This window comes from Styela clava, chromosome 12 (genome assembly GCF_964204865.1).
Source record: "Styela clava chromosome 12, kaStyClav1.hap1.2, whole genome shotgun sequence".
Taxonomy (NCBI): domain Eukaryota; kingdom Metazoa; phylum Chordata; class Ascidiacea; order Stolidobranchia; family Styelidae; genus Styela; species Styela clava.
In genome coordinates this window covers 15253952-15380909 of record NC_135261.1, presented here as the reverse complement: position 1 = coordinate 15380909, position 126958 = coordinate 15253952, and the positions used below count along the sequence as shown (strand labels likewise).

General features: G+C 34.0%; 7 protein-coding genes and 1 long non-coding RNA gene across 13 annotated transcripts; 4 read left to right on the top strand and 4 right to left on the bottom strand.

The window, feature by feature from the left end:
- The first annotated feature begins 16414 nt into the window (after nt 1-16414).
- Nucleotides 16415-29825, top strand: LOC120329533 (sodium/glucose cotransporter 4-like). Its single transcript, XM_039396180.2, has 14 exons — nt 16415-16562; nt 17036-17107; nt 17400-17504; nt 18305-18431; nt 20663-20806; nt 21644-21724; nt 21982-22181; nt 22478-22613; nt 23595-23701; nt 25513-25664; nt 25758-25926; nt 26526-26741; nt 27131-27263; nt 28048-29825. The coding sequence occupies exons 1-14, from the start codon at nt 16449-16451 to the stop codon at nt 28272-28274; spliced, it is 1983 nt and encodes a 660-aa protein (XP_039252114.2). The 5' UTR covers nt 16415-16448; the 3' UTR covers nt 28275-29825.
- A 7188-nt stretch (nt 29826-37013) lies between these two features.
- On the top strand, nt 37014-42873 carry LOC120330432 (growth hormone secretagogue receptor type 1-like). Its single transcript, XM_078118735.1, has 9 exons — nt 37014-37206; nt 37993-38118; nt 38278-38407; nt 38671-38799; nt 39619-39746; nt 40052-40185; nt 41108-41200; nt 41355-41481; nt 41931-42873. The coding sequence occupies exons 1-9, from the start codon at nt 37091-37093 to the stop codon at nt 42088-42090; spliced, it is 1143 nt and encodes a 380-aa protein (XP_077974861.1). The 5' UTR covers nt 37014-37090; the 3' UTR covers nt 42091-42873.
- Nucleotides 42874-52482: 9609 nt separating this feature from the next.
- LOC120329536 (sodium-dependent organic anion transporter-like) lies at nt 52483-58737 on the bottom strand. The gene is made up of 8 exons (XM_039396183.2): nt 58419-58737; nt 57958-58105; nt 57747-57862; nt 57087-57175; nt 56780-56921; nt 56028-56215; nt 54648-54747; nt 52483-53784 (listed from the first exon to the last, which is right to left on the bottom strand). The coding sequence occupies exons 1-8, from the start codon at nt 58678-58680 to the stop codon at nt 53714-53716; spliced, it is 1116 nt and encodes a 371-aa protein (XP_039252117.2). The 5' UTR covers nt 58681-58737; the 3' UTR covers nt 52483-53713.
- Nucleotides 58738-64008: 5271 nt separating this feature from the next.
- On the top strand, nt 64009-71014 carry LOC120330354 (ileal sodium/bile acid cotransporter-like). Of its 2 annotated transcripts, XM_039397269.2 has the most exons (9): nt 64009-64342; nt 64853-65153; nt 67383-67530; nt 68088-68203; nt 68670-68758; nt 69142-69283; nt 69959-70146; nt 70353-70452; nt 70522-71014. In XM_039397269.2, the coding sequence occupies exons 2-9, from the start codon at nt 64877-64879 to the stop codon at nt 70587-70589; spliced, it is 1128 nt and encodes a 375-aa protein (XP_039253203.2). In that variant the 5' UTR covers nt 64009-64342; nt 64853-64876; the 3' UTR covers nt 70590-71014. The 2 variants fall into 2 exon arrangements, with proteins under 2 accessions (XP_039253203.2, XP_039253202.2); XM_039397268.2 differs by lacking the exon at nt 64009-64342 and having other exon boundaries at nt 64775-65153.
- Nucleotides 71015-71626: 612 nt separating this feature from the next.
- LOC120329729 (uncharacterized) lies at nt 71627-75878 on the bottom strand. The gene is made up of 4 exons (XR_013479733.1): nt 75681-75878; nt 75076-75212; nt 73425-73743; nt 71627-72705 (listed from the first exon to the last, which is right to left on the bottom strand). It is a non-coding gene; the product is annotated as an uncharacterized LOC120329729 (long non-coding RNA).
- A 2715-nt stretch (nt 75879-78593) lies between these two features.
- Nucleotides 78594-87200, bottom strand: LOC120329432 (putative adhesion G protein-coupled receptor E4P). 2 transcript variants are annotated; one of them, XM_039396054.2, is made up of 8 exons: nt 86967-87200; nt 86608-86688; nt 85473-85535; nt 85128-85190; nt 83039-83678; nt 82097-82305; nt 81331-81944; nt 78594-80410 (listed from the first exon to the last, which is right to left on the bottom strand). In XM_039396054.2, the coding sequence occupies exons 1-8, from the start codon at nt 87061-87063 to the stop codon at nt 80366-80368; spliced, it is 1812 nt and encodes a 603-aa protein (XP_039251988.2). In that variant the 5' UTR covers nt 87064-87200; the 3' UTR covers nt 78594-80365. The 2 variants fall into 2 exon arrangements, with proteins under 2 accessions (XP_039251988.2, XP_039251989.2); XM_039396055.2 differs by having other exon boundaries at nt 81370-81944; nt 86967-87199.
- Nucleotides 87201-89329: 2129 nt separating this feature from the next.
- On the bottom strand, nt 89330-113200 carry LOC120329431 (tectonin beta-propeller repeat-containing protein 2-like). Of its 2 annotated transcripts, XM_039396052.2 has the most exons (29): nt 112911-113200; nt 111836-112240; nt 111500-111623; nt 110475-110603; nt 109503-109634; nt 109077-109243; nt 108444-108534; nt 107574-107733; nt 106510-106671; nt 106021-106082; nt 105609-105731; nt 104898-105066; nt 102873-103129; nt 102158-102269; nt 101180-101232; nt 100295-101095; nt 99765-99909; nt 99122-99256; nt 98010-98260; nt 96582-96693; nt 95915-96048; nt 95462-95557; nt 94656-94770; nt 94185-94289; nt 93385-93630; nt 92776-92945; nt 92010-92127; nt 91581-91730; nt 89330-91001 (listed from the first exon to the last, which is right to left on the bottom strand). In XM_039396052.2, the coding sequence occupies exons 2-29, from the start codon at nt 112159-112161 to the stop codon at nt 90811-90813; spliced, it is 4836 nt and encodes a 1611-aa protein (XP_039251986.2). In that variant the 5' UTR covers nt 112162-112240; nt 112911-113200; the 3' UTR covers nt 89330-90810. The 2 variants fall into 2 exon arrangements, with proteins under 2 accessions (XP_039251986.2, XP_039251985.2); XM_039396051.2 differs by having other exon boundaries at nt 100295-101232; nt 112911-113199.
- A 4081-nt stretch (nt 113201-117281) lies between these two features.
- On the top strand, nt 117282-125915 carry LOC120329979 (uncharacterized). Of its 3 annotated transcripts, XR_013479629.1 has the most exons (8): nt 117282-118220; nt 119500-119627; nt 120178-120287; nt 123432-123678; nt 124171-124252; nt 124544-124591; nt 124956-125170; nt 125536-125915. XR_013479629.1 is itself a non-coding variant. In XM_078118638.1 (7 exons), exons 4-6 carry the CDS (start codon nt 123615-123617, stop codon nt 125159-125161), a joined length of 318 nt encoding a protein of 105 aa, XP_077974764.1. In that variant the 5' UTR covers nt 117310-118220; nt 119500-119627; nt 120178-120287; nt 123533-123614; the 3' UTR covers nt 125162-125170; nt 125536-125915. The 3 variants fall into 3 exon arrangements, 2 of the variants coding, with proteins under 2 accessions (XP_077974764.1, XP_077974763.1); XM_078118638.1 differs by lacking the exon at nt 124171-124252 and having other exon boundaries at nt 117310-118220; nt 123533-123678; XM_078118637.1 differs by lacking the exon at nt 124171-124252 and having other exon boundaries at nt 117310-118220.
- The last annotated feature ends 1043 nt before the right edge of the window (nt 125916-126958 follow it).

Here is a 126958-nt window from a genome sequence, read left to right as displayed (position 1 = left end):
ATGTACATGCAATAATACCGTTATGCATTGTCTCTGGTGTCAGCGACACCATAACTTATGGTCCATAAGTGCCGAGTTCAGCAGCAGATGACGTCAAATAATTTAGCTGGATTCAAATAAGTAAAGAGGAAATTTGAGAAACGTAAATCGAATCGAGAGAGTAAGTCGATAGAAAAATGATTAAATGGGAAAGAAATATCCATCGTGTCAAAATTTCTGAAAAAATATATAGAATCAATCGCTAAACCCCATGCCACTATGCCATATTCAATATGGGATTGGAACAAAAGGTAGTATTACATACGTAAAGTGGTTAGAGATGTAAAATGTCGAAGAATATATAGTATCCCACTTCATTTTGTTATCTATATATACCAGTTTTCAAGGATCATACCATCAATTCTAATGGACAGTTGCTTTTATATGGAGATAGTAGCATTGTTTTTGATTCGTCAGTGTTTATTGTTAATTTGTTGGCCCTCATCCAATTTGCTACTTTTGAAATTTCAATGTTCACCCTTAATTGGAGACCGGAATGAGATTTGTCTGTCAAGGAGATTGGTGTCATCGGCAAATATTTTGAAAAATAGCGAAGAACAATGGGTTATGTCATTAATTAAAACTAAAAATAGCAACAGGCCCAAACAGCTGCCCTGAGGAACTCCGTGTGTTATTGGTAAGGGAAGTGAACAATATGTTCCTACTTGGACATGCTGGGATCTGCCACCTAAATAGCTAGAAATGAGTTAATTTGCTATATTCCTTTATAGCGTAATGTCTCAACTTGAAAACAGAATGTTATGATTTACGGTATCGATGGCCTTCTTTAGGTCTAGAAAAGTTGCACTAATGAACTCTTTTTTTTCTAGGGGGCAGAAATGTTTGAATGTGAGTTTCGGGTATACGATGATGCATAATTTCGAAGTGTTCAGATGTTAAATACATCAGCGCAGCATGTTTTTTAGGTTGCTTCTGTAGTAAACACTCAAATATGTCAAGAATAGATTTGCGAAACAGGAGTCAAAGTTTTTCTTGTTCGGAGTCGGACTCCGAATTCAAATTTTGGATCAGGGCCACAGGGATATATAAATATAGAGTGCGCTTCTCTCTCATTTCCGTGGGACCATTTGAAGGCTCTCTCGTTTTGTCGATAGACTTCCAACTTTTACAGGCGCGTAATGCATTTCTTGTGGGATTTGGCACAAATCAACCATTTGCGTCAATTTTTCTTGCATATTCTCCAGATCTTGATTAGTTTAGAGGGTCTGGCTAACACAAACAGTAGGCTACCCGAACTCGTAATAGAACTAAAATAAGGAAAATCGGAATAAAATTATGGCCTAACCCCAACCTGGTACGCACACTACAATAATACCGACTAAAGTGCGCTTCGCCCTCAACCGAAGACTTAGGTGAAATGTTTTCCGTGGAGGTTATTGCGTTTTTATGATATCAGGCAAAAACAATTTAGGCCGCGAGTCGAGGCCATTTATCTTTCAGTTTCGTAGCGCACATAAGGTAACTACCTGAAAATGATTTTAAAATGTTCCTTAGAAATTTAGTAACCAATATTGCCTTGTTCCCCCTTCCAAAAGTTGCACGTTTTACAGAAAAGACGCTTTTCGCTATATATTGAAATGATTCTTCCCGTCATGATGGCACATCGTCATATTCTATGACAAATGGTATAATACTGGGATTTGTTAGCAAATTGATAATATTCACGGGGGATATATTCGGTTCTTTGCAATGCTTAATAAAAATGATCTTGAGACATCATAGCAGAAACAAAATATATACCATGATATGTTTGACGGTTTCGTTTTCCGAGCAAATGTCGCAAATACCTTGTCGTGGCAGCCAATTTAGTGCAGATGATAGCCTGTTTGTAGCCTGAACAAGATTATTTCATCATATCTTTGAGATAATTTGAAGCTAATGTGATCTTTAATAGATGGAAAGGATAATTGGAAATGTTGAGCTCTTTCTAGTGTGATATAGTAAATATCCATGTCGCAATTTGCTTCGTTTTTCGAAAGTTTGATCCACGCAAAATCTACGAAACTATTTTGCCTCCTGGGAGAAGATAGAATAGTTTTAATTGTAAAAATTAGTATATGGCCAAGAGAAAAAATCTTTTCATCGCTGTCAAAGCCCAGACAATTGCAACGGTACGACTTAACCGGAATACCGGTAGGTGCTCGCCACTAATACAGTCTAGTAATACTGTAATAATTAGTTCAGAAGATCCAATGCGCTGCAAAGACACACAAATAGGTTCGAAGTTCACGATGCAAACGAAGAGACTTTATTAAAATAGTGTAAAATTCACGCTTAAAGCAGATAAAATAAAAGCGACAAAATACAGTCCTCACCCAGCGACAGCATAAGCAAGAAGAACGAACGCTGCGAACTGCAGCCAGTTCACATATGCAGTGGTGGTTGGAGTCGAGTAACTGAAACCAACTGTCGGGCGAATTGGGGCTCAGACTCCACACACCAATGCATATGCAATAACCAGACAAGAAATATAAATAAAATGATAAACAATAAAAAATAGTACAACTCCAGTCCCGCCACAGCCTCAAGTAAAATTAAAACATGTCACGGTCGAAGCAAAACTATCCAAAGCAATGTCCTACACGCAGCAAATGTTTATTTGTGAAACATCGTGCTTCTAAATACAAAATGAAGAACCACATCTCGTATCCGTCGTTGATCCATTCGTATAAATTAATAAGTACTGCTTGTTATTCTCGGAAATATATTCACCACATGCTTGTTTACCTATAGGTAAGAGATTTGTTTTTGATATCATTTTAGCAAGCGATAAAATCAATTGGAAATTTCATTTCCCACGGTGGTGACTGAAGAGCTGGTACACAATTAAAACATCCGGTGTTGTTAGCATGTTACAGGTTTTAAAAATGGGTGATTTTGGATAAAGCTCGCGCCATGTTTGTTCTATTATGTTGGTGTGCGGATATGGCGTATTCAATAATATTTTTTTCTTATACTTCATGCAAGCCTGTTGGTGACGAAATTTCAGCGGAATCTCTTTACAGGTATCATTTAGGCAGCAGGTTTTTCTAATTACATGCTTCGGTGAAAAATAATATGCCTCTGTTCCGTATTCAATTATTCAACGTACTAGAACTCTGTATAAATTAAAGCAAGATTTTTCTAGAAGCTCCCCATGTAGTGCCCGTAAAAAGTCTCAACAAATTTAATCTTTTATCAGATTTGTGTGTTACATGTTCCACATGAGCTTTGTATGTCAACTTATTGTCGAATATAACGCCAAGATATTTGTATTCAATTTAACTGGTATTCCTGTCCATCAATGCAGAGATGTATTGGTGGAGACTTACGTGATCTCGAAAATAATACAGCACACGTCATCGAGATGGTAAATCTCCACTTAGGACACCACTAACTGATTTGATTTGGTGTCGTTTGCAAGTCCGATATAAGTTCGTTGATTTTTGAACTAATGTCACAATCATCAGCGAATGTTCTGGGTATCGAAAAATTATTATTTCGAAGATCGTTTATCATAATTGTAAATAGCAATGAACTTATCACGTTTCTTTGAACAATACCATTTTCCATTTAGGAATTGTTAGAATACGTAGATCCAACACGTACCTGGAATAACCAGTTTGATAAAAAGGGCTTTATCCAAGATAAGACTCGACCCTTTATACCAGGCCTGGGCAAGTTGCGACCCGCGGGCCACATCCAGCCCGCTGCAACTTTTTATTCGGCCCTCGAGCATGCTGAATTTAGACACTTTCTTTTTTATTTACATATAAAAATTTACTTCAACTGCGAACAAACGGAATTTTTACGAAAGTCGGTAATAACGTTTGACTATTTTTTTTTTAAATTGCTGATTGTTTTTGTCAGTTCGAGGTGACTCCTCAAATCACAAATTTTCAAGGATCATACCATCAATTCTAATGGACAGTTGCTTTTATATGGAGATAGTAGCATTGTTTTTGATTCGTCAGTGTTTATTGTTAATTTGTTGGCCCTCATCCAATTTGCTACTTTTGAAATTTCAATTGTCACCCTTAATTGGAGACCGGAATGAGATTTGTCTGTCAAGGAGATTGGTGTCATCGGCAAATATTTTGGAAAATAGCGAAGAACAATGGGTTATGTCATTAATTAAAACTAAAAATAGCAACAGGCCCAAACAGCTGCCCTGAGGAACTCCGTGTGTTATTGGTAAGGGAAGTGAACAATATGTTCCTACTTGGACATGCTGGGATCTGCCACCTAAATAGCTAGAAATGAGTTAATTTGCTATATTCCTTTATAGCGTAATGTCTCAACTTGAAAACAGAATGTTATGATTTACGGTATCGATGGCCTACTTTAGGTCTAGAAAAGTTGCACTAATGAACTCTTTTTTTTCTAGGGGGCAGAAATGTTTGAATGTGAGTTTCGGGTACACGATGATGCATAATTTCGAAGTGTTCAGATGTTAAATACATCAGCGCAGCATGTTTTTTAGGTTGCTTCTGTAGTAAACACTCAAATATGTCAAGAATAGATTTGCGAAACAGGAGTCAAAGTTTTTCTTGTTCGGAGTCGGACTCCGAATTCAAATTTTGGATCAGGGCCACAGGGATATATAAATATAGAGTGCGCTTCTCTCTCATTTCCGTGGGACCATTTGAAGGCTCTCTCGTTTTGTCGATAGACTTCCAACTTTTACAGGCGCGTAATGCATTTCTTGTGGGATTTGGCACAAATCAACCATTTGCGTCAATTTTTCTTGCATATTCTCCAGATCTTGATTAGTTTAGAGGGTCTGGCTAACACAAACAGTAGGCTACCCGAACTCGTAATAGAACTAAAATAAGGAAAATCGGAATAAAATTATGGCCTAACCCCAACCTGGTACGCACACTACAATAATACCGACTAAAGTGCGCTTCGCCCTCAACCGAAGACTTAGGTGAAATGTTTTCCGTGGAGGTTATTGCGTTTTTATGATATCAGGCTAAAACAATTTAGGCCGCGAGTCGAGGCCATTTATCTTTCAGTTTCGTAGCGCACATAAGGTAACTACCTGAAAATGATTTTAAAATGTTCCTTAGAAATTTAGTAACCAATATTGCCTTGTTCCCCCTTCCAAAAGTTGCACGTTTTACAGAAAAGACGCTTTTCGCTATATATTGAAATGATTCTTCCCGTCATGATGGCACATCGTCATATTCTATGACAAATGGTATAATACTGGGATTTGTTAGCAAATTGATAATATTCACGGGGGATATATTCGGTTCTTTGCAATGCTTAATAAAAATGATCTTGAGACATCATAGCAGAAACAAAATATATACCATGATATGTTTGACGGTTTCGTTTTCCGAGCAAATGTCGCAAATACCCTGTCGTGGCAGCCAATTTAGTGCAGATGATAGCCTGTTTGTAGCCTGAACAAGATTATTTCATCATATCTTTGAGATAATTTGAAGCTAATGTGATCTTTAATAGATGGAAAGGATAATTGGAAATGTTGAGCTCTTTCTAGTGGGATATAGTAAATATCCATGTCGCAATTTGCTTCGTTTTTCGAAAGTTTGATCCACGCAAAATCTACGAAACTATTTTGCCTCCTGGGAGAAGATAGAATAGTTTTAATTGTAAAAATTAGTATATGGCCAAGAGAAAAAATCTTTTCATCGCTGTCAAAGCCCAGACAATTGCAACGGTACGACTTAACCGGAATACCGGTAGGTGCTCGCCACTAATACAGTCTAGTAATACTGTAATAATTAGTTCAGAAGATCCAATGCGCTGCAAAGACACACAAATAGGTTCGAAGTTCACGATGCAAACGAAGAGACTTTATTAAAATAGTGTAAAATTCACGCTTAAAGCAGATAAAATAAAAGCGACAAAATACAGTCCTCACCCAGCGACAGCATAAGCAAGAAGAACGAACGCTGCGAACTGCAGCCAGTTCACATATGCAGTGGTGGTTGGAGTCGAGTAACTGAAACCAACTGTCGGGCGAATTGGGGCTCAGACTCCACACACCAATGCATATGCAATAACCAGACAAGAAATATAAATAAAATGATAAACAATAAAAAATAGTACAACTCCAGTCCCGCCACACACTCAAGTAAAATTAAAACATGTCACGGTCGAAGCAAAACTATCCAAAGCAATGTCCTACACGCAGCAAATGTTTATTTGTGAAACATCGTGCTTCTAAATACAAAATGAAGAACCACATCTCGTATCCGTCGTTGATCCATTCGTATAAATTAATAAGTACTGCTTGTTATTCTCGGAAATATATTCACCACATGCTTGTTTACCTATAGGTAAGAGATTTGTTTTTGATATCATTTTAGCAAGCGATAAAATCAATTGGAAATTTCATTTCCCACGGTGGTGACTGAAGAGCTGGTACACAATTAAAACATCCGGTGTTGTTAGCATGTTACAGGTTTTAAAAATGGGTGATTTTGGATAAAGCTCGCGCCATGTTTGTTCTATTATGTTGGTGTGCGGATATGGCGTATTCAATAATATTTTTTTCTTATACTTCATGCAAGCCTGTTGGTGACGAAATTTCAGCGGAATCTCTTTACAGGTATCATTTAGGCAGCAGGTTTTTCTAATTACATGCTTCGGTGAAAAATAATATGCCTCTGTTCCGTATTCAATTATTCAACGTACTAGAACTCTGTATAAATTAAAGCAAGATTTTTCTAGAAGCTCCCCATGTAGTGCCCGTAAAAAGTCTCAACAAATTTAATCTTTTATCAGATTTGTGTGTTACATGTTCCACATGAGCTTTGTATGTCAACTTATTGTCGAATATAACGCCAAGATATTTGTATTCAATTTAACTGGTATTCCTGTCCATCAATGCAGAGATGTATTGGTGGAGACTTACGTGATCTCGAAAATAATACAGCACACGTCATCGAGATGGTAAATCTCCACTTAGGACACCACTAACTGATTTGATTTGGTGTCGTTTGCAAGTCCGATATAAGTTCGTTGATTTTTGAACTAATGTCACAATCATCAGCGAATGTTCTGGGTATCGAAAAATTATTATTTCGAAGATCGTTTATCATAATTGTAAATAGCAATGGACTTATCACGTTTCTTTGAACAATACCATTTTCCATTTAGGAATTGTTAGAATACGTAGATCCAACACGTACCAGTTTGATAAATCTGGAATAACCAGTTTGATAAAAAGGGCTTTATCCAAGATAAGACTCGACCCTTTATACCAGGCCTGGGCAAGTTGCGACCCGCGGGCCACATCCAGCCCGCTGCAACTTTTTATTCGGCCCTCGAGCATGCTGAATTTAGACACTTTCTTTTTCATTTACATATAAAAATTTACTTCAACTGCGAACAAACGGAATTTTTACGAAAGTCGGTAATAACGTTTGACTATTTTTTTTTTAAATTGCTGATTGTTTTTGTCAGTTCGAGGTGACTCCTCAAATCACAAATTTTCCTCAACATATATATGACTTGTATACGGAACTGTGGAACCATTGAGAAAAACGAGTTATTATATAATCATCGGCGACGAGATGCTAAAGATAAATAAAGGAGTGAATCGGCAACTTAAATCTAGATTTTAGAGCGCCAATATAAAATACTAAAAATTGAACAGAAACAAGTTTTGATTTAGAAGGCCCCTGAGAAGTTAGAAACGCTGTTGTAGAAATCGAAAACTGAAAAATTTCTGATGCCCACGACACACATTTGATTTGAGCTGCTTTCCTGCGCGCGATGTACCTTTTGAACAATTCCAAAACTACCGACGGCGCCTGATTGATATATAAGATATGTATATAATATAAAGTAAATTGAATCGAATCATGGTACTAAAATGAATTTTACTCTCTGTGGTTTTATTGCAGACGTGGGGATTTTTGAAATGATAAAATCTTTAAAATAGAGCTAAGTCATTGTTGCAAGAACAGATCAGATTTCGCGAAATCGAATAAAAATAATCTGGCACTTCACCTCACATCTTTATATCCGCGGAATGCGGTGGTATTTCAGAAAGGGCTATATTTTCCTATATTTTGTCAAGTCGACCGCTGGTTAAGTTAAGAACAATAAAGACATTTTAAATGTACCCTTAACAATACATTTTAAATATATATACCCGTATAGAAAATAGGTATCAAAAGTATATTCCGGCAGTTTATCTGGCATTTTTATATCCGCAGATAGTCGTGGTATTTTAGAGCAGTGCATCCCGAACTTTTAAGCTCGCAACGCCTTCCAATGCATTAAAATTTTCCGCGACCCCTGTTCACGTTAAAAATGCTATGATGACAGCAAAGTTATCTGGATCACGATGTTTTACCACCGAAAACATGGTCCTAATTCCGCATTATCACTCACTCTTCAGCATCAATGAGAAAACTCGGCATTGTTGTGCAAGCGTGCCGTTTCTCTGATCCTACGTATTGTCTCGAAAGGTTTTAAACTAATTTTATTGATTTACTTTTATTTAAGTGTGTAAAAAAATATTATAAAAAAGCGCGATTGACTTTACTTAGTCCGTCTCGCCACTGCATTTTGAATATTCAATGTGGCCCGATACCAAAAATAATTGCCCAGCCCTGCTTCATACCAATCTAAGACTTCTGTAAATTAGTCCTCCGTGTCATATGTTTTTTCAATATCGATAAACACTACAATGACGTGTCGCTTACTTGAAAGAGCCTTGTATACATCATCGCGCAGACCAATAATATTATCCAATGTTGTTCTATTTTCGCTGAAACCAGATTGTTGATCCATCTTCCCTGATTTGAATATCGGTACCACAATCCAATTATGCTATGCTTTGGGAACTCGCCCCTCGGCCCACGATCGAATGAAAAGCTGTAACGAGCTTGAAAGCATATCCTGTAGTAAATTATGTATCATAGGATAACCTATTTGACCTTGGCCAGGCGATATGCTTTTACGTAGATCGGACATGTTTACGTAATTCGTACATATTAAACGACGCATGCAGACAGTTGTTATCTATCTAGTTAATAGATTATTCTTATTTTGAGGACTGCTTACTGTTTGAAATATAGACACCTATAGATTGGCCCCGTCACAATCATTTGTGACAGAAGCGCCATCCGTAAGCATACGACTATTGGTATTTGTGTGAGTATTTGTAAATGTGTGTAACAATTTCCATACTTTCGAAAATCGGGTTTGTGAGTTAAACGAGTCGCAGAATTCTTGACAACAACTTCGTTTTGCTGCTAATATTATTTTATTACGTTCACTGATGTTGTAACAATGCAATGATAATTTTCTTGATTGTCCTTTGTTACATTTGTATGACATTGTGGTGCTATGTCTGGAGAAGCCACAGATATATGTCATTATATTAAATACTTGACATATGATCATACAGGATGTGATGTAATATTAGCATACGTAGACACGAAAGCAATAGCCCAATGATATTCTCCCGAACGTTAGTGATCACGACGAGCCTTGCCTGCATATATATGAGAATAAAAATTGATCCACATTCTTTCAAAACTTTATTTTAGCCCAAGTTTATTTTAGATACAATGGCTTCTGTCTAGTCAAGAGCAATAACTCGAGTTATGGAGGCGAGTTGGTCAGTGTCATTTTTTCGAATAGTTTTTCATGAGGTTCCCATCAGAGGATTCGGAATGATTAGATGTTTAAATTCCTTTGTGAATGGACTAGATATATATATATTTCATATCACACGTCACAATCCATCATCCAGCCTACATACTAGGAAACTTGAATCATTTCCCCAGTGTCTAATCCAACTACGCTCGGAACTAATCAAACCACACTCATGATAAACACTTCAATAGTTTGTTTTGTATATTAGGGCAGTGCTCTTCAACCGGGTACACGGTATACCCAAGTGTATACCGGACCATAAGTTGGGTATACAACTGATAAAAGGTATAGGAATGGTGTACAGCCTAAGTCAGGGATTCTAATCTCTAATATAATAAATTATAAAATACTCAAGCGGAAACAACAATGCAAACGCTGCGCACATGAAATATACAATTTCATTTACGCAAAAACCGACGTGAGCAAATTGTTACATAACAAATTTTATGGATAATGCGGTCACGTGTCTGGGTTGGTGATTTCGGCTGCCATGCACTTCGTTTGATTTACGTTGAACATTATTCCCGACACTAAGGCCGTCAGTCGAATCTACAACTTGCGGACCTATTACATTGCATGATGATATTGCAGTACAATATGTGCTGAAAATTTAAAGTTCATTTAAGCCTTAAAACACACATTGGTATATTTGTAAGGTATAGAGAGTTCTTGAAAAATTGTAAAAGGAACACCACGATAAAAAAGGTCGAAGAACACTGCTTTAGGGTACATGGTTATTTCTCTGTGACACCTTGCGATTCGAGATTGAGCTTCTTCTTGCCATGCACAGCAAAGTAAAAATTTGAATGTTAATTATATTGTTCAATCAAAACGGCAACGGTAATTTAACGAGCAACAGTCGACAACATCCGGAACCAGGAGTCGCTATAGTACAAATCTTTAAAGCGTATAATGAATTATGTTCGAATTGCAGACATGAGTGACTCTTTTATATAGCAAAATGCAGTAATATTCAAACGGTAATTTTGGATCAAAAGCATTACAGGCAAAAAGTGCGTCACTAATATTTTCCCGCGACATAATAGGTTACAGAACCGACGCGTTGAGAGTATGTGAAAAATTGGTTGCTTTGAACATTATTCTCGTTGACGCTAAGGTCGTCAGTCAAATTTACAACTTGCGGATACATTGCATGATGATATTGCAGTACAATATGTGCTTAAAATTTAATGTTTATTTGAGCCTTAAACACACATTGGTATATTTGTGAGGTATAGAAAGTTCTTGAAAGTTGTAAAAGGTATACCACGATAAAAAAGATTGAAGAACACTGCTTTAGGATACATGGTTATTTCTCTGTGACATCTTGCGATTCGAGATTGAGCTTCTTCTTTTCATGCACACCAAAGTAAAAATTTGGATGTTAATTATATTGTTCAATCAAAACGGCAACGGTAAATTAACGAGCAACAGTCGACAACATCCGGAATCAGGAGTCGTTATAGTACAAATCCTTAAAGCGTTGTATTATATGTTCAAATTGCAGACATGAGTGACACAAGCTCATTTATATTACTCTTTTAAATAGCGAAATGCGGTATTAATCAAACGGTAATTTTGGATCAAAAGCATTACAGGCAAAAAGTGCGCCATTAATATTATCCCGCGACATAATAGGTTACAGAACCGACGCGGTGAGAGTATGTGAGAAATTGGTTGCTTATGACAAAAAAAGAAAATTGCTGGCATTATTAACCTACCGTATTTCTACATCAAAGTGACTGATTGTATAAAGAATTTTAAGATGCCAAACACCTCATAAAAATGTGAAAATTTTAAGCAGAAGTAGTAAGTTATAACCATGTGCAGTTATAGTTAATTTGGAATTATTCAGAATGTGGCACCAGAGGTTAAAAGTAGTTTTGAGTACTGATTTATTGTTATACTCATTTTTTATTTCCTTATTTTTTGATAATGTTTCAAAAAATTGAGTTGAAAATAGAAGTAATGGTTACAGACACTAATATGGAAGCATCAACTTTGCCTGTTACTTATCGATCTCGATCGGTAAGTATGTGGATAGGTATTTGTCTGTTAGACACTTTTGTATGTTACGCGATATCTGAAGAAAGCGAGGTGAATTATGTCGTATAATTAGCGAGATCGATAAGTCGGCGGTCTCTCATCACTATCTAGTTCAACTGCACTAACGAGTAATTCTAATGGCAGATAAGTATAGGATTGAGTGTATCGATCGGTGTCATTACTTTTACGCAAAACCTATATTGCATGTTTAAATAACTAGATAGCGATCGGAGACCGCCGATTTATCGATCGTTCGCAGCGACGAAAGTTAGGGGATCCCCGCTTTCGTGAGATATCGCGTAACATACGAAAGTGTCTAACAGACAAACAAACAGACAAATACCTACGGTATCGCCATCATACACTGAAATATAAAATATATACTTCTGAGAAGGGGCAAAAAAATATATCAAACAACCACCCCGCTAACGCTCTCGAACTAGATATCGATCGGAGACCGCCGACTTATCGATCGTTCGCAGCGACGAAAGTTAGGGGATCCCCCCAAAACAGAAACGGCTGTTTCGATTCCTTCGCTCTGACTCAATAGCGACACACATGTCACATCCCTAATTAATTAATACCTCGCTAATAATACGAAATAATTCATCCAAAAGCAATAGGCTTCTGGTCCGAAATATGATGCACATGCGAAATTTGGAGCTTTCGCGAGATAGTAACATACAAAAGTGTCTAACAGACAAACAAACAGACAAATACCTATCAACATACTTACCGATCCAGATCGATAAGTAACAAAATACGGTATATAAAACAGGTGAATATTCTAATATGGGAATGCTCATTGACGGGAACAAGAAAGAAATGGAGCAGTAAACTGAAGCCAGTCTCTAATACCGCTGCTTCCATTTGTGTTCAAAGTATATATGTTTTTTGAACTCAATTTTGATTCTATATGCTTGGGCATTGTCAGGATTTTAAAGCCAAGACCTTATGAAATTTTTCTGGGTGGGTATAGTTAGTTTATAAGATTTCATCTAAACATAGATAGTTTCTAAGTTTCTCCCAACTGAGCTGAATAAAAGTCGAGTTGAATTTCCTACTTGATGGATATATGCTTAAAAAAATGTTGCGACAAGCACTGAACCCTGGGGCATCCCTACAAAAAACAAATTGTGATTCTCTGTTGAGTTGATACCATCCCGATAACTTGTAAAACATTTTCTGGCTGTGCCACGAATTTTTAGTTCGCTAATAAATATTTTATGATCAAAAGGGAGTATCAAATGCTTTCTTTAGATTCAAGAATATGCTACAAACCACTGATTCCTTAACTATGATGATATTCTTATTTTTATTACACTATCTATAATTGCATGTTTTGTTGGATGATGATTCTGAAATCGAAATGGATCCAATTTATCTAAGAACTTCCGGAGCTGCAAGCATTAACCTTCTTAAAAATAACTGAAAAGAACAACAATTGGAATCCTCTTTCTCATTTCCAGCCTTTGTCAGCCATAACCATTTTTAGATGGTTAGGAAAAACATTTAGGAACACAGATTAGTTGAATAGTTCTGTGTGCTGAACTGATGGTACTATCAAGAGGCCTTAGAATCTTAGATGATAAGCTGGTGTGCGACCGTACCCTGTTGTTTGTTTATTTTTAGAGAACTTATAATATTTTCTATTTCGATCACTGATGCATCTTCCATGAACATGGGCGATATATTTGGAACATCAAAGTCTGCGTCAAAGTTAATCATATCGCGTTTTACAATTCATAGTGATTATGTGACAATGCATGATTGAGTTGGACCTGATAAAGATATTGAAATTAAATATTGATCAGCCATACAATTCTGCCAAATAATCGTCTAAATGGCCTTTTGAGGTGTATGAGAATAAATAGTCTATGATTCAATGAGTTTCTAGAATTGCATCTGATTCTAGTTTTCTGTCCAAAAATATGCACACCCATTTACAATGATATTTGATCAAATTGAGCAAACTGCTGAGCAGCCATTTTGCTAGTATAATATTAAACATCGTCTTCATACACAAAAAGTAAATCTACGATAGTTTTTGTATATCAGACAATTTCGTTGTAGAAATTCTAGGGCTACCCTTTCACATGTAGATACTACTATGTGTGGTTAAAAGCTTCTCATACATTCTGGATTTCTTACATACTCTAGCATTATACAGCAGGTTTTACCGATAATTAGTGAGATTTTTATTGATATACGATGATATCATCCTTTATGTTCGAAGTTATGTAATATCATTTATTTGTTTCTATTCGTGAATCTCATAATTATAAGTCTAATAGAGAAGTTTGAAATGTCTACGGGAGAGAGCGTAATGGTAGAATATCCCACGAGAGTCAGGCTCGCCCTACAAATCTAACCATAGTTCGCACAAATAATAACATTACTGAAATTATGGGCATTTTGGGTCGAACCCCCCCGTAAATTTCCTCCCATACTTAACCATCGCAAAGTTTTCGGTGTTTCGGTGTTTTCAAATATTGCTTCAAACCATTATTCTGATTCATAGCATTCAACAATCTGTTTTGTAACAGTACCGGTGAAGAATTTTAGCCTAGTCTATTGCAGCCATTTCTACACTAATTTTTTATTACTGCAGTTAAACTGAAACTTCTGAGAAGACAAAGTGATCATTGAATTATTTGATTTACATTTAAATATCCGAAACTAAATCCAGAACTAAAAATTAACGAATAGATTTCAAAAATCGTCACTCTTTGCGTCTTGCTGATTGGCCAATGTCCCGAAGTAAACAAGGAAGTCGATGCTCGGGGAAACATCCATTCAGTTTCAATTTCTAGAAACATTCTGTATCACACATAGCAATTTTTAGAACATCAGTTCTCTTAGAAACTCGCGTTTTGCGGCCTCCGGCCAAACCACCTGTTGCTGTCAAACTTGGCAATTACAAATTTCGGCGCTCCGAAAGTATTCGTACCAAGATGACGCACAACCTGAACCCTAACCTGGCACGCATACTATTTTCAGGTTGTGCGACATTTCGTACACACCTGAATTTCAGTACCCCTCCTTTGAAAATTCCTGGCTACGCCCCTGATGCTTGGTCTTGTTTCGTTTATTCGATAATTGTGGTTTTAGTTTGCAGAAATAGAATACTATCAGTTTTCCTGCGATATACATCACTGGTTCACCACTATTCTGTTTTGATAGAGTTCCAATGACGCAAGGTTTTTTATGAAGAAATTTGTAACCTTTTGGGCTTTAGGCCATGCAATTTGTTAGTGTATCGTAATTAGCGGTTTCTTGTTGTCTTGCTGCATCACCCAAACACCAAAATGCCGTGTTTTTTCCACAAAGCCCACACTTTTCGATTAAACCCAAACTATAATTATCGGAATTTATTTGTTTATTTATTTAGATTGAGCCATCTACACAAAATTTTAGTTAGGCCGATTGTACATACATCACCAATTATTATTCCGTAGTGTCCCGAGGATATAAGTTAACGTTTCACAAGGCACACAGATTGAATCTTATCAAAATTGGTATTCAAGCCCATAAAACCGTTTATCATATCCGGACAATGACCCATCCCATGCACGTCATTCGTCCGTCATTGTAATTTGATTTGATCTGCAAAACTAGTAAATATAAGTGCTGAATGCATTATGTTTGGTTAATCATTCGTAGCGGTAGACTTACACAATAGTGATACGCAGAATAGTGGAACGATAATGCAGTGCAAATGTTAGTTAGTGGACGAACTGAAATCTAGTTTTGATAGATATAGACTATGGTGTGTATGATAAAATAGGAAACTCATAGCATCCTAAATTTCTGTTAAATAACTAGTAGGCCACCAAACACTACAAAATGTTAGTTTTATGCCATTATAATTTTAAGTAAATATAACATTATCATGACGCATCTTTTGTATCAATTACATTCACTAATACCTTTTAGTCTTATGATTGAAAATTTCAGTTAAAATGTAAAATTATCGACCGCCAGCGAAAACGAGTAGTAGGCTACACACTTTAGAAATTGAAGCAATTGTATTATCGTCATCGCTATATAATGATTGCTGAATTGCGAATTAATTTTCAAATCTCCCAGGAGATCTGGAGTTGGCTTCGCATAAGAAATCTTTGACCTGTTGGAAGCTGGATGAATAAAATTCTTAATTCTCAAAACAATTTTAACATGCGTACACATTCATTTGCCAATGGATACAAGTTGAACTACGTAGAAGTCAATGTTTTAATTAGAACAGCGAATCATGATTAAGCTATCCTTGGATGGGATCGAGAAGTGTATAAAAGTGGTTATAGCATTAGAAGCCCAAATTCATACTTTCTATTCATGTATTGGCGACCTATTTTTAATCCAATGCGATGCAATCATTGTCTTTACAAATTAATTAGTCATAACACAATTATTTGTTACATGAAAGTTAGATGCAGTCGATAAACACTTGTCTGATCTGATATTGACAATGACAATATGATACGTTATAACAGCATAACAGTAAGAAGTTCGTCCGAGCTAACTTGTTCAGAACAAATGAAACATGCAGTCAGACTTTCAGAGCCTTAATTAGTTTTGCTCACAAGCGGAGTAGCCTCTCTACAGCCTCTGTACTTTAATGAAACGTCGAGGCAAACGTTTAATACCCATGATGCAACTTTCATTATTTAGTGTTTCGTGTATGAATGGATAATTACTGAATTACTTTTATCAATATGGATTCTACGACGACTGCATCCACGAATACAGACTTAATTCTGAGACTGAATGGCGTTGATATCGCAGTGATTGTAATCTATTTTGCTTTGGTAATGGGAGTTGGAATATGGGTAAGTATGAAATTCTAAAGTGTGTTTAACTCTGTTATTCTCCTGCTCCGTCTTTGACTCCGTTCTTATCGTTATGTACGACGGATATTAGAAAAACAATGTTTTTACTATCAGAAAATGTAGCAAATTTTTGGGACTTCAATTATTGTCATTCTGACAACTAACTCAAAATAATTAACTTGATTTATATTAATATAAAATAGATAAGCCATTTATTAGAAAGATGTTCGTGCCTTGATGTCATTTTAAAACGAGATAAAGTTCCACATAACAAATAACTCAAGAAATTAACAACAATATCAAAAACGCTTGTTGGTCAATACTATTACCAGAACTAGACGTCATTGTTAAACTTATATGGATCTGCATATACTTCTGTGTATTTGCTAAATGGGCCATCAGACAGACTTACCTTTTTATTGATGATCTATTCCAGCTATAAACTAACACGTAATATTTTTTGATTTTGTCAGGCAATGATTCGCGCTAACAAGGGAAATGTACAAGGATACTTTCTTGCTGGGCGAAATATTGCTTGGTGGGCCGTAAGTTAAATTACAAGTTTTTGTGCGTGTGATTACTTTTATCTTTTGTAAATCTTGTTTGATTGATTTTTACTGGTTGAAAAAAAAACCTAATTTTAATCACTGTATATATATATATATATGTAATCTCTGCAGTGCACCCGCGGTACGTTATTTTTTGACGGTATTCGCCATTCAAGCTCACCGTAGGTTAGTGTATTAGTTGCTAGTCCGGTTAAAAAGTAAATTGAATTTTAAGGCTAGTCTTTCGTTGCATTTGTTAACAATTAACCTTTCATTCTGTTACTTGTAGGTAGGTGCTTCATTATTTTCGAGCAACATCAGCAGTATTAGCATCATCGGAATGGCTGGATCCGGAGCGTCGACTGGAATTGCCGTAGCAGCATATGAACTCAATGTATGGAATTATATTCTGAACTATCTTTTTTTCTTATATATACATGCTCTATCTTTGTCCAGAGGGTTAATGTACCGCTGAAACCTACTTGATGCATTTATGATAACGGAAAATTGTAATCGGTTGTTTTGATTACTTCCATACTCGTTCATTACTTGTCGCGACGGAAATTCAACACTTTCCCACCCACATTATAGCGTCATATGTCCAAACGACTTTGTTTTGAACCATGATCTTGGTGAATAAATGCCTCAGAGTAATACCAATATTGCTTTGTTATGTTCCATTACATTTGTTTTGAACCCACTTACATTTGAACCCGTAATTTGAACCCACGACAAATGCACCCATGAATTTTTTTTTACTGATATTTGAACCCATGCTAACCCTAACCCATGGATTTTAGTACCCTCATACAGATTGAACCCGCGGATATACAGGTGCAAATGTATGGGTTCAAATGTACGGTCACCCTTTGTTATAATTATAAAATGGTGTTCTGTTATATTGTTACTAACATGCGGCCATATCGGGACAATGGCTATACTACTATTTAACATGGATTCACTTTCTCGACTGAATTCTGCAAATCAAGAATGTAGGCGACATTATGGTGTTCATGATACAAAATTTGTTGTATAAGCAATACCAATGTTTCATAAAAGACTATAGTAAAAATTCAATTCATTTTACAGAATCATAAAAAAATAACTCAAATTTATTCATTTCTTTTCATTCACTCTCTCATCAATTCACTGCCACTAACGTTGATGCATTTATTTATTTCTTCATTATTTTAGGGCCTCTTTGTTCTGATTCTACTAGGCTGGATCTTTGTTCCGGTTTATTTGGCTTCGGGGATTTTCACGATGCCAGAATATTTGAAACGAAGATTTGGAGGGGAGAGGATACGACTTTATTTAGCATGTAAGAAGATTATCTTTTGGACTTATTCAGATTTTCGTCACTGTAAATTGCTTCAAATTTTTATTTTCCAAGAAGCGAATCACTGTACTATTTGGCTCACAAAAATACCCATGAGATTTGAAATCAAGATGTGTATTCGGCTATGCCAACACAGCTGAGTCTAACACTTCAAGGGACAAAGTTTCACCGCTGGTCCATCGCGCCGCAAATCTATAAATAAGAAAATGATTTCCACCACATCAAACAATATTTTCTCATACTACAATTATTAGGGAATTGATCTGATGCGCATAGGTACCAGTACGGCTAGGGCTCAAAGCAAAACATCGAGTTTTATGAAAAATCGGCGCACAAAAGATTGGCCCGCTAGTTGCGGAGTAAAGCGATGTTTACAAATAACAAGAAACCCAACAACAACAACTAAGCAAAATGATCCATATACCCACTTCGCGTTCAACAAGTTTTGTTCAAAATTATAACCAGCAAATGCAAAGCCGAACTTTTTTTGATGAAAGTTTTGTTCATCTGAATCAATCATTCGCATGGCTACGGTACTAACACTCATTCACATGTAATTTCATGACTTAGCTTGTGTTGCCCTACTTACCAACTTGATGTTTAGCAGATGTGGAATTTTAAAATCTATTAATGGCATCAAAAAATAGGAGATTGTTAGTTATAAAATGTCAAATAATTTCATTCATAATTTTCAGATAATTCCAAAAATTATGAAATAAATGAAGCCAATAAGTTATAAATGGCCTAGCCTAGAAGATTTACCACAAACGTCAAAGAACTGTGAAACTGAGTTGTAATAGTAGGTAACGTACCGCAGCCGCTGTTGAAAGAGTGGCAGCAATTAGTTGTCACAAATTACTGCCATCAAATAAGTGAACTATTGAAAGATTTAAAATTTAAAATAACGAATATATATGCCACATATTCTATTGAAAGTTAAAAATGCTCTTTAATCACACGCATTCGGGGTGATAGGTCAAGTATTACAAGATTTAAACTGACGAATAAATCACATGTACTGTTGACAAGTAAAAATAGACTCTTTTAACACGTATTCGGCCTGTGATAATTATTGGCTAGGGCCCAGTGGTTCCCAAACTTTTTGAAAAAAATTCCATGACGGACCCCTCGCAATTTTTTCAATGATATCCGGTCTTGTGCACCAAAACATCAAAAGATCACAAAAAATCAATGCGTCGTATAGTGGAACGAACAAAAGAGTATAAAGCGCAACTCTAATGACATGTGTGAGTGTGACATCCAGTCTGTTACGATATTTGGAAAAAGGACAGCGTCAGCTACGGCACTGCAGTTAGTATATCTGTGGTGGCATGAATTGAACTCTCACTGTGATATAACAGGCCCACAGCTCTGTGACATTACAATGGGGCAGCGTGATCGAAACATATAGTAAAGAATTAGTGTCTCTAGTGGTGATTGCAAAACAGCAAAAGGCGACAAATGTGTATTTGTTTAGGCACTCAATTTTTGTATTATCAAGCTGATAGCCATATTACAGATTTGTTTCGCGGACCCTCCAAAAGTGTTTCACGGACCCCAAAAGGTCCGGCTGTTCGTGCAATAGTTCAATTGTCTTGTTAAAGAAACATTATTTATTTAATAAAATAATTGTATGACTATAAATGCATATAAAAGCAAACCTGATACTGGAAAAAAATATGACAGAGTAGCAAGATTATTAATAGTGACAAACCTAATTGGTATTTGATAATATTTAAACAAATTATATATTCATTAAATTTTCGTAACTCCTGTACTGATCTAATTCTAGCGGAACCCACGTAACCCCGATTGAACTCATTGGTCTACACAGAGGCTTGTTTGAAATAGCGTTAAAGTACATGATAAAATAAACCAGAGGGTCAAATGTGAGAAAACAAGCGTCATGATCGCGATAACTAAACAATATGTTAGTACATTTCATAGTGAACGTTAGTTAAATTTCCTCTACATATTCTATTGGATAGTTACTGTAGGGTGCGATGTTGATCCCCTGAAACTCCGACGCGTGCCGAGACTGGGCTACTTAAAATTCCGCTATGATTTCTCTGATAACAACGAGTAAAATCCTTTTTCTATTTGTATTATTTAATCTTTATTTGAGAACGACATAACGACAATTAAATCAATCAGAATAACAGTGAAATAACCTAACGTTTTTTCAAAGAAACTGTTATACCTTTATTTTCCAGGTCTATGTATGATATTGTACATGTTTGCAAAGATATCAACAGACTTATACTCAGGGGCAATTTTTATTCAACAATCAATAGGATGGAGTCTATATCCATCTATAATTGGGCTTCTCGTAATTACTGTGATTTTCACTATAACGGGTAAGCAATTTCTCTTATCATAAAAAAATGTGTTACATTCTAAGATATACGTAGACTCATTGTTTAGTCACAAGCAGTTTTACTAAAATGTAGAGCTCGCAATAAAGAACGACGAAGGAATACAAACAAGGTTTTTATATGTATTTCATTCCTTATAAAATAAATATGTTGCTTCATCAAGAAAACAGCCGCCAAGCGAATTAGTTACTTATTCCAAATACCAATCTACTCACTGTGTCGTTGTTTGTGTCATTTGCTGGGTCTCTAATGAAAATACAATTCAGTAACCACTTCATATTTTCAAAATGTCGATATGTATTTTAGCAATGTATATGATATTAAAAAAATGACGATTTTCTTGACCTCAAAGTCTTCATAATTTTTGACCTCCAGAAATGATTCATATGAACCTCAAAGCTATTTTTTTTTAATATAAACCCAGTTTTGACGGATCATTACGGACTACAGTTAGTCCGTGATATTGAGTGTAATATTAGTGTGTAAATTTCGTATTTTAGGTGATTTGAGAACGATTAATTGAACACAGGTCTATCATACAAGCGTAAAGGTGTATGAGAGTGTTTGAGATTGATTTACACATAATATATTATGTATTATGTGTGTACAGATGAAGAATGGTTTAAAAAGAAATTAACGAAACACGTAATCGGAAGTTCGATTTCATTTAAACAAATAGGCATTTGAATATTTAGCTTCCATCACGATATTTGTTAAATTTGAAGCTCTCCAACAGTTTATAGTATAAAACATGATAATAATCATTTAATAACATTTTGTCTAATTATCGTTTTTCAACAAGAAATCTTAAAATTCTAGGAGGTCTAACTGCAGTAATATTCACGGACACTCTGGAAACAGTGATTATGCTTGGAGGATCAATTGTTCTTATGATAATGGGTATTTTTAATTTCTCTTAGCTATATTTGTGTTCCAGTTATAAAATACACATAATCTTTGGGGGATTAAAATAAAGATGACAAAAAAGAGAATGTTTTGTTCAGATGTAATTTATTATATTACTGTAGTGTAGAGATTATGACGATTCGCAATATGTCCAAGGCGATAATAAGTGGGCGATAGATTAATTCGATTCATGTTATAAAAAAGTGTTGCAAATACAACAGTAGTTTTATTATAGAATTTTACTTTTCCAGCATTCATCGAAGTTGGAGGATATTCTGGTCTTCAAGAAAAATGGGATGATGCTATTCCAGCCGATGCTAACGGGTCATGTGGTATTCCACCCGATAATGCGTTTCACTTATTCCGAAAAGCATCTGATCCAGACTATCCTTGGCCAGGAGTTGTTTTTGGAATCAGTATTTTATCCACGTGGTATTTTTGCACAGATCAGGTAAATTTATGTAATAAACTATAATTTTGTACATAAATTGGAGAAAGTACGAACAGGGTGTGTAGAAAGCTAATTAAATAAGTTCGGATGGTATTTCTACAAAATATTTATAAAAATGCATTTTTCAAGTGCTGATATAAGTGAAAATGGGTAAATGATTTTTTTGTTTTTATGTGTTTATTTATTATGTTTTTCTTACTTTTTTATGATTTTAATAATATTTTGTTTCCATTTTTCCCCTTGAAACAGAGCATTACATTATATATATATAATATTTATACCAACACTTATTTCAGGTTCTTGTACAACGTTCTTTAGCTTCTAAGAATTTATTACACGCAAAAGGCGGATCTGTATTAGCAGCATTATTAAAGATAACTCCTCTCTTTTTAATGGTTATGCCGGGAATGATAAGCCGAGTACTATTTGCAGGTATTTAGTTCAATTGCTGTTGTTGTTTTTTTCGTTCCTGTCAAGGAATTATCGTATCAGATGAACTGAATAAAATTATTGCTTTGATTTATTGATATTATTATGCAGTGATACTTCGGTAGTCAAACATAATTCGTTCGTAGTTGGTGTATGACTACCGATTTGTTCAAGTAACGAAACTTTGTTTTCCATAAGAAACAATGATAATTATTTTATATCGTATTTACGCATTCCAAAATAACCAAAATCAAGAAATAGTGTACCTAAACAACAGTAATTATTTAAATGCGTACATAAAGGTGAAAATATAAAATATTTTGTATCAGTTACTGTATGTTCAAGCAAATTTCTGTCAGCTCTATGGGGTTCCTATTTTTTTTTGTCCGATGACGTCATCAAGAATTGCGCGCTTTGTGGTTGTTGCGTTTTCGCGTTGATCTTGAAGATTGCCGTATCGATAGTCTACTGTGACAAGTTGTATACCCGTACGATTTCGTTTTGGTTTTCATGTCCATATATTTGAGCATCTCTCTCTTGGTGAATGGTGAACAGGCAGCGGAGATGCGCGGTTCGGGTGACGTCATCTCACTCGGCAGCGCGCTCGGTTGTTCGAGCACCAAATTTCCGTTTGAGTACCGGAGCATTTTTGACTAGAATTGTTTGTTCGACTTCCGAATTGTTCGACTATCGATTCGTTCAACCACCGAAGTATTACTGAATAGCAATGTTAAAAAGTAATATATGTAACCTAAGCTAAACGTAGCTGTATAAAAAGTCGAATAAGAATGGGACTAATTCAATTTTCTAAAATGATTCATTTTACACAATGTCTTATAAACAATTCTAATATTTTACATATTCGGCAAATATCTATTTCGTTTTTTCATGGCGACTGCTGATATGATAGCGTATCTTTATTGTCCAAATATATTGTAGTAGTCAGTGATATAATAATTTACAAAGAAAAAAACTTTATTACAGATCGAGTTGCTTGCGTTACACCTGAAGCGTGTATTGAAGCATGTGATAATGCAGCTGGATGTACCAACATAGCTTACCCAATACTAGTTCTTGAAATCATGCCGCAGGTTGGTTGAGCAACAATGCTAGATTAAACAAGCTGTATTAAACGGTTGTTTAAATATTTTGCTATTTATAGTACCAGGGTTGCCCAATTCAAATGAGAACGTGTGACAAAGTTTATAAAATAATCATCTAGCGTGCTACGTGACGTTTGAATAAATGTGGGTATTGTAAAGGAAAGTCTGTGAAGCACGTAACAACAAAGTTTAATAAAACATATAATAATGAATAAAAAATTAACTGGAACAATTTAATGCCAAATGTCATAAACATATTGATTTGAAGACGTTTTTATTGGACAAAATTCGAAATGTTGGGCTTCAAAAAAGAAATAGCGATGCGCAACCCCGAATCTAAATGTTCATCTGTTAACCGAGTCCGTAACTGAGATTTGATTATATTAATGATTGAGCCTGCTTTTGTTTGTTTTTCCAAACTGTTGTCAAATCAGACATTAACTCTACTTGTTAGTTTCTGTTTCTGCTAGAAGCAAAATCTAGGAATGTGCGAACCAACTTGACGATTCAAATTATTACGGCATAAACGAGATTTATTACGGTTTACACTAAATAGTAACCTGACCGTTTGCTACTGTTGGTTTGCCTAATTACTTATTTTTACCTACTACATTTTAATAGCAGGTCCACGGACTAGCAATGTGTGGATAAAGACAGTTATTTAATATTTTTTTGATATAAACGTGATTTGTTAAGATTTATTATAAATACAAAAATTACTTTTTATGAAATCGTTCGCGTACCACGTTCGGGCATACCAGATTAACTACGCGAACCCTGTGTTGTGCGCCCCTGGTCTTATGCAATGGCATTAAAATGGGATAAATTTGATATCGTTATATATATTTATATCTCGTATAAGATGATTTGAATTTTAATCAAGAATATTAAGCCTGTATTCTTTACTTTATTCTAAGCAATCTTAGCTTATACGAATGCATTGGTCTTTTTCATATATGCCAATTAATGATATGTTCTAATAAAAAAAACGTCATGATTTATTACACTTATAAAAACTAACCCAGGCACAAATAATTAGTTCGAATAACATGCCATTTATCCAACATTTGATATTGAATTAGGTGATATTGGTAATATACAGCATTATGCTTCCAATACAGTGTAAAGTGTTTGTTTAATTCTTACATCAGCATTTGAACTTTGAATAGCTTTGAATATCCCAATCTCATGGAAGAATTTCACATGTATTTAATATTTGCGTATATCTTTCAGTCTGTTTGCCCTAGCGATAAAAAGTATGTTTCTCACCATGCCGGATATTTACCCAATGCATATGAGCCAACATTGAAAGTTGATTTGCGAAATCTATTTTCTAGACATATGTACATGACTTTGGTTATAGTCATAGATATCCTATATATATATATATATGGCTTGATATTATTATTATTAACAATAATAATTAGTTCATCTGTATGACTCTTAATAAAAAAGCAATACAAAATTGAACCGCCCAAAAATACAAGGATAAAGTGGGCCTACATTGTTGATATATTTCAATTACATTTTGTGCGACCTTCAACGCTAAAGAATAAAAAAAAATACCTGTACCATCAAGTATATTGTTATATAGGTAGAAAATTGGGATAAAATAAATACCCTGATATCTCAAACATTCACATTCCGACTGAGCAGACAAGTGTATCGGAAATAAATACGCAAACTCTCGCAAAAATATTCTCAGTCTTAATATACATTATATTTAATTTTAGGCACGCAATAACAATACTAACTAACACTATTCGCATAAAATCTCAATTTTTTACGAAATTTTTTAGGGTTTGCGTGGTCTTATGATAGCAGCCATGTTGGCTGCCTTGATGTCATCGCTTACTTCAGTGTTCAACAGTGCAGCAACCATTGTATCAATGGATTTGTGGAAAACAATGAGAAAACAAGCGACTGATATTGAACTCATGGTTGTCGGGAGGTGAGTAATAAAGTTAAACACAAGAAAAAAAGCTATTATTAGAATATATGTTGGGAAAAATTTGACTAAATTTCATCCCCTTATTTTTTGTAGAATATTTGTGGTCATACTCGCGGCCGTGAGTATTCTTTGGATTCCTGTTTTATCTGGACTGCAAAGTGGTAAAATGATGGAATACGTCCAATCAATCAGTAGTTTTCTTGCTCCTCCAATTTGCTCAACTTATCTTCTTGCAATATTATGGACAAGAACAAATGAACCTGTAAGCAAATTTAAGGAAATATCATTACTTCGTCGTTAGAACCACTTTTTCATTAATTTATGCAATATCCATATATATAGTTTTCCTAAGATATTACAGCGATAAAATCTTGGGTACTCCCGTAGTGTGTGTACCAGGTTAGGGATAGGGCATTATTTTATTCCGATTTTCCTCATTTAAATTCTATTACAAGTTCGGTGACTGTCTGTGTTAGCCAAGTGAATATACCCCCTGCCCATAGGTTTGAGTCCTTTTACATAACTTGAGGTAAAATAGGCAAACAAAATTAGTTACCTTCATATTGGTGTACACACATTTCTGGAGCGCCTGTATTTTTCATATATACCCAAATAAGGGACTTTAATATTTTTCATTTTAAATTCAATGTTTGTTATGTCAGAAAAGTAACGTAAAATATCATATTTTGAATAAAATCAACCAAATGTTTGTGCATACAGATCTGAGACTAACTCGACATTTTTAATCTGGTATATATTACAAAATGTATCCTTGATGAATGGTGATTAGTAAAAAGCTTTTGTAAACATTATAGTAGCAACTTTACTTCACTAATTATATGTTATGACTATATTTGACAGGGTGCATTTTGGGGCCTTGCAGTTGGTCTTGTATTTGGTCTCACACGGATGTTGATAGAGTTTACGTTGCCAGCACCCACGTGCGGTCATATTGATGGAAGACCTGAAATTTTAACAAAAGTTCCATTTTTGTATTTTGCAATGATATTATTTATGATATCTATGTTTGTTTCCATATTTGTCAGCCTTGTAACTCCTCCGCCATCAAAGGAACAGGTTTGAGATATTGATATTTCATCAAATTAATTTTAGTTTCCATTGTCATTTACCGTGTTTCCCCTGAAAATAATACACTGTCTTATTTCAATTTTCTTCCGCAAAATAACATTAGGACTTATTTTCTTGTATATTCATTTATTATGAACAAATTTACAAAGTAGAAGTTCACGAGATTTTCAAATATAACAAATATGAAAACCGTTATCCATTTACTTATAATCAACACGTTTTAATTTGAAATGACTGCTAAGCATAGTTTATTAATCATTTAAAACGTGTAGTAGAGATTTTGACAATGTATTTTCTTTTTTGTATTCATTTGGTCTTTCCTTTTTTATCTCATTTTATGTATTGACTCCCTAAATTATTATTCATTTTACTCATAGATTCCCGGTCTTACATGGTGGACAAGATATCAAACACCAATTTACGAAACAGATCAAATTGATGATAGCAAGTCGGAAAAGGAAGTTTTAACGTTGAAAAACACGAAAAAAGATAAGATGGCAGGCAGTAGTGGTGAGTATTCAGAGACGCGTTTAAACGTATTTCAACTAGATATTCAAAAAGGAGGATTCAAGGAACAAAAATCGTTTGCATATGTGTAAATTGATTAACAATTTTCTAAAGATGTTTTTCAATATTTTTGCTAAAACTTGAACTGGTCAAATTAATTATGCGCACTAAACAATGAATGTCGGGATCAAATATCAGCGATCTGAATGATTATTTGATAAGGGGATTGTTATACATAGTAAAGTAAAATATAATTATTTTGTCGTATATTTGATCTACTGCACAGAAAAATATAGCGGTACTCCCGTAGTATGTGAATCCAAATGGCCGACACCGGAACGTAGTATGTGTACCAGGTTAAGGTTTGGCCATATTTTCAGTTACAAATACTACGGGAGTCACTTGGCTAGTCCTCGAACTCGTAATAAAACTAAAATAAGGAAAATTGGAGAAATATTATGGCCTAAACCCGACCTGGTACACATACTATGTTCAGGTGCCCGCCATTTTGGTTCATACTACGGGAGCGCTGATATAACATGTCCCATGCGAGTCATTTAGATTTACACCCTCCTGAAACAGTGATTTAAGAAGAGCGACAAAATCAACTCCCTTAGTATTTGTTCCTGGGAGAGTTTCTTTGTTACTTCAAGTCTCTCATAGAATGTCCATTATAAGTTGTCCGGTATAAGTTATCACGAATAAAGCCTTGATATAATTTATTAGTCCGTTCGTTTTGAACATCACAAAAATGTTATCTCATATAATTTATTTTAATTTACTTCAGGCGATGAAATTGTAGTAACAACGCAACCTTGGTGGAAAACTGCTGGAATGTGGATATGCGGTTTTGAGCAAAATAAAACTGAGAACCAACAACAGCATTCTCAAGCTCGTACTCACGTGTCTGGAAAAATCACTTTGTACGAAAATCAAAAATGGGGCGTTTTCGTAAACGTTTGTTGTCTTGCCGTCATGGCCATTGGAACATTCATGTGGGGATATTTTGCTTAATAATAAATGTAAAGAGAAATTGAAAACATGTAGCAGTGTTAAATCGAGATAGAAATGTTTACTAAAATAAAACCATGAATCTATTATAATCATTTCGCTTTAAATTGTAAAATAATGGTTGGCAAGATATCAACTTTAACGTTTAAGGAACGAATAAGACATCAATGCTAAAAAATATGGACAAGAAAGCCAAAGACTATGTCAAAAACTACGAAATTAACGCTGTTGTCTCAGATGCAGTTGTTCAACAGACACATATTGCTTGTTTGTTTCATAATTATGCCTAAACATCAAAAAAATCTTGCGACTGAAGAAATGTACATGCCATATTTGCAGGCTTGTCCATGGGAATGGGAGTCCCATAAGAATCACATGGGAAACGTCCCATGGGATGGGATAGGGACATCACACATTTTTATTTCCAATGGGACACGTGGGACACGAAAACTGTATGATTTTCGGGGAAATGATGGTAAAACATTTCTTTATGGACTTCTTATTCATCTATTTGAGCATATCTCTCTTCTTAGCTATAAAGAGCAATTTTCATTCAACATTAACAATATACTTTGTGAAGGGGCTGATGTACACATTTATAATATTTATGAATATAATGTTAACGAAGTCCGTAAATTTTGTTATTTTGTATGTCTCTTCGTACATGTAGTCCTATTTAGTAGACGCTAAACATAAATTTAACAATTTTTATTGAATTGTATTCCAATGGGAATCCCATGGGATGGGATGAGACAGACATAATTCCTATGGGATGGGATGATAATGGGACAGAAAAGTACGTCCCATGGACAAGCCTGCTATATTTGCTTTGCCATGATAACAATGTGAGGCTGTCTGATCTCGCACTTCAATTTCCATGGTTGCCGGTGCGTAGACTGTGGTGCATGAAGTCGACTTTCTTTTGTTGAAACAGCGATTGTTTGGTATATACCAGTCTGCCTTTACGTACATATTGTGTTATCCTTTAATTTATTTATTAAATATTTAGTTCGATTTTATCTTATTTATCACGTTACTGTTAGACTTCCCCAGGGGCGCCGCTCCTCGTTAACCAGTTTTGGTTTTTCGGCGTCTCCTCTCACCCTGGAATGCGATTTTTTTGTATTTTCTTCAATTTGTGTATGTATAGTTCGTATTTTCAGCATGGTGAAGAAATAAATAACTGATTACTGGCTGACTAAGTCCGCAAAAATAACCAATTTGGAGTTTCAGGGAAAATTTGACATCGATTAGTCCACATAGTTGCAAAGTTTTTCCACACACAACAACAACAACATAGGATACAATAACAACAATTTTTCAAAACGATCTATAGCTTCACTTCTTGTCGAATATTATTATCCCCGTGAAAATTTAGCAAAAATTGGATTGTATGAATACAACATACATCACTTTTTCAACATCAGAGTAGTCTGAGAAAAAAAATTTGATTTATGTTAGCAATGAAATGTCGAACCAGTTTTAAGGGTTCGGACCTTGTCGCAAAGGAATTTGAACATATGATCATTTGTTTTTTGTCTACGGGCACTCAATTGTAACGGGGACTGAAATGTAAATTCTGAGTTGAGCGTTATTTGTAAGTAGTGATGGAGCTGTAAATAATTCTGAAGCGATTGATTGAAGTGATGATTCATCATTCATTCATTGTTGGCGATGCATGGTTCTCTTTTCATGTATGGTGTATTCTATTATTGCATTCAATATAATATCTTCTGGCATAGGGAGGCCGACCACGCAAAATCTATTTAATCAATTTTATTATGTCCTTGATTAGAATGACAACATCAGATTTTTGCAAATCCGATCACTGGATCCATCATTAGTTTTTGTTGCATTTAGATTTTTTTGAAACAATTCCCATACTTACAAACATAGAAAGAGAAGTTTAAGATGAAACTGAAGAATTTTATGTCGACCGGGCCAATATTGAGATCTGTGTCGTCTGACCAACTCGAATCGTTTCATTGAACACTGCGCCACCGTTGAAAATTTGTCTATGGAAATGTCTGTGGCTGTCCCTTTTCCTTGGTGCTTATTTTGCTTAATGATTCGGTCAATACGGCATCTGGTATTTGATGCTGGATATTATTGACATTATCTCCCTCATTCTAAAAACTTCATACTCTCTATGCTTCGTTTCAAAATCAGTATAAAAATCGATGCCTACTAATGTGATCAAAAGAGCTTCTACAAAATCGCCCATCTTCCAAACGAACGCGACGACACATTTGATAGCTCCAGTGATTGTGGCAGGTAATCTATTTGAAACGATGAACAACGACTTCTTTTTTCGACCGTTTTATTTTACTATTTTTATCTACTATGTGACTGGCCTTATTTTACCTCCTCAACTCATTGATTTTTTGACAGCTCTGTCACAGCCGTTTTTTTTTTTTCATTTTTATTTCCATATCAGATTTTCTCGTCTCGCTGTTAGTTTTGCTTTACAGCTTTCTTATTTTTATCTTTACTTCTCTTACTTACTTATCTTTACTTTTTCTCGACCGCTCAATTTATTTCTATTTCATTTTCTCCTTGACTGCTTACGCTGCTTTTCTTAAATTCCTCATTGAATGCTTTGAGTAGTCGATGCTTTCTTTCTTGATCGCTGGTTTCCGTGTTTATTTTACTTTACTCCTTACTTTCTTTTCTTTGAGTATTTAGTATTTTTACACACTCTTCTGCCTTGCAGAATTTTCTTGACGGCTGCGACCGACTAGACTGATTGCCTACCGTTGACCCAGCTCGTTTCTACTCACTCCATCTCATCCACTTTACTTGCTTATTGCCGCTTTTCTATCCGCCGTCCCCTTTCTTAGATGTCGACCATACAAGTCGGTCTCTACTCTCTACCCACTATTTTTCGTCTATTTTCTTTCAACTCCTTTATCCGGCACACCCACAAATCGGTATACTTTTATTTGACCTCTTTTGTCCGGCGCTCGGTTTATTTCCATTTTGCTGATTTCTAGTATCTTCTCCCGTCATATTTCCTTTAACTCCTTTTGTCCGACTCCACCGACGTTCATTTCCACATTTCTAGTACAGACGGTCCATTTCTACTTGCACATTAACTTCTTATGTCCGGCGCTCCGTTTATTTTTCTTAACACTCTGCAGATTTCTATATCTACTCCCACTATTTCCTTTAACTTATTTTACCGCTCCGTTCATTTCCTCTTTCCTTACCCACACTGCTGACACATTTTTCTTCTCAGCTTCCTACTTCGATATTTTGCTTCCACTTCAGTATTCCCACTCCATCTTTATTCTCCTTGCTTATGCCTCTTCCTTATCCGCCGTTTCTCTTTCTTACCCCAACTACCTGTCTTATCGGCTGGGAATTCTCTACAACTCTATTCTATGGGGTTAGAACCAGTGGTGGGATTCAAATTTTGTCAGCCGGTTTCTTCACAAAAGTCATATTTTTCAGCGGGTTCTGTTACAAACAGAACATTGATAGTAACTAGTAATGCCAACCGGTTCGCTGATCTCATAAAATTCTGTGAGACGGTTCTATAGAACCGGTGCGAACCGGCTGAATCCCATCACTGGTTAGAACCCACCCTCATACCTGACCTGATGTTGGACCATGTCTATACGCTTCCCCTGCGCCACGCTGCTGACGAACATAGGGTGGGTTAGAATCTTACTTAATTGACAACGTCACGCTTGGTAACCCACGACGATGCTAATTGACCAAATATAGATTAAACATATTGCGTTGACTCGAAGCAGGTGTATTTATGCCTTAATCTTGATGAAAGGCGTTAATTTGAGACTATCGTGTACACTGATTTAACTATAGACTGTGTGGATATTTGCACAAATACTATGATATCCTGTTTTAATCATGGTGCATTTTAGTTTACTTTTATCAGGAAATAGGCGTTATTTAATATAGGAGTGAGTCCACAAAACAAATTTCTGACTATCAGTGGAGGAATATACTGATACTGGAAAACGGTTCATCAATTTGATCTTTCCTATCTCTTGTGCTAACTGACAGTCTTATCCCTGGTTATAATGTTGAATTTATATAAAAAAAATGTTGAAATTGCTTTTACAGATTAAAACGATATCATACATATATACTGAAAATAAAACGAAAAACATCATAAGTTTTGTCTCGCAGGAGCCATGCGACAGGTGAAACATGCTACTGCAGGCACTAAAGATGAAACGCAGTAAATTCCGCTCAAGATATACATTTCTATTCATTCTGAAATTACGTCGAGTCCTTCTTTCCCCGGATTATGATGAAATATGAGCTAATCAATGTAAAATATGGTCAATCAGTTTTCTATTTTACTAAAATAAATGCATATCCTTGGGATTCTATTGCATATCTTGAGATTTTCTTAAACAATGATCTTCAAAATTACTGACCGACTGCACTAGATCGGAATCAATGTTCCAACAACTGATCTAATTTTACGATTTAACAAGATCGGAAAAATTCTGTTTTAATTAAACTAGATATAATTGGACAGTTTATTACACATGTCTATGTCTGCAGAATCGCGTAGCTTGTGTGTTGGTAGTGCCAAATCCAGATCCTGTCTTTTGGAGGCCCTAGGCACTTGGGATGATGGTTTCCTACAAAAAAAAATTAAATAAGAAATTGATGTTATATGTTATCTGTAATCATTACTAATTGAAAGCCAACTTACTGTTAATTACTTATCGATCATAAGATCGATCTTAATCTTTGGTGCTCATAATCCTTTTCGTATCTTGATTTAGAACGTAAATATTATGAAGAATTATTGCCACTGTTGGGGCTGACCAAACTTTAAAACTAGCTCACCCACGATTATTTTTGCTGAACTAATCAACAGCAGTCATAATGAAATGCGGATTGTTCAACGACCGTAGTTATTAGATAGGAATGGACCCAAGGTCTTGTCAATTTGTGGGCTATTCTTCTACTTTATAACTACGGGGTCAATTGTTTAGAAATTTTCAGATTGCATTTGTCGCTAGAAGGCTAATACTTCTATTTATTTCAAAAAAAAATTTGGGCACAATGGGATTCGTCATTTTGTTGTGTGATAGCGTCATAGAATTTAAAAATACCGCACTGTTCTGTGTTCGTAATCGTTGCTTTCTGATGATCAATCGAAGTCGGGAAATGTACCTGTGGAAGATTCCATACCCGTACTACTTTGCCTTGGCTTTCGGGTTCATATATTTGAGCATTGCTCTCTTGTTTATTGGCGGATTATTCTGATCCAAACTTTGGACATATTGAATAATGTTGATAAATTGTAATTTTGAAGTTGATTTCACAAGTGTCCTACGTGAATTAAAATTTAGAATCGATGATGAAAACCTCGCAAAATGCGTGGTTTTTGTTTATTGCGCTCAGTGACGTAACAATGGTAATATGTAAAATAGGCTGATGAGCTGTAAGCAAGGCTGCCATAACGTCCTTATTTATAAGACTTGTCTTTTTTTTGAAGGTCTCAGTCTTAGAATATATTTTTGTCCTTACTTTTCAAGAAACGTCCTTATTCTTCTGTCCTTATTTTTGTCTTATTTAAGGGCTAAAGGTTTTTATACCGAGCACTTAGTTTTGTCAATTCGAAAAATTGATTTGCTAGAATTGAATAAAATTTCATTGATTGCTACGCGCATTCACGACGTAATACTGTATTATTAACTTAAACTAATTGCTACAATGACAAAACAATAGCCTACCGGCAAAGATCAGTTCGTGTAACTTCAAAAGACAGTAGTGAATGAGAGCGTTGCAGACGCTAGCCCACGCCCGTGTGACTCCAACCCACACTCGTTTTTGTTGAGCCCTATTAGGGGTAACTGGGCTGTGCTTGGTATTTCATTTGCGTGGGATATATAATCTATGATCATGTATATATTATCAGAGCAATCACGTTTTTATGGAATAACGTTTATAACGAGAGTAAAAATAGATGGTTAACCCGTTGACCGCAGGGTGAGTGTGGGCTGAGGTTTTCTCTGTTATCTTACTATTATGTTTTGAAATGTCCTTATTTTTGGGTTCATATTGATTGCAGCCCTGCATGGCCTATAAGCCATATTTTTAATTTTGTTGACGTCACGCAAAATGTATGTAAGTTTTCGGTATAGACAGATGAATATTGAAATTGCATATTTGAAAAATCTATCATCTGGAACATCCGTAAGAGCATTGCTAAAATGCGCTTGTTTACTGGAAAGTGGTTTGATGTCAATTCGAGTTTCGTCTGTGTGGCCTAATTTGCTTATGATGATGCTTATGCTTATAAAAAAAATTGAAGACGACATCGAAAAAATAATAAGGAAAAATACGTAATTTAGTTTCACGCTATACAAAGGGGATATCATGTAACACGGTTTGGAGATTGTGTAATCACAATAAAATAAATTTTCGAATTGCAGAAAGCGTTACACAACCTTTATGCGACTGATTTATAGTTGACTACATACACAATGTCATATCGTCACACGCGCAGCAAAGTTGCGTTAGTCACTTTTTAGTGATTTTGAGTCTTTCCACTAATAGTTATTTTCGCAATGCCTGTCACGATTCAGGACTATTGTGCATGATCTTATGTCGTATTGCTACGTGAAAAACTCGGATTTAGAGAATCCACTCTCCTAATAAAGAAATAAAAACGCACAAATAATAGTGATGCATTGTATGGCATTAGAGACTGGGGTATGTGTTTTATGCAATAACCTGCTGGGCATAAAATCGAGACATAGAAGCAAACAGAATGGATACTTATCCTGTCTCTACATGATATATATTTATGTGCCTAACAATACGTAGATGTGTAACAAATGGTGCAATAGTAACAATTTCCCTGTTCAGTTCGAGAGAAATTAAAATTCTTAAAAGTTGTCAAATCCTAGCATAGAAATTGATAGCAAAATTTTTAAAAATATTCGTGCAATTTTTGTAGAAACAAAACAATTTAGTAATTTTTGAATAAATTAGTAAGTTTAAAATTGTTGCCTCGTCATTCGGATATATAACTCATTTTTCACTATCAGATTGTTTTCTGGCAAATTCTCGGTATTTATAAAACAGTAAATTGTAGAGTAAATCCCAAAATTGGCCTGTGTAACAACTAGAAGGTAACAAGTTCAAAAATAAATTTTACTTCCTGCAAGATAAGATTAGTGCAGAGATCGAAAATAAATGGAAGATAGTCTGTTGGTAGTCAAGCATTTGATATTAAATAAATAATATTTTCTAATAAAGTATTATAACAATATATGTAATATTAATACCGGGTGCTCTAAAATGCTTATGTTCAGTAGTTTTCAGAGTGATTGTAAGTGAAGTTTTAAGATGATTCAAGTAAGTAACTTCATGATATATTTGCAGATTTGGTTACTCTATTTATATGGACAAGTGAATTCGACTCAAATATAGCATATTTTACAATAACTAACATATAATGATAACACGTCATGATAAATAAATTTATGATATATAATATATAAAGTACATTCATTATTTTTGTTTCTTATATTGTTATTTTTTTCAGATGCTAATGATTTGTCTACTTTTGTTTTATTTTTGTTAGGGCAATTTTTTGGTTTATAATGTACCAATAAAAATAACGTACATAGACTAAAACAAAAATTTTTGTTTAAAATGACAAAAATGTAAATTTTGGTGATTTGGCGGCGGGTGAAAAGGATCAAGATCTGAGTGAAAAAATAAAAACAGAACATAGGTACAATGTTCTTCTCTACACTAGCAGCGAATTATATTTCGATGACCATAACCGTCTTCGTTTGAGCCAAAATATGACAAATTGAAACTTAGTAGTACTTGCTCACTTTAAAGATGCTCCAGGCGGTGTTTTGCACTGATAATCAGTGATACAATGTGATTAAATATCGATACTCGAAGCGAGCTGTTCGAAAGACATTTGGACATTTTTTTTAAATAATTTAACACTCTTTCAGTGTAAAAATTGTCAAATTAGAATAAAAAATTAAATTAGGTCGCATAATTCACTTCATAATCGTGCCATATGAAGCAATTATCCGGATTAAAAAAGAACATATAACGTTATGCAAACTTAACTTAGGAAAAAATTTACATTCTACGTAATTTGGAACGTTTCGATCATTGCAATGTGTTAATCAGTTACGTAAAGGACGTTCCAAAGAACAGATAGATATTTTGATAGAAAAACACTTTCCATCAAAATGATGAAAAAGCAACCGCAGTATACTGTTGAGAGCATAGCACGAAGAAGATAGATTTTCAGATAAATAGAGACAATTTCACAATTATATCAACTTGCTAGCAAAGAGGTTGAAGCTTCAGATGTATCATGCATAAAATTTGAAAATGACTATGTGGAAATTGTTGGTAGATGCTTTTAGTTCTGAAATATAAAACATTTTACCAAAAGCGCTTGATAACATTGGTTGGAATTAAACTACATAACATTTAGTGATTGATGAAATGCTTTATTTCTTTCATCACATGCAATCACTTCAATGTATTACTTCGATTCTTTTTGCTTCATTATTTTTAAATAAGATGTATATTTCGTTACTTTCTACCTCCAGTCCTGCAAACATTCGTCTCTCAATTTTTTTTCTTATATGAGATTTTGGGGGTTTCTTTTTGTAGTAATAACAAGCTAACTGCCAACAACTCTTTAACTCTTAACTTTACTACTAAATTTGATTGCTCTATTTTTATTTCACTGATTCTGATTTCAGGGTATATTGTGTATATTATTGCTCCATTAAGTGCTAATTCAATCTTATCGCACTTAAGTTCAATTAAAAAAGATTGAAATGGCAAATGACAGCAACTTTAGTGAATTCGATCAATTTAACGTAACACAAATTGACCAAAATTTTGGCAACGATGGAAATAATGTTACATCTTCGCCGACTGGTCCACTTCCCCAGTAAGTATTTATGTTTAAATTGATTTGCATCGAACAATACTAAAATAGGATAGTTTGAGTTTTTATCGGTGTCTTGTCCGGTTACCAGCCCATGTCTGGTATGGGAATAATTAACTATATATTTTATGCCAACGCATTGACTTGACGGTGTAGGAAGCCGTAACCGATTGGCGGTTATGTGATCCATCCTATGCCGGCGCAGAGTCCATCAATTCTCTCCCCCAATATTCCACCAACGAGATTCGAAATTGCGAACCATTGGGATAAATTTCACGTTTTTATCGCGGAGTTTTGAATAGCGCTATAAAAAGAACATGAACGCCAAAATTATATCCACATGTATGTTCTTCTTAGTTTAAATACTAATAAATACAAATTGACTGATTAATAGAATAATACCAAACCGTGACGTTCATTTTAAAATTATAATCGGATCCAGCAGAATAAACTAAATGAAATATTTTGTGAAAATTAATGTGTTTGTTCAATCAATCAGGTAGGATAGAATTTAGGATGTGTTTTCCAGATTCATGTCATAACTGTAAATGGTGGAATAGAATTATTTCATTTGATCAAATATCAGAAATTGGCTCAGTATATACATTACATCTTGTCCATTTATATACAACTTTGCTAGGTATGGTAAGAATATCATTTCAAAACGCTTATTGCATAACCAAAAGTAAAATACCTATAACAAGTTTTTGAAATCTTCACAAAATACACTATTGTAATAAAATTAATTTAATTTTGACATAAATCCTAAAATATTTGTTACATTTTTAGGGAGCCGTTTTTTACCCAACTAGAAGTTGCTGGTTTGGGAAGCATCATTTGTCTAATGTCAATCATTGGAATAATATTGAACAGCATCACGTTCTTTGCAATCTTATTGGATACAAAACTGAAAAAGTGAGTGGGGAAAATTAATTTCTATTTTTTTTCTTTGCATTTTTTGCCTTAATTCTTCCATTCCCTCTCTCTCTCTTTTCCTTATATCTTTCTATGATATTCATTAACTGTTTTTCATTATAATCTTTCTCATTGCGTATTCTCAATAATATTTTACAGTTCAGTTTTCAACGTTTTTATATCGAGTTTGTGCGTTTCTGACTTTTTTTCATCAATCAGCAATCCGTTGACATTTTTGGCATTGATGGGAACTCATAAAGATTATTTATTTCCAGACATTGTGTGTAAGGTGAATCTCATTTACTTTGTTATATACATTTCAGTGAAAACGCTAAATTGAAGTTAAGTGTATTCAAAAAACCTTGCTCGCTAGAGGTCTGCATTGTTGAAATTTCAACAAAGAATAAAAAATGGAAAATTTATCATATGGAAAAAATACCGAACTTTACCATACCAGAGTTACTAGATTTTGTCCCAGCAATATTTAGTTCATTACAAATAACAGGTTTTTTATTTACCGGGTTAATAAAAAAATTAAATAATATTTCACAGTTGCATACCGCTGTTGATATATGGACAACAATTTGTACTATTCAGCATATTCTTGTATTTTCACTCCTTCGTCTTATTGCCGTTTCGTATCCTCATCATATTAAACGTATTAGTGTTTTGATGGCCAAAGTAAGTTAATTAATTCTAATGTTACTCGCTAGAGTTTAGTGTTTTTGTATACATTTTAATATATTACTGATACATTTACAGTTTGATGATGGTTTGAATCGACCTATATCAAACATTAATTTCTCCAGTGTAAATTTATTAGATGCTTGAAATGTATGATTAATCATGAAATTAATTAATTCTAAATTAATACGTGATGATAACCTATTACATATGTTATGGCACAATACTAACATGTTACATAGTACGTATATGGAAAGATAATGCTCTTTTAGAACAGCGATCGGCAACCTGCGGCTCCTGAGCCGCATTGAGCTCTCGTTTCTTGGAGCTCTTTCTCCCGTGAATCAAAGTGGCTACAGAAGTTTTTGTTAGAAACAGTGGAGATTCAATAAAAGCCGGGAGCATAAACTCGATTACCTCTAACTAATTACACATGATGACTGGTATAAGTCGAGAGTGATAAAAATAGGCCGCATTTTGGTGATTCAAATCTGTCAAAACAAACTTTTACTTTTCATTATCCAAGTTATTTTCATTTCGTCGTAAACTGAATTATTAATTTATTTAGCTTCTTCTTAAGAAATAGAGTATTGCATCATAAGTGGTTTTCCGAGAGTTTTAACAGCCGCTGATATTAGAGTAGATGTTGCGGCTCCGAGTAGGTTTGAGTTTGGCGGAAAGGATGCCAATGGCTCTTTCAAGGCTAAAGGTTGCCGACCCGTGTGTTTGAAGAACAAGTATTTATGATATTAATTAGCTTTTGTAGACGATAATCAACACGTCGCACGTCTTTTATCGAAATGTATATTTTTGCAGATCGGAGTTGCTTTCATATGGTTGGAAACTTTTGGAGTGTCTTTTGTACCTTACTTTTACTTTATGGGGGTATTCAAAGGTTCTCACCTGGATCCTAACGTTATGTTGTGCAGGGGTGGCGGACAGACGTGAGTGTTGCACATCCAATCCATTTTTCGAATTTTCATCTGTTACAAGATTCAATTTAAAAGTTGAAAACTTATATGTTCACTAACTCTTTTGATATGCTCACTTAGATCTGATAGATTTTTCAAATTCTGAATCAATTTTGGTATTAGTTCATTCAGTTACTATGTCCATTGTTGGCATTTATCTTTGTCAAGATAATTCAATTTAATTGAATTCTATGTAATTCTGACTGAATTCTATGTAATCTAGTCACAACTCGTCAAATTATAACAGACATCTAATTAATTTATACTTTTAATTTCAGAATAATAGCCTTCTCACAATACGTAAAATATTCATATCCAATCATATTTTATGCACCTATGATGTTGGTGGTTATATGCTCCATTGCTTTAATATATCTCATGATACGAAGGAAATTATCCAAAGAAGCATTGGGTAAGGATTAGATATAACGTCAATTGTTTCTTTATTAATAGTCAGTTTTTGGGGAGGATTTTTGATTTGTATATTTTGTAATATTAGTTATGTTCTTTATTATTACCATTATAATACTTATTTATGCACACATTATAACCTACCTGAAACCGTGAAAAAGAATGTGAATTTCACACGCTAAGGATCCACTGCAGCTTGAACAAATGGAGTAGTTTTAATGCATAGTAGGGAAGGAATGAAAAGTTTCGAAATGAGCGAAGGGAAAATTTAACGAAAAAGTCTGGGAACCACTAGTTGATGATATTTTTTATGTATTTGAACTTTTTAAAAATACTTGAACTAGTTTGTGAAACCACTGACAAAACAACAACAACTCTGAATGCTCGGTTATGCTGTTGTAGACATATAATTGTTAATACGTATTGAGTTTGGTTGGGTTGTTGTTCAGGGCATTCTAAACATGCATTACTCAAAAAATTTTGAGAAGGGGCCTCGGAAAATATGAGTAAAAAAGAATGTTTTTCATAGAATGCTGTCACTCAAGTAAAAAAAAGCGGGAAGGTTGACACTTGATTTCCTCCTAGCTAAAATAACTTTCCAATTCACATCATGATAATTGATTCTTGAAATTAATTTGACGTTTCGCTCGAGCTCTTGTAAAATTACTTTAAATATAGCCATGTTTAGAATAGTGCTAAATGCTTTTGAGGTCAATGGTTATAACGGGTGTTCAATGGTTGTCGCGTCAGTACTGAGAGACGATAGTCTGAAATGCTAGTGTTGAATATGTTCGGTGCATGAGCAAAACGAATAAAGCAGCTAATATCTATCCAAATTGAAATAATTTTAAACAAAAACTTCAAAATAATTTAATAAAATCGATTTATTAACTAAATGCTGTAATTAATATTTTTATTTTAAGGGAATGGCAGGGAGACAAAAGATGAAAATTTTGCCATCCTCCAGCTTTCTTTGATTTTGCTTTCTTTTCTGATTGGATATATTCCGGATGTTGGTGAGTTTTTGTGTGACCTTTTTAATAGGTCATTCAGTTGTCTTTTTTGACTATATTATATTTTGTCTTCATTAACCTGCATTTGATTCTTCTCTGTAACATATTCTCATCTTACTTTCCTTTTGACTTTATTGTTTTTTGTTTCAATATCTAGCTCGTCGACTATTCAACACGAATAACTCACTAAGAACCAAGTCAGATTTGTTGATTTATATTATACCGATATTCATTTTGCGATTTTCGGAATGTCTGAACCCAGTGTTCTACAATATATCTTCGAGGCAAGTTTTATTTTATTTCAATTTCAAAAACTTTTTAATTCTATTGCCTTTCTACATAAATGATCAGGTTTAATTATAATTTAACTACCATCTCAAAAAAGCATAATTTTTATGTTATTTATAAGCCAAACTAATGCGGTAACATCAGACTGCCTTATTTATATTACATTTGCATGTTGAAAAATCGGTACTCCTGTAGTATGTGTATCAGGTTAGGATTAGCCCATAATTTTATTTCGATTTCTCTTATTTCAGTTCTATTACAAGTGTATGGTCTGTCTGTGCTAGCTATGAGAATATACCATCTGTCTTCTAGTAATCAGTCGCTTTAAACAACTTGAGGTAAAGTCAGCGAACAAAATTAGTTACCTCCATATTAATACTTCTGGGGCGACGATTAATCAAGTAATAATAAAATTTATGTTTCATTTTTTTCATACTTTTTGCAGCTCAATTAGAAATGCATCTGTAGACTTACTCAAAAAATTGTTTTGTTGCTGGAAACGAGATTCAAGACCTTTGCAGGAATCAGAACGAGATCGAAGAAGGTTGCCTGGTAGTCAAGAAACGAAATTTAGTGAGCAGAACACAAGAAAAACCAATGCATAACATTTGTTATACAATATGATTAATATTGAAACAAACACCAAGAAACACATGAATAACATTGGCTCTGATAAAATATTTGAAATTACATTCTGTAAAATATTTGTTATAATTGTTTATTATGACAATTTTTTTTTACAAATTTTTTACTATTTTCGATGGCATAATTTAACTTGAACCTGGTTCAATGCATATAAAGATGAAGTCAATTCATTCTACGTGAATTACCATTTATATGCATTTTATTTTCTCCAACTTTCTTCAACAGAAAACATTATTGTTTTCTAGTTTACGCTGTTTCTTCATGCAATTTGATTGCGAATCATGTTTTGCTGTAAATATTGTGTCTGTATAGCAATGTGCTTGTTTAATGTTATAAATATTTATATTCATAGTGAAAAAAGATTTGCTTCATCGGTCGCTATATAAAGTTTTTGTGGTTTAATGAAAATTTTAGTTTTGTTTCGTGCACTGGGAATGCACTGTTACTCATGTAAAAGCTTTATAAGGTTTTATAAAGTGTATTCCTTTTCAATTTAAAATTCTGTTCTTCAAGTTTTGTGAAAGTTTGCCGTTCAGATGTTATTTTAATTGGATTTAGTTTTACTGAAATGAGAAATATAGTCACTGTATTACATCTACCCAGACTAACACTATACCTTTAATGCTTCAGAATGGTAGCAAATCAAATGAATTTGAAGACAAAACGTTATTTTTGGGGGGTAAAAGATACATGAAATAAATTGAACTATTGTTTATTATACTATTCAGTGTGATTGCCTATAATTTAAAAAAAATTTGACGCGTCGAAGAAAAATTCTGTTGTGTAAAAATGGTTTGAGATTAGGGGAGATAAAAGCAAGGTTGCATCAAAAACGTGGTCGGTCAAATCAAATTAAAATGGATCCATAGTTCTCAAGTCGAGTAAACTGTATAAGCGCTTTTAACATGGACGCAGCCATTACGGATCACCTTGAAGCATCATATCCTTGTTTGGTTACTGCAGAAAAGTTTGCAGTCAGGTTGAATTTCTCGAAAGCACTGAAAAAGCTGCCATCATGAAATTTTGCATAATATACATCGTTCCTTCTACTTAACCAAGTTTTCTGTTCAATCGCTAAATCGATGACGTCCTTAGCGACCAATGCTGTAAATATATTATATATATTTACTGAAATACTCAAGTATTAAGAATAGTACAGAAACGTACCAACATCGTATACTTTTCAGTATCCAAGTTTCAGATAACCTCATTAGCACTTCCGACCAGCCGTTCTATAGCTATGTAACTTTGTATTCATCGTCGCAGTAAACTCGGATAAATTGAAACGTTTGGATATTGAAAACAAATTTATATACACTTGAGATACACGTGATTCTTGTGCTATATTTGCCAAGTATTTCTGGCGTAGCACGTAAAATTGTTATTGCTTGAAAGGTTTTTATTCAATTTGCAAGAGTCAATTATTTGAAAATGATTCGATTACTCATACACACGTTTGCTTCAACATCCTTCTCAACATTACCTGGTTGTTTCTTTTAAATATTTACTTTAATGCATTTGCAGTTGCACATGCAAATACTGAGAAGAATGTGGGCGTTCATACGCACATGTAATAGAACTATATGTCGTGCACAGATAAATACAGAAAGATTACACATGTCCACCAACAATTTTTGTTTCGCCCACGCGGTCTATAGGAACCAGTACGGTAGACACTATACGAGCCTTTACTGAAATATCAAGCAGTCAATAAACACATTTGATCGTTCCGAGTCACTTCTCAACTACACAAATTAATGAACAGTATCGTGGTGGTGCTATGGCAAAGTTTCCTACAATAGGAGTAAAAATTACCGAACATTTCATAGTACATTTCGCATGTTTACATTTCACAGAATTAGATTTTATAGAAGTATTTGCACACAACTCCAATTTTCCATGCATTCCCTTACACCATCTTCTTTACCAGATTCTTTATATCAAATACTAAAATATTTGATTGTTTGCACATGTTTTCACCTAACTGTTCAAAGTGTACGACTTAAAGATGCTGTTAAATTGACCCACTCGTTTGCTATGAAACAAGTAACTAGTTCTGGTAAAGATCTTAGTTTGGGAAGTATATGTGTAGAAACATATAGGTCATTCGTAACATTTGCTTGTACACATCGTATGTTATTTTCACAATGACAATGGTGTTCGTTTACACATCAACTTTAAACTAAGTTTCATACAAGCAACTACATTATCGGAGAATTTTGGTAACGTAATCACGATAACGACTAATACGGTTGAAATGAAAAAAGCTTTGATGAAGGCAATCATTTATAGTGAATAGTTAACCGGTTAGTAGTTCATAATGATGGAACTTGGAATCAATTCAATATGGTAGTGAAATAGATTATCAATTTGGTGTTCCTGATACATGGTTTGGGGGAAATAGTTTATTAGTCACTGAACCGTTAGCATGCTCTGATTTGAAACATGAAAACGTAAAAAATTCAATGTAATTATATCTTCTAGTCGCAACGTTTCATCAGATTTCACGATACAAACTATACATGCGTTATAATGATTAAGAATTTTAAACAAATATATACATTAATATATAATGTCTAACTTACAGGACACAAGACCACCTATTCTCAAGTAGTTCCATAGTGACGTCATTAACAGAAACCCCAAATTTACCCCAATTCGAGTTAAAATCATGAAAAACAAAATCAAATCAATTTATTCAATTAGAAATACCTACGGTCCATGCTGTGCGACTCATTTTTATACTTCAAAATTACAACATTGTTGATGACATGAGCCAAGACGTCACGTTTATTTTTTATATTCATGAGAATTGCGAAAATGTATATATTGATCAATATTTTTAAGGTTAGTTAGAATCGTATATATATATATATATTGTTTTAACCCCTATTCATTAACGTTTGGGGTAACCCACTGTTAGTGGTCGTCGGGGCAGATTCGGTTCACAAGCTCAGGACAAAACCCTTGTCAGTTAATTCTATCACTGGACTTCCAGTTCGTAAATCTTGCGTCCCTTCCGTGAATATACCTAGCTACATGGCGACATTGGCAAATATTTATCAAAAGTCAGATGGACCATATGGTGTAAATTGTGATCTTAGGGTTTAGTTGTAACATTATTTACATTATCATACGTTCCGTTCTCGTCTTGGTCAAACAACGGGGCCGGTATCTATAGTATACCGTGTTAAATGTTGATATTAAAACAGTACTAATAACACGAACATATTATAGGTCTGTTAGCAAAGCGACAGACATTATTCTATCAAATCGGCTCTTGGGATAGGTTTATCAAACGACCTTGAAATGCAAAGAAACCAACGGACTACAAAAGGTAACTGAGCTTCTCTTAAGCTTGAGAGACACTGGGAATATACTTATACATCCAACGGAGACATTCAGAAGTTACCTATACAGTCAACGTATTATCGTTAACACAGTGCATGATACCATCGAGCAGAACTCACAGCTATAACCACGAGTCGACTGGACGAGAATTCAATAATATTAGCAATGGCTGGGAAGAACCAATGGACTATTCTACAAATCTTTCAAATGCAACTACAACAGAGAAATCTATTGAAATGAAATGATTATTGACTCTCATAGAATATTTGTGCAGTGGGTCGCCTGTGAAACTATGTCGATACTATTTCTATTGATAACTGTTTATGTTAGCATAGCGTTGTCCGTTTACTATATTAAAAAGAGCAAAGTCGTCTATAGGAGAAGAAATAATATTCGACTCGGAATAAAATGGAGAGTAGTAGCAATGAACACATTCTGCATGACTGCAGTATTTTCTATTTGTTTACGTTCTTTTTTCCAAGTTGATGCGATTTGGGGAAGGTATAGCTATCTAAGTTGCACGGTTTTGAAAAAGACTAAGATTATATTAGGGTTATTAGGAGCGATATCAATATGCTTGACATTTTGGTTCCGACAAAGAATATTTTACAAAAGCCCAAATTTAGTGCATTTAACCAACAAATTTACACGATTAACTAGCACCGCGATTTTGCCTATTTTAGTGTGGGTATATTTTTCCGTCATTTTATACTACATATCAAAGGATTTAAAATACAGACACCTACCACCTTATGGCTGTTCAACGTCACACAATATGTTGCCGTTGACTATAATAGCATGTACGACATTTATTATGCAAATTGTACTATTATTTTTATTTGTTTTCCCACTTTTAAAGCACAGAACTCTTTCAAGAAATATCATTGACCACTCTATGAATGACAACACAATATCATTGATTCTGAGAGCTGCCGCGTCAACTTTTGCTACAATAATTTTTGATGTAGTAGGAATTATAATAACATACATAATGAATGATTATGTTGATGATTTGGGATTTTTAATAACTGATATAAATCTAGTTTTACTTGTGTTTTGCATTATAATTTCTTTTGTTGATTGGAAAGTCAGATTGTTTCCATTCCGAACTATGTAACTCACTGAAAAATATGAGTTTGCTTAAAATAATAACAAAATACTGCCAATAAAAGATTTATTTTATACATTTATTTTGTTATTTTTTGTTATTTTATAATTGAATTTTCGATGTGTTTTCTCAAGAAAAGGTTAAAACCCATAATTTCATTAAGTTAGTTTCGTCTACAAAAACAAGAGAGTAATGCTCAAATATATGGGCACGAAGGACTGAACGAAATATTTTATTCACAATTTACCAAAAAATCATATCCTGTTGAGCTGAATTGGATGTTCGCTTGACATTCGACGTTCTTACTTATTGCGACATTACATAGTCAACAGTGACGTAACAATTAAAAGTTAAGCTTCCCGTCAACGATGTGGGAGATATAATGATTGGAATGTCATTCCGCTGAAAAAGACCATGTGAAATGATTAGTTGCATGCATTACATTATTATATGTTCTTTTCAATTCTGTTGCATAAAATATGAATTTGCATGAATTATATATATATGATACAGCACTGTTTTTGAAAAAATACAGGGGCATTTAGTTGACGTCACCACGATGAATGCGGTTTCAAATATACACATGTATGTATGTATTACTGACTTAAATTATATATACATATATATATATTGATGTTTCTGAATGTATGGTCTTGATTTATTATTCGATAGATATTTCTAATATTTACAATACAAATATTATTATTGTTATTGAATCGATTTCCGCACGATAAATATTTTCAATGCCTATACCCAGTGTATATGACAACATGTAATTAAACCTTCAGTCATTTCGAGTCAACTCTATTCAGTTCGATAAATTAAAATAGAAAACATGCTCGATGAAATAAATAATAACATTACATAGAAAAATGGAATCCTCTAAAAACTGAGATGACCTTTCACACTTTTCCCTACCCATGACGTTCATGGGTATACGAATTGTACCTATGGATTGTTTCGTTTTTTTGTTCTCAATCGAGTCGTTGTTGTTGCTGCGATATTTTACCTAAAAGCAATTCTGTATTGCTATTTGTTTCTATGATGAATGAGAACATTTCTTTATTACTTTTCACCTTCGTTTCCATATGCCTGGGCATTGCTAAATTTTTTTTTTTAATTCAAGATCGATCGACATAAAAACCATATTTTTGAGTGTATGTCAAACATTACTGTATGGCTCAAACCAATTGTTAAAGTTACCAATCGTTTGTCAAATCTTGTGACATTGCAAAAAACATTTTTGACCTCTCATACGAATTAGATGCATATTAAGTTACTCATTTGAACAAGCAAAAACCAGCTTATACGCTCATTAATTTGCAAATGAAGGGATTTTCCACATGACAAATTATCAGTATTGGTATCTTATTTTACCAGGTACTGATAATAACCATGATTCATTAGGTCATAGACTCATAGGTTTTGAAATGTCCTGCGTGGGATGTTGTAAAAATATAAAATGTGCTAACGAACACAATGTGACGGGAATTTGTAACACTGATTCATATTGCGAAGGCTATACGCTCAAAACATGGCGAAGATTTTAGCACAGTTTTGTCAATTTTTTGCAATGTTGTGTGTGGAAGAAAACCATAATTAGAGTAAAAACAGATTTTGCAAATATATTTTGTGAATTCGTCTTTTATCGCGATAGTTTTGTATTCTATTTAACGTATTGATATCCAGACCAGATAGATTTTTGTAAATTACTTAACTATTAGGATGTTGTTGTGGCATATGTCGGTTTATCTGATAATTATATTTTGCAGTTTTAGCCAATCTTGCGCACTAAACTGGCATTCTGAACTGACTTTTAATTCGCATGTATTCTCATTATATTGCCTGAACCAGATATTTATAATTGTGTTTCAGCGAGAATTTAGAGTAGGACTTATCAATCATGGAATTAAGCAGAAACAACACAGAAGAAACCAATGCCAACAAATTTTCTGAGTGGATAACAAAGACAACGGAATATTCTAAAGATCTTCAAAGATCTACTGACCTGCTTAATTTGACAAATACAAACGGAGCGGAATATTCAACTCATATTACTGTTGATCCTAATGCCATATTTATCGAATGGGTTGCTTGTGAGATCATGTCGATTATACTTTTACTTGTAACTTTTTATACATGGATAGCGTTGTCCGTTTATTACACGAAGAAAAGCAAATGTCACCGAATGAAATTGAATGAAATCCGCCAGCAAGTAGATACCTCAGTTTTGACAATGAACACATTTTGTATGGCTACAGTATTTTTTACTTTTTTGCGTTGCTTTTTTCAAGTTGATTCGATATGGGGACGATACAGTTATTTAAGTTGCTCTACTTTGAAAAAACCAAAAATCATTGTCGCCTTAATGGCGGTTGTTTCTGTATGCTTTACACTTTGGTTTCGACAAAGAATATTTTACAAGAATCCAAATTTTCTTCATTTAACTAATAAAGCGACACGATTCGCAAGCACCGCCATTTTGCCTATTTTACTGGGGCTATATCTTTCTGTGACAGTATACTATATAACAAAAGATTTAAATTACAGACCATTACCACCGTATGGCTGTTCAACATCTTCGAATATGCTGCCTTTGACTATAATAGCATGCACAACTTTTGTTATGCAAGCCGTTCTGTTATTTTTATTTGTTTCCCCACTGTTAAAGCATAAAACACTTTTGAAGAATGTTTTAAACGTTTCTGTAGGTAATCATACAATACCATTAGTACGACGAGCGGCAGTTTCCACTCTTGTACAAATTCTATTTAATATTGTGGGTATTACAGTTACCTATTTGATGAATGAATATGTTGATGATTTGTCTATGTTTATCTCTGATATAAATCTAGTTTGCCTGATGCTCTGCGTTATAATATCTTTTGTTGACTGGCCAATTAGATTGTTTCCTTTTCGAAATAGAAATGCACCAAATCTCCAAATCATGTCATAAGATTTTTTTTTAATAAACAAAAAATTCCTTTTGAAGAGTAACAAAGAGTATATATATATAATGATATACTTTCGATTAAATCAAGAGACTGTTTTACAGAAATTGAAATTGCGGAACTTTGTTAAATGATTGATTCAAAAATTATATTTTTTATTATGGACAGATAGACTGTGGATCACAGATATTTATTCAATGTTTGTATCGATTAGAATCGTCGGTTGCATCTTTTTTGCCAGTCTCATAATCTTTGGAGATATTGTGTAGCTTTAAGCTTCACACATGAAGCACTTATATTATGACTGTAGCGATTTTGGTATTTGATTCCACGAAATTCATGTAATAAAACATGGTTTCGACTGCATATCAATGACCGAAAAACGTACAAAAAGACGATGTAAAGTTTTTCGGTAGAGTTTGAAAAAAAATTCACCTACGACAGAATCATATTTTTTGATCGGCATTCAACTGCATTGAAGTCACAACCACCCAGCTTCAATTTTATCTTCGATTTTTGTAGTCGTTAGTTTTGGTTTTTATTTGTTTTGCAAACGGCATTATATGCGGGGAAGGAATAAGATGAAAATGAGCATTTAGCTCTCGTATATACCCTCAAATATATTCTGCTGATCCTTCAATTCATGCACCTTCGAAAGGAGACTGCTGTAACACGACAAGGTGTAAACAATGAATAGATCAATTGTATTGATATCTCATAAAAGTCAAAACAGCAATGTCGCCAATAGCTACATACCGCTATACCTTGACTGCAATAATAGTTCACTTATTAATATATATGTTGAACTTATATTCTTGATGAATTCGTGACTTGTTGGGTCACCAAAAACAATGATGGGTCAGTTTGTGACAAGCGGGTCAGTTGCTCTCCATCCCTTATATCGTAGATATTTTTCCTGGCTATATTTGTATGAATATGTCGATGATCAAACACTCCTTATTTTGGTCAAATGTGCCCCAGTTTTAGTATGATGATAATTACAGCATTGAAATCAACGTAAAAAATGGCATATGGTAATTGATCTAGGCAGTAAGTGTCATGACAGTGAAAAACACGAAAAAAAAACTCCCCGTTAAATAATACTAGTGCTGTTGCTGTTGTCAACGTCATGTCTTTCATTCCACTGTATGGTTTTAATGATGTTACATTGATTTATTTTTAATTGATTGAGTAACATCTCAGTAAATATATCACATACAATTTTGTCAAATTTAGGTTAATATCATTTTCAATAAGTCGATTTTCGTCATAAAATAATATTCATATCTTTATTTCTTCTGTTATTTCTGATTCACGAGACCACTTTTGTTTTTAATACCTTTATTTGAGTGTTACGTTTGTCTTATATATATATATATATACTATAGTTTAAATATAAAGAAAACAAAACAAGATTTTAGACTCATATTTTGGCGACTGTCCTTTCTACCTTATTATAAAATCACTGAACTCATATGTATGAGTAAAAAAATATAATAACTCATTTTCATGTGAATGCGCACAGCATAATCTCGCGAGGCTCCACCTCAAAGAGAAGTGAGGTACAGATAAAACTGGTTATACACGTTGATATACATCGATATCAAAAAATGTGCATAGTAAATATAGTAAATACTGGATAAAGCGGGGCCACCTCAAAGTCATGCATTGGTAAATTGAGTAATTAAATGTTGTTATTAGGAGGACAATTGTACGTATTGTTATCTAATGCTTCATCCAACCTGTTCAATACGAAGTGGTGTTTTGCATACAAGCTCGTTGTTGTTGTGTGATGAAATCGCATTTCACTGGCATACTACTGACACAAAGTCGTTATTTTTTAAACACTGGGCCTGGATTTATGTTTTTCGGTCGATACAGTGGCATATCATGGTACACCCAATAATCATAGTATTTTTATTTATTACAAAATGACATTTGTGCATAGAATCTGTAAAACAAATGTTGCTTTTGTTCAATATTTTAAAAGCCGATGTAAAATATTATTCTGTACTACGTCGGTTGCAAGTTAGTCATTGTCATAATATGCCCACATACATCAATGTAATGAATTATTACCGATTCCAGTTTTGTCTGTTCAAAAACTGTAACGTTGTTGCTCTCTTAGTTTCTTCCATTTTATATATTTAATTACTACATGTACTTGTATAAACACCATTTAGGATACAAACACGTTACACACTCAATCGAAAAGAAATCCTTATCCGTTGGTCTTATCATTATTCTATTGATAATTCGAGTACTTTGTGACAAGAGCGTAGCCAACCAAAAATGGGGGGGAGGGCAATTTTTTTATTTTTGTATTATGACGTGATACGATTATATTTTTGTATTGGGACGTGATACGACGATATCGAACAGTATCGTAAAGAATTGCTCTTCAGATGTACTTCTATTTTCATTTATCTTGTTTGGTTCATTTGGTACAAGGATTATGGATAGCAAGCCGGAAAACGTCCTGCTTTCAGTGAATTGTTCAAGAATACAGCAAAATGGTGTTGGAAAAAGCGGATGAATTTATGTCTCACTGCAAATGCCACAAATCGAAAAAAAAGAGAATATATATTTTACATGCCTTTCCCTAGCTACGCGTATGCGTATTGTGTAAAGACTTTAGTATTTTGCAATTAGATAGGCGATAGTTAAACTTGTAATTATTCCTTCGTTTAATAATATTTACTATCTAAATCATAAGTACAAAAATATGGTTTTACATGTAACTGTGACTAGCATCTACTCCAGATTTTGCATGTGCATTCATCATATGTCGGACCAGAAGCCTATTGATTTTGGATGAATTATGTCGTATAATTAGCGAGTTATTAATTAGTTAGTGATGTAGTGATGAGACACAAGGTGTCACTATGTAGTAGGAGCGCTGTTTTGGGGGATCCCCTAACTTTCGATCGATAAGTCTTCGGTCTCTGACCGATATTCTCGTTTTATCATTGAAGATATTTCAACAAACTATACCAATTCAAAACAAAACTATTTAAAACAACATTAAACAAAAATTGAATATTTTACTGTCAAAATACGAGGGGGGGGGGTACCAGGGCAGGGCTACTCAACTGGCGGACCGCGGTCCGAATCCGGACCTTTCGAGTATTGGATTTGGACCGCACCTAATTATTTATTTTGGATCATTAGCCCCACTTTTTGAATTTCCTATTATAAAATGACTTTCATAGTTTTGAATATATACGAAAAGAATTATGACACCATAATAAACAATTTTAATTTGCTACTAATCATTAGTCGGTCGAGGAAGTGCTCGTTTAAGGATGCCGAAATATCATTTCTGGAAAGACCGGACCCAAATAATTTTAAAGTTTTGTTTTCGGACCTTCGATAAAAATAGTTGAGTAGCCCTGTACTAGGGTATTGTGTACTGGACTGCAAGTCCTTTCTCCTTCTTTTTCTTTCTATTGCGGATCCGTATGTGGCTGTTGCCACAAGGATGCTTGAACAAGATAGTATTATAAAGATAAATAGGAATAACATAATATCTTTCCACGAAATAGTAAGTTCATTTATGAGCTTTGGTTAGATCTTAGTCTAACTTCTTCAGATAAAACAAGATATGGCTGCAAATGATAAAAATCAATAGTCAGTTAGAAATAATATACTAAGAAATACGAGAATATTAGAGATGGATGGGTTGAGTCTGCCTCTATTGTGCTGTCTAGAAGACTGATATTGAGTCGTTCCTGGTTTGACCATTTGTTCCCGCGTTTGTTATTGAACTTTTTTGCTTATGTTGTTGTTGTTTGTGTTGGTTTTAGAATCTTTCTAGATACACATATCTTGTTTTATCTGAAGAAGTTAGACTATGATCTAACGAAAGCTCATAAATAAACTCACTATTTCGTGGAAGGAGATTAGAAAATAAATGTACTTTACAAAATTTCACAATTCTTCACAATTTTTAACTTCATTTGAATGAATGCAACGCAACATGCATATTGCAATGCAAAATGTTACTTGCAACTTTTTTATGAACACATCAAATGGTTCTTTTATTAATTTTTTTATCATATCAACTCAACAACACACACAGTAAGCAATTTTATCAAAAAAAGGCACACGGAGAAAATTTCAAAATATAATGCACACTTTCAAACAGTACTTAAAAACAAACACTTTATCTTTCTATTCCTTATTCTCGAATGTAGGGTTATCTGATGTGATTGTTGAAATGCGTCTTTTCGGACTTGGTTTTTCTAAATAGCAAAACAAAATTAATAATCACGAGTACTAAACTTTTATATGTTGTATAATTTGTCTTACGATAAAAACAAAAAAAATCATAATACACGTAAACTCAAAATAGCAACTACATTATTTTATTGTTGGACACGAAATGTATCAATAGGCAATTTTGCTAAGTTGAGTTGTTGTTGTTAGTTTTGTTAGTGTTCGTACTGCTGTTGTTATAAAAACGCTTTTGTCCGCAAATACTGGACTTATTGACTTTAAACTTTCAGTACTTTAAGATGAAATAAGTCGCTAAAAGGCTATTACTTTTACTGTTTGTGTTTTATTGTGAAACCTACGTGACTCGATATTTTTCCAGTAATTTTGCTGTTTCATTTTAAGGGAACTTTGTTTTTAATTTAATGTTCGTGGATTTGTGACGTATATTCAAGCATAGCTCTCTTGTTCGTATTATAATAAAAAAACACAGAAACATTTGGTTTGTATACTAGATTCAAAATTTAATTTTCGGCAAATGTAATATAAGAGCCGACGGTAACACTATGCTAGTATTTCATAAGATTGCCGATAGACTACGTCCACTAGCGCCTAGTTCCATATTAAATAAAAATAACTATCACAGACGTATTAAAATTTGAATTCAAATTTGGTAATTACATTTAAAAACAGGAGTGCTCGAAATTTGATTCTAAAGGAAATAAAATAAAATCAGCAATACAAAAACAAATGCAGAAAGTTGTACAGATAATACATCGCAATGAAATAGTCGAAGTGCTTCGACTAACCGGTACTAAAGTTATAACATTTGTTAATGCATAAAATTGCAATTTTTTTTTCAAATGGACTCATTTCATTCAAAACTATCTACCTTCTATTTGTTCTTGTTCCCTGTGAAGCTTCTTGAACTTCCCTTTGCGTAAATAATATATCATGTGATATGACAAGGCAAACAAAGCACATGCGATAGTCTGCAAAGTAAATATCAGAGTCATACTATCAAATACATATAAATGAAGAAAGTAAATAAATACAAAATTGAGTGTTAACAGTAATATACAATATTTTTAAGTCTCACTCTAGTAAAGGATATCAAATTTTACAGAAAACTAATGCTCAACTATCTGGATAAGAAGGTCGATCATCGGTACCAGTAAACAAATTTTAGCTAAGGATCGAATTCCCGGGAAAAATTGCAGGACAAGCGTGACGAAAGCAAATGAATTAGAATAAAATAGAAAATTTCAGATTAAATACAGGGTCCAATAAGACTCAAATAATATTTGAGAAAAGTAAAAGTAATAGAATTTTAGCATCTTTAAGGGTACTCCCGTAGTATGCGAACCAATATGGCAGACACCGGAACGTAGTATGTATACCAGGTTAGGGTTAGGTCATAATTTTATTCCAATTTTCTTTGTATGTGTATGTGTACCTAAAATTATGGTCTAACCCTAACCTGGTACACATACTACGTTCCGGTGTCCGCCATCTTAGTTCACATACCACGGGAGTACCCATTCAGACAATCTAAATCGATTGACCACGATTGACTAATTGATAGTCTTAATAGAGAAGAAACAATCCCTAAGTTTACTTCGTGATTCTAGTGATCTTAGCCAGTCCGACTGCTGCAAAATCTCAAATAAATACGCTATTCGGTCACACTAGGGCAGGGGTTCTCAACCTGGGGTTCGCGAACCCCCAGGGGTTCACGAGAAGATTTCCAGGGGTACTTGGATGGAAGTCGAGATTTTGTGTGTGTTTTTTTTTCAATATTCTATAACAAAGTAACTACAAGATGAAAATGAATGCCAATTAAAACTCAGTCTAGATTTCCCCCCTGATCTAGCTCTGTTGTGATTGTGACGCAACAATGTGAATTGCACAGCTTTTCAGCCAAACTGTGAAATCTCAAAAGATAGTGTGATGCGAGCTTTGCAGAAGGTGATTTGCATCGAAACTTGAGAGAGATCCCAAGAATTCATTAGTTAGGTGGAGGACAATAACATCAACACGAATATTCAATTTAGTTACAGCAGGTGGTCAATAAATTGTCGTTGCAACAAATTGTCAGTCAATATATCACAACTTTGTTTGGTGTCTGATTACTGGGGGTTTGCGTTGATTGTTTCGTGACTCGGGGGGTACTTAACAGAAAAAAGGTTGTGAACCCCTGCACTAGGGGAATCATCTTCTGGGGCGTAAGAGGAGCATGTGCAAATATCCCGTCCAGAGAAGAAAATGTTACCTGTGATAATCCATACATTGCTGGGAAGAGAAGAACTCTAGACATCACATCAAGCGGCCATCCAGCAAGATTGACTATTGAGATTGCTATTTGAACATTTTGTATCCCTATTTCAACGCAGATCGTCCTTCGTTTTCGATGTGATAACCATAAAGATTTGGACATAGAAGATATCATAGTTGACAACACTGTACAAAAATATTTAATAATACATAAAATTACATCGCCAAAAAATTTCTATACTGTGAAAGTAAAAAAAAATTGTATCACCTCACAAAAATGAAATTAATCATTAAAGTTGACTAATTGTTGTTTGAATTTTCACAAACTACTATTGGAGGTTTAGTAAGAAAATATTCTTCATTTCATATTAATTAATATTGATCTTTGATGAATAGAAGACGAACAACACCGGCAATCACTTACTTTATGCTTTGTACTGTGCTAACGCCATTGAATGTCATAGATGGGCATTAAACAAGTTATATAAATTTAGATATATAATATAAATTCATAATTTTATAAATGTATGCAAAGGATTAAATATTCAAATAATTATGTACAGGATGGTTATGATTTGATCAACTAAAATTTAGATTTTTGCTATATGATATAGTGTTTTTGTTTTCTATTGCAGTGTTTTGTGCAATGTAATAATACTAACTTGAATATTTTTCTACCAGATTCCTATGCTTCAAACTTTTATAGATTTAGTAGGCCATACTAGCTTATTGATCGTTATACAAACATACCATATCCCAGAATCATTCCACATAATGGAAAACACATTGCAGTGACAAATGGTCCAACTCGGAACACCCACATATCCAGAAACATATATAAAGAAATAGACGAAACAAGCATCAGAGCCAGTAATCCCACTATTGCCAAAACCTAAGTACAAAAAATGTAAATAAATACACACAAAGAGGGCAGAAATATTTAACTCGCTTCTTTTGCTTTTTCAGAGTTGCTTTAACATTTTGCAGTTTGAAAAAACTTTGGTATGGTTGTTTCACATAAACTCATATCAATTTTATAATATACACAAGAATGTACCTTTGCCAGCTTTATCGCCTTATCCTTCCTCTTGTATCTAATAAATGTACCAATCGCTAGTGGAATTAAAACGAGAGCGATAGAGATTCCTGGAGAGAAAAACAAGTAATGATTCTTTTGAACAACAAGAGAGCTTTGCTCAAATATATGGACACGTAGAGTCACATAATTTTGATGACGTCATAGCGAAAAAAAAAGTAATAGCCTTCTGGAGAATTTTTATCTTTAACCACTGAAAATTTCAAAGCAATTGGTCCAGTATTCGAAGAGAAAAGCGACTTTTTAAAAACGTGTCAAAGAACAAGAACAACAACAACAACATAATATTGAAACGATCGTTATGTCCACTACGTGTCCAATAACAAACAACACATACGCCTCAATTGCTACTTTAAAATAAAAACTGTTGATACAGATTCAATGCTTTTATTAATTTTCTATCTTCATGCCTTATATTTGTTTTGTTATTGTTTCAGCCACATATAAACAGTGCATTTTCAAGCAAAAATATAACAGCAAATCAGCTCTTTTTTGTTTCATTGCGTTCTTCTAAAGAAGAAGATAACAGGTCAAGGAAGTACATTATAACGTGTGTTAACATATATATTATATGTATACCTATTCATAAAACAAAAATATAGATGAAATGTGTTTTCTCACCTAGACCATCAAATGGTACTCGTGTTGAACTATTTGATAAAACGCACGAATAAATATAAAGCAGTAATGGTAACATTCCTAACGACACAATAATCGAAACGGTTGTCATGGCTGCACTAAAAATAAACATAACAATTGTTATTATTGTTATTTACGCAGGATGGTATGATCTGTGTTTGACACGTTGTATAATTTAATCAAAAAATATCACCTGAGTTCCATGTCTCCATCGATCCAAAAAGCAACGATATTAGAAAAAGTTCCTCCGGGGCACGAACCAACTATTAGTACTGATAACGTTTCTGGGTCCTCCATGCTAAATATTGATGCCCACATGTATCCAAGAAATGGCATGATAACTAAAAAATGATGCGGATAAAATGCATAAGTACTTGTGATTTTTAGCTTTCTATGGTTACTAGGTTAATCATGGCCCTATACGGCTTTCAGATTATTTTTGTGTCATACCTTAGTGTCATAAATTTCGCTTTTTTTTTCAATTGAAACTTCGTTGGCTTAAATACAGACTTAGAAAACCTTACTTTTTTCTACATTCTAAAGAATTTAGTGCACAATGTACCTATTGTATAATTACACAAGTATTAAATATGAAAATAAAACACTGAATGGTGTTTACTAAATAAATTAGGAACAATTAGAAATTGTACTTACTAAATTGGCATACAAGGCCTGTTATTATTCCAGTCGGATTCTTAAAATGTTTTACGAGGCGTTGAATTTCAATAGTGCATCCTATGCCGATCATAATAGTTGCTAATAAAAGTGCTGTAGCAATTGACACTATAAACTTTAGCTTGTTGTCTTCCTCATCGTCCGTGCAAGGCTTCCAGGTTGAATTTTGGGGCAGTGTATCATTAGAATCGACGGTAACACATGCTATCGTTGTAGATTCCGTAGAGTTCATTTTATGCATTCAATATCGTTTAAATATGTTTTCTATACACTTTGCAGCTAAGGATAAAATAATAAATATTGGACAAAAAGTAAGTTAGTTTTGTCGTTCTTTTTATATTTCGTCAAAATATGTCAGCCATGTTTGAAAATAACATAAAAAGCAGTAATTTTTAGTAAGTTTTTACTCTAGGACACAGATGAATTTCGCATGATTTCAAAGATTTTCAACTGAATTAATCTACCTATAATCTACTTGCTAACCCTTTTTCCCACTCGTGTAACTAATTTAAGACTCGATATTTTCGTCGTTAAAAAAGTACTTATACTATTTATACAGATTTCCCAAGACCTATTCAAGGGAGTTTTGCCGAGTTACCCTCAGGCTAAATCTATCATACATCCAAGAAGTATTGTTTTTAAAAAAAACACAAGAAAAACGAGCCGTCGTGAGTGTGAATTTTCTCTTTTTTAACTTATTGCATATATACTAATCAAATGATTTTTATTAATTTCATTCAACAGCGTTATTTATGATATACATTTGTAGTAAAGTATAAAATTTCTTCAGTAATGCAAAAACGAATATGACAATTTGCATTGGCATGTGGATCTAATTCGTAATTTCAACTGAAAAACAGCCACCTTTTATTATTCAAAATTGTCCTATTTCGTTACAGAAAAGTGTTTTCGAAATCGCCTTTTTCGAACCGTAATATAATCTTTGTGATATGACTATACACACACTATAAATGTGATAAATTAATATAAAAATATTTTTGTATTTTATATATTATTTTCGTATCTCAGCAATTTGTAGACGTTGATGGAGCCTGATTCAAGTACAACAAAAACAACTCTTGGATTATAATAGACTATTCTAAGAATAAAATTAATAAAAAAACAGCGGATTGTCAATAAAAAACAACTTCCGAATATAACATAGAAACCGTCATTATGTTTTGAACATATAGGTATATCTCAAATTTCGCCCATTAAGATTTTCGTTTCCGAGCCTGTTCACTGGCTAATTTAATAAACACATTGACAACATAAACACCCCCCGGCTCTATGGTTCAAGTACATATAACACTTAATGATATGCAAGCCTGGCAATTAATGTAAAAGCTTATATTTGTATTGGATTTCGAAATTGTCAATTTATTACCAATCATTCGACAATTAGGTGAGAGGGCAAATCCTTCTCAAATCTTCAATATAACAACATGAATTTATGATTAGTGAATATCTGATCATATTCATTACCGTTCGGGCTTTATTTAGATTGGAGGAGTAATCATTTAAAATATGGGTTGGAGAATAGCGTTACCTCAAATCATCCAATCGATTACTTCAATTTATTATTAGATTTTACGGAAAAATATTGATTAACATTCTCTGTTTAGGTGGACTTAGATTTATTTAATTCGGTCTGCTTTACATTCGCATGAATATTCCACTAAATATTGAGAAAACCATCACAATTATAAAACGTTCTATTGTCTGTGATACCATCTTGAACTATCAAATTTTTATTGAAATATAATAAAAGAATTAAATTAGGATATCGTTTTCATTCAACTGAATCATTAAATGGAAATGAATACAGTACTATAAATATTGGGAGCTTATGCTAATTGGTACCTAACAAGGACGTATTGACGCAATTGAAACAACACAAATATTTTTAGTTATCCACTGTTATTCAAAAGCAATATTCCCATTTAAATTTAACGAAACAAGGGTTTTAAGCGATCCAAAAATTCAAAACCATAAATTTGAAGAGAGGCGAGGCCTAGGTACGAAAAGTCATTTGTAAGTTTCGAGACATTTCACAAAGTCCTCCTCTGACCTCGGTCGTTCTGTACAATTGAACGCTGTCTAGTACAATTTAGAGAACGTAATTGTGAAACAGATTTATTTTAGCCATGACAATCTCATTTCTAATATTAACCAAATTATCGCTTCAAAGAGAACCAAAAATAACTGGCAAAAACGAACAGCCTCTTTCTGTAATCGAGTTTAGATGTCCGTTAATTAAGACACACCTACGTTTTTTGCTCTACAAAAAAAAAAACTTGCATAATACATGAAACTACGAAATTTTGAATGCTATGTAATGAGAATTTTTCTCAAATTACACGAATAAAAAACTGTTTACTATATATATATTTGAAAACAAACTTTGAAATTTAAGATTAGTTTTACAATATGAGCGCCATAGTTCAAAACTCGTTCATGGACTTTTTATAGATATCACAGCTAATAATAGAACCTAAATAATACTGTATACGTAGCTATTCTCTTCGCAAGCTATTCATTTCTCATACTAAACGTCATAATCCGCATTAAGGAGTAATTGATGCAATAAAGTTTAAAGAACATCTTAAAGCTGTAATCACATTCCGTATCATATCATTTACACGGCACCGATGATCACGAATCATATCAGTGGCATTTAATCGATCAATCGTGCGAATGCAAAAAGTGGTGAAGAAATGGAATTGACAAAATTTTTAGCATTTCTGCGAAAATACCGGAAATAATTTCCTCATGCTAAATTTACAAAATATCAATCAATGGGTGTAATAAATTTTATACCTAAAAATGATTAGGCTAATTAAAAAAGTACACTATCAATATCAATGAATGATTTCAAAAGTGCAGTTTAGTATAAAGATGTATTGTTATCGTATCGCGTTTCGTTAAAATCTCGTAACGATCTGCGCTTCACTATTTCGCTCATTTACGAAGAAACCTATAAATATAATTTATTACCGTAGTTAGCGTCTTCTATTATTTTTGTTAATATTTTAGGCCAAGCTAACATACTTTTGATATGCAGATAACTGTTTATGACAACACACAAGTTTGCCCAAGGGCTTATAAACCGTATATGTCTGATTTTGCTTCGTGAATAGTTATTGACACTTCGATGATTTGAAATTAGCACATAAAATAATCTTGGGAAAGGGCATTCATGTTTCGCCATGAGTTTTTCCAACTTTTCTACAATAAGTATCGACTAAAATTATTAACCCAAATAGAACTTTCATATAAGTTTTAAAATCTACAGGCTAGATATTTATATCCAATATACTTCACTGCGCGCATCATCAAACGCAGAATGTTCCAACCGGCATTTTAGTGTGAATATACTTTTCATACTATAACTGCTTGTTGGTTTTTGAAACAATTGCTGGTAAATATGAACAAAATTACTTTATTTTCAGAAGCTCACGCTGACATTTCTCAAAATAAACGACTTCGCGACAATTTGAGAATCAGAAGTTTTAATACTTTTTTTGTTTTTTCAATGTTGGATGAAATACCACCTTAACCTAAATTGCCGTTTAAATGCATTAGGGACCCTGTACACGGGTTAGAGTAAGTGACGGCCCTTCCATTTAGAAATTACTCTTTAACAGAGTTTCAAACGAAGTCCATAGAAATCCCGCGATTGCGAATTACATAGCGTTGCTATATACATATATTTAGCTTGTAATAGCAAATATAGGATCTTTCTTAAAAAGGTCTTATTATACAACATTTGCTACATTAATCACATTCAAATATCGTGGCTATCGCGATTATCGTTCGCACAATTGTAAAATAATCAAATTAAATATATTTTTAATACACACAACTACCAGAAATCCTATATTAACCAGAGCAACAGATTCATGTACCCGTCGGTTAAAATTCATTTTCGTGTATAAAGCCAAAGTTGGGTGTTCTTAATGGCTCGGGTTCCAAATAGCGACCATCAGAACAGCGACTGTCATAATGGCGACTCCATAATAGCGACGTAATCAAGTGAGCGACTGTCTTCTACACGCACACGCACTATCCCCTCCCCCCCCCCCCCACCCCCACCCCCAAAAAAAGGTAAAGTTAAGTCGCTATCATAACAGTCTCTGTTTTAATGCGGTCGCCGTTATGACAGTCGCTGTTTTGACATTCGCACACTTGATTGCGTCGCTATTATGAAGTCGCCATTATGGAAGACGCTGTTTTGACAGTCGCTATCCGGCCTGGATACCGTTCTTAACCAAGGTAAAATACACCTCGTGATGCCGTATTACTTCCCTACTCACTTTAGCGAAGATCAGGTCATACAAGACTATATTATCGAAACGGTCTAGCCTGAAAGCTGTTTTAAACAAATACTTTGAAGCGACTTCAACAAAAAACAACACGCTGCCTGACATATATATTTGCATTATCATGTTTTAATCATCCTAGAAAACTCAACCAGTTTGATTCCGTCGTTTTCAGCAAACTAGATCTACGACAGAGATTACTCGGCAAACTGAAATAACACGTACATACTTCAACAATAGCTATCCTAATTTATTTTATCACGAGCATGTTAATAATGTCAAGTGGTCAAATCTGTTTACGTCCGAATCTTTTGTATGCTGATTCGATTTGTAATGCCAATTCAGATTAATCGATAAGTTATAAAGATAAGAAGGAATTGAAATTAAGCGAAACATTGGTGTAAATAAAAAGTTGTTTATGGCTGATTTTAAAATTTGGCTATTTAACAAAATTTAGTCGCACAAGAACTCCAGGGACCTTCATTACGCTTTGATTGAATATTTTAAAATTGTAATTTTCCCTGTACCCAGTGGCGCAGCCACAAGAGGGGTGTTCTGGGTTAAAATCGTCAATTGTTTTTGCCAGAGTGACGTGTTGTTAAGGTCGGTATCTATATTCCTATTTTTTTCTTGACATTTTTAGTCAATCGCAGAAATTCCCGGTGCCTGCTACACGTTATGTTACGAAATATGTGTACCAGGTTAGGGTTAGGCCGTAATTTTTTTCCAATTTTTCCTATTTTAGTTCTATTACGATTTCGGGGACTAGCCAAGTGACTTCCGTAGTATTTGTATCTGAAATTATGGCCTAACCCTAACCTGGTACACATACTACGTTCCGGTGTCCGCCATCTTGGCTCACATACTTCGGGAGTACCGACAATTTTAATGTGATTACATTTAAATAGTGTTTGTGTGCTGTATATTATTATATTTATAATTTATATAAGCAAAGCAATGACTAATTTTATTAAAACGCTTACTAAAAATAACGGTATGGGGGACCTTTTAATAATACTCAAATTGCCAAGACAAAGAATGACCCAATCCAAAATGTTAGAATTTCTATCTCGGTCTTAATGGAAATTAAATGTCAGGAATCATGGCGTTGAAAATATTATTCCAATCAAAGAAGCCATTTGAAGCGACACGTAAAACCGTGTTATGCTAGTATTTCAACAACAGAGGATCGCTATCTGGTATTGTTTATGTGAAATCGTTAAATTTCTTTCACAGGAAAATATTAAAACTCAAACAATAATAAAAAAATAAAACGACATATTTCTGTCATTTTAAAATATTTGACAATTCACGCATTAGAGTATTTGTAATAGAAAAAAAGCAAGTATATAACTGAATTATGCATCAACACCTCAGCGGTATCAGAGTTCTGTCGAGTACGGAAAAAAGTCTCGTTTCAGCAAAAAATAATAATAAACGAAATTTTTCATTGTTTATAAATAATTACTACGTCTTTTACGATAATCGCCGATCCGAAAACCTTCTGGCTAACCAAGCGATAAGATTTGATGAATGACCGGTTTCTGGCAGAGTTCGTGAGTGCTAGTCAGTGATTAAGAGGTAAAAGTTAAAATTGTCATGTGAAAATTGCAAGAATGTTGGCCTAATAGAATAATAGTAAAGCTGTTAGACATAGTGAAAAAGTGTAAATATTTGTGAATGACTTTTTATCAGGATGTTTATAATTAATCTGATTTCAATAGTAAATTAGTATATCAGGTCAGCATAACTTTGAATTATACGTTTGCTATATGCTGTATATACAAAAACTGAATTTATTAAAATTTGTTCTATTTTTTCTTCATTAAATTAAATACTTAAAATACTAATTCTCAAAATATTATAGCAAACTTTAGATTTGGTTAGAATCGTAATGAATAAGAAATAGCTTGAGCTTGTTGGATTAATATTTCGATATATTCGCTGAGAACTGTCAAAAACTTTTAATTACGTTTATGTTCATATTTTATAAAACTTTATTGAAAACTAAATCAGGATAAATCAAATTAGAAACTTTAACTGAATTCCTGTGCACTGTCAGTCGAAAATATTCTGATATCATATTTTTAGTTTCATAAGCACAAAACAATAATTATGAGTACAACGGCTGAAAATATGTATATTGCAACAACTAGGACACCTTGCCTTACGATTAATGAGACATCGTTTGAAAACTCAACCGTGAAACCATGTATACCAGGACCAACTGTCGACGAGGCGAAGCTGATTGTTCAAACTATTCTAATGTATATGGTCCCCGTTTTGTTGGCGCTTATCATGATCGGTATAGGATGTTCAGTGGAGATCAGTAAACTGAAACAGCATTTCAAAAATCCTACTGGAATTCTAACGGGCCTCGTTTGTCAATTTAGTGAGTGGAATTTAATTTTGTAATATATACTTTTACCCGACTAGGCTACGAGACTACTTCATTTTAATTTACGCAATACCAGTGGTCCCCAACCACCGTGTACCGTGAATGATTAATGGTGTGCCGCGAAAAGATTTTATGTTGAATTTAAATGAAGAGATTCCAATAGACAAATGAAATTTAGCATATCGACTTACATACTCGCATTTTAATTCAAAATTTAGAACTAAGTGTGTGTACGCGCGCAAGACAATCGACACCGAACCAACTCATGCAATGATACTTTCCTGAATTTATTTGCCGGGGGACTTGTATTGCCAACCGCTAAAATACCGCGCCGTGTAATGTTACGAAACAATAACCTGTTGATGTCATTATTTTAGCTATTAGCATGTCATTTTACTACTCATCTATCGAGTACCTAGGCCGCTTTGATTGGGCACGGAACTTGCGCGTCACTAAGCCGATCCCTCGATTTCCGCGATAATTGCCCCACGGCTCTTACTAACAAACAAAAACGACTAATTTGAGAAGTCGCATTTTGGTATTGTTTCTATTCTTAGTTTTTCATAAAGCGCACCAACACCGTATCGTAAAATTGAAAAGGTAACAAAATATTGTGCGAAATTTTCCCAAATATTACCATAGAATTATTATTTGAATTGCCATTAAACTCCAAATAACATTCAGGATTCACGTAATGACTTTGTGGGGTTTTTATTTATATTAAATACGAAAATAAAATAGGCACAATAGAAAAGTAATATAATAAGAAGGTTAACTAAGGTTTTCATAAATATCCGCATTCCGGTGTCAGAATGATAATACTGTCAGCTCAAAATTGGAAAAGTTAGTTTACAAACGGTATGGATAAAGATCAAAGCCGGCGAAAAAGATAAACTCCCCTTGACGGTTTTTCACTATTTCTGCGCGTTTTGCACGTTTTGGCAAGGTTTTGAATAGCTGTCGCTAACGTATACGTCGTCGATATAAAGCATTAGTTCTCCCAGGAATATAAAGCTAAACTTCGCCGTTCGCTGTTGTGTAATAAACCAATCAACCCAAAAAAAAATGAGTACGGGCAAAAATAGTTCACCGGGAACATCAAAATGTCCAGCGTTCTGAATGTCTGTTTAATATATATACTGAAAATACCCGATATTCGACAATTCGTTAAAAATATCCCGATTATTCGATTCGATAAAAATATTCTATTTTGCCTACCCTTGCGACCTGTAATCATGCCAGTAATCTGGCGTAACTTGTGGTAACTTGCTATGATCACTGCCATCAAATTATGCTCAGGCCTGGCACGAAATTTATAACGTGAAAAGATACGTCTAGCGGTTTATAACAACTTTAAACCTATTTAGTGTTTCTAGCGATAATAAATAATTGTTGTAATGAAATGCGTTTGAATACACCATCGTACCACGTACTACCCATGCGGCCGCGCATCTTTTACAATAATGTGAGGTGCTCGGAAGGTTCCGAAACTTCTTTCTTCAATATTATTTTATAGCAAAATGGCTTTATGAGTGGAAAATATTCATGTTTTGTGATAGGTATGCCGCGAATATTTGAAGTGTTCAATAGTGTGCCGCAATATAAAAAAGGTTGGGAACCACTTCTTTAGACTGTATGCGATTACAAAACAATGCTGAATTTTAGAGGTTTCAAATTTTATTCCTATTTCATTCATATTGCTCATAAATCGAATTCACTATATTGCAACAGAAATTCCCTAGTCTTCTTGAAAGACGGAAGTGTGATAAGGAGCAAAATTGTGAGACATACCAAAAATTATTGTTCGACACAAAATTCAAACAACCAAGATATTTTAGAAAATATCCCTTTTTTTGTAGTGCATAATTATAATTTAATTTATTGATATTTTAGAAACTTTCGGATTAACACCAACTCTTTCTCGCGACGCTTTATATATGTTTATATATATTTTTACAATCACTGTACGTCACGGTTAGAGTTGGTATAAGTCCAAATAGCCCGAAGATAAATTAACCTGATTTCATGCTATAAAAAAATTTGTTAACCTCGATCATTTGGTAAAATGTTATTAATAAAGGTTTTAAACAACCCCAAAATATAGCTTCTATAATAAAATATGGTTGGGTTTCTAACTATAACGATGTAAAAATAAATGAAATGGCCTAAAATAACTTTGTATGTCTACAAAAATTTATTCGTTGTCTTTCAAAAAACTTTCAGTCATTATGCCAATTCTTGCCTACATGTGGGCATCGATATTCAGCATGGAGGAACCAGAAACGTTATCATTGTTGATTGTGGGTTCTTGCCCCGGAGGAACATATTCAAATATAGTTTCTTATTGGATTGATGCTGATATGGCATTAAGGTTAGTTAAATATTTATAAACGTAGGAATATATGGACACAAAAGCGCAACTTCACCAGAACGCAACTGAAAGGGACCGGCCACAAGGTGCGCAACTTTTTTTATTTTGATGATGTCATCGAATCCACTAAAGCCTACAGAAATATTTAAAAAATATGAAAGTAATAGCCTTCTAGCGAAAAATGCATTCTTTATGCACTGAAAAATCACTTGGTTCAGTACTTACTGAAAAAAGCGATTTCTTCACAACAAGTAGATGAAAGGAATGACTAACAACAACAACAACAACAACAACAACAACAACATGATCCATGTGTACACTTTGTGGTCGAATAAAAAAATATTTAATCATTGGTTGTAGGTGTACTTTCTTTTGTGAAATTACAATATGGAATATTCTTCAAATTATATAGATTATACAGATAGCTAATTATGGTAACCCCGGAAAGCTGAAAAGCTATTATTCGATATCATCCTAAAATTATATATATATAAGAGTTACTGAAATTTTTTTATAGTTTCAATAATTTATTTCAGCTTATCGTCTTCGTTTTTTAGCACTACGATGACAACGGTATCCATATTTGCGTCATTGGGAATGTTGCCTCTTCTACTCTACATTTATTCACTTGCATTCAGCACAGTCTCAACACGAGTTCCTTTTGATGGACTTGGTATGTTAAAATCTACACTGTAATCGTTAAATAAAAAATGACATCACTCGAGTTGACTTTGATGATTGTGTTGGACTCCCAATATTATCACAGGGATATCACCTAAACTATATGCAAACGATTTTTAAAATTTTAATATATGATGTGGTCGCTAGAAAAGCAGAAGTTGAGGATCAGATGAGAACACGAATAAAATGCGTGTTTACTCACTTCTTTATCGATACGTTTTTATTTCTTTAAGTTTATAGGTTGATATCTTCTAGATGCTACTAGAACTAGACACTACTCTGAAGTGCACGAACGCCATTTTGAACATCTATGAACATCTACTTTGTAAAAGTTATTCTTTGTTAAACTAAATAGTTGTTTGACAAATTTTCTGTTTTTCTATCGACTACCTTGTATATATAACCTACTATAGTGCAGGAAGAATTTATCAATATTCATTTATTCATTTAATTATCAGGTATCTCTATTGCGTTATCCATTGGTCCACTGGCAATTGGGATAGCAATGCGATACAAATGGAAAAAATTTGCGATAGTTGCAGCGAAGGTAATGTTTGTCATTTAATACGATGTAAAAACCATTTTCTACCATACCATTTATATACATAAATTTGACATTGTCGTATTTTGCCTAAAAAAAATTATAAATTTCAGAAAAAGCAAAAAATACAAATAATAAATGATTGATTGTACACGATAAATAATAATGAAAGCGATTCAAGATATTGAAATAAGTACTTTTAACAGTTTTCTTCGAATATCCGTTGTTGCGCTCTCGTAAGATGTCGCTACCGTCTTCTCAGAAAGTAGGCATACTTTAAAACTGTTTTCTTAGGAGATTCATTATGCAAATTATAATGAATTAAATGTATATTACGAAAAAAATGAATACACTAATTACCAATTATTATCAAATATTGTTGTAAACAGGTCCTTGCAGTTATTGGATTGGTTGTTATGGTTATAGCACTTGCCCTTTTCATCTATGCATTTATCGATATATGGAAGTTTCAACTTGGACTGGTTATAGCTGCAATGTTTTATCCAATATGTGGATTTATTTTAGGATACGGTAAAATACTTAATATTCTAAAGTATGATGTATCTGTGTCATGCGTCATATTGTGTGATTGCATGTTGTAAACAGATATACAAAAGTTCGGCAATAGGAACACTGCAAGAGAATATAAAACAAAATCTTTGTTGAGTGAATATCTGAAAATTGTATCATCAGAAAAAAATTTTCGATTCTAATTCCATATCCTATGTTTGGTCCCAGTCAATAGCATAAGAAAATGACGCCTTTCCAATCCAATATTTCCAAAAGTTGCTTCTTATATCAACAGAAGATAAAATCGTTGCTGGATCCAATTTAGAATTATGACGCAACAATCCCTCAGCGTTGTCTATAAGTAACAAAAACGCATAAAGATCTCCTAAAAGTTATACTTGCAAATAAGGAGTCGATGCCGACGCTGTATTTTGAAATTGGAACAAATTCAAGATGCAAGTCATGATTGAGAAGAAAAGTAATATTAGCATTGTTCATATTCACCAGCGTCTTTCTCTCTTTTATTCCGAGACTGAAATGAAGTGGGCATAATCTCGCAATCCTGTACAGTGTACAGCATATCTCACATAATTTTATATCAGCTAATAATCATAATGTTACGGACAAGTTCTTAAGGTCCCCTATGATGTTTAACGTTATTTTCGACGTGCGGGTTCACCTTTTTATAATTTACAGCTATATCATCTATCGTTTCTACAATTGCTAAGCCTCTACGCTTGTCTCACCGACATCGAAGAACGGTTGCTGTTGAAACAGGAATACAAAATGGACAGATTGCATTGTCAATCGTACAACTTGCTGGATGGTCTTTTCAAATTACTGGAAGAACAATACTATTTCCTATGATGTATTCCATAGCCCAGGTGATACTAGAGTTATTTCCTTTTACCTATTGCATTTGGCTTGGAGTATTTTTACAGCTATGCTTACCCAACTTGTGATGATTCATCTTCAACAGCAATCAGTAAATTACAAAGATGCAAAACCATTCAGCACTTGTTTGATTGAGATATATAAATTATTTAAGTTTTTTTATGCTTTTTTAAACATACATTTCATATCTTTTTAGGTGATCATTAGTTTGCTACTTATTGTAATATATCACGTCATTTACTGCATACGGTACGGAAAAAGGGTGGAACTGCAAAAAGGAGGAGAAATAATGAAAGGTATTTAAATAAAAATTCATGCCCTAGTGTTCAAAATATATGATTTATTATTTTACTTTCATAATTTAGATAAATCTGATACGAACACAAAAGAAACTGTGTCGAAAGATAATAAAACGTTTGAAATGGAGGAATAAAAGAAGGTCATCAGTAGACTACAATACTCCTGCACAGTCGCATAAAGTTTTCCAAATTTCTATGAACATTTACACTTTTGTATTATGACGCAGGATGACGCTTTTTCAACGCAAGAAAATTACGGTTTTTATAAAAAGGAACATACTATTTCTACATGGAAACAAGTATATTTTAAAGACGCTTAACAAAACTCTCTTAATGAAGTCATTAAACCTAATTGTTTTGATAGAATTATAACTTATAAAAACAACTAATAAAATAATTTAAATCTTTTTCTTCTGCCTTAATTAACGATTTCTATTCTACACATATATTGTGACGATCAATACTGCTTTTCTTGCCCTGTCAAAGACAATTGTTACATGACATTTTGGCATGAACTAATAGAAATACGTATATTAAAATAAAACAATTGATTTCATAATTTATTTTTGTTTACCGGTAAATCCTGCCATTGAGTATAAAGTTAAGGTAAAAAATTAAGTATTCAAAGCGTTTCTGTTTCACTCTGTCTGTTTATCCTCATCATTATTGTCAGGGATTTTGTATCTCATTAGCCTGATGTGTTCGACCAAGGCAATGCTATGTGTGTATCCTGATATTTGTCTTTAGAATGCCATAACTACCTCAGGACTCGAAAAAATTTTCTGTTCATTGTCCATTTTTACCTGTGAGCAGTATGCTTTTCCTTCAGGTACCGTTAGGTACTATTTTCCCCCACATGCATCGGCGTTTAGATAACATTATTTTATAGACTCAAATTAACGACCGCAGCAATCTGATATAACAATGGATCGGGAACGTAATATAAAAATAATTTCCACTCTTTATCAAATAAACTTCGCCACCCCTGATATAGGGCTGTAGGTAATAACTGGTGCTATCACCTAATACGAGATATGGAGTGATGTTGTGTGATTTGATGTGCGAAACACCAAAAATACCTAAAAAGCCCGATCCCAAATACACCATCCAACCTTTGTTGCTTTGACTTTCTGGCAGTTATGGACATCAGTGGATCAGTTTATTCCAGCAATTACACACAATTTAATGTATTTATATGATCATAATTCTGAATATTAGCTGAATAAAAAATAAACATGAAAAATAGACACCTACAAATAACAAAACTCGAGAGCTCAATGATAAAAGTGCGCTCCCCAAAACCTCAGGAGCAGGAGAGCAACACACGTAAAAAATTAATTGGTCGGCATAGAAAGCCAAGTTGACCTACTTAAATTATGTTTGAGATTCATGCATTTGTATGACATAAATATAAAAGATGGAAATACCTGTGTTATATTTTAATAGTCTGAATTGTATGTGCTATGAATATATTTGAAAGCAAATTCAATATATACTGGCAAGTCAAAATGATTTTCAAAGTGTCGCAAGTTTAATACTAGTGGTAAATATAATAGATATTTGATTCTATATACTTATATTGGACTCTCGACTGTACAGGGGGAACCTTAGGGTTATGCGGAATCCCGACTAAAAACCAATGCATTATACCAATGGTTTCCAAACTTTCTGAGCGAGCGGAACTCTAGGAATTCCAATGAGATATTCCAGTGGCTCGAGGAATTGATATGTTTATTTCACTAATTTGCTCTAAGGTAGATGAGTAGGTTATATGGCATTTTCATAGTTGGAAAAATTCATCTTTTAATAAAAAACCATGAAGGTATGTTGGAAATATGCAATGGAAGTATATGAAAATATTAAATCCCCAACAATATCCAAGGTAAATTTCGTTGTGGTATAAATGTGTCAGGCACACTATTTACACTTTTGATTTATTCAAATACATGTTTGCAGCTTATAGATTGCTCAAAAAAGAATGCATCCTGTACAAATGCAATAATCAAAAGTTAATATCACACTGTGGTTATGTGATATTCTAAACTAGGGATGTGCAACATTTTTGTCGGTGGGATATATAACCAACTTCAGACATCTAGCCTCGCCACACAAAAAAAATAGTTTATTCATGAGGAAAGGCAAGAGAAGAGATGCGGCTATATCTCAGCCTTGTACTAATAAATAAATAGCATCGGGCTAAACGGGCACGGGCACTTTAAATCACTTTTTCAAACAAATTATTATAGAGGACTTGCACGGGTCACGTGACTTTGTTTACTGGACGGCAATAAAACAAAAACGTCCATTTGGCTCCTGTCAGTTGCAAGTCGGATTATAGGTTTCCGTTTTGTTTGGCCGTTGAAAATGATTATTTCGTATTGTTCCGTTGGCAGTACATATAGTATAGACAACGAAATGGATCTTCGGTTATATTCCACTGATTTCAAAAGATCCGGAACGTCGCGCAATGTGGATATCATCTATTGGCAGGACTGCTTGGTGTCAAGTCGAGAGGCCATCTCACTTGTGTTTCACTGTTTGCGGACAGCACTTCGTTGATGGTGAGTTATAATGTGCCGTTATCAATTTCCTTGAATATTCATAAGCTCCCTCATTTCAATGGAAAGCAGATGACAAACTAATGTTATTAGTAGGCCTTGGCGTAGGCCGTACAGTGAAACACAAGCGAGATGACTTCTGGACTTGACTCCAAGCAGTCCTAAAAATAGATGATATTCACATTGTGCGACGTTCCGGATCTTTTGAAAACAGTGGAATATAACTGAAGATCCATTTCGTTGTCTATACTATACGTACAGCCAGCGGAACAATACGAAATAACCATTTTCAACATCCAAACAAAACGGAAACGTATAATCCGACTTGCAACTGACAGGAGCCAAATGGACGTTTTTGTTTTATTGCCGTCCAGTAGGCAAAGTCACGTGACCCGTGCAAGTCCTCTATACCTTGCATTTGCGAACTTCAACGTAACCAAAATCGACTATAAAACGGTATTAATTAAAACACTCACACAAAAGAGATGTTTTGGTTTAATAACCAACGGTCATAAAACAAAAATGCATTGTGTCATGATAGTAATTAAGAACCACTCTTATTTAGGCGTGTTAGACATGTAGATAAGCATTTACAATCGCAGTTATGTAACAATAAAAGAGCACCGAAAAAATCAATATATTAAATCCGATTTCTTCCTTTGTTTTCAATTAGCAGATTGATTTCTGTTCTTTTTGTCTTATACCGATGTATATTGATTTCTTTCTTGACCTGTCAAAATAGAAAATTGTGCTATAATTATAATCTAATAATCATCTGAAACAAATAACCTTTCACTTAAGACGTCAACATTCATACTTAGCTCGCACAAATTTCTAACTTGTATGAAGAATAAAAGTTAACCAATTTCAATTTGATTGATTATCAGAAAATGAAATTTAGTTTAAATTCGTACTTTAAGTCTTTTCATATCGAGATCAATTCTATTCAGGTTTTGACTTCACTTCATATTGAGCGAATAAATATTTAAAAATCATTATAAAGGTTACTATAGTAATATTTTGTTTCCGATTTTAAATTAAAACTAAATTTGTTAATTCACGTTTTTTTGCTGGCGTGTTTGGTAACTCAGAAATCTAGTGCATGCAACAAAATACATATTTATACAGATAAGTAATTTTTTTATTCTACATGAATAGATTGTTAAGTTATTGAATGGGCGCACCACCAATCGAAATTACATTACAAGTACACGTGACTCTAAATATAGGGTGTTTATAAAGTCCCTTTACAGTTTCAATTTTGTTATGAAGTCAGTTCTCAATATATCTTAACCAGGTTTGTGGTTTTTTATTCAGTAATTGTTTAAGTATTTTTACTTCATTCAATACCTCTGTGAGGGCCAAAACAACATATGATATCGATAAATTTCCTTTGCTTTTTTAAAAAAAATTACTTTATGGACTTTATGGACATCCTGTGTAATTAACAAACATATTGAAATAATGATATTGATGTGTATGAAAAGTTTATCAAATAAAAGAAATCGCGATGTCATATTATAACAAGTGATTGAAAAATTGATCTAGTTTCAAAAATTTCGTTTTAGATGACTTTTAGTTTAATAATTCAGTTTTGGTCGATTACTTGATAAGTAGGGCTGAGCATTTCGAATCGAATGGTAAATTTATTCAAATTGGTTCAGAAAACAATTTTAAATCGCTCTCATCTTGTTTTTTATTTGGTCGCCAACGATCGAGGAAATCTCGTCATTTTTTTATTAATACCGTATTTTTTATAACGCAATTCTCTTCTCTTTCTAGCTAATTTTTCACGAAACTTGTTTTTTATTGTAGGTGAACGCTCAGCAAACTGACTGAGTGATGGATTCTATGTTTTCAGTAATTTATGTATCACAATGAAAGGGTTGTATACAGTAATTGAATAGTATTCGTTATTCAATTCGAAAAACCTTTCGGATTTGATTATGAAATCATGAGGTATTCGAAAATTCCCAATCCTACTTATGAGGCAACAATTTCCTACATTTATGTATGTCTGATAACTTATCTTAGTAGTTACCATATTTAATTTGATTCTCACCTGAATCATATAAAAAGGATTGCTCTTTGATTAATGTCTTCTTTTTTATGACGCAAGAACTGATTTTAAGATACAAATACACAAGTAGAAGTAGGACTGCAAATCCTCCCACGGTTGATATCCATCGCAGATTGAAACTTCAATAAAATTTAATAAATAAATAAAATGAAACAATGTATATATGCAGCAGCACATCAATAATTTTCGTGTCTCAAATATAGGTACAATAATAGAATTTAAACATAACGATTTTTGGAAAGTTCGTTCTAAAAAATTTGATTCTATTAAATTGTGTGAGATTCGATTTTGACATTCATAACGCTATTTTAAAAGTGTCAAGCATCCGAATAAAGGTTAACGTTGAAAGTTTAAGCAAGCTCTATATTTTTGTCATTCTGCAATATTCGAAGTTTGTTAATAATGTTATATGAAATATTTTTTTCTTTCCCGATGAAAGATAATATATCATATATAGATGATATATTTCCATTGATTTAGTTGTATCCATTTACAAACAGAGACAGCATTCATTTGTGCACTAAACCACTGAGTCTATATAATACTTCCGACTGCAAACAAATACTAGTCAATATCTAGAAACTTACTTTAATACTCCATGATGGTAATTATCGTGAAATTCGGAATGTTCAGTTGTTGTTAAGTTCGCTGTTTCGTTCATTTCCCCTTCTAACGCTTGAGTATCCTCAGGAAATGCAGCTCGAGCTCGTCTCGACTTATAGTGTGGATGAAAATAAATCCTAGAACTCGAGACTACTCATAATCCTCTTACATACATATATAAACGAAAGTCGGTGGCTTTTGTTATTTGAGTTGATTAGCAAAAATCAATAGGTTAAATTATTAGCCAATTACATTGTGATGGATTGTTCTGTGACATTGACAACTTGACAATAAGATTAATATTAATTGTTGACTGGAAGGGTATGAGGTATGATGAGCATATTCATACACCTCTATAACGATATACAGGGTATTGAGAATGTTCAGTTTCAATTTCAATTTTGTTGATAAGTCAGTCCTCAATATATCGTAATCATTTATGTTTTATCTTAATCACTGTTTATTTAAATTTTCTCCACTTCATTCGATACATTATCTATCATTACATTATCTTGCTTTCCTCGCGTTTTTATTAGTTGTTAGTAATTATTCCGTGAAAGTTACATTTTCTGTTTTACTGTGTCATAATCGCATACACTTCGAATGTCGCTGTAATTGTATCAGTTATGACTTATTCCTAGGATTTATTCATTTTATCCCTCATTCAATTATATTTATTCTAACCTGTAGCGCTGTAGGTGTCGCTGCTTGAAGACCTTCTTAGGTCCCTCGCGACTCCGGTCACACAAAAACATGATTAGTACTGTAATTTATTCATTATGTCACTTCATGTTTGAACGTGTTTTTTTGTGATGACAAAATAAACGATTGATTGATTGATTGATACACCTTTATAGGCTCACCATTAGCTACACGGACCACACCAAAGTTTTTTTTACCTAATTTAATGCACGACTTTATAAACATCCAGTATAAGGTCATGCAAAAAAGTTGACTTTATAATTAACATAATTCACTTTTTTATCCTAGTACTTGATGCAAAAACTTAACATGTTCTCCACGATATTCTTCCACAAAACTCAAAATGAAATTTTTACTTGATGTTACACCTCAAATAATCTCAACGTAGGCAAATTAAATAGGTATGAAGGGACAAGTCAATAATACATGGGAATTAAACCGTTTGTCTCATGAGTGATAAAGATGGGGACCAAATGCTAAAATTTAAAATAAATGATTATTGATATCAGGGGCTACATTATATCAGAATATTTTACTTCTAGTTTACTTCAGGTCTTCATGTCAAAAATACAGATAGGTTCAGAAAAGCAACAAAATCGGACTAACAAAGCGAATATAAATGTATATATATCTTCCTTCCACACCTCTCGCGATTAAAAGCGAGTATAAAAATGTAATGAATCTGACAACGGTAAATACAGCCTAGTCATTAAATATGGTAATTTTAATTCACTCAAGACAATTAATTGGTAAGTAAAGTACCAATGCGTTTTTGTTTTTATTTTATTTATTAAATTTAATTAAAATTATTACGGTGCTTCGTAAATAAAAGTCAATCTTTTCAGAGGCTACATATCCTGAAAAGTTTGAGAACCGCTGGCCTAAGCCTTAATTCAGGGGTCGGCAACCTACGGCGGGATCCGGCCCGCGGAGTAATGTAATCCGGCCAGCGATGCTTCGCTGAATTATAGTAACAAAACAGGTGTTTTGAAGATTATATTCTTTACGTAACAGAATTTATTGTAAGACACATGTAGACTAAATTATATTATAACCCAATCCAACACGCAAAAAAGTTGATGCTAAGTGAAAAGGATCCGATGGCGCCGAAAATATTCAAATGGAATTTTTTTAGACGCAATGCAATGAGGAAATAAATCTACATTCTATTTGAGAGATGTATCAATGTTTGATTTCTTATTATAAAAAGTATCATTCGTTCGGTTTTCAACTTTCTAAAAATATGTGCGGCCCACCAATGACTTGCAACCTTTTGGTCCGCGAGCGGCAAAAAGTTGCCGACTTCTGCCCTAGGCGTTTCTAAACGGGGATGTTTTGAGGGCTGTTCTGGGAGTTCAACGAGGGTTCTCTGAAATGATTTAAGCTTCTTGATTTTCAAAGCTCCCGTTCCTCTTTATGGTCGCACAAGTTTTTTCTACCATGATGTCATCTGCCTCGTACGCTATTGTAGCAGAATAAAGGTAATTTTGACACGGTGTACCGATGTATCTAAGGTTACACACCACAATGGTTTTGTCCGAAAAACTCTTTGCAATTCCGGGGATTTTTTGTGAAATATGTTAACCAAGAACGAGACCTGTTCGGATAACTATGTGTAGTTGTTCTCTTATTGTAATTAATGTTGCTATATGCCTATGCTGTACACAGCAAATTCGTTCTCGATTGCATTAAGGCTGTTTATGGTTCGACGAAAGCTTCCAGAGTAACGCAGGGGTTCAGCATGCACGCAAAGGCTGCTCTAGGGCCTCCCGTGGTATGAACCCGGCCCTGGTGCTATGTGGTTAACTAACTGCAATAGCCATATGTTGTGATCTGACATAAAGCGTGCAATTGGCAATGCACAAAATAGCTCAAGAAAAAGATATATTGATTGTAGCGATATTTTAGGAGTATATATGATGTTTCAACAAACTGAACGATTATAGATCGAGATAATTCTGGATTTTGTTCGAATATATAAAGCAAAATACTAATAACAGTTTTGCGCAGGTATCTCAGCTAATAACATCATGACAGTATACACAAAAAATCACTTCGTTTTATTTATAGCTGTAAACTTATACCCCAATTTTTATTTTATTCAGGACGTTTGTTTATATGTATATACATAGAATAGGAAAAGTAAAACAAGAAATAAATTTTGCAGATACAAATTAAATTTTTGAAACAAAAAAATTGTCTGTTTCATTAAAAATCAAAAACAATCGAAAAATATTTCCGAATGAAATGTGCCAAACTCGCGAACTCATACAGACTGCGGAATTGGAGCTTGGAATTTGTTTTTGTGAAAATACTTCGATCAAGTATCATTTCGAGAGTAACTTTTTATGCATTTTTTCTGAAAAAGACTATATTGAGCAAACGCTCAGAGCTCAGAGATACTAAGTTCTGGTTGACAGTTATTTATCATTTTTACATATTATTCTATTTTTTTTTTATCAAATCTTAAATAGGATTATGTGCAAATGATATAATGATAAAAATACGAAAGATTGGATCATAATGAAAATAAAACACAATCCATTGGTCATGGCATAAAGGGAAGCAAAATTCATTAAAAGCACTAGACCCATTATTGGGCACTCCGGAAGTATTCGTACCAAGATGACGCACAACCTGAACAGCCCTAACCTGGTACACATACTATGTTCAGGTTGTGCGCCATCTTGGTACGCATACTTCGGGAGCATGCATTATTGTATGTCCTACAGTATTATAATGTTTACTGAAAAATAAAAATGCTGTTGTTCTTAGGGAATCGAACTGTGAATTTATGCAAAATAATCTGATACATTCTTCACAACTTTGGGTCTCCCAAACAATAGGTATATGGTTTTCATATATATTTTCTTTCTGAAGATATTCGCAGCATTTATATACATCAGGAGAATTATAATATTTTTACGTATAAAATATCCAGAACTAGCGTAAATTGTTTCAGTACTAAAACTAACAAATATTGCATAGAAATATAAACTGAGAATGAATAATAAAAATTTCATTAAATTCCGTGGAATTGAATATATTAGTCTACTTGAGCTCGGTGATTCAAAGCAGCGATATCGCCCCTGTATACATTTCAGTGCAAGCCGTCTGGCAATGTAGAATCATGAATAATTTCATTTCCAATATCTTATTTGGTATAAAATTAGTTTTACCCGTGACGTCATTACTATAAATTATATACTGTGCCAGACAAAAATATCTCCAAACATTGAAAAACCCGTTAGAGATTCCAAACTCGCTTGTCTCATTAGAAAACACTATAATATATGATTGATCCACTTGCTCAATTTTGTTTATATTAACTTTGTTTATAACTATACATTTTTTGGTATTGTCGGGCCGATGATAATGCATAAATAGAGAGTTAGAGGGGGTGACGGGAGATTAAAAATGTGGGAACCACTGGATCTCTAGACACCAATTTCTACAAAACTATTATCTCTTGTCAATTTAATCATAGCTATCTCACAGCAATTAATGATATTTGCAGGCGCCTAAGATTTCATCATATACATAACATTCGATTGTTGATCGGTAGCTATTAACATAATTGGTGGTTGCTTTAGACTTCCTTTCGGCGTGAATTTGAGCAAAAACGTTACATCATGGGCACATGAATTATTTATTATATAATTAGAGAGGATACAAAAAAAATCTTTTCAGACGCTACACAAAAAATTAAATTCACTGGAAATGAGAATAAAAATATTCATTAATATAGTACTCTTGTAAAAGGTTTAAAATAGAGACTTTTTCAAGTTTTGCTAACCTGTGTGTGGACGGGAAACTATACTAGACGACCATACATACAATCTATTGTCGATAAATGTTGTCAAAACTTGTGCCATGCTCAGCATGTTTTAACACTATGCAAATAGATTTTGATATAATCAATGAGATATTGTGATGTTCATCCAAATCCACACCGTGACGCTGTAGTCTAGTCGTGTAATCCGGCTTGTGAGTCGCTTCTGCTCTTGGATGTCTGTACAATAGAATAAGAAGTCACTGATGGACCAGGCGTGAATGGGGAAATTACCAGGAGTATGAATTCATATCAGTCGGGATTCTACAGCCGGAATTGCCGGTCATAACAGTGAATGGTGTAACTTTTTTAAGATTTCACTGTCGTGCATGAGTAGCATGCGTGATATCGTAGTTCACTTGGGCGATAGACAACTTCAAATTTGTTCTCAAAACATTACTGATAATAAAGATATTGATATCACAAAACGTAAATTGCATGATTTGCACAAATGTAACCAATCTGAAATGAGGACAGAACAAAAGGAAAATTAACAGTAAATCCTAATATTGTTAAAGCGTGCAAATACAATAGCAAATGTACGGTAATCTTTTGTGTTCACAAGGGCAGCATTGTTTTAAATATAGCATGCAAGCATTCAAATATTCCAGTCAATGATTCATGCACACGTCATGTGCATATCACAATGACACACTGGTAACAACTGATTGACATCTGATTTGTCTACTTCCTGTTATTTACACGAATTTTTTTTAAAAAGAGGCAAAGTATCTCTTAGAAACCTATGCTCGAATGAATCAATACAATGATCAAAAAGTCAATTTTCTGTCCTTTTATGCATGAAATTTGAACATTGAAGTTTGTTAAAACAAGAACGGTTCATTTAGGATGGTATATGAATAAAATCTGACAAAGTAGAAAAGAGATTTTAAAATGTGTTTATACCGAAATTTAAGTACCGTGACGGTTATTCGAAACACCATAAAGTCCACAAGAGATTTCCAGTTTTGACTTTACTTATTAATTTACTGTTTTCACCAACACCATATTAAATGAAATTAAGTATAGTAACAAAAATGAATCAAATATTAAGTGTTATATTTCAAACAAACCAAGCACAAATTAAATAATGGCTAAACCTTTGCAGCAGATGGAACAGAAGTATTGCTGGTGCTTACAAAATGTACTGTAGGAAGCGCTGAGACACTTGTAGACCACATCTTTTTCAGTGCTCCTCTCATCTCTTCGTTGAACAGGGCGTAGTGAATGAATAAAAGAAGACCTTGCAACCCGTTGACAACGACATGGATAGACCCAAAAACGACCTCCAGTGGCTCAATGTTGACTAATAATCCTAGTATCCAAGGTATACCTAGAATCGGCATGAGGATAACAACAGCGCGTAGAGCTTTTGCGGCGTGTGATGCTTTATTCTGATCGCGTAGGTTGCTAGGCTTGAATTTTTCAGCGCTTCTACTCATTCTCCATACTAATAATCCCAGTCTGGTGGCGATTAGTAGGTTTATGCCAAGAGCCAAGCAAATTGGAATAAGCACAACATATTTTCCATAATCAGGAGCTATCCAGCAATTTTCGAACGATTTCCTCGATGCGATTTTTGGAATATAACCACCGTCTTTGTTTCCTACTACCCCGCAAACAATAGCATATATTAATGGTAGAATCCAAGCGATACAGAAACCGACTATTCGCCGCTTTTTCTTTGAACTTGAGTCGGTAAATGCATGCGGAACTGCAGAAGAATAAAATTTGATAAAGCTGTAATGCATCCGGTATAAAAACACCAAAGAATCAAAGTATGAATATGCCATTTTGCATGATTTAAACAGCTATTTAAACAAGCTGTTTATGTAATTCTAATTTATGTACGAAGAAAACACTTACAGAGAACTTTAGTCAACATGAGTGATCCTTCAATGACCATTAAAACAGCGGTTGCTACCAAGAAAAAGTGTGTCCCAACTGCCATAAAGTAACATATCGCCGAAACTTCGACAGCAAGCGGAGAGAGAACAAAAAACAGATGAGTGAGCAACAGTGCCAGACATAAATTGATTTGCACGAGAACGCGGTCAAAATGTCTCATCCTTTTCCTGCAAAAAAGTATTTATATGACTTAAAACACTGTTTATCTTTATACTAAAATTATTAGTTCCACTAATATAACTTTATATGTAATTGAACATGAAATAGACCTACGGATCGTTTTGTTAGTAACTTGTTGTTGAAATTAAAGATTGCTGTTGTCGATAGAACGCTATTACCTTTGTTTATTTCAAAAATTTCTGTGGGCTTTATTCGTTTTCCATTTCGACGTTTTGTGTGGTGACGTCAACAAAATTAAAAAAAAATTATAGCGGTCCGCGGCGACCGCATGTTAGTGGTTCTCGTGCTTTGCGGAAGTCTGAAATTTTTTGTCTGGTACCCTGGGACTACGGTACCGATACTGTAATTGTAAACGATTTGTTAAAACAGTTGTGTCTAGGATCATTTGGTATTTCAATTCACGTTGAAAATGTAAGCATAAATCACCATCGTCACAGGACCTGGAAAAGCTAGGACAGTCCGGTACCGTTACCGGTCTTTTTGAAATCTACCAAGAAATGTAAAAATATTCACCATTTATTTCAAAATAAAATTCAGACTTCTTGTGAATACAAGTTGAATACATTTTCATACAACCTAGCAATGTGAATTCGAGCTTGCTCTGAATGACTTATTTAATATATAAATAGGGCTATACAAATTTTTTTCCCCCAAACTTAATTTGCTTATTATTATAATCAACAATGAAATAAAATAAAGACTGTTGCATCGTGTACATACCGGTATATTCCAAGCAATACTGCAGTAACGAGTAGGAAAACAATCGAAGTTGATTCTATCACGGTTGATGCCGTAGTTACAGCTTGAGGAAGAGTGATGTTACGGGTGCTAAATACAACAGCAAAGGCACTATTGTGTTCACATTGACAAGATGTCACGCTATTTCGAACAATAGTTTTGCACGTTTTATCCGACCATCGTTTAGGTGTAGAAACCGTATCATAGAACATGCAAACTTTTGAAATTTTGCTGAAGCGGTCACTGCTAGGTAGAGCTGCAACAGATTTATCACTTTGCGTGTTTATGTTGAATGAAACAGACTCATTTACATTGGTACCGTTTTCATCCATTAACGATATCAGAATGATATCCAGATCCGAGCTCAAAAAGAAGTCGTTGTACAGGTTAACGTTGTTTGCAAGTGAAGTTTTTGCTTTTGATTTATTTGGTTTAACAAAAGCCGTTGCCAGATATTTGGCTTTGCTTCCGTGTTTCCAGATTATTGAAGAATAATTTCCAATGGAGATTGGGTCATTGATGGTTTTCTTATATTGCGTAATGATCGGCGTTGCATCTTTTCTTATAATGCCATTATCTGATAATTCACAAATTTCTTCTCTCATTTTTCGAAGTTGTTTATCTAAAACGCATCGGTAAATTTTGATCAACATACTTTCAAAATTACAAATTGAAAATATACGACTCGGTATTGCAAATTAGATGATTACAAAAAAAGAATAGTTATATTCGTGTGAAAATCGAAATTATCAATTAATAGATAGTCGAATTTGTGAATGCTTTATTTTCTTTGTGAATTTTTAAACTTTTTGAATGGACATATTTTGAAAACAAATACCTTATCTTATTCTAATATATACATTAAAATATATTTCTGCTCTGATTGGAGCAATTAAAAAGGTTATTAATAGCAAAGTTTCAGCTGAGTCATTGAATCGTCATATCATATGATTTTTATATTCATGTGTTCACTTAGTTATTTATGAAAATGCAGTTCAGAGCACAGTTATGACAAAACAATGCGTAACATTATAAAACCCGTAGTGCGTCACGTCTACGGGTCATTTGAACTAATGGCGAATCAAGACCTTAATGCTGGCCTTTATCTACCAGCAGGTAGGGCGACTTCGTCCTACGCAAGTAATCGCTGAGTAATCGTTTTATGCAGTACACTCAAGATTCGCAAGGTATAGTATATATATAACTAATAACTATATATAACGCAATTTGACACAAAGTAATCAAGGGTAATAAAATATACAGTAGGAATCATTGTTTATTACAAAATCTTAACCATCAATTTTTATTCTTGTTCATAAACAGACTAGGCCCGGCACAATTCGTTTCTAACAGGGCAACGAATTTGTGAATGCGGTCGTGTCACCAGGAAGTAAAATAATCTATAACTAAGTTGCTCACAAAATTGGTTTGATATATATTTAATAATTATTTAATAAGCTGAAGTCGAACATACATTATTTTTAGATTTTCAAAACTTATATTGAAACCAACTTGTACGCGTTTTTCGGTAACCACAAATTCACAATGTTTATATATTGCTGCCCATTGGCACTTCTTTGGGGATCGCCAAATAATCTGTCACCAAGCCTTCTTATAAACCCAGATACCATTTTTAAAGGAGATTTTAAAAGCTTCGAAATCAACTATAAACTATATAATATATCTGTGATAATTTGGAACGCAATTTATTGTGGTACTATATATGATATATCGTCGATCTCCCACTTTGATCGATAACCGAGATACCGAATTAAGTATATATATAAAATAGTTTGAGAAAATGGTACAGTTAAAGTGACACCATTGACAATGAACCCTATTCCTTATCTAATTTACGGTAGGGCAATCATGCCGGCCCGGTACATGAAATGCGCCTCAACATGTGGTGTATTTTAGATAGTCATAAGTAAATATTGAAATTGCTTTACGCTTGAATCAGAGCTATATACCTTTCTCCCCGAAAACAGAAGAAAATAACTCATTGTTACCTTAAGTAACATTAAAAAAACTGTTCACAAACGTTGTAGCACGAGTCTATACATTTACTAACCTGCGGGACTGAGACAAGACAATTTGTAGGTCATCTGTATGCACATGGAATTAGTTGCATTCACTGTAAAATAACTAGAAATTAGTAAAAAATACATACTATATTAGAGAACCACATACAGGGAGAAGTAGTGGGCATTTGGCAGTTGTTTCCTGTCAAAGATCCACCTCACCGCTCTTTTAGCAACTGAAACGGGTATGTTTTATCACACAGAAATAACGCAAATCACTTTTCTTAAGTGTTACAACTACGCTACCGTTCTTACACCACTAAACCCAATCGAGTAGGCTATATTGAATTATTGAATTAGCTAGAGTTAGTTTTGTGTCCATTTTATTTACTTACAGTTAGTGAATTTGATCAATATCTTCCAGTAACTAGACTTGCAAGTAGCAATCCATGCTGAATCTGAAATTTGTAAATCTTGCTCATATATTTCTAGATAAAGTTATCAATATGCAAAAAAAAAAAAAAATGTTGATAGATCGCGTGAAACATCTTCTAGTCTGAATTAATATTCACAACACATGAAAAACAAACGGATGGGGTATGAATTGCAAATTTGATTGTCGTCTGCTACATTGTGATGGGAGGGACTAATGGAAACGCTATTCACGATCGTTAACATCTGGAAAACTAAAACTATTATAAAACCGGGTAACCGGCCGAGAATGATGGATATACTACGGTCATGCCCGGATTTACCATTAGGCAAGGTAAGGGCCCACATTCAATTTTAACTTTTTTCATTTTAAATAGTACTTTATTCGTTTTTAAATAGTAAATTGTTGTTCCAGAATAAAAGTGGTTTAAATTTTATAAAAACTAATATATATATATATATACTTATTTAATTTTTAAATCGGATTAATATTTCTTGTCCCAAATATTTGTCGAGTATATATAAGAAATATGATATTGCTTTCTGTTTAGATTTATCATCACATAGTCATTTATTTCGAAATATATCTAGCTATCCTTATTCAACCCACTTTGGTGATTAGCGCAGGTATCTTGTCTGTAACTGAAATTTCGCATTTCACGCAGTTTGAAAACTTATTTACAGCGTCATGATAGATTTTACATTAAGAAGGGAGGTTCAATGTGACGTCCGTGGGGCCTCATGATTGACATAGCCCAGGGCCTCATATCGTCAAAATCCGTTTCTGACTAGGGTCATGATTTTAGCACTTCTTTATACCCAACTTCTTATACGAAAGTCTTCGAGTCAGAATCATAAAAAATTGGCAGATAAAGTAAAAAAATAAAAAAAAGTCTGATTTTCACGACGAAAAGAGCACAAAAAGCTTATCAATATCAAATTTTAATAAAATATATTACTTTTCGCTATATATATGGTATCAAATTGTGGTAAAATTGCGCTTTTGTACGATGGTCGTAGTATTTTTTGGTGTTGGTTTGGCTTTTTTCTGGCGAGTCAATACTATTCTGCTGAATTACAATGCACGAATAGACTTACCATTCTGTATTTTATTAATCAGCGAACTGCAGTTGGCCGAATTATCATCCTTCTTGTGGCAATATGCCGACACAGCTTCACCTAAAAATAAAAAACAAAAAATACAATACTTGTGTTCGTGAGAAAGATTAGTATAAACTGCCCCTCGTCGTAAATGCCTAATTTTAAAATACGTATATATTGCAAATCGAGACCGAAACAGTAAACAATTCGCGGATGTAAGAAATGAGTCCTATAAAATGTTTATTTTAAGGTTTCTATTAATTAAAATGGTACAGTTATATAGATAGTACATGCTATTGTTGTCAACTGAATTATTTTTTTGGTTTTAAAAATGTTATTTGTTACAGAAGGCTTACCTTGTGTGAAACATAATTGAGTCAAAAAGGCAGCAATAAGCAAAAAGCAGCAGCATATGGAAAATTTTTGCTTATTGACAAATAATGGGTTATCCATTCGTGGCTTCTTGTTAATGATAATGTAACTTGAAATTATGTACTGTAATATGTAATTTCAGTCTATGCATACAACGTTAAAATGATAAATAAAAAATATTAGAAGGCCGTGTAAACTAGTCTGAAATAGAAATAAAATGAAACGGGTTCGTCTCCAGAATAAAATTTATTAACACGTTTATATCTCTATCAGGTCAACATATCCTTCACGCGTACGATGGCAATACGACAGGTACACGAAGATAATTTACCATAATATGACATTTTACTGACACAACAATCTAACCAGCCTACACTTGCCCTCTGCTCGTGTCTACTTGATTTTAGGTGCGGTTCACATATATTTCACCCATATTACTTTTTTTTATTAACGATATATTACGATGTCCATTAGGCACGCCCTGTGCTTAGATTAGAACAGCAAGCTCGTTGCTATAGAATAGATTGATCGTGCGTCACTGCCAATAGGACCGTTCAGAATCAAGTAATTTAAAACCGTCTTTGAGCAAGCATGGTCACAGCTTCCATTTAGCGCATTTTAAAAATGGCCCGTGTTCGACCTGCTGTAGATAGATTAATATTTTTGACTGGTGGATGATCAGTCGGTTCGCATGAGGAAGTTCCGCAACGTGCTCTGAATAGATCGACATTAAACGCAGCAATAATTTGGAAAATAGTATGACGCGTAGTTTCGACGATCATGCCCTAGTCGTTCTTTGCAGTTCAACGAATGTGCCCTCATCAAGCACCCTTATCAGGAAACGCTGGAAACATCTAATATATATATATTTTTTTTATACCTATTTCCAGATATTATTTTTGTCTTTTTATTGGATAACTGCACAAATAAAACATTCAGTATAACGATATTTATATTTAAGTATTCCTTAAAATTCATTTATTTATCCTGCCATTTTGTACACGAAATCTTTCTACATTCAGACTCAAAACTGAAAACCGTTTTTGAAAGTCGGTTTCTATAAACAATTTGCGCTATGGCTCACACACCGTAAATACTTCTTAAACAGAGGTTCGCCCACTTCTGATAAGACGACAGACTGTAATACAACCGAATCAAAATAGCAGGAAGTCTTCTGCATTTTGAAATTCCTTCGATCCACCATATCCAATTGGCTATACAAATATTCTCGACATAATCAGTCCGCGATATAAATGGTATCATCATCGCGACTAACTACGTAAAGCACAAAATCTTGAAGGCACGATTCCAATCACAGCGCATAATGCAGTATGCGATAATAGGGCAACCTACACATTCGTCTAACTCTAGGAGGGCATGCCTAAAGTCGATTTACGTACTAGTTGACAAACAGTGTAAATTTCGAAGATCTTTGAAGCAAAAATTACTAGGGGGATGGATATTAACACCTTAAGCTGTTACAAACGGTGACCGTACATTTGAACCCATGCGTATATCCACGGGTTCAATCTATATGCGGGTGCTAAAACCCATGGGTTAGTATGGGTTTAACTATCCGTGAAACAAAAAAAAATCCATAGGTGCAATTGTCATGGGTTCAAATGTAATGGAACCGTTACAAACAATTTCGGATCGAAACTGTTGCATTTACACGACGAACGTAATTACTGACACCGACGCAAGTCCACTTCAAAATACTGGAAATGAATAATAATCAGCGGCTTACTACGGGATATTTCTAACAGAGTGTCCAATAATAAAAAATGTTTCCCACCGTTCCTTTTTACATTCGCATAATATTCAGTTGTATGCAAAATACTGAGGCATGTCACGCAAGGTTCATTAAAAAGATGAAATATTTTTACCTTGCCATCATCACACTTCTGATTATCCTTCGTGGGTTTCCATTTTCGTCTTCGCCGAGATGAGAATCCCATCCTACTCGATTTGACAATTTTATTTTGGTCTACTCGGTGAGAATTTCTACCGTAAATTTACGATCCGGAAATTCAAGAAAGGTAGTCAATGGGGGTCATGTTTTCATTTCATTACGCGGTACAGCGCGGCCATTTTGCACGTACAAGGTTGCGACATCGTTAGGATATCCATATGGAATATGAAGTGAAGCCACCACACTTCGTTAGAACTTTCTAAGCTGAGCACGCCGAGCGTTACCACAGCGTATAAGAGAGAGGAAAGGTGTAAAAATCGTTCCTGAAACGGAGGCATGAAAAATCAACCGCCGACGAGTCAAGTCAGAGGAGGATAACGAATGAGTTTCGCCAGTTCAGATTCAGTACTAACCTCTTACAAAGTCACAAAATCGTTTCATAGTTTTTAACAGCTAATATTTGAATAGATTGCACATAGACATATGACTTCATTAATCAACAGTGATAAAAAAATATCATTAGCTGGTTAGTATGCGTCCTGTTTCTAAGATCAACTATTTGCATAACATTTAAAGAAATAATAATCAGAAAAAGAATAACTAGAACCTTAAAAATGAATGTACTGACTACTACACAGAGCTGTGGTCAGGTTTGGATACCAATTTCAGTAATTTCCAGGGCATGAATTAAAGTCAAAATCTTTGAATTAATTTGTCATAGATTTATTAACTGAAACTACGAAAGCCTTGCAAAATTGAGTAGCAAATGAGTTTAGTCACTATAATTTTGACCCTAATTAACGATGTCCAAATGGGGTTAGGTTAGTTGGGGTGAATACTAATTTGTTTTAACCCCAAAATTAACAGCACCAGTATATGATCTTAGTGCACTTTCCCGCATTTACCAAAACTAGAAATTGTGCGAAAAAAAACCTAATGCCTTAGTACAGGAGAATAAAACAAACAAAAAAATTGAAGAAAACACTGCTTATCATCAACATTTCAAAATACTGACGCCGACTGTGCATAATAGTTATAGATAATAATATATCAATATAGGTTAGCAATAAAAAATGATATAACAATGATAAATGTAAATTACAGAAACAGCTGATTAAAAAAAAATTTGAAAAAATAAAATCATTCATTTACAGAAAATAAAATATGAATAAAATGCAAAAATAATTAACACAATAGAAAGTAATTACTGTTGTTAAAGGCATAACATGAAACTATCAGCAATTACTTGCAAATGTTCTAAAACATATTTTAATCATAAGATTCATCAATGCAGGAATCCTTTCGCTAGATCACTTGAACATGTTTGCAAAAGGCTGTTCAGAGGTAACTTTCGACTCATGTAGGTAACATTATAAATTTTCATTTGTGTCAGAATGTATTTTAATACCGATGTAATTTCCGACTATTACTGTACATGTATAGTTCTTAAAACCATACAGTGAATTTGAAAATTTGGCTCAATAATTTTCTTTATTTTAGTAAATATTTCTCCATGTAAATATTTTTGTCTATTAAATCGTTACACTGGGGTTCCAATGCTTGATGACCAAGTCATTAGTCTCTCATAGGTCTCCAGATTTCAAGTATTAAGGGATGACTCCTAAGTGAAACATAATAAGGTAAAAAATAAAGGGAATATGTGAATAATAAAATATTGGGTTTGGTTCAGATATTATGAGTTAATGAAAATATAGCATATTTATTTACAAAATATAGCTTAGAAGCAATTGATTGATTTTAACCCATAGATGACTAAAACAGAATATGTTTCAATTACGATTTGTTCTCGATAATGCCTCCCGTAAAACTTCTTTTGAAAAGATACTGCATAGTGTACTAGATAGTGTCCTGCATTTCATTACAAAGTGAGGTCTTATATAATTGATCAAATAAGACTAAATCATTTCCCAATCATTGTCTGATTTCTCCTGCATTGGGAAGTCGAAATCAACATTAGCATCATGTCTAACATCTATTGAATCCATTTTATATTGTGCCTCTACCACTAGAGGGAGGTAGATAGATGTAAATTGATGACGCAATCGTTGGTCGTGGTCGATAGCCCATAATTCATCATAAGGTGTAACTATACAGAAAACAAAAGAATAAGGACTAACAGCAATCTGACGACCAACATCAAATATGCTAGAACTAAGGTACCGGTACTTAAGAGTCCTTGTTCACATTGTCAATATTAGAATAGGATTTACATATTTATCCTGGGGGAAGAAAAAGTCGATAAGACGACTAAATCATATGGCGAACCACTGTCTTCAATCAATCAATCAATTTTATTTGGTCACTCCTACAGTAACAAATTACAAAACAACAACAAATGAACAAACAAAATACAGAGGACTAGGAGACTGCTTTCTCGTCCGTTTACTAGTCCATGTCGGGTATGGGATTAGTTAGCCAGTTATTTGTTTTTCGAAAGAATGGACTTGATGGTGGAGGAAGCCGTAATCAACCAGCGGCTGCTTAACCACACTGCTGCGGTGAGAAGTCCAGCAATCCTCTCACACATAACTACCATGCATGGAATTCGAACCTGTGAACCCACGCAGGGTAATGAGAGGTGCAAGAAAAAATTTTAAATGTTTAAAATGAACAATCTTAACATTATACCGACGACAAGCAAAAATTATGTTTTCGAGACTAGTACCTGCGATTCTGTTTAATTTTCCTTTTACTTTTTTCCAGTAATCACCAATAAGATTTCTATCAGATATACCATATCTTCTGATCAAATTGCCACCAATTCTCAATCCCCATACGGTGTGATTACTTATACAGATTTGTTGAGCATGAGAACCTGGAAAAAAAGTTACATCATTATTGCAAAAAAGGTATCTTTACGCAGCTCTAATGACAGAATACCCTTCACTTCACTGATATTCTATGCTACTGATGCAACATAATGTACATAAAGGCACAGGCAGAAAAGGCTGTATGTAATTCACTGCAGTAATGCAACGTCAAATGATTATAAGGAAGCACTCATTAAATTTGTAAGAAATTTTCTTCTTTCACAGAAGAAAAAATTCCATTTTTACATATTTTCAAAACTTTTATGAAATATCTACGTTATTACCTGGAACTTCTTCCCACTTATCACCGACCGGCAAAGTGAATGAAACTCCAGTGCGAACAAAAACATTGTTTGCATCATCCAATGCCCACACACTGCCATCAGAAAGACCACACTCTATCTGAAAATAATATTAACAAAATTTAAAAGAAATTGAGTAGAATAAACATATTAGGAGCCACCTCGAGCCAGTCCGATGCTTAATATAAACACTATACTTTTAACAGAATGAGTTAAATCAAGGATTGGTTTCTTAACCGGGGGTCCCTGACCCCCACAGAGCCGTTGGAGGGGGCACATTGCTAGGCGCAAAACTGATTTAATTTATCCTTTACGAGAATACTTCCCTGTTTCTCCGAGTTTTATTGCTTCATAAAGTTATTTCACATGGTGATTTCATCAATTGAAAAAACACTAAAAATACTACTGGAATGATGAACAGGTGGCCATGAGTGCAAGAACCTAGAAGTCTCCAGAAGGGGCCACGAGCCATAAAAGGTTGGCTACCAGCCCACCACACCCCGCTATATTGCCCATGTTTACAATGAGGGTGTGTATAACTACATTGGCCTCATTGGCATTTGTGGGATATTGGACAGCAGGACTACTTGTTGACTTTGACTTTGTTGAAGTTGACAAGCGAGTTGGAAAATTTCACATAATGATATTTATGAAATAAGATTGCCAATTCAGGTTTCTGATATCATACGTAGTACACATTATGTACATATAAATCAATTGAACCTCTTATGCTGTGAAAATATCTAACCTGTATAAATTTCCTTCCTGACACTTGGCAACCTTCTATTGGAATCCATGCAGGTGGAAGGGAATGTCTATCTACTGCTGCAACACCGATTCGAAAATATACCAGACCACTGGAATCAACAGCCCAAACGTTTTGAGTTCCACAACTCAAGTACACAAGTTTGGTTTTTCCTATAAATGAACTTAGGTCAGAAAATAATTTATGACCAAAAATAATACTTACCGGTAAATTAATTTAAATTTGAGTATATTTAATTTTGAATGGCTCCATTGCATACAACAAACAACAAAGACCTTCTCATCAGAGCCGGTCTTAACAACGCAGAGCTCTATGCAAAACAGATTGCACTTGGCCCCTTCTAGGTAGCAATTAAGATAACTGAAAATTATGATTTTGGAACTTAAAATGAATTTGTCTTTGCATTTTGTTACCTGTTAGCTAAGTACAATTTCAAGTTACTTTATGTGTTTACGGCTTACGAGTCTTTTGTGCACATAATAAACATGATGGTCTGTAGTCTGTACATGTTTATAATTTATGAATTCACACCTAGAATCAGTTTGGGCCTCACTATGATGGCATTGGGGGTCTTGCCCCTCTCTTACTTACCCAACTGTTCGGTTGTATCAAGTTTATTCCACTCTGTTCCATCCAAACAATCTGCAGAAATTCCTGATCTAATATAAACCGTACCATCATCATGTAAAACCCACAATGCTTCCTTACACGCAGACATACAAGAAATTGTTACTTTGTCAGATACCGGTGTAATAAGAGTTACTGCGTGTGTAGTAGCAACATCTTGTGAGGGAAAGCAAAATATCTCCCCATTAGGTCGAGACGCCCACACCAAACCTGTAATTGTAAAAAAAACTTGTCGAATAAAAATCGCAATCAATCACTAATATGTAAATAACATGATATTTAGTCATACTAGATTTATTTACAAGATGAAGACAAAAAGACCCAAATTATATAATAGTAGGCAATTCGTGAATAGGTTCAGTTTATTACAGTAAATCCAAAAAATCTTCAAGAAGAAAATTCAAAATGTCAAAAAACAGATTTACGGAAGCCTATAATTTATAGTACAATCATATTATATATACTACACAGTACAGCAGTCTTTCCCAGCACATGAGATATTGAGTGAGCAATGTTTGAACTACATAGACACTGCATACTTCCAAACCATACTAGCTCCAGCTTAAGTCCAAATGGCTGATTAAATATGCTGTGTGAATGTGTGAATTGCCACTTAAAACAAAAAATGCACAACATATTCACAATCAGAACTCTGACATGACATTACTCACTTTAATGGAACCAAATTTTTTTAAACTCAATACTACCCCTTGGTAGGTACTGTGTTGAAAAGGGGGAATTCCGTTTACATTTACAATTCTTACCAATCCAATTCCCATAATCTGCTGAAAATATAGATGATGTTGTGATATGTTGCCACTTGGAAGATTTTGCAACTCCAAGGGGAGTGGTGATATCCCATCTACAACCTAGAATATAAAACAGGTATAAGATACACATGTTCATCTCCAGGCAGAGGAAAACTGATAAGATAACTGGTAATCATCCATGTACCATGGCTTCTCGTTTAAATACCAGATCATGTCGGATATGGGGAAGTTTACCAGGTATTTGTTTTCAGATGCCTAAACTTTGATGGCGAAGAAGGCTGTAACCTACCAGCAGTTTGCGTATTCCTGATGCTCAGCACGATGCGGCATACCTCCACGTTTCAAACAATATATTCAATGTACATGGAGACTAAATCACAAGTCACACTGAACAAATTCGGAGAATCAGTAGTATAGTATGTGCATATTTTTAATTCTTTAGACAGCAGAATTAGTAATTCGTACCAGTTAACGGTCCTCTGGCAATATTGACTTTCTGGTTATCGTGGACAATCCAAATAGACTGATTGTTAACTGCAACATGTTGTGCTCGCACCAATCCAGCCATCCATCTCTGAACCTAAAATTGAAATAATTATATAATAATAATATAACTTCGAAATTAATGTAAAAGTCATTCAAAGATATCATTAGCTATAAATTGAACTACCGTATATCCTCGCATATAAGCTGATCTCGCATATAATCTTAAAAACTGCCCTGAGATTGTGAATTTATAAAAATTTCCATATAAGCTGACCCTACAAATCGTACGCTCTTATCATTGAGTGCGATCAAAGTTACGCGCGAATAAGTCGACTCTTTAGTGATATCAGTGTTATGCCTGCATAAGCCGAATTTTTAGTGTAATCAGAGCTATGCGCGTCATCAGAGCTATAAATATGAAACTGTAAATGAATGTATTTATATAATGAATAAGTGATTCGAGGGGGAACTAAAATGCCAAGAAGTACTGAGACTGACAAATTATAGCGTAGAATTGTGCAGTAGTAAATACAGATTGATGGTAGATTTGGAAGTAGTTCATGACAATACTATTAGAAAACAGCGATGAGTACGAGTAGTAGATTCCACATAACAAAAGTTCATAAAAAAAACATTGAGTTATAAATCCTGCCATAGAGATAAATATTTACAATAAATATGCTTTAGTTTGCTCAAAACGAGTAGCTCCATTTGTCTTTTTTTAGTGTGAATGTAAGAAACATCTCTCACAAATACAAAATCTTCATGTATGTATGTAAGCATACCTTATGTACTGACATAGACACACTGGCAGGCAAAGCATGTAATGTTGTATGTGATAGAAGATGTTGGCCTTCGTCAATATATTCGCTCACATTGACCTGAAAATAAAAAACAAAATTAATAATTGTTATTGATGTACAAAACTGTCTTATTTTTAAATAATGCTATTATTCCTGATTTTTTAGTCTTTGAACATTTCTCATCCAAGACAGATAGATGTTCATTCATCGACCATTTATAATTTATAAGATGTTAACTGTTCTGGAAACTATTGCCACATGGTGCATAATTTTTAATTTTAACGACTTCATCGCACACAAAAACAAATCCCATGCGAATTTTCACAACAACAACATAATAACCAAACGGCCCATATATGCACTTCGTGTACAACAAGATGAACAACAAAAACAACATAACATCAAAACAATCCACATGCACACTTATTGTCATACCTGCCACCAATTTCTATCTTCAGTCAGAAACCACAGCATTCCTTTGTCATCCACAGCAAAAATAGTATTTCTATGATCACTTGTTATAGATTGTATGAAGGACTGATGTCCATCTCTTATGAATGGGAGATCAACTGAATAAAACAAAAAAGACGATGTATTAAAAAGCGAATAGTCCAAAGGCTAGAAATGTATAGATGAGCCTTTCAAATACAATTTAAAATATTATCATCATTATAAATTGTGTAGATTTGGAAAAAAAAAATTAAAAAAATAATTTCAACTATCCATTGAGGGATCAAATTTTAAAGCGGTTTTAGACCAACAATATTTCTAATCAGAATGGTATGTTTGCAAAAAAAGGGCCCATAAATGAACTAAAAACAATGTCCAACTCCTATGATCAAGCATTCGCTACATTGAATAATATTGAAGCGTATCGCAAGCTTAACTCAGGTTTGAAACATGCTTGCTTGGCTAGATACATTGCATGGTTGAAAAAAGTTTGGTGATATAGAAAGAATATTCTATCACGACTCGTCCTATCTATATTCATAATAAAATGATTTGTGTATTTTCTAAATCAGACGAAATTACACTGAGATGCAAATTCCATGACATGTATTGTAGACTACTGATATTCTGTAAATTTATTTTCATTACAGACCTGGTTCCCAAGAAAAATCACTCGAATCAATAGAACTCAATTCTGCAGCAAATATTTGACCATTCTCAGTTCTGCACCAAATTGTTGACCTTGTAGACGTAATATGACTGATCTGAAAAATAAGATATTTATTAGAAGTGGAGGATAGTCAATAAAACGAGTTAATCATATGACAAACTATTAACTATTGTCCAGTTATCAGTCTAGGCTGCATTCCAGTTAATCATGCCAAGTATATGGTGACCCAAAAAAACAGAACTCATAAATTTCTTAATTACTTCCACGAAATTAAATACAATTTATTTAACAATTGGACTTCAGATTTGGTATGATCATACCCAGAAGCTTCAATAATCTAGAACAAGGTGGCCCAAGGTTGTGGGCTCCGCGGGCCACAAAATTATTTCGGCATTAGTTGCGGGCCACAATAGTACCAAGAATAGGTAAACAGTGCAATACAAAACAAGCACTTCTATTGTGTGAACACATAGTTATCAGGCATTGCCAAACCTAGTCTAATGGATTCCGCATCCGATGTTTAGTTTTCTATCATGCCTATATTATTAGCATATATTCCCGACCAAAACGATAGAAATCCAGGTAACAATTTAGACTGCCCATCACATATTCACCCCGCTATAGTTGCTTCAGCTAGCCATCATACTAGTCAATCTAGACACAGTATAGTGATATAACAACAAGATGTCAAACAATTTTTCTGATTCATTTTATGAGAAGCAATTTAAAGTACGATGTTTTGATTACTCTCCGAATGCGGCGCGGGCCACAGATAATAGAGCGGCGGGCCACATGTGGCCCGCGGGCCTGGGTTTGGACCACCCTGATCTAGAACATTTGCACAAAAAGTTATATTCTTCCAACCAAGAATATGCTACAAATGTCTTGTATGCTGTTTTTTAGGTCATCTTGTACATAGAATTAGATGAACTTCAAGTGGAATTGGAGAGGACAACACCAACAGACAACCAACATCAGCATGGAGCGACAATCCACTTGCATTACTAACATGATTGAAAAAGACAGTAAAGGTTGTTGATATGATTAAGAAATTTTACAATTCAAACAGAAATTGGTATTTCCGTAGTATGTATTGTATATCAGGTTCGGGATAGGCCATAATTTATTCAGACTATCCTTATTTTAGCTCTATTACAAGTTCGGGGGACTGTTTGTGTCAGCCAAATAAATATACCCCCTGCCAATAGACTTCTGTCCCTTTAAACAACTTGATGTAAAGGAGGCGAACAAAATTAGTTACCTCCATATTGGTACACACACTTCTGGAGCGCCCAGAAATTATATATAAAATTCTGATGTAAGAACTCAAAGGAGCTCAATAGATTGTACAAATCTGATGATAAAAAATACAAAACGCCTAATCATGAAATCTGAGATATTACCCAGCACCTTCTCTAAATTCCAGGGCACTACATCCCAACTTTTAGAAAAAGGATTTGATCTTGAAATTCCAAATTGAACTTTAACATTTCCACTGTTGGATACAACCCATGCACTATCATGACCGAGAGTAGCGTACTTCACTTCACTGCTTACGAATTGCCAGAATAATTTAATGGGTTCCTCTAGTGACTGGAAATCAACTGGCATAACAGCAGCATAGACGTCTCCACCTTTGGTAACAAGCCAAGCTACAGCACCTTGCAAATATGAAAACAGTTTGTACAAATTTTCTTGAAACAAATCTCTGCACCAGTGGTTCCTAAACTTGTATTAAAATATTATATTCATGTATGCGAGAGACGACCATTTTCTATGCATGTCTAAGTTCTTTCAGTATGGGAAATTTGTAAAGTGCCTTTAAACAGTATGCCTCTACCAAGAATGTGTGCATTCGTAAAATTTACACTGTATCCATGCATGCCCCTGTTCTTATTGATGGATCGCATTCAATGCACAATCATAATTCTATGATGCTTAAGAAATTGTTAGGCATTTCGATAGTCGCTCATAACTTTGATCAGAAATGGGTCACTTTTTTTTTCTGAGTGGGACTGTGTCATCTTGATTTGAGGAAATTTTCTTAAAAATGTAGTGTAATTATTCCACACAAATCAAGCAATGTGGCAATCATCACTTATTCAATAAGAGAGGATCTTCATATTTATCCTGAGGGAAAGGAAAATCTGTAATATGGCTTAATCATATGGCATACCCACCACTGCCCCTTATGCGTTTGCCCTTCCATGTCAGGTGTGGTATTAGTTAGCCAGTTATTATTCTTTTTTAGACTTGATGATGGAGGAAACTGCAACTAATCAGCAGTTACGTGAACCACCCTACAGCTATCCCGCACATTTATCCCAACAGGACTCGAATCTGTGAGCACAGGCACGGTAACCAGAGGACATATTTCTATAGCTAAGCACCATGCGCAAACCCCTGAGTGAGTGTACGTTCACATTAGGTTAAAACAAGGTATTTCATCAAATCGAGTATCCAGTAACCACTCAAACTTGTGAAATTAACATCATTGAAAGTCAAAACTCATGAAAGCTTACCACTTGGTGATACGCATAATTGCACTCCCTTCTTGGCAAGTTTTTTCCACTTAACATTAAACATTCCAAATTCAATCTCCTCCGCTATGTATATATGATTACTGCTATCAATAAACCAGATGAAGGAATCTGATCCTAGGAAAAGGTAATAAAGCATAAATAATAAAATTTAATGATTCCATATGATTAATAAACATCACAAGGGTGTTAAATGTAAATGGAAAATGAATCCGAATTACAGTTAAACCGCAAAACTCAACTTGAGCTCGTTGTTGTTGGTAGAATGCTATTAGGTACTTTTTCTCACCGAAAAAATTTCTGTGGGGTCTATGGGATTCGTTTTTCACTTCGAAGTTCGAGTAATATGGTCATCAAAATTAAAAATTGTGCAATTAAAAACATGCATCTGCTGAAACTCTTTACTTTACTAGCTAATGATCTACTAACGATTGAACAACCAATGGAAATATGAAGTTTTCATGCATATTGGGGAATGAACATTTGGAAATTAAGCACTAGGGGGGGGTGTTAAAAAAGGGTTGGGATAAATTAATCCTTTACCAGACCTTGTAACCATACAAACAGCTACAGTCTGCCATACATGCTATCCAGAATTAAACAAAAAAATCTCGCCCCAATTTACCTGAAACACTGACAACTTGATGTTGCAAATTTGTAGCCGACCAGCTGTCTAATAATTTAACAGGAACTGTATCTCCAAAACAACTTGTAAAACTCTGGGTAGAGGATGCCACACTGATTTGTTTTCGCACAACAGTAGGTAATACCTAGACAAATCGATAAAAATTATTGTTTATCAAAAGACACCTTTGAATATTCAGGATAATGAACTTATAGTATTTTGGAAAATGAGAAAAAAGGTTCTCATTCTCTTCTTTGAACTAAAGAACCATTAAGAGTGAAAAATAAAGATTTGAGTATATATCCTCGACTTTCATATGTTATTTGTTGAATATGACTTCAATATTTCATTTTTGCAAAAATCTCATCTTAGAAAACTGATCGCAAAAAACTCAGACTTGCGTTAAATTGAGTCTATGAATTCATGGCAAAAAGAGAAATAGATAATCAATTGATGAGAAATTGTTTATTCGATGATTATGTTTCAATACTTTACGATAAAAAAGTAAAAAATGATCAAAAAAAACTCACAGGGGTCTCATATGAGTTATCTGAATCGGTCTCAATTTCACTCCCAAAATCCACAGATCCGTCTTCTATTCTATAAATATCATCAATACTGGAAGCAATTTGAGTGTTTCTATCATTATGTGTTTGACTCTCACTCACCCTTTCATTGAGCGACTCCTCAGAGTCGGAAAACAATGGCTCCTGCTTTGATTTTACAACAGCTGTTGAGATAAAGTCACTATCCAGAAGAAAAGGAGTGCTGACAGCGTTGTCAGAAAGACTTGCAATCTTCGATGAAGTTTTCAACTCCGATGTTGAATCATCAAGTCCAGATTCTGGTTTTAAAATAGTACAATTTGCGTTTTTTTGCTCGCTTTTTTGCTTTGGTAGAAATTCTTCTTTACAGTTATTTCTTTCATCTGAGTTAGTGCGTTCTGAAGTAATTTGGTTCTCTTCAATCCTCGACAAATTTAGTGATGCCAGCTTAGATGTGAAGAAGTCAAAATCTGTGGAATCAATTTTTGGCGACTGAACAACTTTTGGGCATAACTGATTCCCTGTTGTCTTATGCATTACAACAATACGATCTTCATTTTTCCCTGTAGGCGACATTCCATCATTACTGGCGTTAGTATTTTCATGATCATGTATTGGAATTCCAGAGTCCTCATTCAGGCCAAAGCACCTGTCTTCATACAAAGTATTGTGATCTACAGTGGCTAGTGAACTTTGATCTTCAACCTTCAAACCAGGAAGGTCACTTTTCCTGTCTTCATATGAAATATTGTGATCTACAGCGGGTTGTGAACTTTGCTCTCCAACCTTTAAACCAGGAAGGTCACTGTTAATCTCTATTTGTGAAGAGTGGAGTTCAGAGGAAGTGAGCAAGTTATGAGTGTTACTCACAATATCAGTTTTCTCTTGAGTGATTATTGTTTGTTTCCCACTCGATGTTGAAGCTGGAAAATAATATAGGAATCATATATTGTAGCATCTATCTTTGACTGAAGCATTAAATACTGGGCGCTCCAGAAGTATGTGTACCAATATTAAGGTAACTAATTTTGTACGGCTAATAAAGTTGTGTAAATGGACTAAAAACCTATGGGCAGGGGGTATATTCACCTGGCTAACAAAGACAGTCCCTGAACTCGTAATAGAACTAAAATAAGGAAAATCAAAACAAAATTATGGGCGGCATAGTCCTAACCCGGTACACACATTACAGGAGTACCAAATATTGAACTATGCTTTATCTATGTAGTATATCACCATCTTATTCATAAAGTATGGCATTACTAGCCTTGTAAATTGGTAAGATGTATTTATAAACAATTAAGACCCATATTGCATACTTATTTCACCATCCACCATGGATTTGGTAAGCGGACGACAGGCCGGGGTTCGCTTTATAAGTTGTTTTATAAGCTTCCCTCTAACCAGGATATTCATATAAGATAATCATATTCAAAATATAAATTTATATTCTTCATATAAATTTTCAAATAAATCATTGTCAAAATGCAAAAATAATTGAAGAATAGGAATGTTGTTTCAATATGCATGATTATTGTGTTGATAGTCAGCAAAATATAAAGCAAATTAAATTTTCACTGAGTGACATCTGGCATATATCATAAAACTTCTGAGGTGTTTTACCGCCTTCCCTCTGAGAAAGAACCTGTTACGGCAGGCACTTGAACTTTTATTATTTCGCCAACAGAAATCTTTCCAGTTCTGCATTGCGTATCCAAATTATTGACTCTTGGGTGAAGTGGTGGGTATGGTATGGAGTATTCGGAACCCATAATCTTTACCCTGCCAACATGCGAACCAATCACCCATTGCAAATGTCCCACAACAATCAGAATAAAGTAGTATTACTTGATCTTGATTTCTTCTTTCTTTTAGACACGAATACAATTTCTCCTCCATCTTCTGATGCAATTTTATCAAGTTTATCAAAATGAAATTTCACCGGTGATTGAAGTCTATCCTATAAGTGACAAATTGAAAATATTCTATAAATAAGCCTGAGTTATTCCTAGCCAAATGGATCAAACAGCCAAATAAATCAAATTTGCAGCTGAAGATTCAGATATTGGTGTGTAAAAAGGCATTGGACATTGACTTCTATTTCATGTCGCTCGCTTGGAAGGGAACACCTTACACCTACATGACATAAAGGTGGAGTTGAACATATTGAATGCTTTCATATAAAAAAATAAGGCACTGATGCAATGTCGTGTAATATTGATGTTACAAAATACTTTATAACTAATTCCAGCGTTTCAGTACTAGTTAAATATTGATTTGCTAATGTACGTTCTGTATGTCGCAAACATTATTTCATGTCTACTTTCATACTAAGATAATCATATATCAACAAAATGAATTGGACTAAAATATCTTACTGAAAAAAACTGTTTATGGCTTGATTCTTAATATTAATTATTCAAAACTATGAAAGATAGAAAAAAGTATTTCAAACAGCTTGTCTAATCTAATACAATTGTGAGGAATATTCATGGGATTTGTTGAAGGTATATTTTCACAATATAGACCTTTAATACCAGATAAAACAATTTAGCAAACTTACCTCAGTATCGTTCAATAATTCCGGGTGGCCTTGAGAATGTAAAAAATCTTGATCCAAACTTTTTGATCCAAGCACCATTTTTTTATTAAGTAATTCAGGCTTCTTCAACATGTTTGGGTCCAATATCGGAACCGTTGAATCATAGCAAGACATTATTTGACATTCAGTTTTTGAAGATGAATTAGTTGTATTATCATCATCATTGTTTCTTGTATTAGTCAACTTGTTTGAATTACCCATGTCTTCATGGCAAGTTTCTGCAATTTTTATTTACAATTTTTTAAATTGGACAATAATATACATTCTGTAGACCTGCAGGTTTTTTACAGGAGTGAATCTTAAGAAAAGCGAGACTCAAACAATCGTTGTTTGTAATTTAATGGGGGTGAAAGAATCGGTTGGTGATTTTTAAAAAGGGATGCAGATAGAAGAAAAAGTAAAACCACTGGTTTACAGAAGCAGAAATAAAACATTCAGTGATCTTCAATTGAAAAAAACACATCCCTAGTAGAAAATTTCAATTTTCAAAATGAAATACTTTATTTTTTGGTTGGTCATATTCCGCTGACAAATCCTGTTACAAAAACAGACCACATTTAACAGCAACTTTAATTAGATTAGAAAATAAATTAATTGACAGGCATGACAGCATTCAATGGGTAAGGTTTACTAGGTTGAATGTGCATGGTAAAGTATTACTGTAATAGATATTTGATTATGGCATGGAAAATCACAAATCTTAACTTTAAATATCTTTACAAAGATTAATTGAAATAATAAGCAATTAAAGTGTTAAATTAAAATAAATCAGATTAGGATCAAGAATATATATCGACAATTGCTTCAGCCAACTTATAACAGCCCCAATAGCAAGTCTGCATTAGAATAAATTTAACTAAAATCTAAATCATCAGTAAGTTAGATAGTAAGCATATTATGGAACAGTGTTAACTAATGAAATAACTTGAATAAGTTTGCTTACAAATACCTATATCAATTAAAACCGGGGTAATTTAGATAGGCCTATTCCAGAATTAAGATAACTTCTGAGAAAAGCATCCCAGATTACTGAAACTTATGGGTAAAGTCATTCACAAACAGAAGTTCAAGTGTTCCTTTCACAGAAGTAATCGGGAAATGTTTGGGTTCTGTTTTATTGTCACTTATATATTTTTTGTTAGTTGGGGACCTTACACAACAAACTTCAAAACAATTCTTATTAAGAGTCAATTGTATAATTGGTGCTCAGTATAACAACAAACACATGGTGCCATTTGTGAACACACAAAAAAGCATCACCCATATGTTTGTTTTCTGTTGATAATATTTGTATATTTATGTCACGTGCATAGCAGCATGTGCTTTGGTAGTTTAATGATTTACCTTTTGCTATGACATGTTTGTTTAACCTAGCTTTAAAATAGGTCAATATTGATATCTATACATACTAGATAGATTGTTGTTGTATTTTAGAAATATTTCATTGTTGGGTTAATAAAAGATATACACATAGGTTATCTTACATCAAAAACCTCTCCACTGAAGCAAAATGAATTGGGTATGATCAAGACAAATATACTATTGATAATAGCAGCATATTGGAAAATTTATCAACATTATCATGACCTGGACACAGCATTGCTAGGAGTGGTATGGATTTATATATTGAAAATCATACAAAATAGCCAAATAAGTTTGGGGCATTTAGCAACCAAGGTAAAGTAGGCAAGATGTCATCACCCTCCAGGTATTTTATTCAAGAACAATAATAAGTATAATATACAATAAAAAGCCAAGAATCCTGTTCCTATATAAGTAGGACGTAAAAATATCATCATCTACAATAGCCTATTACAATTTTTAGCTGCAAACATAGGAATCACAAAACGTAAGCAATTGGAAGTACCTGTAGTTATTCACCATCCATTTAACGAACTATATAGGCAAGTGCTTGACAACAGCACACAGTATAACGGAGAATTCAAAACTCGATCAACACAATCAAAATTAGTCAAATATTCTTACCTGAATTTTCTGCTTCTGTATTTATGTCTTTAGTTTTGTTATCATTATCATTCACAGATTCTTCAGTGACATTTGGTTTTCGAATATCTGAGGGTGGGTTAATATTTTTGTCATCCTTAGTGAATAGTGTTGTCGCCACAACAGGAAGTTTCTTTTGAAGTTCTTTAGCCTGAATGAATAATCATATTGTATTTTCTGATCCGAATAATCTTAAAAATAGGCAAATAAACATACAACTCATAATGTTACCCATATGTTATTAAACTTCAAACATAACTTTACTTTAATTTATCAATTTTCCATGAGCATAGACTTCACATATATATATAGGTTCTTCGGAAAAAGGAAAATCTGACAATTGTTATTTTACCAATCGATTCCAGAATTTCAACTAACCTCCCAATATATTACAAAAAGAGGTTTAATTATTGATCAGTTATGACAGCACAGAAATATGCTGAACAGTCAGATCAACATGGACATATGAAGTGGCATACCTACATAAAATGGCGCCCATGGCAAAGTTTAAAAATACACCCCTCGATCGTTGACTGAGAATTTTAGCAACTGTTGTTGAATTGAGATACTTGTACGTTACTATTTGAGTAAAATACAGGTTCAAATCATTTTCAATTTGAAATTATTTTATTGAAACATTTTATGACTAAAACTTTTTGCCCTTTTTGCACCCCTATCCAAACTAATATTCACCTGAGACTGTATTCTTTGTGATAATTGTCCTGCACCCTCATTTAAACTGGACATTCTTGATTGTAAAACCCCAACAAATGGTGTGAGATTCTTTTTCATTTCCGTAAAGGATGATTTAACGTCCTACAATCGACAACAAATTTGACAAAGAGATATGGGGGGGGAACAATTAAATGATATTGGGTTATTAAGTTATGAAAAGTAATGCCATTTTTGTAAAACTCACCACATTTGCAGCAACATTTTACATAGTGAAATTTGCCATATAGTATGATGATTTTGTGGAAGAAGATATTTGAATTTAGAACATTTATATTACATTCAAAGATCAAATCCTATATTTCAGAATAAATGGCTTGATACTTTCAATATAAGTCACAACCAATTCAAATCCACAATTTCACAAAATCACCTGTAAATTTATACTCTGTCCATCCTTTTTCTTTTCTTCATTGTTTGAACGTTTCGACTTAACTGCAATAATTAAGTTAACAAGAAGACAAGTTAAAATGATGTTTGTATGATAAAACAAGGACATACAACAGCCAAAATTAGCCAAGTTGCAGTCTGATTACACATAATTAGAAGTCCAAGGTTTGAAACTCAGTTATTGCATTATTAATACAGCAAAACATACAATCCTTTTTAAAGCCTTTCTAGTATTGCACACAGGTGCCTTGATTCCTCACCGCCAAAAAGGTTACAAACCACTCACTGCCTTATACATTGTCATTTGATAATATCAACTGAAGCTCCAAATATCGACAAAACATTTTGCTTGTGAATGATACAATCATTTTGCCTGAACGAGTATAAATTATAAACAATAGAAACTAAAGTATAAGGGAAAACTTGCGATGCATGCCTACCAGAGGCACGAAATAGGTTTACAGGTACTTACTTGCAGCTTCATCAGGATGTTCAGAAATTCTATGAAGTTGTCGATCTTTGCTCAAAACAAAGATTTCATCTGTACTCACAGCTACGTCTAAGATATTTGACAACTCTTGATTACTTGCGATAAGACAAGGTTTCGTGTGATCAATCAAGAATAGTGATGTTTCTAAATTATAAAAAAATATAACAAACATAATTAATACTTAAAATTGGAAATGTTGATATGTTACACCATACTGATTTAAAATACGGTAAATATGCTACAAAAAGCTGTAAAATATAAAAGTTATTACTATTTTTGAGGTCTAAAAGACTGTTGTCATTTTTAAAAATGACTCATATTAAACAGTTGAACATATCCTTTTCTATGTGTTATGGAAATATATATAAAGAACAACAAATCATGTGATTCAGATGAAAGTGAGCCAGTATAAAATCTTGTTAAATTTGTCATCATCACTGAGAATAAGTGGTAAGATAACAAATTTAACTTTGTCCTTTACCGTATTTTCCAGGCTGATAAGCTGAGACCAATTTTCTTGCATTAAAAATGAGGGGTTTATCATATTACCACTCAATCAGCAGAGACAGAAATATTGTGTTATTTTTTTTCTCTTTTCTTCAGTTTCGTCAATTATTACTAATGCACGGTCTATTATTATCGATTCTCTTTTATTCATATTTTCTTCAGTTACACGCCAATGCGCGAATGACATGTTTATAGAAATGTGCCAAAGCACCTTCCTTGTTTCAATGAGCTAATGAGTTTTTACTACATGTGTTGGTATCTGTAATTGCTTTTGCTTGTGATACACACACAAATGCAGCATATTCAACTATAAAATTCACAGTGAGGATATTCCAGATTCACAGTACTGCAACGCCGATTCATGAAAACTGACAACAGAGAAGGAACATTAATGCCTTTACTGATCCAAAGTTAATTAATATTGAGACAACCCCAAAGAACGGCAACAAAATTTTGCATAATACTTTGATTTTGCCATGTCGAATGCTTCCAATATGGGCATTAATAAACGAAAATATAACATACTATGATGATGTTACCTGAATAAGATAGCAAGTATTCCTGAAAAAACAATAATTTTCTGAATTGAGAATCCTTGTTATATTGAGTCTCTTCCAACTGTAAAATTATTTTGGGATGAGCCGAGGACACCAGGTCTTTTAACAACAATGTGTTTGTTACCCGTCCTTCAGTGTCAGCCTGTTGATAGAAAACAAATAGGGAATGCTCAAATATACGGACACAAAGGCCAAAACTAAGTAGTACAGGCATGCAATCTTTCACAGTAAACTACCGGTATCGCAGTTTTCACAACTTCACCTGGCCACCACAAGATTGTAATGAACGCAAATGCCACAAGGTGCGCAAATATTAACTTTGATGACGTCATCGCACATGAAATACGAATCTCATAGCAACCCCAGAAATTTTTGAAATAGTGCTGGTGCTAGTGTTTCAACCACGGAGTGACCCTCAAGTATAATAGTATAACAAAGAACATTTGCATTAAATCCCGAAAGTGAATCAAATACATCAAATAATTGTTTATCCTAATATGATACCTGTAATTGTGTGTAACGAGCAAAAGGCTCGAAATGCAGCAACATCAAATTTAATAATCTCAGTGGAGATATTCTAGATTTACATTAAGAGAACGCAGATTCATGCAAAATGACATGGAAGGCACATTGTTGTACCCTTTTTGAGTATTTTCTGGTTCAAACCAAAATTAAGCCCACACCAGCAAAATAAAGATAAGACGAACCCAGGAAATCAGGATGAAAATAGGGTCCAGAAAATCGGCTTATCGACCGGAAAATACGCTATTCCTCCAATATACCAATATTACTATCCAATCCCAAACTTTATGATTATAAGTAAATTGTAACGACTACAGTATATTTACTTACAATCCATATTCTATATCCAGGTCTGGTACAGAATACTTGCAAATCAGAAGCAGATAGAGAACCAGGATTGAAGCAGGAACCAAAACATCCACTAAAAAATAAATCGAGGATTTCTTGAATCCGGATATTAACATCCAGAATATGAATTTATTTAAAAAGTCAATTGATGTCGATATTTTCGAATACAATATGAGCACAAACATAAATGTGTAAGCATAGTGGCAATAACAAATCAAATATTTGAATAACTTAAAATTAAAGATATTCAACCTATCCAACATAAAATTAATGATTTGAGGAATAATACAGTATTATTTGCATTTCAAAAATTAATTTTTTGCCCAATTAAAGACTCACAGCAAGTTTAAAAAGTTATGTAGTTTCCGTATAGTGGAAAAACTAGGAAACTGAAAAAATTATAAATTTTTTTCATCATTCCTGCAGATTCATATTCAAGCTCATTGAATATATACAGCCTTCTATGTGTTCTTTGATGTGCATGATTCATTCAAAATATATTCAATTTCTTATTAAAAAAATTATCACAGAATGTACTGGGAACAGTAGATAATTAAGTTTGGTCGATCCCAGTGTATGAGTTACCACTACCAATTTACATAATTCACAACTCACCTTCTAAAAGGTTTTGATCCTATAGGTTTCAATCCTTCATTTTTTGATTTATTTGTATGTAGAAGTACAGTTCGCTCTGTTGTAGAAATTAGTAATATCATGTGCCTGTACGATAAATCAACAATAGCTTGCCGCTCCGAATGAATGAGAATAACATTGCACTTGTCCTAAAGTAAGATACAGTTAATGCATATAAGAAAGAAAAAATAAATCATAATTCTATAGTAAAAATGATCTACATGTATATCGAAAATGTATAACACTATGAAGCAGCATTTAAAACTACTAAATGGTAAAATATGAGTCCATGCATCTGAAACAAATAACTACTATTCCCATACCCGACATGGACTGGAAACCGGAGGAATGCCATATGATTAAGTCGTCTTATTAGGGATATGATTAGCTGTTTCAGTTATGAATTACCTTTTCAAAATCTCTTTCGATCAAATAAATATTTCCTTTTCTATCACCAGTGTATAATTTCATTCCATTGCTACTCCATTCCATACATGTTATTTCAGCTGGATGAACTTTACCAAGAGAAAATTTTTGAACCTAAAATTAAATTTGGTAATGTTATGACAATGTGAACTGTAAAGTCCAATACACTCTGATCATTTGATACTTTTTTTTGCAATTTACGGTAAGACTCAAAACTTACAGTAAGAAGAATGTTTCTCCAACTGATTGCAATAACAAAAAATACCATGTTAAGAAATAAATTAATATAACTTATATCTACATAAATCATTCCAATTTGAAATTACTGAATCCCAAGATTTTATAGTCAGATTTTGACTGGTACTGAATTCCACTATTACAATTTAAACAATTAATCACATTTCCAATGCCTGAACTCATTAAAATGAAAACGAGAATATCGGTCAGAGACCGAAGACTTATCGATCGAAAGTTAGGGGATCCCCAAAAATGCGCTCCGACTCCATAGTGACACCTTGTGTCCCATCACTAATTAATTAATAACTCGCTAATCATATGACATAATTCATCCAACATCAATAGGCTTATGGTCCGACATATGATGAATGCACATGCAAAATCTGGAGCAGATTCAATCTCACTTTCGTGAGATATCGCATGCATCTAACAGACAGACAGACATACAGACAAATACCTATCAACATACTTACCGATTGAAATCGATAAGTAACAATGGCCAAAGAGACATTTAAATTTAAAATATGAAACATAATTTTGCTATAATCAACTTAATATTACACCGATAACTTAACAGGCAGATGGAGAACTCTCATTATCAATAGTAAGAACCCTGCCATTACCAGATTTGAATGATAACTATTTGAAGATCATTAAATAAAAGCGGTAAAAAGAATTTAAAATAGTAAAATATATATGATTGGTACACAAATATACCTGTCTAGTAGAATTTGTTGATCCATTAGGAAAAATCACAAGAGTAATTCTTCCCTCTTCTGTACCAAGAGCAGTTTGAAATTCAATTCCAACAAAGAGTTTCACAGAGGAAATAACATCACCTTTGTTCTGTGGAGAAAATTTGATTGTTAATAAAAGTGAACGATGAAAACTTTGAATCCTGAATGAAACTTTCCAAAGAATAGTGCAGATATTTTTAGGTTGTCCACATGTGCAAATGTTCTGAATATACATGAGCAACTCTAAGAATCTGATATTATTATACCACATTGATTCTCAATTATAAACCTATCAAGATGAAAGGATGCATTGCATTACCTGCTTCATCTTTCATCTGCAATTATTTCATATATAAAAATGCTTGCTCTTGTTGGGCCAAGTTTTGCCAGAGAAATATAGAAATTTACCTAGCAATTGCCCTAGCTGTTACATTTGTCTCTATCAACAGATAAATAAGCAAACCAGTAGACGCTCAGGATGGATATCTGAGGCCTGAATCAGTACAGGGTTGTTAGCGGATAACTAGGGGATGGGTGTTGCTACTTGCGATTCGTGCAAAAATTGCAGGACTGTAATGGCAGCATACGCAAGACAAGTTAACAAAACTGCATTTTCGGCATCCTCACGTGGGTGGTTATCGGGGTAAAAGATGGCTCTTCCAAAGGAGTAATTTCATCCGTGGATGGTAAATTTTGAGAATTTTAATCTTTGACTTAGTTAGAAAAGGGCGGCAAATGGTGGGTGCATTGAAATATCTCAACGACTGACACATTTTCTGTTGCTGTCATGAAAACGAAACATCAATCCGGACTTTGAATGAAACGCATATATTACCAGGATGCTAAGAAAAATTTTATTTAGATCAGTCCAGTCAACCACAGCTAGACATAACGGCTATGAATAAGGTTCTCCTGGAGTGAATATCCAAAATATGATTTAACAGTTTTGATTAAAAGTTGTTAGTTGGTATAGACTTATTAATTAATAAATGATAATTAATGTACCTCACTAAGAAGTTTAATAAATCCTCCTGTCTCTCTGTTATACAAAAATCCACACCCAGCATTGGATCCAAATAATAGATGACTTTTTGAAGCATCCAAACATAGGATTTTAACATCAATATTCCTGAAAATATGACAAAAGAAATGCATTTTCTCTTTTGCGTACAAGCAATGTTGAGTCGAGCTAAAATGGGGTAAGACCGAAAGTGAACGAGCGATGTTCGCCTGCATAGTGTTACATGGAATAGGACCTTGAACTCTTGTGGAAAGATTTCAGCCATTACCATATACCATGGTTTAAATATCATCAATAAAAATGATTAGTCTATTCTTTACCTAAATCCATGTTGTATTCTTGTAGGAATTAGAGTCAAAATATCATTGCAATCTTCATATTCTTTGAAAGATGACAAGTTAAGTGCATCTGAACCAGTGTAGCTTTCTTCAACATTTGATGAAGCTTTGCCGACTTCACTGGATGAACTATCCTCCTGGAGATCAGCATCCTGGTGGGATTCTTTCGTTTCTATATGATTAGTAACAAAGTCTGGTTGACTGGCATCAAATTCTCCGTTTTGTATTTCTGATATATCCTCGGCATTATTTTGTTCGGTGTTCTCGGAAAAATCAGCTGAACGACTTTGAGAATCGGCTGCATTCATTGCATTGTCATGAGATTTCAGATAGTAAAATCATCCTGAAGCAAACAGTGGACTACTGGCCGTTATTTCGCTATTTAGTCTGTCAAAAAAAAATAAATTAGGTTAGGATTTTGTAGAAACCATGATAATACGGCTTAATCATATGGCCAACAATTGTCTCTAGTCCAGTTACCAGTCCACCGTATGCAGATATACCATACTGGGTATGAGATTAGTTAGCCAGTTATTAGTTTTCAGACGCATGGGCATGAAGTCGATAGGGAAGCCGTATCCGGCCAGCGGTCAACTCAAGTGAACCACCCTAAGTTGGCATGGATTCCGATCTAACATCTAATAAATGATTATTCGCCATGAACCCATGGGATGAGATTCCAAGCTGCGAACCAACGCTGCATGTTAATCACTGAATCCTCCAATCAGATGTGCAATCACGGTATCACAAAGCACCATATTACAGTATTACCACCGATGTACTGCCGAGCTGATGACTGGATGATAAGAAAGCTGAATGAAAGAATGGGTGAACATAATGCTGTAATGGGTTGAGAATTGAGATGAAAATGTATTTAATCAGAAAAGTTGGACAGAATAGGCCATTCATTGACTAAAACAGCAAAATCAAATACCTGAATACCGAAAGTGAATTCTGAAAATAGGCTATATAGACAAAAATCACCTTGCAGCCTTGGCAGAAAATGCATAACTTAGTACTGCAGTAGGTCTAGTTTATATATTTATTATAATCTAACCTGTGTCCAGATGGATACGATACTGCAGTACTGCCAGACTGCTGTACCTGTGTTAAGGGTCAGAGTGTACTTCCAAAAGATTAAAGACACCAGTTTTCTTATTGGTTTAGCATCCTAGGACCTAGACAATGGGACTGACTCGTCAAATCAAAACACCGTTTTTAAGCTTAAACCGTTTTAAAGTTAATTCAGTTGTGAATCAAATGCGCCCATAATTCAGTAATTCAGAAAATTTTGGTTTAGTTCTGATAACGTAAAATCCTCGTTATACATGAACTGCACCGCTCAATACTGTAATACTAACGACAGATTTCCAAATCGGAATCTCGTGACTTCAGCTCTGCATATTGTGTGAAACAACAACTTCCTGTTTTATTGGACGCGATGTGTAGTTATGGTAGTTTTTTCGAAATTGTTGTTGTTGTTGATCTCGTGAACAAAGATTCTTTTGTTGGACACGTAGTGGACATAACGATCGTTTCAATATTATGTTGTTGTTGTTGTTGTTCTTGTTCTTTGACACGTTTTTAAAAAGTCGCTTTTCTCTTCGAATACTGGACCAATTGCTTTGAAATTTTCAATGGTTAAAGATTAATTTTTTCGCTAGAAGGCTATTACTTTTGTTTATTCTTAAATTTTATATGAATCCTATGAGATATGATATTTCATACAAAATTTCGCGGTATTTATTTTTACTCATGGGAACACTGTTTTACACTTATTTCAAGCGGTTTCGCGATCGATTGTCTTGCTCAGTACTACAGCTATAGCATAAATGATTGTTAGATGAATGTGATGTTACCGTATATTGCTATTTCGTAGATTGTCTCTGACTTGCAAGTCACCCGTTCACCCTTCAGCTTCAACGCCCACGTGAATGAAGATGCGTTAAAAATCTCTATATGTTTTTATTTGTAAATTTCCACAACACACAGAATACAAATCTTAAAACATTTATCCAGACTAGCTTAGAATGGTTTACATCGTCTTCCTTCTATCGAAAGATATCGGAGTCGTATTTATACGTCGATCATAAATCTAATTAAATGCTGTAAACGTGAGCTCGTGATTTACGTTATAACCAGAAATTCCTATTATCTCAATAAGGGTAATTATGTACATCGTACGGATGGGAACTTAGATATAATTATTTCAATCAGTGCCAAAGGTCTTGAGAATATAGATTTTAATTTGATAATGACTGGATGGAACCTGTTATGTTCTTAAAACTGGTGTAATTTAATTCCTACGAAAGTCTTTGTTCGAATTTTGGGAAAAATTAACTTTGTCATGATGATTTCAACATGAAATGGGGTACATTTGGGGGTTAGTTGCTATATTATCTCCCCATCTTACTAACTGGAAGTTTAAAGATTTGGCACCCTCTAATAAAGTGGAAATATATCGAAAAATACAATACACAATGCTAAAATTAAGGATATTAGTAAAATATATTTACATGTATATGATCTACAATGAGACACGACATTGAAATAAAGAAGAGTTTATAGAAAGAGTAAAGATTGTAAAGTAGAATTACAGAAGGATGGCGTATTTTTATTTTAAAAATTTTGGTTTGGTCGGTTAAAACATATTTTCAATTCAATGTATTTCGCTAAGTTAAAATACTTAATGCTCGCATTATCGCATTGTTACGATTTTGTAGACCTAGTTGGTCAATATATGCTTGTCCCATGTCGGGAAGAAAAAACGCGTTGCGACCTAGTTGGTCAATATATGCTTGTCCCATGTCGGGAAGAAAAAACGCGTTGCGACCTAGTTGGTCTATATATTTGTCCCGTGTCGGGATGAAAAAACGCATTTTTACGTTTATGCCATCTCAGGGCTTTTTTGAAAAAATAACGCTTTTGATACAATTTTTGTTTAACGAGCTTATTATTTCACCGTTCTATATGACGGCTTTGTAAATAATTAAAAGTATGACTCGCTCGAATCTACTTTTAGAAAGCATTTTAATTCCAACGAAATCTATTTAATCGAAAAGGAATGCTAACCACAAATATTCAATAATATAAATCTCTTGAAAGGTATTTGAAATTAGAATATTCAAAGTTGTTACCATTAATTAATTTATAAAAATTGAAAGCCGAATGAAACGCCATGTATATACGAGAAGAAAAAGAAGTACTTTACCTTAGTATTAGTGGAAGAATGAAAAATGTCTGTCTCAATGAGAAGAAAAACCTGCAAATCATGAAACAAATTGTAGAATGACATGCTCCTGATCTGTATATCCATTAGGTACGCGCGACAATTCCTCTCTCTATTATTCGGAATAGAGCGCGTAATTTACCGTAAAACAGTCCATATAGTTCATTGTTTTCAACAGTTCGTTTTTGATTAGGTTTTTCACCTCGAACATATATCATGTTCTAAAAGAGTTCATTTCGATCGATGTTCAATACAGTCCATATTCATGATTTTAACGTTTCCAGAGTCCGTTACCATAGTTCAACTGTTTTCAATTGAAATTATTGTCTTTTCATAATGTTTTTGATTATGTCGGCTTGTCAGCAATTTGATACTTCACTCGTTGTTCCAGGCAATTTGAATCTCCCCGACGTTCGTAAGTTCGCACGTTTTGTGGAGACGGTTTCTCGGCACTTATTGAAAGCTTTCGCTTGGTCAGCTTTTTGGTTGATTCCGTCAAATTGTTGCCAGTCCTGATTGTTGTCCGAATTTGTGGTTGAACCCTGTTGATCTGCTCCGTTTCAGAAGGTTAATTCAAGTCGGCTTTGTCACCATTTATAGCATAAATGATTGTTAGATGAATGTGATGTTACCGTATATTGCTATTTCGTAGATTGTCTCTGACTTGCAAGTCACCCGTTCACCCTTCAGCTTCAACGCCCACGTGAATGAAGATGCGTTAAAAATCTCTATATGTTTTTATTTGTAAATTTCCACAACACACAGAATACAAATCTTAAAACATTTATCCAGACTAGCTTAGAATGGTTTACATCGTCTTCCTTCTATCGAAAGATATCGGAGTCGTATTTATACGTCGATCATAAATCTAATTAAATGCTGTAAACGTGAGCTCGTGATTTACGTTATAACCAGAAATTCCTATTATCTCAATAAGGGTAATTATGTACATCGTACGGATGGGAACTTAGATATAATTATTTCAATCAGTGCCAAAGGTCTTGAGAATATAGATTTTAATTTGATAATGACTGGATGGAACCTGTTATGTTCTTAAAACTGGTGTAATTTAATTCCTACGAAAGTCTTTGTTCGAATTTTGGGAAAAATTAACTTTGTCATGATGATTTCAACATGAAATGGGGTACATTTGGGGGTTAGTTGCTATACAGCTACTGTAGGTCGGTACTGGTAAGTTGCCATACCGGTACCGTAACGCAGTGAAATTGACTTATTCCTTCCGCGGTATTACTAATGCTGCAATGCAAGTTTTATAGCCTATCGTATGCGGAACGAAATATCAGACCTACAGGTTCGGTACCGGTACTGGTAGCTCAGTACGTAAGTACGATACTGGTGCCGGTACCGGTGTCTTACCACAATGAAATTACCGTAACTTATTCTTTCACGGTCCTACCAGTGCAGTAATGCAAGCGTTGTAGCACTTGTAGCCTACTATATTTGTTTATTTTGATGAGAGTCTACTGGAAACAACATAAAATTTGAAAGGGAAGAATTGTTCTGTGATCAATTATCTGTCCTAAAGTGTAAACAACATAAAATTTGCAAGGGAACAACTGTTCTGTGATCAATTACCGTATATGGCCTACAGTGTACAGGTAAGATGCTGGCTGACTGCTAACCGGTACTGGTAGCTCAGTACGTAAGTACGATACTGGTACTGGTGCCGGTACCGGTGTCTTACCACAATGAAATTACCGTAACTTATTCTTTCACGGTCCTACCAGTGCAGTAATGCAAGCGTTGTAGCACTTGTAGCCTACTATATTTGTTTATTTTGATGAGAGTCTACTGGAAACAACATAAAATTTGAAAGGGAAGAATTGTTCTGTGATCAATTATCTGTCCTAAAGTGTAAACAACATAAAATTTGCATGGGAACAACTGTTCTGTGATCAATTACCGTATATGGCCTACAGTGTACAGGTAAGATGCTGCCTGACTGCTAACTCAGTACCGCTTGACACGTTTTTAAAAAGTCGCTTTTCTCTTCGAATACTGGACCAATTGCTTTGAAATTTTTAGTGGTTAAAGATAAAAATTTTCTCCAGAAGGTTATTACTTTTTTTTTCGCTATGACGTCATCAAAATTATGTGACTCTACGTGTCCATATATTTGAGCATAGCTCTCTTGTTTGTTATAGTGTTATAAATTTTTTCTGGGTGTTATGGTGCCCGAATTGGAACCAATAATTTGCAATTCATTTCGGCAAACGTTATAAAATTAGAAATATGGTGTGGCAACTAATATTTAGTTATTACTTTTTTGTTTTGTTTAATGTGTAATTGGACACGAAATGAACCTAAGAGATCGTTGTGTTGTTTTTGAACGCGACGTGAACCTATGGATCGTTTTATTATTTTGTTGCACAGTAGTTGTTGTTAGTATTTACGTGAAATGATACGCCAAATGATTGCCGTCACCATGGGAGTACCCCGTCGGCTTTCCTCTACCCGGGGATAGATAGATAGTTTATTCGAAGACTCCATGATACAAACAAAATATAAAGGGAGAATTCTGGAGAGCGAGCAAAACTTTTGAAAAAAGTTCAAAACTTGAGAAATATCATGTGCCCGCCAACCAGAACACACACCAAAAAAAAAATACAAAAAAACACAAATCTAGTTAAACAAGGTTTGGGCCAAAAATAAAGAAACAAAAGATACGCGAATGTATTGAACCTTCGGGCTGTTTTACTTTTGAAGCACCCAAGATACAGTAATACCGATTTATACAATCATACACGGAATATCTGTATAGGCCAAATTTAAATGTTTCAAAGGGATTGTTGAATCGGGTTCTTTCTGTGATTTCCGATTAGTTCAATTTAGAATCATCGAATTCTTTCCAATGCTTCCTATCTTGTCTTATTGTTGTTGTGAAAAATTCCTTATTGAAATAATTACTGAGATAATTGCTTTGAAATATCTAAGTGGTTAATTTCGCTTTAACTACTGGACCAATTGCTTTGACATTTTCATTGGTTGTAGATTGTTGTTGTGGCTAGCAGGCTATCACTTTTATTTATTTCTAGCATTTATGTTGACTCTATGAGATTCGTTTTATGCTATGAATGTTTGGGAGATGGGGAGGCATATGGGCAGCACGCTATAGAGGTGAGTATATTGCTTAGTTTGACGGTTTAAATAATACTAATATAAACATTTCGTTGGTGAAGTTAGGTAGGCTACCAGGCGCATTATTATCAAAAATGTAACAGCATCTGCATAATAATTAAACGGTAAAACAGAGACGGGATACATGTTCAAGACCTTACTGGCCTAAGACACAGATGTGCGACATGTACCCCTAACAATGATAACAGCGGTTTAGGACTGCAGCGTTATACTAGGACAACAGACATGAAATTGACTATACTAGAGTTTTATTTTTGTTTGTATAGTGATTTTCATATCTGTTGTTCTAGTATAACGCTGCAGTCCTAAACTGCTGTTATCATTGTTAGGGGTACATGTCGCACATCTGTGTCTTAGGCCAGTAAGGTCTTGAACATGTATCCCGTCTCTGTTTTACTGTTTAATTATTATGCAGATACTGTTACATTTTTGAGGCAAATAAACATACATACATACATACAAACTCGCCCAGGGCAGCAGATAAGTTTGACAAGGGTATTGATACGTGTCACAATGTCCCTTGACACTGAAATTTGTCAAAGTAGTTGGGTAGATTCGGTTTATGACAGTTCCGACTGTTTTGTTAACGTGTCTGACTTATATAGCTTAAACAGTAAGGTTAGGAAACATTGGTAAATCCCCATGAATATGGTAAGTCTGAACGCCTGTTATAGGCTACTTTCGTAGTTTTGCGAAATTTATCGATGTGTTCTCGACGAACGCAAAGTCCATATTTCCCGTCAGCTAGGCTACTTGACAATCTGCGTTTTTCATTCCGGGAAAAACAAAGCAAGATTTGACTGAGTTACCATTCCGACGTCGAGTCGATTTTCGAGCGAATTAGAGACGATGCTAATAGAATTACAATTACAATAATGAACGAGAGAATTACTCAATAAAATTGCCGCATTTCATTATTTTTTGCCTTACCCAAAAATAAAAATAAACTCCGAAAACTACAGTGTACAAATCATACTGCACATTCACCACTTCTCGCGTTCATAATTATAATTAGACGAATCAATATTTGTTCACAGAAAAGAACAAACTCGGGCATATGAGAAACCTATAGCACTGTTATACAAGCCATACTCACATAGGCTACTAGCAATTATAAAGTCAAGTACAGTTATTATTAGAACATGCCTAGTTTTGATTTGCAAGTAGCAGTATAATATTTGAAAATGGGACGTTGGGACTTTAAGTAGAACTTTAAATACCCAAACGATTTTAATTGCTATGTTATACTTAAAAACAGGTGCCAATCAAAATCTGAATGTTTGTTTCAATTTGTAAAACATGGTGTATACCTTTCAACGGTTGGTCTATTTCGTAGAAGTTCGGGCTATTCAACGGAGTCGTTGATTCTCTTGACGCAATTTCCAGGTAAGCGGATTTTTTTTTTTTGATAAATAAAATAGATATATTAAACCGCTGGTATAATTCTGCTATTCTTGATATTAGGTTCTATAAGTGGCAAACTTGGGGGGGGGGGGTCACAGTTTGATACCCAGGCGAGATGAGGTCTTATTTAGATAAACATACAAATTTGAACGAGCGGGGCTTGGTTTCCCGAATAAGTTAGGACACTTTTTTTCAATTAGGTCAATATTTCTTTGTTTTCATAGACACGTTTCATTGGGTGCTAGTAATCTGTTGCATTCATGATGTAGGTCGATATCAGTATTTATGTTCCATTCACCAACGCGCAATTGCGACCTACAATATTTTAAATGGTATTTTTATTACTCCTGGTACTACTATGAATATCTCGTTAGTAGCACCCGTTTCATAGCATTCAATTATTAGCGTGGGGCAGTTTGTGTTTTATTGTAACAAATTTGTGGGCATACGCGGAACCTTTTATATAAAACGTCTTATATATTTTATTAAATTACATTGTGAATATATTTATTTATCAAGTATTTATATTCAGATACGCTACATGATTTGTCAATTGTGTGAATCATTGTTGTACAAAGAAAGATCGACCATGAACTGAGGAAAATACATTTGCACACATGTGACGGAAGTCGTCACGAAGGGGTAAATATTACACGCTAATGTTTTGCATGTTTAACCATGTAAATATCAATAGTCCTGATATCGATGTAATGGAATTTGTATATTATCCGGTTATCAATCAAAAGAATGCCACCTCGGAAATGTCTTTGCAATGCTACTGTTGGTCTGCATTCTACATGTATTTAGCGGATGTGAGACCGATAGCGCCTTCCGGGAAAATGTGAAGGGTATGCGCTATTTTTTTTTTTTCAAATCAAAATTCTTTATAAGGACTTTTTCAAAGTTAGCAGATCAATAGTACATTCTAGAAAATTTATATATTCGACTTCCAAAGTTCACTTGCACCCACTATGGTTGCTTCAATGAGCAATATCACAAGTGTTTTTGAATGTTTGATTTTGCCACGGAACTTTAGCATTGCTATATATTTATTTTTGTTAGTTACATGGAAGAATACGCCATGATGACAACCTTGTTTTAAAATATTCTCTTCTTCAATCTCTGTGTGTATCGATAAGAGGCAGCAGGTGTGGTCATTGCTGATTACCTAGCTTGTCCATGGGATGGGATGGGACAGCAAACATTTGTTTTTTCCACAGGACAAGATAACGCTTGTAAAACGTAAGACAAATGGGACAATTTTAATAGGATTACGTTTTGTGTGTCAATAAAATTAACTTTATGTCATCAGCGGTGCGGTTCAAACATGATAATGAGATAACGTAGTATCACGATATTGTGTATACCGCGTATAACGTAAGTGATGGTTATTGAAAAATTACATTCTAAAGCGCGATCACAATTTTAGCTTTTTCGGGAAACTGGTTCGAACGAATCTTGTCTGGGATGTTATCCACATTACCCAGTAAATTTTTTCATTGCGGTCGGGCACGAGAAGGGGGGGGGGGGGGGGGGGCTATCAGCTCTTGTTATATCTCGTTTACATCAGATTTTCATGTAACATGAAACGTAGGGAATTACCCAGATCAACTGAACTATTATAAACAGTCGATGAGCTGGAAATTGATAATTTGCTGAACGGTCAGGGTGACTCTAAAAACAGAAAACGAGTGTCAGAATGATATTGGATTGCCATAGTTAAGCAAACATTTTGTCGTTTTGCATGTCTCTTTGGGCATACAGTCCTATCCTACACTAGACCTAAATATTCATAAATTTAATAATTTTTTATTAAATTGTATTCCGATGAATTTCCCCCCGAGAATCGACTTCTTTGTTTACTTCCTTAACATTAACTAATCAGCAAGATGCAAAAAGTGACGTGACAATAGACGTTTTAGCAGCTGCTCAGACACATTTGTCACTCAGACAGATTTTCAGGAATGGTTGTAAAGTAAACATAACCTAATTTTCGCGTTTTTGCATGTTATTTGCTAGTTTTTAATTGTGTTTCGGAAATTTAAGTATGGATCAAATAACTCTATATTAACTTTGTTTCTTTGAAGATTTAGTTTAATTGCAGTAAAAATTAGTTTTGAAATAGATGCAATAAACTAGGCTAAATTTTCCCACCAGTACTTTTAAATGACAGGCTGTTGAATGTTTTCAATCAAAACAATGGTATGAAACATATAACCCAGTTTATAGGCGCCAACTCGCGAAGCCACTTAAAAAAGCACTTACAATTTTGCAATGGTGAAGTAGAGGATTTTCCGGGGGTCGAAGGTCAGGGAAACAACCATGGAAATCCCATGGGATGGAACAGACATGTATTTCCATGGAATGGGACAGAAAATATGTCTCATGGACAAGCCTGCTGATTACTCAGTCTCCGCACAATAACGGGACTGCACACTTCGCAGCGCACAAGATCAGCTGATATGCGTTCGCGAAACGGCAACGAGGTGGCTGACGATGATGACGTCATAGCACACAAAAAAACGAATTCCATACAGCTTACAGAAATTTTTAAAATAAATAAAACCTTTTAGCGTAAAAATCAATCTTTAACCACTGAAAATTTCATAGCAATTAGTCAAGTAGTTGAAGAGAAAAGATAGGCCGAATCATAAAGTCTCTATACTTGCTGTGGTTGCATTTTGAAAATCCTGTTAGAAGCGTAGAAGTAAATATGTGAGATTTTGACATAAAATATTTTAGTAGTTCACAATACTTGTGTTGTGTGGCATTATAAAAATGTGTGATATTGTAGTAGAATCTGGGATTTTTGCTAAGTGGGAAGTAAGTTCAATCGACCGTTACTTCCGCAATTCTAGTTACCACATTCGCTCGTGCTGCATGTCACCCTGCGCCCTCGTTCTGACTACCATTGTACTGTTAAATCGTGATTACCAATCCGTTGGAACTCGCTTCCCATTTCCGTTCAGTTCACAATATGAGAAAATAAAATGTTTTGCATTCATTCAATTCATTGTGCATCGCTAATAAACTTTTCACACATATCAGTCATATTATTATTTATATATATATATATAATAACAATAAATATTATTTAATGTGTAAATGCACGTAGTGTGACTATATTAGCATAAACTGCCTCAAATCAAATGCCCGATGTTGCAAAATAACAACTCAACCCCAAATTTAAAGTTTTTAAATTGGATGAAAGTTTGCTTGTACTTCCCGTTCACCTCTGGAATTAAATTTTTCACGGAAAATCATTGAATTAATATGAGATAATACGACCTGGATTGCTCATTGACATAATTATACTTATTATGAAGTTGATACGATAAACTTTCAGAAGTTGCACAAAGCAAAATGTTTCAGAAGGATAATACGGATTGCCTGAAATGAGAACTTTCATCCATACGCACAGCTGTTTTTCTAAGCCTAATGCTTGTACCACTAAGACTAATTAGGCTGACAGTTCGTATTATTTACAAAAAAACTTATATAGCTTATATTTTTTCAGATAAAAATTAAGTCACATCAAATTGTTTTAATGATCCATATAAGTCAAGTGTCGCGTGTATAAATGACTGTGGCTTTTTGAATCTCAGCAGTCCTTGTAGCAAAGCTCCTAAATTGATTTCTTTTTTGTTACAAAATAAATGAAAAGCACACCAGTAGAAAAATATTACTTGATTTTATTCTTATTCCTCGGTAACTTACTGTTTTAATTGTTCAATGTTGGAACACTCCGACGATATATCTTCGAATTTTCATCTTTGTTTCACACAGGTGAGGTACCGTTTCCTGATGCCTTTTCTATGGTTCATTTTAGTATGAGGAAATGCAAAAGAAGTCTGGCTTCCCATGACCGCATTATTTAAACATCACAGGTAGCATAAGGCGTTATTATCGTACCGCATTGCGGTAAAGAATGACAGCAAGCGAGCAGAAATTTAACTGCGAGTCAGCAAAATGAGATTACGTGTAATTACTATCATGTCGTTTGTTTCGTCTCACTTTATGATATCTGTACATGGTAAGCAATACAAGTATAGCATAGTGATTCGATTATGATATTATTTACATTAAAAATATGTCACTGGAAACTGCTAACCCTGACAATGTGAGAAGAGAAGGTAGGTTACGCCCGAGACAGAGCGATCTCCCCCGAAAGAATATTTAAAGATAGTTTGTATAATCGCCATGTATTCATATGATACATTGGTAATTGATGTCATATTTCCATTAACAGATAAATAAGTGTTCGCATTCTAGTTGGTTTTTCTACGACTAGATTGGTCGGGATTGGGTAAAATGCTGGTCATTAGCATTATAATTCCAAATTCACGTAAACAGGAAGAATGCATCAAATGATTGAACTTTTTTAAAACTAAATATTTCATTTGTTTTATCTTTTTCTTCTGTTCCTGGGTAAAAATTTTGTTATTCGAGTATTCCATATTTTCTAATTAGATGAAATTTTAATTAAAGTCTAGGAGTTAATTAACTGATTGAGTTTGATTTTTAGTTGGTTCTGGCCCTTGTGTAACCAAGATAAAAAAACGGACGATTTATCAGTCAAGGTCATTGCGAGAATATTGACGAAGAAGGTAGATAGTTTTTGAATATATTAAAGCCAAATAAAACTATAGCAACTAAACACACTGAATAAATTAAATCAAAATGATCATATTGGGCATTTAGTTTTATATGTCTAACATTTTATTTATCAAAATAATTATTTGCGAGAAGAAACAAGAGAGCGATGCTCAATTATATGGACACGAAATTCTAAATGTCGTAGTGAGGAAATGTAATCTGTCGCACCCGTCACGATATCATAAAAAAGAAGTTTTAAAATCACATTATTATCATTGTAATCTAATTGTTCTTTCTTTCAGAGATAATTGGCCAACTACGTAGAAATGTGGCAGCGAAAAAAGAAAAGGGTAGGTTGTGAAACTTTCTGTACTGCTGTTTAGTGGCGAAATTTTATGTGATATGCTTACGAAAAATTTATTAATGAATATTTTGGTATGAGATAACGATGGTCTCTAAAAATTACTTTTCAATCAAAACAAATATCGAAACAAAACTTTTGGCGTAAAATAAGTCACTTGATAAGACATTCGGAATCGACAAGTTGGGTATAAAAATTGCATTCCACTTTCTATGTTGTCCACTTCCATTCCTGTGAAACATTGGATTTTCTAAATATTTCGTGATCCCCTTGTGTGAAATGTGAAAATTTTAGAAAAAGTAGAAAATGTTTCATATGTTGTAATATCAGTTTGAGGTGTTTGCATTTTACAGAATCTTGTCCCATCTATCACGACGGCAAATGTACTTGGCCTGTCAAAGCTGGCGAGGCAACAACAACTTTTGTTTCTGCTGTTTCTATTTGCGCTGAAAGCGGACGAAAACTCGCCGAGGTCCAAAGCAAAAAGCAATATGAATTAATCGTTTCGTACATCAATCCATGGCTATCCGAAAGTAAAGATGGAGAATTTAGTATTTGAATTGGAATGGTAAATTTAATCACGTTCCAATACTTACAAACTTGACCTATTATTGAGTGATTCGTATATCTTGCATCCTCTTTACAAACTTTATTCGCCTGAACAAAGTTAGACATCCTAGGAAAAGCAGCCTGCAACAGAAATCACAATCAATGCTGTAAACTGCTATACTGAACTGTCGGACTTATCTCTCAGTCACTGCATAAGGATCAACTAAAACATAAAATAGAGCAATGTACATTAGTTGGTAACATGCTATAATCAATCATATACGCCTGATTTGAAAGCCATCCACGAAATCTTTTCAGTTAGGTAAACTAATATCAATCGTCGGATAAATAATTATCTCAAACGTTTAATTATTTTCATTCCAGGTGAACAACCAGACGTTGTCTGATGGTACTAAGCACATCTGGTGGACAGCTCCTATGCCACTGAAAGAAACAGAAAAAATGGCAATTCACATTTCCGCAAAAGGACCCATGCACAAACTTATTTACATGAAGGAGGAAATTAAATTGTTTGGAGCTATTTGCCAGTAAATTTAATGTTTTATTAACGTTATTGCAACTTCAACTAAAACTGTAGGATGAACTTCGTTGATCGATTTATTTCATCGACTCATTTAAATCATTTCATTTTTACCATTGCAGTTTACAATTGTAAACAATTATCATTATTTCTAATTTCTATTTGGGTTTAGAAAAATATGGAATGTATAACTACAACATTATTCAAGAATAAAAAACAAATCGAACAAGCGTATCGTTTTGAAAAATGGAATAGAAAAGCAAACAAAATCAATGCTCGAATACTTCGCTCATGGATACCGGCCTTAGCTGAGCATTAAGTTAGCTGAAATGATGGGAGGTCAAGCGTGATGCAATTAGTTGTTCTCGTAAATTATAGAAAGTGGTTTCTCAATTGCGATTTCGGTGAAATTGTACATGGGTGCTAATATTCGTGGGTGCAATTGCAAGTAGAGCAAATGTACGTGAGTAGAATTGTCCACAGGTGTTAATGTCCATGGATGCATATGTCCACGGGTGCTAAAATCTATGGGTGGATATATCGGACAAGATTCTGTCAAATGCAAGTACTCTTACTACTGGCTCATTCTACTGAAGTCTTTATTCTAGCACAAACTACGAATCGATTTAATCAGCTGCTTTGACTTCGAAGTGATAGAAACAGGTTATTATACCGTTAACTATTTCGCTGATACTCGTAGCACGGCTAGACTTTTTTTTGGCAGAAATTTCTTGGTGACGCGAGTTTCTGGCTATTTTCCATACCCCACCTGTACAGGCAACCGGAGGAAAGACGTGAAAAAATTTCGAATCAGAATGTTACGGTTTGAATATTTCCGAATCTGATTCTATTTAGTATAGATGCAATTGTTCATGCTAAAATCATCGACGCATCAAACTAGGCTTTTCTTGAGATCAGCTCTCCAACAAATATCAATCGATAAAATCTGTATATTTTATATCTTTACACCCCAAACGTGCATCACTGAAACGTGTAACCATGATTTACTTGTGACACCTATCACAAAAAATCTTTTTTCTTCGCTGGCACACGCTGGAAACATTACTTAGGTATGTGTCTGTCTTTCTATCTATATATAAGTGGTATTTCAATCGTTATACGACAATAGAAAGGATTTATTCATCGATATTCCAAAAAAAAAATTGTAAAAAGAATTGGGGTTTGAATGTAAACTGTTTCGTCTTTTTATATATATATATATATATAACATTCGACGAAAGCAATTGTAAGAAAAACATAAGTTTT

Bases quoted from the DNA above. Each gene is read 5' to 3' on its own strand.
- LOC120329979 (XM_078118638.1), top strand. From the start codon at position 123,615: ATGAGATTACGTGTAATTACTATCATGTCGTTTGTTTCGTCTCACTTT. The intron at 123,679-124,543 runs GTAAGCAATACA...TCTTTCTTTCAG, and splicing joins CTTTATGATATCTGTACATG to AGATAATTGGCCAACTACGT. The intron at 124,592-124,955 runs GTAGGTTGTGAA...TGCATTTTACAG, and splicing joins GGCAGCGAAAAAAGAAAAGG to AATCTTGTCCCATCTATCAC.
- LOC120330354 (XM_039397269.2), top strand. From the start codon at position 64,877: ATGAGTACAACGGCTGAAAATATGTATATTGCAACAACTAGGACACCT. The intron at 67,531-68,087 runs GTTAGTTAAATA...TTCGTTTTTTAG, and splicing joins GATGCTGATATGGCATTAAG to CACTACGATGACAACGGTAT. The intron at 68,204-68,669 runs GTATGTTAAAAT...TTTAATTATCAG, and splicing joins AGTTCCTTTTGATGGACTTG to GTATCTCTATTGCGTTATCC.
- LOC120329533 (XM_039396180.2), top strand. From the start codon at position 16,449: ATGGATTCTACGACGACTGCATCCACGAATACAGACTTAATTCTGAGA. The intron at 17,108-17,399 runs GTAAGTTAAATT...TGTTACTTGTAG, and splicing joins GAAATATTGCTTGGTGGGCC to GTAGGTGCTTCATTATTTTC. The intron at 23,702-25,512 runs GTTGGTTGAGCA...GAAATTTTTTAG, and splicing joins TTCTTGAAATCATGCCGCAG to GGTTTGCGTGGTCTTATGAT.
- LOC120330432 (XM_078118735.1), top strand. From the start codon at position 37,091: ATGGCAAATGACAGCAACTTTAGTGAATTCGATCAATTTAACGTAACA. The intron at 39,747-40,051 runs GTGAGTGTTGCA...TTTTAATTTCAG, and splicing joins TGCAGGGGTGGCGGACAGAC to AATAATAGCCTTCTCACAAT. The intron at 41,482-41,930 runs GCAAGTTTTATT...TACTTTTTGCAG, and splicing joins TTCTACAATATATCTTCGAG to CTCAATTAGAAATGCATCTG.
- LOC120329536 (XM_039396183.2), bottom strand. From the start codon at position 58,680: ATGCATAAAATGAACTCTACGGAATCTACAACGATAGCATGTGTTACC. The intron at 57,863-57,957 runs GTGATATTTTTT...GTTTATTTTTAG, and splicing joins GATGGAGACATGGAACTCAG to TGCAGCCATGACAACCGTTT. The intron at 56,216-56,779 runs GTATGTTTGTAT...ATTTTTGTACAG, and splicing joins TGGAATGATTCTGGGATATG to TGTTGTCAACTATGATATCT.
- LOC120329432 (XM_039396054.2), bottom strand. From the start codon at position 87,063: ATGGATAACCCATTATTTGTCAATAAGCAAAAATTTTCCATATGCTGC. The intron at 85,536-86,607 runs GTAAGTCTATTC...TACAAATTTCAG, and splicing joins GATTAATAAAATACAGAATG to ATTCAGCATGGATTGCTACT. The intron at 82,306-83,038 runs GTATGTACACGA...ACTTTTTTGCAG, and splicing joins GTATTGCTTGGAATATACCG to GAAAAGGATGAGACATTTTG.
- LOC120329431 (XM_039396051.2), bottom strand. From the start codon at position 112,161: ATGAATGCAGCCGATTCTCAAAGTCGTTCAGCTGATTTTTCCGAGAAC. The intron at 105,067-105,608 runs GTGAATATTAGT...TTATTCATTCAG, and splicing joins CACAAAGAATACAGTCTCAG to GCTAAAGAACTTCAAAAGAA. The intron at 99,257-99,764 runs GTAAATTGGGGC...ACCTTTTCCTAG, and splicing joins TCAAGTTGTCAGTGTTTCAG to GATCAGATTCCTTCATCTGG.